The sequence below is a fragment of the Mytilus galloprovincialis genome, chromosome 12, assembly GCF_965363235.1.
Source record: "Mytilus galloprovincialis chromosome 12, xbMytGall1.hap1.1, whole genome shotgun sequence".
Classification (NCBI taxonomy): Eukaryota; Metazoa; Mollusca; class Bivalvia; order Mytilida; family Mytilidae; genus Mytilus; species Mytilus galloprovincialis.
Genome location: NC_134849.1, coordinates 30712253 through 30856431, shown reverse-complemented (window position 1 = coordinate 30856431; position 144179 = coordinate 30712253). Strand labels below are relative to the sequence as shown.

Below are 144179 nucleotides of genomic sequence, written 5' to 3'. Positions count from 1 at the left end.
TGAATTGTTTTACATTTGTCATTTCGGGCCCTTTTATAGCTGAGTATACGGTATGGCCTTTGCTCATTGTTGAAGGCCGTACGGTGCCCTATAGATGTCTATTTTTGTGTCATTTTGTCTCTTGTGGAGAGTTGTCTCATTGGTAATCATACTACATCTTCTTTTTTATATTCTCACCTTACAATTATTCTTTGCACCAAATATAGTTGACTTATTGCTTATGATAATTGAAAAACAGACCAAAACATTAAAGCTTAAACTTAAAATTTGACCAATGAACCATGAAAATGAGATCAGTGTAAGATTAATCCAGCCAGACTGACATTTACCCTAATCAGCCATCTCTGACCTTGCTCACTTTGATCCATACAATGAGGTCGAGGCCAAATGAACCCAGCCTGAGAGACATGACAACAAATGGAAGTTTTTAACGACCTTGACTGGCTATACAGCTCTAGCACGGTCGGTAATGAGAGACATGGAGACGTTGCAAACATTATATATACTATCATATTAATCATAATTAGTGAGAAATTCACATGACAAAACAATTAAAAAAATCAGACGAGGTCAAGGATAATGGACATATGACAGACAACAAGGTATACTTCTTTCTGAAATACAAAGTTTTTATCACCGCCGCCGCCTAGTACTCCCTAAATGTCTCGCAAAATGCGGCTTTCATCAAGAGCGAGACAAAAAGCAGTTCAGTCAGCTTAAACACGTGTATACATAATATCCTAACAGGAATACATAGAGAATAATACATGGCAAAATCCGTATCATATGTCGTATCATCCCGAGACATCAATATCAGCCCAAGGGCCTTTAGGCCCGAGGGATGATATTGGTCGAGGGTGATACGGCATGTGATACGGATTTGCCATGTATTATACGCTTTATCATATATTTCAACAGAAGAGTATTATATAATATGAACTGTTTTCTGATCAATTACTTATCCGAAGCATCTGGGTTGCCTTACAATTTGCGTGCTGTTGTTTTAAAAATATTTTGTTTATTATTGTATTTATTTATGTGTTTTGTATTTTTTATAGTTGCATTCAGTGTGCCAAAAAATATGAAAACTTGACGTTCGTGACGTCACATACAATATGAAAACTTGACGTTCGTGACGTCGCATACCAAACAATGACGTCATTCATAAAATTTACCTATTTTGAGGAAAATTTTTCTTAAGCAAAAAAAACAAAAAAAAAACTGACGTTATGTTAAAAAAAAAAGTAGGGGTGGGATAAAGGGTATGCGATAAAGGGTGCGCATCAAAGTTGCGCGATATGGATTAAACAGCAGGCTATTTATCAAATATGCAAAACTACTGTATTTACTACTAAACATATGATAAATGTACATATCCTAATACAAAAATATATAAAAGGAAGTATAATCCTTGTACAATATATAGAAAATTCACACATACAATCTTGTGTGGATTTAAAGCATTATTTTTTAATAGTAAACAATGGAAGACGGAGTTAATGATCATCATTTTTATATGAATTTAGTCAAATATATAAATGATTTATAATTATTAAAAATAAAAAAAATGTGTAAAGCACTTTAAGTCGAAATGGGAAGACAAAAGTATGTTAAATAGAACATATGCAGGGCAAAATGACGTATAGTCTTGTTTATGAAAATGAACTGTTGAAAAAGGTTAAAAATGCAAAGTATAAGGAAAAAAAATAGGATTATCTTACTGTCAGGATAAGGTAATAAATGCATAGTCACTAAAAACTAGTATTTATTAATACGACATGTGTGTATGACTTACATTTAGAAGATATATGAACCTAAATTATTCACATGCCGTAAAAGAAGCGCCTTGCTATTACATTAAGATGTACTTTCAATGAAAAGTTTTCATCTATACTTGATTATAAAGAATATTATAGATGGAATTTATTTTGCTTTATTTGACTAACATTAAGGTTATTATTTTTATGTGCATAAATAGACATCATATCTCACACTATTTCTACGTACTCGTACTTATAACTATTTTGATATATGAGCGTCACTGATGATTCTTATGTAGACGAAACGCGCGTCTGGTTTATCTAATTATAAGCCTGATACCTTTGATATAATACTAAGGCATTTCTACCTCGGGAATATATTACCTTAGTTGTATTTGGCAATACTTTTTGGAAATTTGGTTCTCAATGCTCTTCAACTTCGTATTTTATTTGGCCTTTTTAATTTTTGGGGAATCGAGCGTCACTGTTGAGTCTTTTGTAGACAAAGCGTGCGTCTGTCGTAAACACCAAATTTAATCATGGTATCTATGAGGAGTTTATATACATGCTTCCAAATGATAAGGGTCGAACGCTACTGGTTAATGAAGACTAAGAGCATATAGTGATTTTTTTTCTCGTTGCAGAACACATCTATTGTACTTATAGCGAATGTGTTCCCGTCACAGAACATATCTATTGTACTTATAGCGAATGTGTTCCCGTCACAGAACATATCTATTGTACTTATAGCGAATTTGTTCCCGTCACAGAACATATCTATTGTACTTATAGCGAATTTGTTCCCGTCACAGAACATATCTATTGTACTTATAGCGAATTTGTTCCCGTCACAGAACATATCTATTGTACTTATAGCGAATTTGTTCCCGTCACAGAACATAACTATTGTACTTATAGCGAATTTGTTCCCGTCACAGAACATATCTATTGTACTTATAGCGAATTTGTTCCCGTCACAGAACAAATCTATTGTATTTATAGCGAATTTGTTCTCGTCACAGAACATATCTATTGTACTTATAGCGAATTTGTTCTCGTCGCAGAACATAACTATTGTATTTATAGTGAATTTGTTCTCGTCGCAGAACATATATATTGTATTTATAGCGAATTTGTTCTCGTCGCACAAAATATCTATTGTATATAGAGAATTTGTTCTCGTCGCAGAACATATCTATTGTAATATTAGTGAATTTGTTCTCATTGCAGAAAATATCTATTGTATTTATAACGAATTTGTTCTCGTCGTACAACATATCTATTGTATTTATAGCAAATTTGTTCCCTTCGCAGAACTTATCTATTGTATATATATATATATATATATAGCGAATTTGTTCTCGTCGAAGAACATATTTTATAGCGAATTTTTTCTCGTTGCAGAACATAGTTATTGTATTTATAGCAAATTTGTTCACGTCACAGAACATATCTATTGTATTTATAGCGAATTTGTTCTCGCCGCAGAACAGGTCTATTGTATATACATTGAGCTTGTTTTCATCGCAGAACATATTAATGTATTAATAGTGAATTTGTTCTCATTGCAGAACATATCTATTGTATTTATAGCGAATTTATTCTCGTCACAGAACATATCTATTGTATTATAGTAAATGTGTTCTCGTCCTGAAGTAATTGCCACTGGACGTTAAAACAGCTAGAAAATAAGTTTATTAATCATATAGACATTATAGTTATCGATTTTTTTTATATTTTAGTCATGTTTTATCAAAAGATTCGTATGAGGCCTCGGTGGCCGAGTGGTCTAAGTAGTTACTACTGTAATCACTACTTCTAGCCAGTCAACATCGAGGTTGTGAGTTCGAACCCCGCTCGTGTGGGTGCACTCGACTCCAATCTTAATTGACTAGGATTATCAGTTTTCCTATCGAAGGTCGGTGGTTTTCTCCCGGCACTCCGGCTTCCTCAAATAAAAACTTACCGCCATGAAATAGCCTAAATGCGATGCTTAAAAGTGGCGTTAAAACATCAAAAATTCAAAATCATAAGATTCGCATCGAAGCTAATGTCGTTTATATAAATATTCATATAACATATAACTCTTTGATTGATCGTTTAATTGTTGTCTAGTAAACGTGGTACTAAGTATTTATTACATGCCACTCTTCGAGATGACTCATCTTAAAATAATTTTACCTTGATATTATTGACATTTCATATATACATGAAATAAAAGTAAATGTAGGGTACATATCGATCATACGACACCCCATGGGCCACCAACAACAACGATACAAACAAGTAAGACACGTGTGTACCTATAACTCTTACCGTTTAAGGACAAATTAGTCACAGATTACTATTTACTGACAACCGGTGAAGCATATCATTTTTTAATCAATTGCACAAAACGTATACTTTGATTTACAGACATGCATTAAAAAACAATTGTAAGAAACGAGTCATATTGTCAACTATATATGAAAAAAAAGATATGGTATGATTTCCAATAAGACAACTCTCCATGCACAAGATACATGCGTGTATAGTATAAAATATAAATCAATAATAGTAAAGTACTAATGACTGTCCAAAAACGGGAACATTAACGTAACAAGATATCATTCATTGAGTTTACAGATATACTTAAAGTCACAAATACATCAGGTGTTTTTTTTATATTAAAACTTTCTTAAGAGTTTAAGAGACATCTACTTAAAAAGGGGCTGTGGTTATCTATTGAAATTAGAAGTTCATCTACAGCGGTCATTCGCATGCCACCCCTGGAGCTGTGATTTCAAACCCCCTCTGGTGCCAGGTGCGTTTAACCCCGATCATAATTGACTAAGGTTTACAATTTATTTCTGTTGAATGTCGGTGGTTCTCTCCGGCCACTTCGGTTTCCGCAATCAATGAAACACCGGTAACCACGGTTAGGCTAAGATTGATAAGAGTGGTGTAAACATAGATAATCAATCAACTAGAAAATAAGAATATATTCGAGACAAACACAAACGATAAAAAGGAGGACGATAACTTTTGAACGATACGGGTAGTGTTTGTATAATATATTTTGTTGTTCGAATGCTGTCTTAGTAGTAGAGCAGGATATCGATATCGTTAAACTGACTTCTTAATAAAACACTTATAAATGTAAACAAAACTTAAGGACAGATTTATAATTTAACGCTTCTTCAATTGGTGTTGATATACATATTTGTAAGCACTGTTATTATATTCAGACGCTGAATAGTTTTTGGGAATTGGCAAATCGGACTGTGTGATTTTATAATTTCCAAAAATTAGTTCCACTTTTTTTAAACAGTTAAATATTAGGAAGTACAACATATTTTGTACTGTGTAACATGTTATCGACAGTCGCACATTTCTATTCCTAAAAGATGTATTTGACACATTTCCTCCCTCTCATTAAAAAAAAGCTGCTACAATAACTTTATACAAAATTCTCTAAGAACTATAATCATTATGATATATTTGGCGTATATATTTCCAATTATCAATCAAACTATTTTTTAGGTAAAGAAAACGGTATTTGCTGTTCCGTTAAGCCCCTTTTTGTTTTTTGTTTACTCTTTTTTTTGTGTGTACTTTTTTGTTTGTGTGTACTCTTTTATTTTTTGTGTGCGCCATCGTTGTTACTGCTGTTTTTGTTTTATCTATTTAATTGTCCGAACCTTTTCTGAGCTTGCCTGATGAGTACTATCTCAGGAATATGTCCAGTGCGCTCTTGAACCATATCCATCGATTTGTGTTTATAACCGAAATGCATTTATTGTAATACATTTAAATAATATTTCAAACCGTAATCAGGTATTTTAACATGTGTAATTCTTAACCTTTTTACCAATTTTATTGCATATTCATAGAATTCACCATTACCTGAGGTTTACCCTGAAACGTACGTCAGTTCGTTCGTCCGTCCGTTAGTCCGCCCCATATGTCCGTTTTACTGTAAATCAAATATTAGTTTCCGTTCTCTTACTGTATTTTCCAGACCAAGTTTGAATTTGGGTTGGGTAACTATTACTATTATAAGTAACGTTCCTGCATAACATTAATATTATATGGATTCCCGAAGCGAATGTATCACCTGAGTTCCATGGACATATCATCCATATATTGTTTTTAATTATTAACCCGAATCGTACGTTATTTGCGATACTTCTGAGTCATACAGTTGAAAAAAATGACAACTAATATCTAATAGTCAGGGTAATAAAATCAACCCATCATTATTCACAAGTGAAAAAAACATCTTTTTAAGTAAACCTTACACGATAACTTAGCGTCCTTCTCAAACTAGCCTCGTTATCATGTTGCTCAAGTTTTCTTTTCTTTTCAATTTTTGTGCGTGTAAATTTATGTTTTGTCGTATTGATTACTGTATCTTATAATGATCATTTTCAAAGTCACCCTCGTTACCCTATTTTTGCATGTCCTTGATTTGGAAATATAATAAACGTGGATCGCGTATACTTTAGACATAAATGTTAAAACTGACAAGTTTAGCAGGCGTGCTCCAGTTTTAGGACAATCGAAATTGCATGTTTTTGATAGTCGAAGCGAAATTTTATATATTTTCTCTTTTATTTGTGATGTTAATGTACATGTGCTGATTCATACCCAAAAGATTATAACAAAATATTTATACCTTGAGGAAAACAGGGAGATTTGGTTCATAAACATTTATTTTTATGTTTATTTAGATGTTGAAACTTTAATTTAATTTAAACTTATTTTTGAAACATTTACATATTTTCACAGCTACATTATTACATGAGTTGATCTCATTGTTCAATTAAACTGACTTCTGAGTAAAGAGCAAACCACAGAATAAACATGTAATGTTAATTAAAAATTATATATTATGCGGGTTTCTTACACTATGTTTCCAATTTTGTCATTTTTTTTTAAAGGGAGACGGATTTATATAAGTTCTTCTTGTTTCCGAATCTCTGTATTTCTATTGTTTAATTGTATTTTGTGCACTTTTGAAAATAAAATATTGTTTAAATTCTATCTATCTAAAAAATATCTCTAATTGACTATGTTACATGCAAATTATGCGCTTGTTATGTAAGAGAATGATAATCCAGTTCTTCGGGATCAATATGAGCGTTAGCGAGTACTAGAAATTATTATGAAGAAAGAGATTATAGATAGATCTTTTATTCTCATTAACTAAATAATAACATAGTGATAGAGATGATAATATATACACAATATAAAATATCTTGCATGTGTACAAATTACATAAAATGACTGCAATTTAACCATTATTCTTCTTTTTTTCAAGCTTAGAATATTTTAAAGTGCACAAAGGGTAAATATTTGGTCAACATTTTATGAAATTTAAACAAGTCAAATGAATTTTAATCAAAATGTATGGTACCATTTTAATGCGATCATCGTACTGTAATTTAATCCCAAAGATCAACAACTGTAGCGCATAGTTTAATTAAATCTACTTTGATTTGTTATACTCACATATTTAGATTATAAATTAGGCCAAAAATTATATAGTTGTGTTGCCTGCCTTTCTACATATTACTCTCAATTCTCGAGTCTACCCTTAAACATGTTATGGATATTTTTGGTGTAAACACCTTTTATCGTAAGTAGGATATATATGTAGAGAAGTCCGTCCGTTCGAAACTTAAGTAGTTTTATGCATATCAACCCAGACATTTGGTGATGATGCATCATTAGAGTCCATAATATTTCACTATAGATAGTATATATAAACTCTGTTTTAAATTTAACCATATAACCTTCATAGATATAGGAAGATGTGGTGTGAGTGCCAATGAGACAACTCTCCATCCAAATAACAATTTATAAAAGTAAACCATTATAGGTCAATGTACGGCCTTCAACACGGAGCCTTGACTTACCAAATTTTGTTTTACTAGGATGCTAGAAACGAGTATATTCGTATTTATGGCCTATGTTGAAAAAGTGTGGCTCCTACGTTGATCAGCCCTAGCTCTTAATGATAAACACATTAAAATAATTTAAACTAGTGCTGTGCTTTGTAATTATTAGTCTTTTAATGCACTAGCGAAAAAACATCAGGTTAACCTGTAATATTTACTTTCAACACAGTACTGTTTTAATCCTCGAGGTCATATCAGTTTCTAGCGATTATGTTTTGTAAAGTATTGGATGAATGCATTTACATATACCGTGCATCCTAAACTAAGGGAACGATAATTTATCTTCCGGGGGGATGGGGATCTTATGTTTTTGTTAAAAAAAACTATTCTGAACCCAAATTTTCTGAAGAAAAATATTTATTCTGGTCAAGCAGGTGACAAAAACGTTTTCTGAATGCAAAACATACCTTATAGTGTTAAAGGTAAAAAAAGATGTCTGAATGATCGCTTCGAAAAACTAAATAAATTTGTTCGGACTAAAAAAATAACATAACCGATGATTCCCGTTTTACACATTGTGACTTGGATGTAGAGCTGTCTCATTGGCACTAATACCACATCTTCCTATTTTTATTTTGAGAAGAGCATGAGTATAATTAGTTAGATGGTAGAGCGATTTACATTTTTTTTAGATTTTGCCCTCTGTTCCTATTTTTATAGTAAAATTTGTCACATTAGTTGTTTCAAGTAATAAGTGTATTATTATTTGTTTGTTAGAACAGGTTAAAATTTCCACTTTATCTACCTCTTCTTCCTCTATGGCATTTAGTTTCTTACTTGCATGGTAAGATGACAAATTTTTAACTTAGAACGTTATGTAAAGCTTAGTTTAAGGTGGTTCCTAACACTACAGGGAGATAACTCTGTAAAATCAGCAGAACGTTTTAATGACGTTGTGTTGTTAAGGCAATATAAAGCTTCTCAATGATCAAAATTAGTGTTTGTCAAACTGCTATATAACCAGTGTAATTTTTCTGATAAAACGCTTGGTTCAAATTTTTTGAGTTTTTTATATTTTTGTTAAAGGGTCAAAGTAAATACTTTGTCAAAATTTTATGAAAATTAAACGAGCCAAATTAATTTTAGTGAAAGTGTTGGGTACCACCTTAAACATATTTATTTTTAGTGGATTGGGAAACAAGTTATTGCAACTTATTTTAATCACTTTGCGAGTGCGAGTGCTGCCTTGTAGCGACATTAGCCTGTCTTTTTTTTGAAATCTACAAGGGTGCATTTTCATTCGTGCAAGAGATATGGCTCTTTCTGAACACGGGTTAGCTATTTATCACCCCCTTCCGACGGACTATCATCGTTTCTGACGACCTGTCACCATACTCGCAAATGGTGTCGAGGGAAGCCCAAAGTTCAGTCCCTGACATTTTATTCCCGAAGCGGGGATCGAACCAGGAACCTTTGTGTTAGAAGTCCGATGCGCTAACCACTACACCACGGCTCTCTGCATACGGAAAACAAATTAGAGCACGACAAGACAGTAATGTAATCATGGTAATTGCAGTTAATTTGTTGAAGATAAGGATAAAATTCAGGATTAAGTTAACTTAAACAAATCTACACATATTAGTTACATGGTGTGTTAGTGACCTAATACGATATATATGGGGTGAGAGCGTAGCTCGAATCCCCATATGAAATTGACTGACCCCATATTTATCGTATTAGGTCACTAACACACCATGCAACTAATAATACAATTCAGTTTTTTAGATATGCATAACATAATCAGAAAATATGGAATGTAAACACTATATACATGATATAGTTATGTTTAAAATTTTAAAGGTCAACAATTTGTAGTATACACTGTATCTCTCATAAATGTTTTGATATGTTAACTGGTTCAAAGCAGACAAAATCGCACCAAGCTTACAAGATGGGTAATTCGATTTGCAGTCATAATAATGTGTCCAGGACTGATGCAATGTAACGCATGTACATGTTTTCCTATGGTTTGTTATCTTTTGAACTAACATGTAAACAATCCGGCTTAGTGGGTCGGTCTACGCATTAATACATGTGTGTTCACGTCCTGAATATGTTACTGGAAGTTGAATTCATCATGCATCATCACAACAATGAAAGATAGCAAATGGGTGAGAATGTAAGTAATTATAGGTCAACGTTCGGTTCGGTCTTCAACATTGGGCAAACATCATTACATTGAATAATTAAGCCATAAATTAATGGCATGACGTTAAAAATGCGAAACTATTCAATAGAGGGAAACAATGGTTTAATTCATATTGAAATAATAGATATAACAGACGGCAACAAACCACAAACTTGTTTCCTTAATACTAGTATTTTGGACTATTTTTCTTAATCATTCTCTATCTTTATATTTCAGCACTCATAAACTTTTCTTTTTTTTGCCTATTTTTCTGTATTCTCTACTTTTTTACCCTTTTATTTTGCTCTTTACACCCCATGCTGACCCTCGTATATATATTTATTATTTTATGCAATATGTCATGATAACATAAACTAGCGAATAAAATTTGAGATTGTTTATGTTATTAGTGGAAAATTAGTTTATGCTCAAGGTATACAAAGGGAGATAACACATAAAACATTATGAAATTGTATATTATATATCTTTCTCTAACATGTATAACCAGAGAAATTTGTATTATATATGTCTCTGCTTAACCATGTTAACCTGGCTAGTGAGTTAAGTATAAATCATAAAAATTGCTATGCTGCTGCCCGCAAACAGAAGTTGCTGCAAGTTAAATGTTTTGTCTTACATTAAAAAACTTTGGTAAGCAAATGTAAACGTAAGTGAAGGTGATGAAAATTTGATGTGAGTGCATTTCAATTTTAACTCAGTTGCAGTGTCCTTCCAGATCACCTGCAATCATCCCCAGTTTTATATTTGGTTTGTGTTGCTCAGTTTGGTATTTCTGTTTAAAGATTTGTGTGATTTTGTTTATATAAAAATAGAAGATGTGGTATCATTGCCAATGACACAAATCTCAACAAGAGTGTCTTTTTTTTTGTTTTTTTTTTTGCTTTTTTTCTTCATTTAAGCCATGCCGTTGTCGATTGTCAACTTTAAACGAATCTAAATGTTCCTTTAGTATCTTATGCCTCTTTAATACTCATATTTGTGTCCATCAAAAGGCAAAAACTGTATGTTAATTTGTGTTCCATGGTAGCTGCGCTCTTTGTTACATGTAATCAATATGGAAAAAAATGTGAATGTATTCAGAATTTTATAAAATCTCAGTAACGTAAAGTAATGGAATACCTTTATTTATAATAAGACAAAGATGTTGTTTGATTGCCATTGAGACTACTCCCGACCAGGGATCAACTAACTTAGAAATTCACGACTATAGGGCACTATACTCCCATCAACAATGAGTAAAATTCATACCGCAAAGTCAGCTATAATAAAAGACCTCGACAAATGTAAAACAATTTAAACGAGAAAACTAACGTTCTGATATAAGTATGAAATAATGAACGAAAAACAAATATGATATACAAAAAGAAAAAAACAAAAGACAATTACTGAACTTCAGGTTCCTGACCGACCGACCGACCGATCGACCGTTCGCCCGTCGTACAGACGGACAGACAGATAGACCACAGACTGACATACCGACCCACCAACCTATTCACAGACATACTAGATTAGACCAACACACAGACAGACAGATATATACAGACACAGTGATGCATACATTTATACATCGTTTCATATTATACATTGCTTCACATTTACTGTCGGCTTTGAACAAGTAATTATTTAAAAATCAGTGCACAATAAAAAGAAGTTTTGATTTTTCAGTGAATGTTAAAGGTTATGCTTAAGAGCTTCTTCGTGTTTATGATATTAGGAACAGCAATAAATGAGCTTTTTATTTGTTTTGGTTCTTGTCAGATGCGTGCAGATATTTTTAATCGTGAATAAATACGCAACAACCATCATTTTCATTACTTTTTTCGCAGCTATTCTTTTAAAATGGTATTGACATTTTAGCTAAATAACCCACAAAGTAAACCGCTGTCGTGATTAAAATACGGAAATGTCTTACCGGTATTTGTTTAATCTATATATTTTTTTTCCAGGTATTAGTAAATACACGTTCGTATATAGGCTTGGATGATTGTTTGTTTTTAGTTATTATGCGTATCAAAGTAACAACAAAAAACAACGTTAAAACGAACGTTATCTTTAAGGTGATGAGTGATTGGCAAGCCATTGAATTTGAATGTGATGCGTATCTGTAGCGTTATGATAAAAATATAAAAGGAGATGGTAGATTACAACAGAATCACGTTTCATGTTTCGAAGCTTTGGTGAATTTTCTTGTTATATATATATATATATTATAGGTGATAAACCGTGATAAAGGGTAGAACTAATGGGCTACAGGAATTGCTTGGGTTTCTTCATAGTACGGCGGCTTTGTGAAAAATTGTGCACATCCTGCTATAAGCATGAAATTTGGCATAAACCTTCATCATTTATAACTCTTTTATTTCAGATAAGGAGGCATTTGAAAAAAATGTCGCACTTCCGGTAAAATCCAAAATAGCGGACTTCATACTTAAATCAGCCCAATATCGAAGGCTAGTATGTGAAAAGGTGTTATAATCATGCTACTATCTTAATATTTGGTACAAACCTTTGTTTTTTACTACTTTTGGATATATTATATGGATTAGGTGTCTGGAAAAACCCTACTTCCGGTAAAATCTAATATAGCGGACATTGTACTAAAATAAGCTTATTTTTCAGGGTGGGTAATTGAAATATGTTTAAACATATTGCTACTATCATTACATTGTGCAGGAACCATTTCTTTGGTGCTTCTCACGGATACAATGTATAAGACATATTTCTTTAAAACCCTTACTTCCGGTAATATCCAAAATGGCGGACATAGAAATATCAATTTCTTTTTTTATATATTCAAAATGTAAAGAAAATGTTTTTTATTGTGCTGGCTTTAAGTTATCCTCAAAACCACTTATTCTATTCTGCTGTAAATGTTTAAATACAAAGTTATCACTTCCGGTAAAAAAAAAACACAATCTGGCGTAAATTTCAAAGATGAGTCTTCGGTGTAGAGTTTTGGATAGATTGATTAAAACAAAATAAAATTACTTAAGTACTAAAACATTTTTAAAACTGCTACTACAATTCGGCCAAAAAGACATGTTCATTCACGATCACTACCTCATGCACACAAGGCAGTCTACGGGAGACCCGATTTTTCACATCATCCTTTCTTATATCCACATGTACAAGCTTCTGACAAAATGATGAGGCCTCAGAAAGAGTTTTTTTAAAGGGATCCTCTTTGTCCCTTCGCCATCCATCAGCGCCTGGACTGGATAGCATACGAGCCAATTCCAAGCTCGTCCCCCTAAATACCTGCCTTAGTATATTGCACGTTTTATATCCTGGAAAAGACTAGATCAAGTTGAGGAAATAGTCTCAATTAGCCTTCCCTTTTGCGCAAATAGTTATTTTCTTGCTTCGGTAACCATGTTAACTAAATCTGTTAAATTTGTGGTGCGATCTTATGGTAAAACCGGGGCGTTCTCCCCAGGCCGATATGACGCTGCGGTGCCACAGCGCTTTCATAATATTTTTGAAGATCCCGCAGCGTCTTAATTGTCCGCTGTGCCTTAATACTTGATCCCGCAGCGTGTTAATTTTCACATTTTCATTATAAATGTTGGTTAAAATTGTCAAGTTGCTGATCACCGCTGAGAGGTCGGTCAGTGTTACGCAATAACTGATAATTAGTTTTACCTGAGCCACGCTTATCTCAGCCTTATCGGACTATGTTATCATGTAATAGCGTACATGATCATCAAGAAGATAGATATTTGTAGAAGAAAATTAAAAAAAATAAAAACTTCAGTGCAGAAATTGAAGAAATAGATCGCAAATACATTGTATTTACGCATTGTGTGTGTGATCACTTGACCATTTAAATAACGAATTTTTTTCATTGGTCGAGAAGAAGAATCTATTTTAACACGACCAATGAACGTGATGAATACACGTGATAAATTGGAATACACATTGCTAAGATATTTACGATGAAAATTATGAAAGAGAGTATTTGTAATTGAAAAAAATAAAATAAACTTTGATTAAAGATAAAGAGAAGTGATTTATTTTAATATAAAGTGATAAAATGTTACTTGCAAGGTAAATTGTCTCAAATTGTCGTGTTTTTAGAAATAAAATGATCATTGAACATCGATCGTAAAATTCCGTTCGTCGGGAAATGTGACAACCAACACGGGTACAGAATTGCTGCAGCTTCTATATAATGTCAGTAGTTGATAATTTCAATGGTCTTAACTTTAAAAAACTTGCAAAGTTTCGTTTATATCTACCTACCAGAGATAGGTTTTAACAATAACACACACGGAAGCGTAATGTAAAACTACGGAAACTTGTCAGCTGTTCATTAACATATTTTTGTTTTAAAAAGTTGTATACAAAATATGATCAAATATCTTAACCATATTCGATTTTATTAATTCTGAATGAACATCTTCTCTGCAAATAACAAAAGGGTGACTTCTAAGCAAAAGGCATATGATGGAAGTAGAAGTTTTTTTCCAGCCTAATGTCTTCTAATGAAAAGGGGAATACACCTTCCTCTTCACTGTCATTATAAGCAGATGTCATTGCTTCTCCTAATCCCAACCTAGCTAAAGTTTTAGCAAGTGATAACAGCAAGCACCATGTTTCTGGTTCTAATGACAAGTGGCTGACTGAGTTTTCATGGCTTACAAATGTTAAAGGGCATGGCCAACTATTGTCCTCAGTGTAAGCCAGTACGAGTTATCGCGCATGATTTTGATTTCTTATCCGTCTGATCAGTCTTTTCTGTGTGTGATATCTTATCAAGACAACATGCTGAGTTTGTAAAGACAATGTTGACACTCGTAAATAATTTGACTAACCTAAGTAAACAATATTATAAATATATGACACTGTAGCATGCTAGGTTCCGCGGCATGAATACGAGTTGTATAAAGATTATAAACTGACTTTATTTCCCGAAAGATATACAATTCGATTTTACCGAATATCAAACCATGCATACAAAATAAAAAGTCGAAAAAGGACAAATATGAGATCATGATTACCAAACATATATATAATAATATATCTTTCGACGTATAAACCCGAATATGAGACAGCGTAGAATTTGAATATACATACACAAACACAAACTCATTGCAACATTTTGCTTTTTTATTAAAAGAATAAATTCACTGATTTTACACTTATTTTCAGTTACCTCCCAGAATTGTTTGTTTATCAATATTTGCTCTATTAACTTTTCAGCCACGATTTCTGAGAGAAAAATTGGCCTTCAACACTAAATGCTTAATAGTACGTTTGCCCGCGACGATGCAGTTTAATAATACTTTTGCCCGCGACGATGCAGTTTGTTTATAAATCACAATGGAAAACACGCTACAGTACATCAACGTATTGTCCTTTAAATAGCATTAATTTTGCTATGTGAAAAAAAGACAAATGTCGTATTAATAATGAATAAGTATAAATGTACAGCTAAATTTTCTAATTTCTTTAAAAATGTCTTCAGTTAAGACAAACTGTTTAACGATTTGAAAAGCAGCGTCTTCTATGTAAAATAAGATTGCAGATTTTGGCACTTCTATCACATTCACTGCCTACCTATAAAACAATAGACAATTTTTCAAATTGGATTGTTTTTTTAAAGTTTGGATGTTCCGAAGTGACAAAGTTTTTCTATAAAAGATCAGTTTGCAGGTGATCTTAGAATGGACAGTATACCAATACATATTTCTCAGTTTCAACAATATTTATGCACGCTTCACATGTTCGTTGATGGATGGAAAGGTCTCTCACTTACAATAATGATATAGTCTTAGATTACTTTTTTTTATATAGATATAAGCCAATCGAAGCACATACTAATGAATTTATATACTGATATTCTCAAATTTTCCTAAAACCGTAAAGAAAGTCCCACAGAAAAAGTGTTTACAATAATGTTCCGAGTATAATATATAAAAAAAGGGGGCGGGGGGAATACCCTACCCGGAAAATAATATTACTGATATGTATAGGAAAGTTTAAACCACGGAACTGACTGAACTTGACAGTGTTATCTGAAATTCACAACAGGTGATCAAATGAATGATGAAATTTGTGAACTTCACACGGATATCTTTAGAAAACATGCTAATCGAAACAACAGGGGTCGCAGGCATCTGTTTACATGTACAATACTAAATTTTAACGATTCCAACTATCTCATTCATTCGATAAATAAAAAAAAATAAAAAAATCGGCAAATACATGTACAATATAAATGCAAGAAGATTTCCGGGGATGAGTTGGTATGAGTTCCAATGAGACAGCTCTCCGTAAGCTTTACCTTAACAATACAAAAATTAAAATAAGTTTCCTTTTTAATACAAATTTTACATAAATGTTCAAGTATAAAATTAAATATATTTCCCGATAGAAACTTCTAAAAGGAGAGAGACAAATTAAAATTAATTATATATATATATAAAATTGATGAAAGAAAATTTGACGTTTAAGATTTCATTCCAAATCCATCTACTACAAATGATCTTCTGAAAGTGTTACTGCATCTGAAAAATTTAAGATAATGACACTTTTCCTGTTTCATCAAAACTAATTGGTCTTTTTAGAACATGAAAATAATATATATAAAATATGTATCTATTACTTCTATGTAAATCAGATGAGCATGTTTAAGTATCAAAATTGTTTAGTTACGGCCGCCTAATTATTTAAAAAAAAACTTTTAAAAAGATATGTAAGAAAATTGCAACAAAAAAAAATCATTTTAGATGGGATTTCAATTTTTTTAATACGCTTCACGAAAAACATCCAAAAGTCTGAGTTAATGTAGTAGTGAAAGATTTTATATTATCAAAAATAAAGAAAACTGACGGCTGGACAAAAAAAATTCTTTTATATTAAAAGTTACACTTCTTTTACTTTATTTACTGAATTTTTAAATTCATGAAATAAAACTTTGTATTAAATGTATAAATATTTTATATGCAAATAGATTAAACTTTGTTTTGTGACTTGTGATCGAGCGATTTACTTGGTAGGACCATGGAAGTACTATATCAATATAATACTTCCATGGACTTAGAATTTTTCTCGCAATCTTCAAAAAATGACAATAACTCCAGTTTTGGATAAAAAAGGCCCCGATTCATTAAATTTTCTAAAATATCAAATATATATCATTGGAAAGATTATAAAGCAAATAATATATATTTATGCCAATGAATTTATTTCTAAAAATAGTGAAAGATGTAATCATATATGAAAACTCCTTTGCAAACGTTTTTGATTTTGAATTGTATGAAGTAATAGGGAATGAACCACTTTTTTTAAAATGAAAATGGCCGTAACTTCTGCTATCCCGATTCAATTATAAAATATGTCATTAGAAAGCTAAGAAAATGTATTTTCTAATGTGATGCCAATGAAAAAGATATTTATATTTGTTTACTGTCAGCTAACCAAAATTCAATATTTCCTTTAATAATCTATAGTAAATTTATCGATATCGATTGCGATCAAATTTAGCGCATGCGCACCGCGGGTGCTGATAATAGTTGCGTATGGGGTATAAGCAAAAGTTATTGTGAGAGGGGTTTTTTTAACCCTAAAGAGGATAAAGACAAAATTGAGGAACAGACTGTCCAACAAAATAACACTATCTTGAAACATTATCTCTAGAAGGAGCAGAGAGTACAGAGATGAATATTTATATTTTGACTTATAAATAACTTCAATTTATTTCATTTATATATATATATATATTCTTGTAATTCATTATTAAAAACTCTGCATTATCAAACACATAACACAAAGCATTATAATTCATATTGCATGTCATGGATTAATGACTGATTGCTTCAGATCACAAAAGTTCACTCTAAAAAAAGAGTTACGCGCCCTTGAATTTTGCGCCTTAAAAAAATCCTGGGGAGAACACATAATTATTATTTTTACCCCGGTGATTTAGGTTGATTAATCATCATTCTTTATGTTGAAGTCACATTTTCAAATGCCATCAATGTCTCACACGCAGTCTTTTTTCTGTTCAAGCAAAGATAGAACTGTATCACAACTGGTAAAGGCATGGATCACAATAAGTGTGTGTGATCACTCATTGCCTAGTGCATTTGAAAGGTCATTGATAGATATTAATTCAAAGTTTTTTGCCCTACCAAACACAATCCATAACTTCGTCTACCCCTATGTCACGGAATAGCGAAACAGTAATGACAGCATCATCATTAACGACTGTTCGAATCATGACTCGTTTAAGTTCGTGTTTCACGGCATCAGATACATGCACCATGATTCTAGTGTCTGCCTTTTAATGTGAACATAGTGCTAAACTTGAAATACATAACGTGGTGGATAAGATAGAATATCCTGAACATTTGCTGCTACAACTACCATACGCATCCGAGAATTCATCCACTCGTGTTAAAATTTCAAGGTATTTTATTGAGGTAAGGACATAATACCCAATCAGCATACTCGTTAGCCCGCAAATACATGTTTATTCACAATCGGAGAGCTGATTTTCAATATTTACTAGGACTGGTATTGTTTCTTACATCCATAATGTACAAGCTCCTGATAAGATGAAGAGGCCTCACTAAGAGTTCAAAAGGGTTCCCATGGATCATATTTGTTCCTTCGCCATTCATAAGCGTCTGGACTAGTTAGCATAGGAACCAATCCAAGCTTGTTACTCATTCATAGCCGCCACGGTATATTGCACGCTTTACATGCTGAAAAAGACTAGACCGAGTCGTGGGAATAGCCAAAAACGCATGTTTTCTTGCTTTGTACTCATTCTAAATGCTTAAGTCACATCTTCAAACGCCATACATGTCACCAACGCAGTTCCTTTTCCAGCAAACGTGTAATCTCTCAATGCCTAGTGCATTTGAAAGGTCGTGTATAGATATATATCTAAAGTTTTTCCCACTTCCAAATGCAAACCAAAGTTCGTCTGCCCCTATGTCACGGAATAGCGACACAGCAATGACATCAGTATCGACTGTTCGATGGTGCTAAACTTGAAACATCATCAAGTGGTGGATAACACTGAAAATCCTGAGCATTTGTTGCTACAACTACCTTAATTTTCCTCAAAATTTTATTGAGCAAGCTGCTGTGAATGAAAACTAAAAATTTCTTTTTTATTGTCGTAATCTCTCAGAACACTTTGCCAAATTTGAGGAATTTGTTTTGACCCTGGATTCGTCTGTGTATTCTCTTTCCCCAAAATGTAGCTCTTCCTTCTTGTAGCAGCCTTCAAACTACCAGTATTGTCTATGTACGCATCCGAGACTACATCCACTATTGTTACAGTTTCAAGGTGTTTCCTAACGAGTATGCTGATTATTATGTCCTTACCTTAATAAAATACCTTGAAACTGTAACAAGAGTAGATGCAATTTTTGATGAGTATAGTAGTTGTAGCAACAAATGCTCAGGATTTTCAGTGTTATCCAACACGTGATGTATTTCAAATTTAGCACCATGTTCACATTAAGAGGCTGACACTAGAATCATGGGGTTATGTGTCTGATGCAGTGAAACACGAACTTAAACGAGGCATGATTCGAACAGTCGTTACTGATGATGCTGTCATTACTGTTTCACTATTCCGTGACATAGGGGTAGACGAACTATGGATTGTGTTAGGGAAGGCACAACACTTTGGATTACTATCTATCAATGGTCTTTCAAATGTACTAGGCAATAAGTGATCACACACACTCATTGTGATCAATGCCTTTACCGGTTGTGATACGGTTCTCTCTTTGCTTGGAAAGAAAAAAGACTGCGTGGGAGTCATTGATTACATTTGAAGATGTGACTTCAACATAAAGAATGATGATTGATCAACCAAAATTACCGGGGTTTTACTGTACGTAAGATCGCACAAACTTATCAGATGGGGCAAACATGGTTAACGAAGCAAGAATATAACTATTTGCACAAATTGAGACTATTTCCTCAACTTTGTCTTCTCTTTTCCAGCATGTAAAACGTGCAATATACTAGGGAAGGTGTTTAGGGGACGAGCATTGGATTGGCTCTTATGCTCCCCAGTCCAGGCGCTAATAGATGTCGAAGGGACAAAGAGGATCCCTTTTAAAAAACTCTTTCTGAGTCCTCATCATTTTGTCAAAAGCTTGTACATTGTGGATGTAAGAAAGGATGTCTCGGTTGTTGTTAATGTGGAAAATCGGGTCTCCAGTGCACTGCTTTGTGTGCATGTGGTAAGGACTGTGAATAAACATGTATTTTTGGCCAAATAGTAGTAATTTTAAAAATGTTTTAGTATTATACCGATATTTTTTTTAATCAATCTATCCAAAACTCTACATCGAAGAAATGGATTGAGTACTAATCTTTGAAATTTACGCCATATTTTTTACCGGAATTGTCAACTTTGTATTTAAACATTTACAACAGAATAGAATCAGGGGTTTTGAGGATAACTTAAAGCCAAAATATTAATGACCAGCACAAAAATCAATATTTTCTTTACATTTTGAAAAAAGTTGAATATTTAAATAATGAATTGATATTTCTATGTCCGCCATTTTGAATATAATCGGAAGTAGGGGTTTTAAAGACAGATTTTTTTATACATTGTATCAATTAGAAGCACCAAAGAAAGGTTCCTGCGCAATGTAATGATAGTAGTAATACGTTTAAACACATTTCAATTGCCCTCCCTAAAAAATAAGCTTATTTTAGTACAATGTCCGCCATTTTGGAATTTAATGGAAGTAGGATTTTTGCAGACATCTTAACAATATAATATATCCAAAATTAGTACAAAACAAAGATTTGTACCAAATACTATGGTTGTAGCATGATAATAACACCTTTTCAAATACTAGCCTTTGATATTGGGCTGATTTAAGTATGAAGTCCGCCATTTTGGATTTTACCGGAAGTGAGACATTTTTTTCAAATGCCTCCCTATCTGAAATAAAAGAGTAATAGTTTAGGAAGGTCTATGCCAAATTTCATGCTTGTAGCAGGATGTGCACAATTCGTCTGAAATATGCGTGTAGCCGCCGGACTATCAGGGAGACCCGAATCAACAACCACAGAAACAATTCAAAGACATTTAAAAGTTAAGCAATTGTAAAAAATAACCAAGTGTCTATGCAATATGTTTTTCCTTAAGCTAAAAAAATTTGTGAATGCGGAAAAAATTCAAATGATTTCATTTCACTCCCCAACTTTGACTTGTATATCTACTAAGAACTATATATTCTGTTTGTATTCATTATGCAACAAGGAGAAGTGCTATGAAAAGTAAATCATAATATAGAGCAAGTTTGCGGTTACAAAGTCTAATTTCTTAATTGTTCAATATTTTTATAAGCTGTTTACAAATTCAAATGAAGTTAAACATATGACTTGTGTATAATTATTCAGCCTCTATGGACATGGCTCGATAAAAACAACACACACAAAAAAACAAATATTTTATTTGCCAAAAAGTAGCAGAATAATTACAATATAAATTTCAAACATAATGTAAAGTAAATTAAAAATAGGTTAAACAAAATACATATGATTAATTTGAATTTGATACATGTAGCACGTGTTCAAAACGGCAATTGAATAATTACCATGCATTATGCCTGTATCCAATTTATCAAAGGGATTGTACAGAAAGGAGAAAAGAAATAATTTAGCCCTGTCTTTTAATTTCACCTTTCGGTATATTGATGATGTACTGTCTCTTAATAATAATAGATTCAGTGATCACTTACATTTAATATATCCAAGTGAACTTGAAATTAAAGATACTACCGACACAGATAAATCTGCTTCATATTTAGACCTTTTTCTCGAAATGACTACTGATGGTAGGTTGAATACCAAAATTTATGACAAACGCGATAATTTTAATTTTCCTAATGTCAACTTTCCATTTCTGTGTAGCAACATCCCAGCGGCACCAGCATATGGAGTATATGTGTCTCAATTGATACGTTACTCTAGAGCTAGCTCAAAGTACGCTGATCTTGTTGAACAAGGAATACTGCTTTCTCAAAAGTTGCTAGAACAGGGCTATAAATCAATCAAATTAAGGTCATCACTCAAGAAATTTTACTGTCGCCGTCATGAGCTGATTGGCCATTATGACAAAAGTGTGTCAGAAATCATATCTGATATTCTTCCTCAGTCATAATAACCTTCCATCCTTACCGGACTGAACAAAGAAATAACACGACGGGTGTCGTATACGGTGCAGGAAATGCTTACCCTTCCGAAGCACCTGATTTCACTCCCGGTTTTTAGTGGAGTTCGTGTTGTTTCTTAGTTATTATTTATAACTGTTGATGTAAATGTCCTTTGGTTTTTGTGAGTCTTTGTTTACTCCTTGGTTTTGATTGTTATTGTCTTCAAGTAACAGAAAACAATTCAAAATAAGATCTCAGAAATTATTGTTTAAATATGATAACCGAAAACGAAGTTGAGTCCATAGCCTACGCGTTTATGACGCAAAGAAATAAATATTTCGAATTTCAATGAGTTAGGTTAAGGCTACCAAATGCAATCAGAAAGCTCTTGAAAAGTAATGCAACATAAGTAAAAGCCACCAAGTAAACAGACGAAATTTCACTTTCATGAATTTTATATGAATTAAAGGGGCACTAGCTAAGAGATATAAAACAAATAGAATCTTATATAATGTTTGAACCACTGATGAAAGTGAAATAATGAAATAATAAATCGCTATAAGTTTCCAATATGGTTCCCTTTTGTCCAAAAAGAAACAGAAACATCGTTAATGAATTATGCACTCGTTAGTAAATAATTCTACCTCATTAAATGTATGTGACCTTAAATCTTATCCCTTCGCTAGATATAAATTTGTCATAAATTATGTGTCGGTTAGTTTATGGAAAGGTATATGCTATGAAATTGAGAGCGAGGGACTCTAAAGTATGATTTTTTTTGTTAAATCATTAATGAAAGTGAAATAGTGAAATAATAATTTGCTTTTATCAGCTAAAATAGTTCAATTTTGTCAAATTAAGCTAATAAACATTGATAATGAATTATTCACTTGCAAGTGAATAATTCGACCTCATTGAATCCGTATTCATGTTAACTCCAATTTAACCCCGTAGACAGAGATAGAATAACGCATGCATTGTCCTTGAACGGTTATTTAAAGGAAAAGAAGGTCAACATTGAAAGTAAAAAAAAAGGTAAATAGTTTGATTAACTGATTCGATCAACAAAAAAAATCATTCTTTTAAAGGTTAAAACGAAGATAAACATAAATTGTTAATCTATAATACAAAAGTAAACAGACCTATAAAAATCCAATTGCACGAGTTGCTAAATCTATTTATACCTATGTTTATGTTGACATCGCTTATATGGTCATATAAGGTCAACTCGATAGTTAACTAGATGGAGTCTTGGCTAAAATTCACACGAACTCTTATTGAGACCATGTCCTGTAAATTAATTATTTTATACTTTTGATAGTTTGGAAAAAATGTTTTACATTGTTATGAATTATAGAATGTGAGAATTTGAGTCAAATCGGTGAACACGAATTTAGCAGCTAGTGCCCCTTTAAAATGCAACAAATAACATTTCCCCCGTAATCGATTTGCCCTCGTTGATCCAATCTTTGCGCTTAAAATAGCCTATTGATTACAAAGTAGATCAAAATCCTTGCAAAGATTTCAAAGTACAAATATTGCTCAGTTCAAACACACTGACAAATTTTAATTATCTTGCTTGTTAGTGAAATTTCACCATTTTAACGGTTCTTGAAAATATATAATGACAGCTTTTTTTTAAATTGATTATTCGTAATAACTCTATAAACTGAATTTAGTTTGATAGTTAATCATGTACCTCTTTGATAGATAATACAATTTACCTACGACGCACGATCATGTATAGGTAAGTCAAAGAAGTTCAAATCTTTGCACTTGAAATTTCAGTCAACGATTGTTCTTTACAAAGTCAACACCTACATAGGCGGATAAAATGTTTTTGATTTCTGTTTGAACCCTTGCACTGTGAAATGTGATGAAAATTACCTGGTATATAGAAATTTCAGCATGTTGAAGTGGTGTTTTTCAATTATATTACATTTCCTGGTATTGATGAGTTTATCTACATAGCCGGGCTGAATTTATTTGCTGTTAAACAAGACTTTGACACTTGTTTTCAGTACCATTATTACTTTAGTTTAATAGCACGAGAAATTCTGAATGCTTTTTATTTGTCATTTGATAATGGACTTTTGAATTTTCATCGGAGTTCGGTATTTTTTTTGTGAATAACATAAACAATACCATTGTAAAACAGCAAAATCGCATTGCTATGAGCGTCACTAATGAGTCTTATGTAGACGAAACGCGCGTCTGGCGTACTAGATTATAATCCTGGTACCTTTGATAACTATTCGACAATTAGTGTTTGCTAAGAGATGCTAAAGGCCAAAATCTCATGCAAACGTTAAGGAGCGAATTAAAATAAGGACATTAACAGTAGAGTCAAAACTGGAAAAGAAATCAGAGCTTTGCATTGCTGGAAATCTACTCATAAATTCAAAAAGATAAGCAAAAACAAACAAACGATATCTATAATTTCATGCCAGTACCGAAGAAATGAAAACTTGGCTGGTGATACCCCGGGGATAAACAGTGCACCAGCAGAGATACATGTACCGAACACGACGAAGTAATAACGTAAACCGTTCAAATTTTAAACACCAGATTCACATTTCACCAAAGTTGCTCGAGGTGAAAATATTTGAATATGTACCGAACACGACGAAGTAATAACGTAAACCGTTCAAATTTTAAACACCAGATTCACATTTCACCAAAGTTGCTCGAGGTGAAAATATTTGAATACATGTATACAGTGAAATGACACTCATATAACGTTTCTTGACAACTCAATTACTAGTGTTTTTAAGATTATTATTGTTGATGATCGTATAAGTTTTGAAGATTGATAGTTGACTGTCAATTTGATGTATATTACATTATATGACGCCATCACGAGTTGGTTAACCGTTATGGAATAACCGTTTCACAGATGATATCGGATATGCTTGTTTTGTCATAACTACAACCCGCTTCCTCTTTCAACACGAGTGTGACCTACCGAATTATACTATTTACCGGGTTTGTAATAACATGAGCTACACGAATGGTGCCACATGTGAAAAAGGAACTGCTAACCCTTCAGAAGCACCTGAGGTCACCCCTAGTTTTTGATAGGGTTTGTGTTTCTAAGTCTTTAGTTTTCTATGTTGTGTTTTTTGTGCTATTATTTTTCTGTTTGTCTTTTTTTCTTCTTCGTTTTTTACCCCTGACGTCAGTTTATTTACGATTTATGAGTTTGACTGTCCCTCTAGTATCTTTCCCCCTCTTTTACAAGTAATTTAGGATGACCGCACACATCTACATTCAACCAAGAAATTGTACCAAAAATGTAGAAATATGCAGAAATCACGTAAAGCATATACAACAACAAAAATATAATAACCAATGAGTACACAAGATACTAAATTTATTGTCCTAAAATGTACGACATAATAAAGTTGGATTTACCAAATATATATGTTCCGTTATCGATTAACCCTACCCCGACCTATCAACACCTTTGTACGGTAAATGCCATATGGACTTTGGATAACGCTGTTTCTTTTTCAAGTTGGATTTTAACCGCCTTAGTAGGCCGACAAAATATTTTTGATTTTTAATTTGGTTTCGGCACCTTTCTTCTTAGGACAAATGTTTTTAACATTATTTCCAATCGGATGTTTATTGACTGAAGATATACAATGTTTGAATGAGTACACAGTACCAATATTACTTCAGTTTAAAAGCAAGATATATTTGCTTGTTTGTGTTATTTCATATTTCAAATTTATAGCGTTACATTTCCTGACAATATTTTTGCGTGATTGTTTTTTTAAATCGAGTTTTTCTAATGATCAAATAAAACCCTTTGATAGATAATATGACATATATTACAAGTCAACCAACGTCTACCATCAGCAAGCAAAAGGCTGTCGAAGCATAGAGAAATACAATAAAATAACCAGTAAGGTTAACAGGCAATTCATTCATTATCCAACAATTTAGGACAATAAAACAAAAAAACTACAACATAAACGTATGTTTTTGTCATCGATTTTTTTTACCCATTCAAATCTTTGCACTTGAAATGTCAGGTAATTCGTTCAGCTCGTGTTCTGTTTTAAGAGTTTAGTATTAACCCAGATTAGTAGGCGGACAAACTGTATTGATGTTCAAATTGGAAATACAACTTTTCTTCTAATGTTATTTAGCACATATACTTACAGTATATTGTTCAATCAAATTGCTTGAATTTGTCTTATTGTCATAATCCGCACCTTCCTGTGTACTAAGTAATTTCGCATGAATGACCATAAGGGTAAACTTTCATTGTATCGTAATCCAGATATAAAAACAAAAATCGCCACTTGCTATTTTGAAATAAATTGCTGTGTTACAAATTGAATAGTTTGATATTAGTTTTCACATTGATTTTTGAATATCCAGCTATTAAAATCTTTGAATCTAGAAATAGTTTTGACAAAAGCAAGTTTCTTTCATTTAAATAAAGAGTAACAGATAATTTTGTCATAATAACAATGACTTTGTGCACAAAAAAGTGTTGACTATGAAACCTTGTGTAAGTAAATTAAGTTAACTTGGTGATGATTATTTTTTATTGCAGGAAGTTGAGCTGGAAGTTCGCAATGAATTGGTTGATTGATTGTTTATTGGTTGCTTAATGTCCAGTGGAAAATATTTCATGCATGTTTAGAAAGATGTCTTGAAATGAAAAACCATGATAATGTCTGAAGAAAATATGGCATCTTCAAATCATTATATCATAGTATGCAATAGTATTCAATGACATCATGCTAGACCTTTTAGTTTCTACTTTGAAATAAGATAAGAAACCTTTAGTCTTAGAACTTTGAAATACCTATCCGTTAGACTATCTATGGGGACAAACTATCTATTTGTAAGTCACAAAAGCTGCAGATGACAATAGGAGCATGGACAAATACAAATAAATAACCAGCAAGTATCAAATTGTATAGATACATAAATAGGCACTTAAACATTTTTGCTAATGACAAATGTAGACAATTTTACTTCTAAATTCTTTTTTGTTTGTTAATTAATACATTTTTTAAAGACTTGAAAATTCAATTTTTGCATCAGATAAAACGCACGAAATAATCTTATCCAATGTCTGTAAAATTACACCATTATGAATCGGTTCTTCACAACGCTATTTCAAGTTTTCTTATCGATTACTCCAAATGGTCCTATAAAAGATACGGCACTAAGAATTACAATCAAGGACGACCATTCCAAATGAACTATTTCTAAAAGTTAAATGATATCGCTAACATATTTTTCAAGCCTTTACAAACATAAATGTGTTCATCATTTTCATATGTCGGAAGTTAAAGCACATTTACAGACAATTCCATAAAGCCGAGTAAATCATGAAAAAATGTGTCGATGACGACACGGTCACATGATAAAATTATGTCTATGAGCTGATATTCAAACACAAAACTCAATGTTGTATTTCATTTAATATAATTATATTTCAAAAAGTAAAATCACAAATATACGCAACTCCGAAGAAACTTCAAAACGGAAAGTCCCTAATCAAATGGCAAAATCAAAAGCACAAAGACATCAATCGAATGGATAACAATTGTCATATTCCTCACTTGGTACAGGCATTTTTTATGTAAAAAACGGCGAAATGACAGTGTTTGTTCGGTGGAGGTAATGGTGTGCTTTAGATAGCGTTTCCTACAAAATGAGTCTTTCATTTTTATTAATTTGTCTTATTATCGATTCATGATTTTTACACATCTGTGATTTTAGTTTAAACACATCTGTTAATTACTGTTGTTTTGATAAATCAACTAAATGTAAAAAAATAAAAGTTTAACAATTAATTTATACATGACATGCACACCCCATTACCTTTGTCAATAAGTTTATTTACAGAAATAAACCATCTCTTGAATATATTTACATTGATAAATGTTACAATTTGTTATCGTTTTTTTAATTAAAAAAATATTAGGTTATAGACATGTTATTTCATCTTCTGTATTTGCGGTTAAATCAATTAAAATCATCTGATACTGAAAGGTACTACTGGAACAAGTTTACTTTTACAAATTTTAACTGATGTCTCCTTCTATAAGTGTAAATTATCAATCGATAAACATTGTGAGACTCTGCTGCTCTCCATCTATCCGGAATTGTGATGATTGTAAAAATATAAAATATAAACTCCCTTAGATATACCCATTAGAAAACTGAAACTAACCACAGGCAGATTAAACGATACCCCTCTTTTTTATCGTATTATTGAGTACAGTTATTTTGGGAAAAATATTCCAAATAGAGATCTAAAAAACAAATTAATCACTGATAAAGCTCATTTTGATAGTTTTCGTGATACAAGAATATCATCTTCCTCAGTTTGATGATCTGTCGTTATTAAATACGTATTATTGTCGCACAAATATTGCATATAATTTATAATGAAAGAGTATTTACGATAACAACAACAACCAATAAAATGAAAAGTACCTAAAAAAGACTGCCGATTCCAAAATCAGCTCTGTCTTTTGTGGTTAAATGTTACCATTACAACACATGACTTTTGTAAGGAGAGAATTTGTGAATTAAGTTTTAAACTATTGAACTTTTCTATCAAATAAAAAATTAAGCCAATTCATTCAATAAAGAAACAAGAGAATGTTAAGCTTATAGGTCACCATTTGATGCTCATAATTAGTTAATTAATTAATCAACAGTTCATATTCTGACACCTATTGAGAATTAAAATCAAGTGCCTAGGTACTAATGACTAAACAGCAGGGAAATCAGTAGCTGTTATGAGGGTCTGGATGGGGTTAACAGAATATAGTATAATGGGCAAAGTATACAGATGAAAGGATTAATATATGAAGATTAGAGAATAACAAGCTGCTAAAATATAAAAAAATAGAGAATAATAAGCAAAAACAAAGATAAAGAATAGAGAACAATAAGCAAAAAATATCAAGAATACAGAAAATACAGAAAAAAAGAGATATAGAATCAAGAAAAATAAGCAAAAAATATAAAGAATAGAGAAAAATAAGCATAAAACAAAAAGAATAGAGAAAATAAGCAGAAAAAAGATAAAAAATAGAGAACAATAAGCATAAAACAAAAAGAATAGAGAAAATAAGCAGAAAAAAGATAAAGAATTGAGAAAAATAACCTCCAAAAAAAGATACAGAAAAGAGAATAATAAGCTGCTAAAATATAAAGAATAGAGAAACCGACCTACATTATTAAAGAATGCAAAACTGAGATACTCCAATACAAACCCTCTATTATACATCAATTCTGGAAAATAACAACTTGGTCAGGTAGAAATACCACCTGTTGTTCATTAATTGATAATCTTTTTCAGTTTAATTGATAACACCATTAAAAAAGTACTGTGAATTCCCGGTTTTTAGATTTGTAATTTTTTATAACAAGGAAGTAGTCATCTTGTCAAGTTGTAATGCAACTTCATTTGTAAACACAATCAATATCTGTTTTTCTCGGCTAATGCAAAAATAGTGTTTGATATCCAATGGCTAGGAAATAAGTTTATTGACCGCTAGTTAATCTCTTACACGATCAGGATCCATTTTTGTTTCCTAAAAACTCACTGTTGTATTTCATGTAATATTATTATATATGTTAAAAAGTAAAATCACAACAATACTTAACTCCGAGGAAAATTCATAACGAAAAGTACCTTATCGAATGACAAATCAAAAGCTTAAACACATCATACGCATGGATAACAACTGTCAAATACATTTATTTTCTTTTTCTGATATAGTTATTTGATTTTCCATGTGTGTGCTCTGCTAAATGTGTAGTGTATTTCAATTTTGTTAGCATGATTGTGTGCTTTCTGTTGTCATATATGCTTTATGTTACCCTCTTTAGAAGTTATGTTTTGTAGTTGATTATTATACCAAATTCAAATAATAATTTTGTTTTCGTATTTGTATCCCACTTCATATTTCAAATAAACACACTTTTATACACTTCCTTCGGAAACATTTTTAGGAACAAATTAGAATTATACAATATCTTTGAACAAAAAACCCAACAAAAACACGCAAAAATTATGAAAAAAGTTTTCAACCACATTAACTGCATAAATTGCCTCGCAAGGTTGACTTTGTATCTTTTTATTTAAGTAATTTATTTGAAAATACTGCCTTTTTATTTTTAATCTCCAGTATCTTTTTGATAAATTTTCATTATAAAAGATGAGCTTTGAAAGATAGTAAAATCTGTATCCGAGTTTTTTCATCCGCGATCAGAATAAATTGTCGTGTTTGTCTTTATTTCGCTTTCTGTTAGCACCGTCATATGGAGAATACACCATAAGCACGTTAATATAACTATGCACAGCACTTACATATTAAAGAAAAGAATAACGTATTATATTTACATTACGTTTTTACAGGGACTTATTTTTTATATTTTGAATTACTAGTATCGCATATAAAATTCAGCAAATGATGGTAAAACAAGAAACTATTGTTTAAAACCTGAATCAGTGTAAGCCTACTATTGCTGAAGGATAAAAGAAGGTACAAACTAATAAAGTATTCATTAAAATTTTAAACAGCCTCAGAAAATTACACAGTGTTACTTCCGGTTGTTATGTGTTAGCACACTAAAACCGTTTTCGGAAAAAGCGATGATTGCATTGCAAAAGGTAAAATTAGTTTTGAACTTTACACGCAATTGTCTCCTCTGTTAATATTGACATAAATTGAATAGTTGTTTAAAATTTTGTAATCAATTATGTCATCTTTAAGAACCGAATCACCTGTTATGAGAGTTTTACCAATTCGCTAAGTGGCGTTTGTGATACTTAATTTTGTGATTTGTTTTAACTATCTTTTTCAGTTGCGTCTCGATTCATTCCAATTACCCAAATGTCGACGATTGACATATTGCGTGTTTTTATTGTTGCATTCCGTGTATTGACCCGTAGTTGTATTTTTGCTTCGTGTTATTGAAATAACCATTCATTGACCTTCAACATACTTTCTTTTATTCTATTCAGTAATGACTAGACATAAATAAAAATGAGAGTATTTATTGGTTGCACTTCGTTGTTTCAGTTGGTTCGTTATTTCCCTCTCATAGTTAAAGTGTTTCCCTCGGTGTAAGTTTGTTACCCGTATTTGTTTTATCTCAATCGATTGATGACTTTTGAACAGCGATACACTACTGTTGCCGTTTTTCAAAATCGAAATAACCTGTGGTTATTTTGTGCTATGGCGTTGGCAGTTTGTCTTTTACATCTCTTTGCCATTTTTCGCATTTCGGGAATTTTTGATTTGAAAGTCAATCAACTTCGTTTTTAAGTTATCCTTCCATCTGTACAAATTCGAACGCCACTAGTGAGTCTTACGTAGGCTGAAGGCTATACATCTACGTCTTTTTAGTTGAGTAACTTTCAATTCGATCGCCACTGATGAGTGTTATAAAGATGCCACTATGTTATAAAATATAAATATAAAGTTATAAAAGTCCAGTTTCTTTGACAGGTGTTTTTCCTTTTTGAAAATACCATTAACCACAAGGAAACTGCCGATTCTGTAACTGCTGTTTTCCACTTGGTTGCATATCCTTGTACATCGAGTAAATACTGTATAACAAGGCCAATTAAAGTACGAAGTTGAAGAGCATTGAGGACCAAAAATTCCTAAAAGTTTTATCAAATACAGCTAAAATGCATTAATGTTACTATATGATCATTGTCCTTGTGCTGTTCGTTGCTGTTTGGTCGGGTGATTGGCTCTTTGACACATTCACCGTTAACATGGTAAACTCCATTTTTACCTGCAAATCCGAATACATGAATGTAAATTAAAAGTTTGGCGAGTAATAATTCTCTCTACACTTTTCATACATTTAATACTTATCAAACGTACCATACTTATACTTCTATACGATAGACGCGCGTTTTGTCCTCATAAGACTCACCAATGACGCTCAGATCGAAATAGTTTTAAAAAAAACCACAAAAAAACACAAGTATAAGGTTGGAAAACATTAACATTGGCACCCATTTTCTTTTAAACTTTTCGTTTATAGTACGTTTCTCTTTTTGCCAAGTATTTTTTATTGTATACGTTTGACGTCGTAATCTTTTCTTTTGATATTCTCAGAGCATTTTATAAAAGCTATCTTCTTTTATTCAATTTTTCTGTATATAATGTAGTTTAGTTTCTAATCATGTAATTATGTTTTTCCTGTATAAAATGTATACCATGTAAAATCCATACACAATCTGTCATTTTGTCATAGCCTGTAGTTTAATAAAATGCTCGGTGACATATAGGTATCAAAGGTACCAGGATTATAATTTAATACGCAAGTCGCGCGTTTCGTCTACATAAGACACATCAGTGACGCTCAGATCAAAATAGTTATAAAGCAAAACAAGTACAAAGTTGAAGAACCTTGAGGACCAAAAGTTCCAAAAAGTTGTGCCAAATACGACTAAGGTAATCTATTCCTGGGATAAGAAAATCCTTAGATTTTCGAAAATTCAAAGTTTGTAACAGGAAATTTATTAAAATGATCATATATTTGATATTCATGTCAACACCAAAGTGTGCTGACTACTGGGCTGGTGATAACCTCGGGAACGAAAAGTCCACCAGCAGTGGCATCGACACCGAACATATCACACTATATACTCCGTTTTCGCAAAGTATGAACAAATCATATCATTTTTATTTATACTCCCATACCACTTTAAGTAAATTAAATTTTGCAATTAAGGTAGATGGGGTGTCTAAATTATAATCCATAGAATTTTTTAATAATTTGCCAAAATGTAGTTAATATAATGCCATTTAAAAATAATTAATAAAAATAATGGGTCACCGGGCTTATTTTCACGCTACACGGTGTTCAAAATTGACAAATTTTGTATAGCTTATGCATGGAAAACACAATTTTCTGCAATAAAGCGTAATCTACACCATAGAATTTTGAGATAACATATGAGAAGATGGCTTTAATAGTATGCTTTCAGTCAAGAAAAAGAAACAATGGGGTCACCGGACCCGTTTTCTTTCTACATTATAAAACAGGTAAATTTCTAACACATTCTATTGTAAAAGTTACTTAATCTGAATTATCTTCCCTTGCATTTGAGTTGCCTCCCCTTATGCGTCAAAGTTGGAAAAAAAAATTATCAAACAAAAGTTTTCTGTTTTTTTGTAAAATACAACCATAAGTATGATAAGACATGTCATTTTCTATATCGAAGTGAAAGTTCTCACATATGAATTACCTACTACTCTAAAAATTTGCACATTCTATTAAAGATCTAGACCTTGTTTTCTGGTATTTCCAAATCCAAGATGCAGGAAGACCCTATCTACCTTAAATCATTAAAATAATGACATTATACTGATACAGTGCATTATTGTATGCCTTGAAGCAAATTTAATTGAAACTTTGTATCGTTGGTTGAGTCTTCAAAATAATGACCTATTGTTTTGAGATATGTGGGTATAAAAACATGAAAGTAATTATGTTTGATAGGTTTCTTAAAATGAAAATCAGATATCATGAAATTATCAGCCGTATGGATCATATTAAGTGTTTGTTTGTTTGTTTTATATGTCGGGATAACATATTGTTAAAATTTGCAATCATTGAAGAACAAATGAGAATATATAAAAGTTTCCGAGTGAAACGGAAATGAAAAACAACTTATAAACTTCCGTCGATAGGTGTCAGGGTATTGTGATATATAATGAGCTTTTTTAGATTTCCTCATGTACTTCCTGATAAAAAACGTATTAAGGTAAATAAACTTTTGATGGCCTTGTGCTGTTTGTTGCTCTTTGGTGGGGTTGTTGTATTTGAAACATTCCTCATTCTCGACTACATGAAGTTATCAGCCGTAACGAGAGAATAACGTATTTTGTTCTTGTTCCTTAGGTCGGAAGTTACTATTGTTAAAATTTTAAAACATAAAGAATTTGTTTTAAGAATATAAGATTTTCTGAATGCAAGGAATTGTCAGTGTTATATGATAAATAATGCTTCTTCTTAATACAACATTCATAAGTTGCTTTTAAAACTTTAAGCAAGATATCAAGTCATTGATTTCTAACCAGATGTATCTATAATAACAACTAATAAAGTGAAAAACATTCAATAAAGCAAGTAAGACATAGATGCATAGGATTAATCTTTTCAAATATATACGTTCGTCGAATAATTTGGACAAGTTCGATCTCTGCTTCTATCGTGAACAGCAAAAAACTTTAAGGATGTACGCTACTTTGTTTCAATATAGCAAGTTTTTAAAAGACTATTATTAATGAATATATAAACAAAGAAATTAAAAAGGCAGAAAAAACTAAGGGTCTCTGTGCTGGATGTTGAGATATTAGCCATAAAATATTTGGTGAGAAATAATGCTCTCTACCGTTTTCGTACATTTAAAAGAAGGGCGAAAGATACCAGAGGGACAGTCAATCTCATAAATCGAAAAAAAAAATGAGAAAGACAAACAGACAAATAATAATACACTTGACCAAACATAGAAAACTGAAGACTAAGCAACACGAACCCCACTAAAAACTGGGGGTGATCTCAGGTGCTCCGGCAGGGTAAGCAGATACTGCTCCACATGTGGCACCCGTCATGTTGCTCATGTTATTACAAACCAGGTAAATAGTCTAATTCGGTATGTCAAATTCATGAAAAGGAAGGGAATTGTAGTTAAGACGTAAGAAACATATTCGATATCATCTGTAAAACGGTTATTCCATAAGAAGGAATGATTTCAACTTCACCATTTGGAACTCTTGGTTTAAAAGCTTCTTTGTGAGCAGCAATCCTCTATCAAAAAAATAATGTTGAAAATACAAGCACGGGAATATCGTATCAATCGGGTGATATATACCCGGATGCAGGAGCTGCTAGAATGTTGCTACTTAGAAATGAAAAGTTCACAATTGGAAACATTGGCACCCTTTTTCTTAAAAAAAAATATTAAAAAAATAACAAAGATAATTTTTGATATTTTCAAATATGGCTTTTAAAACAATATATAATAAAGTTATGAAGGAAAAGTAGGTGTTGCGGGGGAATTTTTTCAATGACACCACAAAGATAAAACTAGAGGATTCCGAATACCTGGCAATAATTCAAAAAGTAGAGGAGCATACAGCCTACATTGTGATATTAAAATTGAGAATAGAAATGGGGGATATGTCAAACAGACACAACCAGACAAAAGAGCAGACAACAGCCGTAGGCCACCAATGGTTCTGCAACTAGAAAATCTCGCATCTGAAGGTGGGTCTAAACTAGCACTTTAATAAAATTGTGTACTAGTTTTGTAAAAATGAATGTCACACTTAACTCCAAAACATATAAATGAAGTGAATTTAAAAACATTGTGGATAGTTGTCTCATTGGCAATCATGCCACATCTTCCTTTTTACAAGACTAACAAAGACCAAAGGATCATAAGGAGGCGGGGTTAAACATTTTTTGTGAGATCTCAACCCCCCCTTTTACCTCTTGCCAATATAGAATAAAAAACACATAGTAATACGCACAGTAAAATTAAGTTTAAAAGAAGTCCGAGTCCGATGTCGGAATAAGTAACAAAAGAAACAAAGTAACATGACAATGATACATAAAAGAACAAAGGACTACCAGCAGTTACTGACATGTCAAATCCAGACCTCAATTAAACTGATTGAAAAATGATATCTTCATCATATTAAACAAATGCCAATGTTGCTATTATATCTAATGCATACAACGATACGTACATGTGTACGGAAGCAATAACCAAATGTCAAATGCAAACCATGTATAATGCAATCTACTTAAACTAGCGTAATTAATGTGTGACCGATAAATGTAAACGAATATCTTTTTTTATATCGAATGAGTTCAGCAAGTAAAAATAGATACATAATACAAATATCTAACTGTTAGACTAAGTCAATTAGTGTCACTACGAGAACATGAACATCCATTATAAATCGAATATGAATGTTTATTTGGTATAATAATAAATAGCTAATTGCGCTTCCATCAACAGCGAATATTTAAGTTTCTGCATCATCTTTTAATGTAGCGTAAATTGTAGTTTCATCCTAATAGAGGTTAACGGACTAGTGGTCCATATTAATTTGAAAAGATCACTTCGTAAAATGTATACAACGAAACATACTCAGTAAAATGAAAACGTAATATATTCGAAAATCAAAATAAACACATCCGTTTGAATAGGCCAATCATATTAAGTAATGCTTATAAGGCAATTAAAGCACAGGTACATAACAAATTGCAAAGAAATGAATCATAAAATCCATTATAATGTAATCCTCATGACTTTTACATCACGTTTTTTCTATTCATTTTCCCATCTAATAAATATTATATTCAATTGAATTGCGCAATTAAAAGTTTTGTGTAGTGTTTTTAAAGACTACAATTTATTCATTTGTAGTATTTCATTAATTTATCAGTAGTACATTACGAGAACGAGAATAAAAAAAATTCCTCACTGCCATTAAAAATTTCACAGTGAGATTTAGAAATGTAAAAAAAAACAAACACTGATAATTGATATTTTCAAGTAGTTTAATAGTGCGATTAATTCTTCATAGTTCGATATAAATGGGCTGTTAACTAGCTGAAGCCTGTGTTAGGATAGTTCATTTTAATAAATTTTCGGTCGATCAATACTAATGCCAGTTTAAGGTAGGATGTATTAGTTCGAAATGCGTTTCTTAATTATATGTCAGGTATGCCGTCATGTAATAGGTTTATTTGAAAACAACGTAGTATTGATTTAATTGGCACATATGAGTCGTGTAGCTACTGAAAAGTAAAATAATACAAGTACTGAATTCCGAGGAAAATTCAAAACGGAAAGTCCCTAATCAAATGGCAAAATTAAAAGCTAAACATATAAAACGAATGGACAAACAGACATAATAGGTAAATATATCAAAATATTGGTATAACATTGTGTTATAATCTTAATTACTATAAACATTAAAAATCTGACAGAAGTACATTACGAGAATAGATTCTTTTATATAACAGTCACAAGGTCTAATATCATATGAAATTTAAATGACATCAAATTCAAAAACCTGAAAATATATGAGATTTCTATATCATAGGTTGAAATAGTACTTGTTTATTTAAAACAATCTTTTGAGCTTTAGAACAAATCAAAAACTAACATCGTCAAAATTCTAGACTTTGGTAACGCTTTATTCTCACTTTCATGAATATTGATGATGTCTTCCCACATTTCACCTTATCAAAAATATCATATATATTATAAGGAGCTTGATATTAAGGATACGAACTAATTTAACAGTGGTGTGTTACTGACAAACAGATATTCAAACATAGCTATGAAGGTTTTTTGTCAGTCGACAGAGACCGTCAGGACAATTAAAGTTTATGCTTCATCAGTTTTTGTTTTGCTTTGATATGTACTTTGTTATTGGATTTGATCAAATTTGAGAACCGGTAGACTAAGCTAGGTTGAATATTAAGAAGAACATTACACACCATGTGCAAACGATTTAAGTTACATATGACATCATTTTAATTGTCGTTTTTCTTGTATTAAAGTATTACCATTATAAAAATGTAATTCATCTCGGATAAAGACGAAAAACATAGAAATGTTTCGACTTGGTTTTTTTTTTTTTTATCTAAGTTGATATATTACAATGTATATAATCGCGTTATTTGTCTCACGATTTTCCTTCTATATCTCATTCATTTTATTTTACATCTTGTTTAATCCCATGTGGTATGAAAAATGAGATTTAAAAAAACTCATTTCAATATGTTAACAGTGAGAAGAAATACCAAATGTTCAAACCGCTTAGGATTAAAGATCATGCTGTTAATTGAATACCATTAAACGGAGCTCAAAGTTAAAACAGTTCGAATGTACATATTAAGTACAATAACAGTTGCATGTAGGTTGATCTATGCCATGTTTTATAAAAATAGAAACTAAAACGTATTTGTTTTTGCTTTTTTGTGTTTTGTCTATTGTTGGCATTTTTCAATGGAAACATTATTTTCGATTGATCTTTTTTTTTAATTATTCTTCCTTCTCTTTCAGATTTTCGTTCTCATTTTCAACATTTCATCTATTCAAATTTGGACTAGAAAAGATGACTAGGCAATAGCATGAATTTAATTGTTACTGTGTTTTTGGCCATCAAACATTTAATAAATCAGGTCTGCAAATATTCTGAAAATGTAAGCCCTTGAAAAATTTAACGAAAAAGTTTAAGATACCAGTTAATCGAATTTGTAGTTTTTCTGCTTACTTACACACACAATTGTCATTGCTATTATTGACCTATTTATATATATATAAAGTAAATTAACAAAAATATCAAACTCCGAGGAAAATTCTAAACGCAGTCCCAAAGCAAATGAAAAATTCAAAGGCTGAAACACAAGAAACGATGGATAACGCCTGACTTGGTACAACCATGTTCTTATGTGGTAAATGGTTGATTAAACCTGGTTTTATTGCTATCTAAACCTTTCACTAGTATGACTGATGCATAAAATTCCTTTATCGTGACAACGCTAACTAATGTTATGATTACGTTGTCTATTTATATGATTTACGCATCATTCAGCATCGTGTCTTACGATATATAATGCCCTACAAAAGCCTTTTGAAAATCATTTGTCCGTTCATGAACACAAACTCATGCGTGAAAATCATGAACAATCATTGACTTATTTATCCAATGTTTAATTATTGTAAATTACACAGACCGATAGTGACCTAATTATTGTATGTATAAGGTCAATGAATGTTATATCGGATTAAAACATAGCTAGAGTCTCCATTAACATTTATGAGTGTATATACCTATAATGGTTTACTTTCATAAATTGTTATATGAATGTAGAGTTGTCTCCTTGGCACTCACACCTCATCTTCCTATATCTATATATATATATATGTTTATTACATGAGTTCCGAGTGTATTGCATAACATTTACGCCTTCTTAAGTATTTGATTCAAGGAATAAATTATTAATATTTTATTGATACCGTTTAATATAGGGCAATTTTAAAACGAAATATTTTGTACACACGGTGTATCCAATATACACGTCATCTCACAACCAATGGAGTTCTTTGTAATGAAGAGAATAAAGAAATTATTGGATGTTGAATGGAGACACTTCAATTAGATTGAAACTACATCCTGGCATGTACTTTACAATGTAAATAAGTTGCGGCAAACTTCAAAGGTGCGTATTGATATTGTGAAATTACTGTTATTATAAATGAAATTATTAATGTTGGTATAAACGAAATTATTAGTGTTAAAAAAAAACATAGAAATTTATATAAGGTATTCGGATAAAGCATTTATACACTTATATTGATGAACTAGAAAAGCTAAATGAATATACCCAAAACACGGTTGCATTTATGTAGAAGACATTGTAGGTTTAGTCAACGGAAATTTTCTTCAATCTGTCAATTCTATTTTACTACATTTCAACACGTTAAGGCTAGAACAATAAGAATAAAATAATACTCAGCTAGAAAATACCGAACTCAAATGACAACTAAAAACAGAAAGTCCCTAATCAAATGGCAAAATCAAAAGCTCAAATACATCAAACGAATGAATAACGACTGTCATCTTCCTGACTTGGTACAGGCAATTTCATATTTTCTTATACAACTTACTCTTTCCTTTTTTATGCTCGTAATGTTAAGAAAACAATATACAATAAAATTCTATACATTTCGTAGAGTTTAACTAAGGATAAGGATTTTCTCCTAACCCAGGCATATATTACCTTAGCCGTATTTTACACATATCTTTTCAATTTTGGGTCCTAAAATATTTTTTTTTTATTATCGAAGTTTTGTATATTAAAAAAACCGGCATTTGTTTGCTGTATTTTTGTCAGTTCGAAAAAAATTTAACGGTAACTTTTTTATGTTTATGATAAGAGTTTATACAAATAATCTTCATATATTATCAACCCATTTTCATTTAAAACCGAAGGGTCTGTGGATTCGTTTTTAAAATAAATCAGTCTGAATGATAAAAATTACTCGAAAAATACGTTCCGAGTACACATTTATTTCATAGTGCATTTCTTTTAGACAATAAATGAAAATTTAAAAAAAAATCCCACCTGCGCTTTACCAGTAATACTTTTACATTGTGTTGTACTACTTTTGGAACAAACTATATTTGATATTTGACCGGTTTGTTAACAAAGTTGATTTTAAACATCTATATTGTGTGTTTTTAACATGTTTAAACTCAATTGATACGTTACGTTTGTACAAACTATATTGACTTCATTCACATGAGTGTGCTCCCTACTCAAAAAAAATAATGAAAAAAAATAACTGAAGTCTACTCTATATATATGTATTGTACAATATATCCGTCGAGTATGGGTTAATCATTACAATATGTCTATGTCTCAACTCAATAGCAACATGTTTTTCCAGCACAAAATATTTATACACATGGTTATAAAAAAGAAGATGTGGTATGATTGCCAATGAGACAACTATCCAAAAAAGACCAAAATGACACAGACATTAACAACTATAGGTCACCGTACGGCCTTCAACAATGACTCATTTTATCTTTAAATTTTCATGGTCCTATTCCCGATTGTGAAAATTACCTGGTTATTCTTTCAACGCAGCTGGTTTCCTCTTTTGGGATTTATGAAACCCCACATTTTTTGTTGATTTCCTGGTTCTGTCTTTTTAATTAATTTGAACATCGATAAACTACGTTTGCGTCACTCGGTACTCATATACCTTTTTGTTGCATTAATATTAAACTTGCATGTTTAATTAGTTATCAAAGGTACCAGGCTTGTTATCATAAATGCTAATCTTAGTGAACAACAAGAGTAAATAATGAAATGATTGCAGGTGACAATTTCAATATTGATATAACATTAAAATGTATTTTACAAGAGTTGCTCATTAGTATGTAGTAGATATTTCAGACTGGAAACGTGGAAGTATCGTAACTGTTATATCGTAGAGTGTTAAGTATCGATGGTTCAATTTAACTGATTGTTTTGTATCAAACAAAATAAATATCTACCAATTTAAAAACCGACTTGAAATCGATGGATAGATGATTTTATGTAAGCTCTGGCAAAGATATACAGAAATGAGTAGCTATGATCTGTGAAAGTCTGTATATGATTCTACTCTGCGGTATCATAGAAAGCTATACTACATTCAGACAGCTTTCTGGAATCTATCAAAATTCTTTTGATGACAAATACCAGGATGTAAATGCTGTTAGCATCCAAACTGTTGGATCACTTTTAGACTGCGTTGCACGATGCGGCAAAGAACAGCGATGTTTGAGAATATTCCACAATAGGATAACGCAGATATGTATTTTACATTCGGATCCGTTTACATACACTGCAACGAAGACAGGTGAAGGATGGAGGTCGTATTTGACAAAAGATGGTAAGCTATTATAATTATCTCCTTTTTCAATTAATTTTTTTCGTTGTTTTTTGTTTTTGTTTTTTTTTTCAATCAGTTATGCTATGTTAGAACAAATAAGCGAACGCGAATATTTAAAAAGAATTTTCCCTCAATTAATTCGAATTTCGAGGATGTCTTTTTGGATATTTTGGTTAACTTAACATATGATGAAGTCATATCATACGCGAGCTACAAAAATGTTAAACTGAATTAAAATGTTTAATTAAGACTAGAAAATAAAAGAAAGACAAACACGCTGCTAGTACAAAAGTAGAGGTTGGAACTGTAGAGTGATGACAATTGTAGCACCAATAAGCTAAGGCCATGATTGAAAGAAATGAAAGATGGAAACTGATATAATAAATATAAATATGTATATGAGGTAAAAAGGAGAATGATAAAGATATACGGCTTAAGTTTTTGGAAAGCAAGAACATGAAGAAGTTGAACATATTGTTGTAGTCACTCTAAGTTCAAGCAAATGCAGAATATACATCATAATAGCTCATCAAACGGTATACGTGATTGCAGTTGCTATTTCATTTCAGGAAAAACTGTAATATTTTTTTATGAAAAAAACATAGAATATGGTCTACCCTGAATAACGCGCGTACCGAGTAATTTGAAAGTGTGCACAACATTTAGTTAGGTTATTTCGAAAAGAGAAAATCATGAAAAAAAACCGTTGACGTCTCTGTTAAATAACAGAATAATGTCTATGAGCTGATATACAAAAATATTTCAATCAATCAGAAGACGTGTTACATCAAACGTTAAATTGTTCAAATATATTTCTATCTTTAACTTTAACAAATGCAAGCAATAAAATTGAAAATGGAATTGGGGAATGTTTCAAAGAGGCAACAGGCTTACCAAAGAGCAGAAAACAGCCAAAGGACACCAATGGGCCTTCAATCCTGAATCAAGTTTTCTTCTGCAAAGACTTTTAACAATGTTTAATGACTTTATGTCTACAATTGTATGTTTCTTTATACCCTAAAAGTATCTAATAAAGACTTCATCTAACATGATTTTACTAAAGATGGTCGTGTATGTTACCACAAGCTTTTCACATCTATTACATATTATTATTTTAAAAAGGGAGATCAAATATCAAAGAGACAATTCAAACAATAAGTCCCGTATAAACAAATAAAACAATTACAGCAATACGGCTTATCACTGTGAAGATACTGACGAAATACGAACGTTTTGTAGAATATTTACCTGGAAATGTTTACGGGGGATTTATTAAATGAAATAGTAGACACTAAAATATCAATCTAAAATCAAATATCGAGGGTTTGTAAAAACTGTCAAAAAGAACTTTGGATAGGTAAGCAGCAATAGATCAAGTCTTAGTTATTTAAATTTAATATGTGTGCAAATAAAATCATCATAGATACCAGGATTAAAATTTTATATGTATGCCAGACGCGCGTTTCGTTTCCCAAAGATTCATCAGTGACGCTCGAATCAAAAAATGTTTATAGGGCCAAATAAATGTTGAAATATGCCGCATCGCCCTTTCAATAATTTGAGAGTAAAAAATTAAGTGCATATGATCTTTCCATTCAATGATAACATTTTTAACTAAACTTCATAGTTAAGGTGGGACAATTTAAGCAGTAAATGAAGTTTCTGTGGAAAATTACATACCAGTTGATGTTAACAAAAGTGCGACCGAAAATGATAATTTTTAGATGTAATTCTATAATCATTGTTTCAGAATATGGTATGTGCCCACACAATATTTTTTTCTACAACAGACAACTGCTTTTTAAACTATGAACTATAGGTAATATGAATAGTAAAAAAGGCAGATGTTTGCCGGTAAATTGTTTAATGTCATTACATCGATAGAACCAGAAGATAATTTTTAGATGTAATTCTGTAATCATTGTTTCAGAATATGGTCTGTGCCCAAACAGTTTTTTCTACTACAGACAACTACAGATTTGCTATAATTTCAACCCACCGATGTCTGCGAATAAATTGGATTTTTTAGGAGCCTGCAATTATTCTAATCAAGAGCTCTTCCGCATTGATTCTGAAGAAAAACAGAGCTATGTCGAAATGGTATCAGGTAAAGTAGTCAGCACCTTTGATTCAAACTCTGTTTGAAAATAAAATAAATGACTGTCATTAATTAATGCAGATTTTTTTATTATTCACCATTGTCTTTTTTTCTTCTTTTCCGGAACTGTTAATGAATAACAACGATTTTACATGTTTAAAAAAAACAACTCAAAAACGGCTTTTTAAACTATGATCTATAGGTAATGTGAATAGTAACTAGAGGCTCTCAAGAGCCTGTATCGCTCACCTGACTCTATTTGGATTTTTGAAATCAAATAAAAAAATATCAAATTTGGCTACAAAGTAACAACACTTGGCCAGCACCTCATAAAGGAAAGGAACATTCATGCTATGTTTGGTTTCATTCAATTTAGTGGTTCTCTAGAAGAAGACTTGTGTATGTATTTCCCATAGGTTTCATTCCATTCAGTGGTTCTCTAAAAGAAGTCATTTGTATGGGGTTCGTGTTGTTTATTCTTTAGTTTTCTATGTTGTGTCGTGTGTGCTGTTGTTTGTTTGTCTTTTTCATTTTTAACCATGGCGTTGTCAGTTTGTTTTAGATTTATGAGTTTGACTGTCCCTTTGGTATCTTTCGTCCCTCTTGTATGCATTTCCTATAGGGTCCTATGTTACACTAAGTCCCCCGCTGGCGGCCATCTTGAATGATGATGAATCGGCTACAAAGTAACAACACTCGGTCAACACCTCATAAGGAACATTCATGCTATGTTTGGTTTCATTCCATTCAGTGGTTCTCTAAAACAAGTCATTTGTATGCATTTCCCGTAGGTTCCTATGTTAAACTAAGTCCCCCGCTGGCAGCCATCTTGGATGATGGATTGGCTACAAAAGAAACAACACTTGGTCAGCACCTCATAAGGAACATTCATGCTATGTTTAGTTTCATTCCATTCAGTGGTTCTCTAAATGAAGTCATTTGTATGCATTTCCCATAGGGTCCTATGTTAAACTACGTCCCCCGCTGGCGGCCATCTTGGGTGATGGATCGGCCACAAAGTAACAACACTTGGTCAGCACCTCATAAGGAACATTCATTTCATGATTGGTTTCATTCCATTCAGTGGTTCTCTAGAAGAAGTTCAAAATGTAAAATGTTAACGACGACGACGACGACGGACGACGGACGCCAAGTGATGAGAACAGCACACACTTGGCCTTAAGTGGGCTAAAAAGGTAGAGGTTTACCGGTAAATTGTTTTCATTCCTTAATGAGCCCCTGATTGTGGAGAATGTGTTCCATGGTGTGATCGACATTATACAAAATATAGCTATGTTACTATATTTAGGAAATAAACACAACTAGTTGCAGTATAAATAGTTATCAAAGGTACCAGGCTTATCGTTTTTTTAAATAAAGCTCATCAGTGACGCTAAGATCAAAATATTGATAAAGCCAAAGAAGTATAAAGTTGAAGAGCATTGAGGACTCAAAAATTCCAAAATGTTATTACCATGCCATTAGTGGATAGAAGTTGATTTATTTATTTTTGTGGCTTATATTTATCAATACTTATTTATGTTTTTGTCAATTTGATAAACTGTTACATTAGTGACGAGTTGTTATGCAAAATATAAAAAGTTAAAGACCAAAACTATCAAAAAAATAAGTTAAAGAGAGGCAAAAGATACCAAAATTAATTTTATTCTAATACTTCGGGAAGAAACAGGTAGGAATAAAATAATAACTATTTACACCACTGGGTCGATGCCTCTGCTGGTGGACGTTTCGTCCCCGAGGGTATCACCAGCCCAGTAGTCAGTACTTCGGTGTTGACATGAATATCAATTATGTGGTCATTTTTATAAATTTCCTGTTTACAAAACTGTGAATTTTTTGAAAAACTAAGGATTTTTTATCCCAGGCATAGATTACCTTAGCCGTATTTGGCACAACTTTTTGGAATTTTGGATCCTCAATGCTCTTTAACTTTGTATTTGTTTGGGTTATAAATATTTTGATATGAGCGCCACTGATGAGTCATATGTAGACGAAACGCGCGTCTGGCGTACTAAATTATAATCCTGGTACCTTTGATAACTATTAATTGATCATAGACAATCTAAGTGGTGCTGATAATTTGAAATAAGAAGTCTTGATAGAGCAAAAAGAGTTGTCTGCTCTTTGGTCGGGTTGTTGTCTCTTTCACACGTTCCTCATTTCCATTCTCCATTTTATTTGAATTTGTGATTTATAATAAAATCCTTTTCCAAGTGATGATTGAACAAGGAACTAGACGAGAGAATATATAGAAACAAGGTTTATGTCCACAGGACACCAATCAATGAGCAGAAAACACCCCAAGGCAACCAATGGGTCTTCAAGTCAGTGAGTCAATCCCGCATTCGGTGAAGTTCAATAAAATCATATATCATTTGACCTACTTACCTACTCATTATATAATCACTATTATTGCTTTGTTGAAATTAAATTTTTTAATGTGCAAATTTGTCTGCTTAACTATAATCATAATGCATAATGTTTAACATTAGGTTATCAAAAAATAGTGTGTTTACATTTCTTGCATTTAAATTGACCCTTTTATCTTAATCGCCAAACTTAATCAAACATGACTACAGTCATAATATCACAATGTACGTTGTGCTGTATTGTTTTTACTTTTTATTACTAGTTTAATGTAAATTGACTTATTATAAAAAAGTGTAAAACTATAAATTCTCCGAAGTAGAAATTCTCCTACTTGCTAGTCACCATTGACATAAATTACGGCTAATTGGAATGTAATTATGTCGTATCACATTGTAGAATAGAGCGAAAAATTCACGCATTGATGGTCAAAAAACCTTATTTCTCATGCAGCAAAAATACTGCAATCTGATTGGTTAATTACCCCGGTGTAAATAACACCCTACCCTGGTTCACCCCGGGATAAATAAAATTTTGCCAAAATTTTTTAAAAATACAATTTTGACCAAAATAAAGAGAAAAAAAAATCGAAAAAATAAAATAATAATACTGAAAAAAAAAGATTTATGACAAAAATTTAAAAAAATAAAAAAAAAAAATTTTCTCCGGAAAAATCAAAAGAACACAAAAAAATTTCTGAATTTTTCCAAAAATAAAGAAGAAAGTCTCTGACAATGCGCAGCAACATCAACGTTAAAAAAATGGTACGCTGTAAATTTTAAATAAAGCTCACCAGTGACGCTAAGATCAACATATTGATAAAGCCAAAGAAGTATAAAGTTGAAGAGCATTGAGGACTCAAAAATTCCAAAATGTTATTACCATGCCATTAGTGGATAGAAGTTGATTTATTTATTTTTGTGGCTTATATTTATCAATACTTATTTATGTTTTTGTCAATTTGATAAACTGTTACATTAGTGACGAGTTGTTATGCAAAATATAAAAAGTTAAAGACCAAAACTATCAAAAAAATAAGTTAAAGAGAGACAAAAGATACCAAAATTAATTTTATTCTAATACTTCGGGAAGAAACAGGTAGGAATAAAATAATAACTATTTACACCACTGGGTTGATGCCATTTTTTTTTTAAAATTAAAAAGAAAACTATATGTGTCCCTGTACTTAGCAGATAATCCTATTGTATTTTAATCTTGGCCTTCATAAAACGTAGATTTTACTGTCGCAAATTACGTGTCGCTAAGTAAAATAATATTTGCGAAAGTAAAATCAAGTTTTACGAAAGCCAAGATTTCAATACAACACAGTTATCTCCATTTTAAAGCCACAAATTAAAATAAATTCCATTTAATAAATATCATGGCTTAAAATGCAATAAATGAAAAAGTCCGCGAAACTGTTGCATCGTCTTTGAAATCTAATCACGGTGACGTCATATGTATACTCCCGATGTCAGACATAAACAAGACGTATTTATATTTTTTGTATGCTTCTATATGGTTTCAATCATGACAAAATGAATATGTTATGTGTACATGATTTTAATTGTTTAAAGAATGTTTATACGGAACACTCTATTTGTTCTAAACAAGGCCATTTATTCAATATTGGAATCATATTTGTAATTTTTTTTATACGAGTTTCATTTCGAATAAAACAGTGTATTCATCCAAAGCAAATGTGATATTCACCACACTAAATGTCAAATACTTTTACGTGTTTCTAAAATTGTGAATGGATTGAAAACTTGTTTAACTAAAACTAAAAATCAAAGTGATATAAGAGTTTCAAATGATTCGACTTGAAATAAATTATCCCTTTTAAACTTGAAGTTCTTTAATTTTGTGCACATAAAATATTTTAGGAACTATATGTCATTACGGTTCATATTGTACAAATAATTTAATTTGTAGGGTATTTAAAGAAAATCATGAACTATAACAAATTATGAGCATGGCGTCACCATAACGTAACGTTTGTGTCGTCGTTTTTTCACTTTATTCACCTTTAATATTGAGAACAGAAAAATAACGGCACTCTTTTATATTGTAATAAGATCGAAACAAAAATGGACACACCGAACACTTAACTTGTTTAAAAAATTAAATCTTTAATGATGAAGACATTACAGGAGTTCGCTTCTCACTATCAAAATAATAAGCTTTTCAAAACACTAGTTTATATTGAAAGGTAAATAATAATGGAATAAAAAAAGCAAAATAATATATAGGTCAATGTGCTTGTTTTCGAGATATTAGCCATTGAAATTGTGGCTGGAAAATGTTCTCTCTTGACTTTTTATAACTTTATCATTGACAAGTTTAAGTTCTAAATTTTCTATGTTGTGTCATGTGTACTATTATTTGTCTGTTTGTGTTTTTCTTTTTTAGCCATGGCGCTGTCAGTTTATTTTCAATCTATGATTTTAAATGTGTCTCTGGTATCTTTCGCCCCTCTTTAACACAATACAATCTACAGTCAGGAAGTAGCTTAGCTCAATCACATATATTGTTATTAATTCTAACTTCAATAAAGGCAACAGTAGTATACCTCTTTTCGAAAGTCATCAATCGATTAAGAAACAAACAGATCCGGGTTACAAACTTAAACTGAGGGAAACACATTAAATATAAGATGAAAACAACGAAACAACAGAAACACTTTAGCACAACAACAAAAAACAAAAAACAATTCAACACACACAGAAACGAACTATAAGATAACAATTGCCCTTTTCCTGACTTGGTACAGGACATTTTATGAAAAAATTATGGGTTCTTACCAAACATTTCTATGATGAACGATGTCCATTTGTTATGAGCAATGCATTAAACCAAATATTTTTAACAGACACTTTTGTTTTTCAGCAAATATTGCCAGTGTCCATCCCACTGGTATTTGTATACAAGGAACAAATACAATTGATGTAAGCAATGCATGGACATTCTACGATGGTACACCTATGACCTTCTTCAATTGGATTCCAAGTGAACCTATCGGCCTAGGATGGATACGTATTAACAGAGGCATTGATTTTGGATGGGAAGTACCTCCGAGACCAAATTGGTGGACATGTACCTACATGTGTGAAATAAGGATTATTTGAATATTGACTACTGTCAATCAACATTTCATTCTCTAGTCAATCGTTTGTAAAAAGTCTATTTATTTGACTAATTGGTAAATATGTGTAACTTTTTTTTCAATCTCATTTTTTCTTTCTCTTACGATACAGAATGTTTCACGAATTAGCGGGTCGTCCTATGCTTATCTTTTCTGTATTGTTAATTTTTTTGAATACGGTACTGCCTGCTGTGACACATAAACAGTTGTGTCTGTTTTGTTCAAGATCTTGAAACATACACCATTATTTTTAATACATATTATACAAACAAATGTCTTAAATAAAGGCAACAGTAGTATACCGCTGTTCAAAACTCATAAATCCATGGACAAAAAACAAAATCGGGGTAACAAACTAAAACCGAGGGAAACGCATTAAATATAAGAGGAGAACAACGACATAACACTAAAATGTAACACACATAGACAAAATCCCACGAGAATAACAAATATAACATATATATATAACATCAAAACCAAATACATGAATTTGGGATAGACAAGTACCGTGACACGTCTTATCGCAATGTGAATTTACACTCAAAAATAAGAGAAAACAAACGACACAACGTTATAATGTAATACACACAGAAACGAACTATAATATGACAATGGCCATATTCCTGACTTGGTACAGGGCATTTTTAAAGGAAAAAATGGTGGGTTGAACCTGGTTTTGTGGCATGCCAAACCTCGCACTTTTATGGCCATGTGAAATATAATCTTAAGTTTTTCCTTGTTTTCTACCTTTAGATTATATGAAGTTTCTTGCACCTGGGTATGCTATATACTTTTTTTAAATTATACTTGTAAAGAATTCACTGTTAAAATACAAATCTATTTTCGCATTTTTATTTACAGTAATAATGTACAACAAATTATCATTCGGAAGTTATCTAGATTTTTCAGGATAAATAAAGTGTTTGAATCTAATATTAAGGTCTACCATTTTCTCAACAAGTTATTTATCAGTTTTATGTACAAATAATTTACAAAACACATATACTGGTGAAAGTACTTTAATTTGTGGGTATCAATTTTCATGGTTTGAGCAATATTTACATGTTCGTGGGTTTTTAAATTCGTGGATTTTAGTGTTGTTTTTTTTTTTAATTTTAAATTTAAAAACTAAAGCCTTTAAAAATGAAGATTATAAATAGTCTGGATTGAAGAAAATTGAAAAGTAAACATTGACCTGTGTAAATCGTAGTGATAACACTAATTAACCAGTGATCAACAGAATAAAGACCATCAAAGGTGTTAATTAGGTCATAAACATATTACCTAAAGGAGACAGTAACATAAACAAATGCTATAAACGTATCTTGAAATGTCAAATAATTCTTATCAAAATCATGCCCAGCATGAAATTATTATTTCCTATATGTATGAGAATTATTAGGGTATAAAATAAACACTTTATCATACTCACGGTGGGTATGGTTGTCCTGCGAGAGAGCGTTCTGTTCTGGTGATTCGGTCCTGACGGGTGCTGGTGATCAATGAAAAAATGTAAACAAAGACGAAAATGATGATTTTTGACGTTTTCACTCATAAAAAATGGAAGAAAACAGTTGAAATTTTTCAATTTCGTTTCTTATGGGTTAATATGTAAACCATTAAAAAGTTGACCCTCTAAACTGTTTCAGTAAGCGTAACACAAAAATGCTCATTTTCAGAAAATCTAGAACTGAAAAAATAAAACAAAAATGCTCATAGCGTCCGCGTTTTATACTGCAATCCACACGACAAAAATATTTTGTGAAAAACATTGCAATTTATTAAAATTTAGCATTTTCTCAATTTATTCATGTCCTGATACTGTGCTGGTGGGTCCTGATACGGTGCTGGTGATTTTGGATAAGAAGTTGGTCATATTTGAAACAAATGTTACAAAATAAATAAAATTGGGCAGATAATTGTTGTCAATAGGATCTATGACTCCTAGTTTAGCTCTTGTGCATCCATTTGGCTGTTTAATATGTGTTTTCAAATGATCGTAACTTGTATTACATAATTACATAAAAGGGCAACATCTTTCGTCCAATATCAGATAACAATATATAGTATCTAAAATAAGAATAGTTTTATTAAGATATTAAATGCCCCTTACATTGATGCTTCAACAATGATCAAAGCCCATGCCGCATAGACATGTTTGTTAGCGCTCCGCATACCCCCTCCCCACTTCCACCCAACCAACCCTCCTCATTTTCTCCTTCATTGTTACAGTGGTGTACCAACACAACAATTTATCACATAAAATAATAACACAAAGACACACATTATTGAACAACGAATGCTCGCAGGTACTGAAAGCTAGTTCAAAGTTCAAAGCCGCATTTTCAACTAATAGATAAACCATGTTCTCATATACAAAAATTCCAATCGTGTCGATTAAAATAGTCTCAAAACTTAAGTTCACATTTTAATGTTTGATGAAGCAGAACTTTAAAAGTGTGCAGTGAATCTTGTGCTCACAACAGTTATTGTCATAATTATGTTTACATAAGACTTATAAAGGAATTAAGAAGGTACCAAGAAATATTTTACAGTTCAATTTAATGATCATGAATGGAAGGAAATGGTACGGAAGTTTACATAGGACAAACAGAAATTGATAGTATTTTTTTGGCGAAAGACTTAAACGCTTCTTTACATTATATAGTACAGCTCTTCTATAAAAGCATGCAAAAAAAAAAAACTTTGATTGAATTGCTTGCTATGTTTGCTTGGATGTTTTCAAACAATAGGTAGGCGGAGTTTCAATACATACTGGGATTTGATTGGACAAATACAAACTGACAGGATTGAAGTTAATGTTTATTGTCCAAACAAATTCTAGTATATATATAGACTACTTACCTGTCGTTTACAAACATCCAAAAAATCATAGCAAGCAATTTGATCAATGGTTTGCTTTGCATATATTTATAAAAGTAGTATGAAGCTACGAGATATTTTAATTTTTGAAATTGAAGGCACAATTAACAAAGCAAACGGTAGTTTCAAATACTTTTAAATAGATCTTTAAGGATAATGTACCCTTGTGTTAATCCTATGCTAAACATAACAAAAATCTCTGTACAAAGGTTATCTCGTCTTCATTCTCTGACATATTCTAGTCTGCCCTTTCCTAAAATAGTGATTTTTTTTTAACTGTGCTCTATCGAACTTTCGAAAAAAAATACCTGATAACCGTTCAGACAAAAAAAATATGTTGAAAAAATCATACAGATACAACAAGTGATTCTTAATAGCTATAAGATACATTTTTCTTTTAAAATACAACTTTTAAGTCTTACGAGAAACTATTCCAAGCTTAAAACTTTCACTGTAACCTCGCTCTAACTTATCCCCCATCACCCCCCCCCCCCCTCAAAAAAAAATAATTCCAAACAAACAAACCCGCAATACTATTGTCATTCTTACAGTCTGCAACAACTGTTCACAAACAAATGTGTTTTAAGCTGCTAAAGACATATGATTCAAACGCTCAGAAAGTCCTTTGTTCTATATTTTTGCTCTCCATTTTTCTGCAAAACCTTTGACATTTTTATTTTATGGGTTATTGTTGAAGGTCGTACGATGACGTATGGTTGTTAACACATACTTCCTTTGGTTTCTTATGGAAATTTGTCCATTGACAACAAACATACCACATCATCTACTTCATATAAGTATTCAATTTGTATAAATTACAACGCATTTTGGTGATCGTAATCCCGAAAATCGTAAACATATTTTCTTATCTTAAAAGGGGACAAGAAGGGTTCCATTAACAGGCCAATAAATAAGATTACAGTTAATTTAAAAAAAAAATAGGGGTATTTTTTCTCTCATTATAACAGTAAACAGATTCACAAAAATGTCAATTTCAAGAAAGCAGACAACAGTTAATTAGTCAATAACAGTACAGCATCAATGATCTTGAATATATGCCACTTTTAACTAAAATATAAAGGCACAGAACCAGGACATAGGAGCACAGAACCAGGACCGTTTTTCTTATCACCAGCACATCGTCAGGACAATTCCGTTTAACGAACTTGCACGACTTTTGGAATATAATATTGTTTTAATATACTTTGCATGATACTTATGACGCATCAGAGAAAAATTAAGCAACAAAACAGTCGTTTTATTGCCGTTCTGATACAATGTAAACAAACCCACCAGCACAGAAGCAGGACCCACCAGCACCTGACAGGACCAAATCACCAGCACAGAACGTTCTCTCGCAGGACAACCATACCCACCGTGATACTAGCATATCAATACCGGAAATCTGTCTTTCATCGATCAAAAATATTTTTATGAGAAATTAAAAGATCAAACGTTGTACAGTCTAGGTTATTAGATTAAATGGGTATAATCCTGCATGCAGTTGTAGTTCTGTGACTGATATTTAAGTATTTTCATATTTGGTATTATTCAATATATTCTTTAGATCATATCAGTAGCCAAACCTATCGATTGAGATCTTTCAAAGTCTTGATTAGGGCAATGGTTGTTTTATATTGTTGGACACTTGAATTCGTGGATAAAGTCATCCACGAAAACCACGAAAATTGGTACCCAACGAATAAATGCTTTCACAGTATATGAAATACAGCAAAAACAAACAAAAACTATTTTTGCAACTTGAGGTTAAAAAATCACCACTGATATTTTCATCCCGTATTGTAGATAATTATCCTTAATGTATTATATGCACTGCACTGTTCTTTTGCTAGATTTCAAACTGATATTTTAAGTATGTAGAGAATTCACTGTTAAAAGACTGAAATTATGTAGCATTGAAATGTTTGTTACGCAAAAGTACATGGTTCCAAATTTAAATAAATGATCATTCGGAAGTTATCTTGATTTTTTATGATAAATAAAGTGTTTGAACCTAATGACAAGCTCTTACATTTTCTCAACGAGCTATTAAAGTATCACAGACAAAACAATTCAGTTACACATGTATATGACATACAGCAAAAATAAAATGAATAAATCAATATTCTTCCCTGTCTGGAAATTTCTTTTTTCTTTATTGTAGACAAGTGTCCTTAATGTTATATGTGCACTGCACTTGTCTTTTGCCAGATTTTTCTACCGATATCTTAAGTATGTATTTAAAGTGTTATTTTTGTTTCACAGTAAATTGGTGTTTTTTTTTCTTTCTGTGTCATATTTGTTATTCAATTGATCTAGACAGTCCAACATGTTTATGCACAGTCTGATATTTTATAGAATCACAGTCAATGGAAATTGGCAGTTTAATCTTAACGTGGTACACCATTCAACAATTAAGCATTTATGTGGTGATATTTGTCAGAACCCTTTTGTTTTATACCTGGATGTAAGAAGATGGCAAATTCCTAATCTATGGCAAATGTGACGTTAAAAATATCAAACAAATCAAATCTATGGCAGTTTTTTGTTTTCTCCTGGTCTATGGCACATCTTAAGATTATAGAATTTTACGGGGGAGAGAGTAACATATATAACGTCACAATTGAATAACGTCATGTTAGATCGTCGTCACCGCCGCTAACGATGGCGGAACCCATAGATTTGAACACCGTTCCAGATTAAGCTATTCCCTCGACAACAATTTGCGGATGGTTTAAGGAAGATGTGACCTATTATCTGGAAGAAGGACACAATGTGCTGTACCGACCGCAGCCTGTGACAAATAAAGGCTCAGTACCGGATATTTTAGAAAAAGTTATAATAAAAAAGAAAAATTACATCGATTTAATTCGTCATCAAACAAGAAAGGTGTATCAACGATGAAGTAAATATTATTTGAACATTGTGAATATTCAAACTGTCCGATTTTCCCCCCTTTTTTACTTTATTAAAACAACTGGCTTGGATGATAATGGACTTACTTGTTGGTTAAACATGAAGGTAAATGAATTCATCATTTCCGAAATATTTTTGTTTCCATCACGAGTTAGTTGACCATTATGGAGTGTTTATTTCACAAATGTTGATAAACATGATCCCGTTGTTGTTCATTTCCGCTTGTGTAGTACAAGTCCTTGGTCGTATATGTACTGTAATTTGTTCCATCTGCACATCATTTGCAATTCATTGATTTTGAAACAACAAAAATCGCCATAGATTAGGAAATTACAAAACTTGCCATAAATAAGGATCGTAAAACATCTTCCATATGAAATGACATGACGTGACGTCACCTTTAGTTTAATCAGATTTATTTATAGTGGATTGGGATATAAGTTTTGCAACTTATATTAATTCCTTGTCACTTTGCGGGTGCGAGTGATGTCTTGTAATGGCATTAGCCTGGTCTTGTTTGAAATCTACAAAGGTATCTTTAACGTGCAAGAGATATATCTCTCTCTTAACATAGCTATGTATCGTCCATTTCGGAAGGACCGTACTCGCAAATGGTGTCAAGGGAGAGCCGACAATTCAGTATCTGAAATTTTCATCCCTGGACGTCACCTTTGTTATAGATAAGGCGTCTGCCATAGATTTGGAACCCACCATAGAGTTGATTCCTACATATTTACTGTATAATCAGGGCTTATATTTATCATTGCGATAATGGAGAGAAGGACAAAACTTAGAGATTAATAATTTCGATTTTTAGAAAAATCTGAATACCGATGTATGTATCCTCTATTAAAACATAAGTTCCTGTTATTACGATAGTCTCCAACTTGCATTATTCGCAATAATAAATATACGCCTTTATTTCTAAATTTACAGTACTATCAACATGATGCACTATTTGTTTTTATATTGTACTGTTACACAACTTTCCCAGAAATGGGAATGGTTCAGCGCATGCAAACATGTTTAATCCTGCGTCATTCCATATGGGCCTCTCTCATGGCGGTATCTTATATTTCAGCGGTTGTCGGTTTTTTTTTGTACAGTTTATTCATGTGTGTTTTTTTTTTTTTTGTTGTTGTTGTCCAAATGTCCCATGTTTAAGAGGAAGGTTGGGCCCCGCTAACATATTTATGCTCAACAAATTCTGACTACAGCTATTAGACTGCAATTCAGAACAAATAGTTTGTTGCTGTGTATCATATTTGTTTGTTTATTGTTTTGTACATAAATAAAGCCGTTATTTTTCTCGTTTGAATTTTTTACATCTTCCATTTTGGGGCCTTTAATAGCCTTTGCAATGTGGGTTTTGATCACTGCTGAAGGTCGTACTTTATGTCATTTGGACTTACATGTGTGGTATTTGTAAATATATTATTTATTGTAATCACAACCAGTTATCCTAGGATAAAAATATTTCCTGTATAATAACTAAATTATATAACTGTACACCAAAATAATATGAAATTATAAAAAAGATAATCGACCCATACCATTCCGTTTTCCAAGCTGCAGGTCTTTTAATAAGTCACATAGATTATCATTTTCTTTCCAATTGGTCTTTGCAAGTTTATTATTATTATTTTTCTTACGACGAAAGACAGATTAAACTGAAGGTTGACATAAATAAATTGAGAATGGAATATGTCAAAGAGACAACAACCCGACTAAAAAGCAGATAATAGCCGAATCCCACCAAATGGTATGTAATGCAGTATGAAAATCCTACATACCGTTTTCGATATTTTTAGACTCCAAGTTTCCATTTGTAAAAGTCTAAACAACACAAATAGACAATGAACTCATATAAGTAAAAAAACATTCCGCAAACATGATTAACCGGTGTTATAGTCTCTGACATGTTTCCTGTTAAATAGTCTATTATATCAATACTAGTAGCAAAAACACATTTTTTTTTCTTTTATTTGTTTATATATTGAAGCATTTTTATTTTCAGAATTTCCATCAAATCCCCAAAAATGTGTCTATCAATCTCATGAACAAATTGAGAAAGAGTTATAGGATATTTTGTGCAAACTGTTGGCCTTTTTTGCAGTACTTATATTCACCACGATTTGTGTAAGTTCATTTTGCTCCTTCGTGTCCTATTTTCAGTCCTTTGTTTTCTATTTAGTCTACTTGTTGTTTTTATTGTCTCATAGTAATTTTTTCACATTCTTTTATTATTATGATAAAAATAAAATCATTAATTCTACAGATAGTTTAATATAGTTACGATGTCATGCTACAGTGATATTATGTCAATCTCAATATTTACATCATAGCTTCGAGACTAAATATTTATGGTCAATTTGCACAAACTTGAACCCATACTTCTCTAATCACTTTAGTAGAAGTATACATACAATTTACAAAAATACTGAACTTCGAGGAAAATTCATAACGGAAAGTCTTGGTGGATTAAACCTGGTTTTATAGCTAAATAAACCTCTCACTAAGCTTGTATGACAGTTTCATCAAATTCCATTATATGACTACGATGCGTGATACAAACAAACAGACATAATAATTAAAAATGTCAAACATACACAAACAAACAAAAATGTAAAAAGAGGCACACAATGGCATATAGATCAAGCATATAAGCAAAATTTAATGATAAGAATCCACAAATTTATTTTACAACTCAAATATTTTCAGTATTTCCTTCATCGGTGTTAACACATAGTTTTCGCATGTTGACTTTCCTATTAACATCCCGATACAACCAGTTAGTCTTTTGTAACCCGGAGTATGAACATAAACACAAGTCCCCGAATCTCCTTCCTGAAACACCATTCCATAGATGCATAGCTGATTATACATCTTGATTCCCCTGGATTGAATATGTGTACCGGTTCTTACAAGAATGTTCTTTGGTTCTGCCCTTAAATCACACATCTGATTTCCAGAAATTCCACAAAATGCTTTAGCATTTCGCAATGTTACTGGATCGATAGCATTGTTATTCAAATAGCATGATGACAAACCTGAGAAAAAAGACAAAGGAACAGTTCGTTATTGGTTTTGTTTCTTGACAATAGTTATAATATACTGTGGATTCATTTATTTTCATTGGTACCAATTTTCCTGAATTGAAGAAACATAGCATTTTTGTTGCTATTTGATTTTATGGTCTGCTTATATTCCTATAGAAAATTGTCATTCGTTGGACATTGGAATTCGTAGATCACGGGTTACCACGAAAACCACGAAAATTCGTATTCAACAAATAATAACTACCGACAATCCTTCGCCCCACATATTTCGTTGGCAATTAACATGAAATCAAAAAGACGAATTAAAATCCGAATGCACATGGTCGCTATCTATCTATATGTCTATTAATCTTCATATCAGGTAATATGAACGAAGGCAGTCTTCAGAGGCTTTTAAGATAGTTAATAAGATAGATTGCGTCTAGAAAAAAATTCAAACGAATTTCTGATTTATATATTTGACTGCATGTAGTGTTTATTTTTGATTTTAGACTTATAATAATTTAAATAATATAAAAGATGGTAATATTGAAAGGGTGTGAATTGATTGATACTGTTAATGTGTCTTTTTGCTGCCTCCTTTCGCTATTTTCATACATTTTTGTTCTTTGCACGGGTGTTGACTTTTTATCATCAAAGTTACATGCACCCTGATCATACAAATTTTGTTTTCAGTCATTTTTCGCGCGTGTAGTATTTTATGTCATCGCGAAAGAACCATTTTGCTAAAATTTGGCAAGAACATAGAATTCTAATATGTTGTTCTCTTAATCTCAAATAAATCGCAGGACATAAAGCCTTTTTTGTAATTTTTAGAGTTCTCTTTATGAGTGTCTTGATTTCATAACTTATCGAACATATGTGGTAATTTTTAATAGTCACCAGTATACTTGTAACCGTGTCTCTAGAAATGTAGTTTTTTTGTTGTTTTTTTTTGAAAATTCAACTAGTAACTATATGGTTGCTTTTTTGTTTTTTAATGCATACATATGAAGTTTGCCTACCTAAACCCGTGCAGCATTGTCTTCTCGTATCGTCATTTGCAATATTGAACGTGCTAAAGTCGCCACTCTTGATTACTGCTAGGGCTGCATCAATACTCGTTTCAGATGGATTGTGATCATCGTTCTTGAATGTATGCCGAATCAAAATACACTCTGTAATCTCGGAAATGGTTTTGTCCTTCATCATATGATAGTTTTCAAGATGTATCTTGTTTTTTGTTATTGAATGTACAATATCCTTTCCAAAGACAACATGAGCACATGTTAAAAATGTGTCCAATCCATAATATTTTACAAATCCCCCTAGCGTGCCGGCAGCTTCAGTATTCGTTTTTCCAACTTTATCACCAATTCTCAAAGTGCCAAGTAAATGTGTTGCTCCTTCTAACACATCCGTTTCGACCCCATCAATTTCTAAAGGAAAATGAGTATCTCCCACAGGTATAACTCCTTTTACAGTACAAATGAGGTTTATACAGTTAATATTCTCGATATTATGAGATCCAGTATTCTTAAAACCTTTCGACTTCATCGAAGAAGGATATATAATAGATAAATTACTATGTTTTTCAAATAAATCTTTCGCTACTTTACCAGATAAATTTCCCTCAATGAATTGAGTTCCAGAACTTTGAAGAATCTGTTTTGCAACAAATCTTGCTTCTTTAGAGTTCGTTTCTATGATCCTTATCGAGAAACCGTAGAACATCTCATCTACAAATGTTTCTTTTAAGAGTGATGGATATCTTTCAATAATTATTTTGGGCTTTGAAGAGGAATACAGACAATCTTCATAACTGACATCTTTTGATGTCTCGCACGTGCATTCGATGCCTAACCAAATACTTGTTCGTCTGTCGAACACTTTTTCATGAATTTGAAAAAAGTATTTAATGATTTGGGAAGTCAAAGCCTTCATTGTGTTTCTACGTTTAGTTTTAATTGCTTTATCTAAAGCTTCTTCTAATAGTGGACACATGACAGTTTTGTCGAAGTTAATGAGTATATATCGACATAGAACCATCTGGTGTCCTTCAATTGAGTTGTGTAGTTCACCTTTGATGTTTACTTTACGTGATGTCTGAACCTTTTGGAAAATGAATATTTTTTCAAATTCTACATTTGATGGAAGATATAAGACTGTAAAATTCTTCAGCAAGCGAATACTATCTGAAAGAAAAATGCCATATGAGTATTTTAGTGTGGTTGATATACTTCACAAGAGAAGATATTTTTCTAAATGTTAGTTTTTGGAACTTATCAATGAACAAAAAGTTAGTTCACTGATGTTCAGTAATTATATCAAAAGTTGTGGGTATAAAAGGTTAACATAGAATTGAGACCTCAGTATACTAGCTACCATATGTGACACTAAACGCCACATAGCCATGAAATTAGATTAAAAAGATACTCACGAAACACTCTCGTTTTTGCTTTGCGAACTAAGTGTCTAAATCGTAATAAGATACCTAGAACACAAGTTTGCCAATGATCGGAAAGGAGATCCGAAAGAAAAACAGTACAACGAACAGGTCAAATAAGAAAAACCATAAAATCATAATGGAATATATATACGTTTCCGAAAACTGGAAGATTAATGTATATTATAGGATGATAATAGAATTCAGAATGATGACAAATGTTTAAACCAACTTTCTTTAGAACTGAATATTCTGCTGTGTCGTTGACTCATAGTCCTATTCCTCCTTTATTCAGAAAATTATCAATGGACGTTTACCTGAATTAGTATTTTGAAAATTTTAAACCTACCAAGATATACTAAATTTGGTCAAAATTGAACACGAATAATTTGCAAACCGATTTAATAAAAGTGATTTTCACAATGATATAATAAGACAGCATTCTTGATGTTTTATAAAAGTATTAAGATTTGCCGTCATTGAATAAATATATTATGAAACTGTTGTAGTAACGGCGAATATGCAATACATTAACAAGTTATGGGGATAAAAATTAAACATTCAAAATTAAATTTCCAGTAAAATTGACAATTTTTTACACGTTACAAATTATAGGATTTAATGAATTGCAAAAGAAAATTCGAATTAAATGTTTTGCAAGCTTGATAAACCACAGATTATTAACTCCAAACAGTTGGAGCAAGTATGGATATAACATGAAAGCTTGATGAAGCTTTGAGTTCGGTTGTGATTAAATACTTGACACAGAAGGAATGTGGTGTACAAACTTAAATATTTGAAATTGGAACTAAAATGGTCCTATATTCAAAATATAATTACAAACCTAAAAAAAATAAATTCAGCATATCAAACAACAAATTTATTCAAGAAATGGGCAATTCATGCAATGTCTTAGATTTGTTTTACCAAAACAATTAAGGCCATTACCCCCTAAATCAATCACAACCTTCCATGTTTAGTATCGAACATTGTGATACAGTTCTGGTAGAGATCGATAGAAACCAGAAAATCCTTTTTTTAACCCGTTCTATCCCTGATTCCTGATTTTTTTTTCGGTCTCTCTTTGTGCCCTTATTCTGAACAATAAAAACATTACCCCCTTCAAATTAATATCAACCCCTCTTTAGTGATAATGGACTGTGTGGTACATTCATTTAGCGATCCATACACTTGAACACAAGTTATTGTTTGAAAACTAAATGTCTTTGGGCGACGACGACGACGACGACGACTACGACGACAACAACGTCATACAATTAATCTATACCACCGATGTCAAATTAAGGTACACATATCTGTGGTATAAAAAGTTCTAGATATCCACCAATTTAACCGTGAATTGATTCAATGAACCTTACACATCTTAAATTTAACACACAGTAAAAATATGTAAATGACATTAAATGGAAAGAAATATTAAGCCTGTAATTAAAGGACATCTTTTATTAAAGTATAAATGAATATTCTATTTTTATCATTTGAAGAGTGTTGTGCTAATGGTAGATTTGATAGCTTTAATAGAATTATTATTCACATCATTTTAAGCACAGAACGATTTGAATTACTACATACATATTTATTAAGAAATCAAAACATTCATCAGTACAACTGTATAGTTAACAGAAACCAAACAATAGTCCTATCTTAACGTGTTTCTATTGTGCAGATTGTTATCAAAGGTTGTATTTTTTATTTACCCAAACTGTCATAGAGGAATTCACAGGAATGGATGAAACGTTGCATATCAATTTGTTCGGTTTCAAATATTTGGAGGCAAACACCTGGTGGTCTCCCTGAAAAACGTTACAATTCAAGGATAAAAAAAATGTATGATATAAATTTTAACGTGCACAACAAAAATCCTGTAAACAGTTTTCAAAACAATATTTCTAATCTATTTAGATCTTTTCGTTATAATATATTTTGTTAAAAAAATTGCACTATATATAGCCGTAATGTTTTACGGACTCTACTACAATCTGGTTGATAATTGTGGTATATTTGTGTCAATACTATTACCAGATAAATAATATTTACTCTTATTTCTGATGGTTTTATAAACAAACAGGGTCCCCTGTATCCTTGAACTTCCAAGGTTATTGAATAACCTTGAAATTGTCAAGCATCCGTCCGATCCTCATGTTAATTATTCAAACCTACTTTATGAAATATATTAATTTTATCATTAACTAAATTTATCTAAAGCAATATGATCATTATCCACGTAAGATATCTAGTATGTGCGCATATTGTCGACGTAGATTATATGCCCAAATAAAACGGTAAAAGTGACGTTACTGAAATTCAGCAATTTTTCCGTTTGTAAAGGGTATACGTCTTGAACGGTATAAGTGATGTCACCAAATTTAGAATTGATCTGTGTTTAGTGGTAATATAATCATTGTTCATTAAATTCAATAACATTTGGTTGAGGCAAACTTAAGTAAAGGAACATAATCGAAAAAATCTGCATTTTTTCCATTTTTAAAAAGTAAAATCACAAAAACACTGAACTCTAAAGAAAAATCTATAATCAAATGGCAAAATCAAAAGCTCAAGCACACAAAACGAATTGATAACATCTTTCATATTCCTAACTTGGTACAGGTATTTTATTATGTAGAAAATGGTGAACTAAACCTGGTTTCACTCGTATGGCAGTCGCATCAAATTATTCCATTATATTGATATTGTAGTGTAGTGTATGTTAAATCTCTGTGTCAAGTCACAATATGAAAAAAATTATTACCCAAGTGCAAATCGACAGTATTTCGCGAGGATTTTAAGTCCATTCCTTAGACTGGTGTGGTCAAGTTATATATGTTCCCCAGTGTATTGAAAATAAACTGTATTTAACAGCAACCATCGGAAACCGTTCATCACTACCTAACTTTAAACACCCAAAGCTGTAAAATAAACCCATATAACATGTATGAGACATTTTGCTTTAAAGTGGTGCGAAAAAGGTGAGGACCTCCAAAACAGGGTCTGATATATGGTGTATGCTAGCGATTTTTCCATTGGAACATGGTGGCTTACACAAATAATTATTACCTGACATTATGCTCAATTCCCTTTTCTTTATTATTTTCTGTAATGATTTATAGTTGTTCTCAAGTCTTTTATCTATGATACAATCAACCACCAATCCATCACATACGATCGGTAATTTAAAGAACCATTCTGAAAAAACAGAAGTGTATAAATATGACAAAAGTTGTACCGCGGATATGATTGGTTTATGTCATTACTTCCTACAAATAAAAAGTCGCTGTCATGTTACATTGAATCGTATCTAAGTATAAGTTGGTCAAGTTTCCTCTATATAGATGCTGTCCCCTCAATGTATCATCTAAAGTAACTGACTATGTAGACCGCATCTATCACATCCGACTTGAAATAAAGGATACAACAGATACATTTAAATCTTCTTCATATCTTACCTTGCATCTTGAATCTGATGATGCATTAGAACAAATAAATGTAACAGTAGTATACCGCTGTTTAATAGTTATTAAATAAACTCATTAACTATAAGAGGAAAACAACTAAACTGCAACAAACAAAAAACACTTTCATCGTGAACTCTCGAAATTCAAGAGATTTCATTTCTTATCATTAGCTACCAAACCAAGAGTGGTGATGTGGTAAAGTTTACAATCATCACTTGGAGAAATTTTGGGACGCAATCACGAGTTGGTTGACCGTTATGGAATATTTCTTTCGTAACACGACGGATATTTTCTCATTGTCGGAACCACGATTACACAAATGTGACAATCCAAATTAACCTTATCAATGGATTTGTTTTTATATGAGCACCACGACGATGTCATATGTGATGTAATATCTGCTCACCATTTCCCAAAACATGACGTCAAGCCCGTTTTTGAAGTTATAAGGGTTCGGGTTGTACAGTCTTTAGTTTTCGATGTTGTGTTTTATGTACCGGTAATTATCTTTTTATGTTATTGTAAGTTTTTTCACCACAGCATTGTCTGTGTGTTTCAAATCTATAAGAATGAAAAGGCATATTTTATCTTAACTTCTCTTTTTCAAACTACGTTTTTTCACTCATGAAGGTATGAGTAAATATTGAAGACATTTTTACATATAATTGACAAAACCTAACCTGTTCTTTGGCTAGAAGTTTTTTCTAAGAACTGTGTGCTTTCATCTGCTTGTTCATCTGACAATTTGTCAACTTTGCTCTTATTACGCAATTTCTGGTCACTCGAAATGTCGATAATATCATTAATATCTTTTTCCTTTGCACCTAATTCTAAGAGACTTTGCTTCAATGAACGCAATTTCATTAAATAGTCTGTTTCGTCCATTTTGCATTCTGGATAAGACACTATTTCATTTCGTATAATTCGAATTCTTTCTATGCTCGCAGACAGACTGCAGTCGTCATCATTCGGAGGATTTCCCCATTCTTGATCGTGAGGGGGAATGTTCGCAGCACATCGACATAATGAATAAAGCGTAGGAATAGCGAGGTCTCTCAGGTTTCCGCTATACTCTCCTTCTTTTGGATATATGATTTTTCGAGATGTTTTATCGAGGTTTGGTTTAAGTTCAGACTTATAGATTTTAAAAATCTGTCCATACGATCTGTTCTTTGGATATCGACTTTCAAATTCTTCTCGAAGAACTCTGGTTCCAATATCCAAAGTAAGGTGTAAAATGCGAAAGTAATTATCTCTCTCCAGATTTTCTTTTGGTATATAAAACAAAGTATAAAAACTATGTAAGAGATTCCATTTCTTGTAGATTAAAAAAAACAAGTAAAAACTCATTAACTCTCACAATTAATCTCATTGATGATATCCAAACATTGTTTTGTTAAATGCTTTGGTTTAATTTTGTTTATCCTGTTTATCCTGTGTGTTTTTTGTCTTTGGGGTAAAGGTTTTAAAAAATTATTTCATTGATAACTCTGTTCCAGTAATATTTGTTATACATAACTCTGCTGCAGCAATACTCAGTTTTATAAACTGTATCATACGTCATGTATCAGAAAAAAATACACTTTTAAATGTTATTCAGATGAAATTCACACATATTCAAACATGTATTCACAAAGAAGAATACTTAACGGTTCTCGTTAAACGCCTCACGAAATGTTTAATTATATAGGATTTCCGATAAATCTTCAAATAACTTAACATAGTAACATTTCTTATTTCAGATTTAATGAATGATGTACAGGACAAATTGGTCGTTTCAAACAAAAATCAGTTTACTAGTGTTTGATTTCAAAAAGTTTATTTTGGAAGGGACGGTCAATATACGTTTTTGATAATTTATAAAAAAAGAAATGCAAGGTTTAGTATGACGTCCATTATCACTGTACTAGTATACATATTTTTAAGAGGCAAGCTGAAGGACGCCTCCGGGTGTGGAAGTTTCTCGCTACATTGAAGACCAATTGGTGGCCTTCGGTTGTTGTCTGCTCTATGGTCGGGTTGTTGTCGCTTTGACACATTCCCAATTTCCTTTCTCAATTTTATTGTCTAAAATTTCTACTCTATGAGGTGCTTCGTTATGTTTATACGTTTAATATATTCATTTATTGTATACTTAGCATTAATATGATAGCTTTTGAATATGTGTAATGAACGGAAGCGAGCCATAATTTCATACCCGGGCTGATATCCCATATTATGGGCCTCTCGTGCAAATTAACCCATAACAGTGCCCCTCATGCAAGTTACTTCCGGTATTTCCGGTATCGTTTGTTTACAAATTTCTGTTTAAAATATCTGACAAACAATAACATTACAGAGGAAGATCGGTTTATAAATGTAGGAAAAGAAGATACATCTGAGTTCATTAACTCGATTTACATCATTAGGAAAACAAATAGTGACATTAGTCTGTTTCTAACTTGGCTATACATTTAACAACTCACAATGAAGAACGACCGTTTTGAACTATTCAAAATGACAAACTGGACCTATATCTTGCCAGATTTTCGTATATCTGCGAGGAATAAAAACGGGGACGAGTAAAAACCTGACACGCTAAAGTCCATATTATATATAGTACACGTTTAAGTGAAATTATAGTGTATTTGTTTGATTCATAGTCTGACTTCTTAATAACGTTTTTGACTGTTTTAGTTATTTCATTTGTCTTTTTGCCTTACATAAAACAAATGTCGGAAGTTTATGATAAAGATATTAATACATCACTTTTCCATATCGGTTCGGGTATCATCCCTCGACTACGTCACGGGCCGATATTGAGGTTTTTATCTCTATTTAGATAATTAGTTGATTATATATTATATAAAATACATACCATTTTCATTTCTGGACGATTTGTTTGTATAAGGCGATTTCCGAGTTTGCTTCTGTTCCATTCTTGGAGGCTCTGCATATGTGTTCTTAAAAATATCACCAAGCCTCTCAAAGCAGGCGTCTAATTCTATCATAGCGTTTATTAGAATTTGACAGACCGTTTTGAATTCCGATTCTTTGATGTTTATATTTACACACCTGCCTATAGTCTTCGCTCGTATTAACTCAATTCTATCCAAATTAGCAGATGTACTGTGATCATTATCTTCTGGAAGCACACCCCATCCCTTTGAATGTGGTTTAAAATTGCCTATCCCTTTTAGAACTATGTACATTGTTTCCATATTCAAATCATTAAGGTCTCCGCTGAATGTTCCCTCTTTAGGGAACAAGATTGATTTCTGATAATTGTTAAACCGAGGTTCCAGCGGAAGAAGTGCTTTTTCAAAATTTTTGATATTTGACATTGCTTTTTTCAATACATTTCGATATACAGATGTTCCAACGCTTAGGATCATACACACAATCATGGTGAAGTAACGTGGCGAACCTTGAATTGAGAACAAACATGTTTATAATCCCTGAATTGTGTTAATTTGAAATGAACGTAAATTGTATTGTCCATCTTTGTTGTAACTACTTTTTAATAGTTGCTGCTTCCACATTCTACATAGGTTTAATATTGAGTTCATCTTACGTTAATATTTTTGTTCATATGTTTATATTGTGTTGCAAGATAGTAAATAGCAAAACATAACCATTTTTGTTATTTATCAATAGACTCAATTTCTTAAATTCTTTCCGCTTTTTTGGTCTTTGAAAATAACTCCGTAAAGCGGTCTGTATACCTTTATCATGTTCATTACAAAGTAATTTATTTGAAACGACATATTCTTTTTGTTATCATTCATTATATGGTTCCACTGTCTTATATACTTTCCGCTTTTTTTTGTCTTTGAAAATAAGTCAGGCCCGGTCGGAAAGAAAGTAGTACACATGTTAAACAAAATAGTTCCTACGCGTAGCTGTATCTTTGCTAAAAGTGGGAACATTTGGGTTGTTTTTGTATCAAATGAAAGCTTGGGGACTTGGGATCACTGCAGAACCCTTGTTAAAAGTTTAATTGAATAATAAAGAAGTTTATTGAATTTTAATAGGAGGGCACATTTGGCCTATTGTTCAGATCAGAAGTTCCTGTTTGTGTACTATCAAACTTCGGGGAACCAGTACGCTTTTTAATATGCAACTAAAGGTATGTTGATTCTTTCAGCACAAGTTAGGATAAGGTACAGTTTTGACATGAAATAACTGCCACTTTATTTGAACTTAAGACAAAGTAGCCATGAATGCTTGAAATTGCAAAATTTAACATAGAAAGTATTGGGGCTCTGAATTAGTGGTTTTATACCTAAAGGGGCCTGTATAACTTTATTACAAAGTAATCTATGTGAAACGTCATATGTTTTCCTGAGGGATAAGACGCAATATAAACTGACTTAACATATAATAACATAATTAGAAGAAGAAATTGAAAATTGAAACATATATAAACAATCAATTATACGGTTATTACCTTTAAAAACAGAATTATATCGAGATTTGATATCTTGATCAATTTCAGTTGATTCTTGGCTCCTACCTAAAAAACGAAATAGATATGACTGGCTGTATGAAACTAAAATTAACACACTTAATAACTATATCATGCCTTTCTCTCTTAAATTGGCACTTTTATCATAAATATCGTTCAAAATGTATTTTCTTTTTTCTCTTTTTGCTTGATAACTACTGTTCTATTTTTAGCAGTTTCTAGTGAGTTCAGCATTGAAATTTACGATAAACATCATGATATTTTGGCAATTATGATGTTCATGGTGTATTAGCAGAGGTTTAAAGTAAAATAAATGCCAAAGATACAAAATGACATTTCTGCAGAAAAACACAGACTTGAGGATCACTAACCCCCACATTAAATCACCGGAAAATGCAGATATTGTGTGAGGGAAAGTAGGTTAATAGTATATTCTAAAGTGGGACATGTAGAGTTATGGGAAAACATACCTGGTTCCGACTTTGAGTTTAACCGTCTCACTTTTGTATTGCCAATGGGATCTTCCCCATCAGCCGGTCTTTTGACTCCTCTATCCATTGATCTATAATCAATCAACAATTTAAATGGCCTGATTCATTCAGAAATTATATATTTTCGCGTACATGATAGTTGTGAGAGTGAATCTGATAAAAAAAAAATTGCCATTTGACAAGACGTGATATAGAAGCTTGAGTTTAATTTAAAAGTGTGTTAGTATTTGAGATAAGAAGATATTATCAATCAGACAATAGTTTCCGTAAAAATTAGCCTTATAATACTTTTATTCCAAAATACAGAAGAAAGCCATTTCTATACACATACCAATACAAATGTCAAAGGAAATGTATACAAAGAATCTATATATCCTTAGACACGTTACAAAACAATCATGTTTTATGTTGAAAACGACGTTTAGTTTCTATATGTCCGGGTTTTGTCGAGTGCAGTCGTGTTTTGTAGAGTGATTAAACAAATTTAATATAGTTTCAAATGTTTTGTGTCAGTGTATTTAAGTTAAAGAATAATAAGAAAAAGGTTAACATTGATTCATTTTCAAGACACAAAACCAATGCATTCATCAGTTTGATTAAGGTGTACTAACACTTATATGTGTATAAACTAGGATCGTTCATTTGTATATCTTGTGTTTGTCATATTTTATAAAGCAGTATATTTTCGTGATGTCAACAATCTATTATAGGCATTGAAAGTTTGTATTAAGACGTACAAACATACAGTGTGTTAAGTTGTTGCACTATTTATTTCATTGTTAATTATATATGACAGTTAATTAAAATGTTGACAATTAGGAATAAGTGAATGTGGTTTTTTTTTGTTTTTGTTTTTTTTATCTTTTTGTTAAAAGATGGAGGCCTTTTTTGTCGAATATGTTTTATTACATTGCATTTTTTTTTTTTTATTAATTACTGCTGTCCAGTAGGTTTCTTGATCCTTTTTTTTCTCCTTTTTAAAAACTAGCTGCGCCATAAGCGCATGCTACGCCAGTCGTATTTACTACGAATAATGTTCAGTAACTTGTCAATGTCATATCTGATATTTATGGAAACTAACGTGAGGTTATCTTAGTCTATCAACTATCTATCTAACCACACGAAGCATTTCAAAATAGTGTTTGAAACTTGAAAATCACCACTCTTTTATTTTTGTTTAATCAAATCCGATTACTCGGAAACGTTAATTTCTAAAATTTAAAAATTCGAAAAAGAGGATACCTTAATAGATATAAACAATTATCCTTAAAAACTTTTGAAAGCATTTTAGAGTTATTGTCCCAAAACTGGATAATCCCACGATTTAAATGAGTAAACCCCACAACTCGGAAACATAAAATCGAAAATGTATTCAAATATAAACGGAGCTTACCTCAATAGATATAAACAGGTCACCAAAGTTAAATGAAAACTGCTGAAGTCATCTTTGAGTTATTGTCCGAAAACTGGAAAATGCCCCTTTTTAAGGAATAAAACACAATAACTCGGAAACCTAAAATAAAAAATTCATGAAAAATAAACAGGAGCTCATGTCAATAGATATAAACAATTCACCGAATTTGCATGTGAATAAGTTAAAAATCCCAATCTTTATTTGAAAGAGTGGATCGACCTATTCTCTCGAAAGCTCACGGACACTATACCTACCATGAATTTAAACACGCTACCTTATGCTATGCCTTTCCAAAAATATGATGTAAACCATTATATAATACAAATGTAAAAAAAAAAACGTAGAACCGATTAAGGCGAGTTTAAACGCCACATTATAATAAGAATACTTCTTCGGATTGCGACGTGGAAAATCAGATACATTGCACATATTAAGGGCATATCCAACAGTTTCAGGGGAGGTAATAACAAACGTAAACGCCGTCTATTGTTTCCCGTAATTCAACGTTGTTTCAACGACGTCATAACGGAATCACCATTAGCCATGGCCGTCTGGCAAGGGCGTTTTTTTTTCCTCAAAGTAAAGGGCACGGCGGGAATCGGCAGAAAACTCATACAGAATATTAACAGAAATAGAAGTAAAATCTTAAAAGATGTTGTCCTCTTGGTCCATTATAAAAGAATTCATCTTTATAATTATAGACCGTACTCACTTAAGTTTCCGTTTTATTAAAAGTATCTTCAATATACAGTACAGTAGAGAACAACATTAGAATGCAACACAAATTGTAATAAATTCTTTATCAAACTTATCCGAGATTTTGTCATTCAGGATAGAAAACTCAAAGTTTGATTTGACTTAAGAAAGATTAAAAAAAAATGGTCTCTTGAGAAAAATAAAATACGACATAAACTAACATATATCATTGCATTTAGCATCTAGCTTTGCGTTGAGGTGCTAATATACAGAAGCTCTTTAAATGAAAAACGACACCGTAATAAAATGAAATAGGAAAACATTGTAATATATACACTGACAAACAAGTAAAAAATATCTGACGATTTTAGTGTTTACCTATGTATGAGAAAATAAATATAATTTAACAAACAAACAAAAAAACGGTGAAAGTCTTGATGTAAGTCTTGACTTATTACCAACCCCCTCTTAAACCCAGCGGTTCCATAATAGGATAGGTTAACTCAAGATTTTTATCATTATTCAACTTTATTCTAGTACGGCATACGTTTTACCGCTAGCAAACCCTTTATCTTAATAATGTATCAATCATTTATTCAGATCCACTTTCGGCTCGTCGTAAATATGCGTGATATATTTGCCACTGGAGCACGGGAGCAATCAATTTATTGGTTGCATACAGTTGCATATAGTGATGCATAATCATTAGTTCTCAACTAATAATTGTCTTAAACAGGATATCCCTTGAACCATTTATTTAGATGGTTTTTAAACGTATAGATGCGCGAAACTCTCACTACACTATGCATAGGATATACGACATTTTTATTTCGACTAAACGAGACTGTAAATTTATACATCCGAGCCGCTGAACGGCCGCACCAAATATAGCAAAGATATACTGTCGGACGTGAGAAGTCCAGAGATGTGAATATTTCTATATCCTGTCCAATCAATCATTTTGTTTTGAAAAAAGATTTTAAATGTATATACATTAATACGACAGCAACCGAACGACACATATAATTCAAAACACTAAGAGTCAACATGCATATTTTTGTTAAAGCTAGAAACCTATGAAGAATAAAAAGCCCAAAACTGCAACATGAATAAATAATACAGAGTCAGTGAGTTTTTAGACAAGTGTTTGGTAGCAAATTTTCACTAGCTCTTTATTAATTTCGATATGTTAAATTATACACGGTTTAATATAAATCAGTGTAAGAAAAACACTTAATTGTAAAAATAACTGAATTGTCATCACGTCCATATACTAGTTCATTATAAATAAGAAGATGCGATATGAGATATGAGTGCTATCGAGACAACTATCCAACATAGTCACAGTGTATAAATACATGTGTCTGCCGTCGCACTGCGTTTGAAAAATTAGCGGGGAAATATAACGTTATTTCCCGAAACGTCTTCATTTTTGGCGCAATTTGTTAGACTTACGGAAGGGATTTAGTAAACAATATCATATTTCTCGATTTTTCTCAAAAACGAGTACGTTGACAAATATTTTTCAAAACGTTATTACGTTCCATTTTTTTCAAAGAATAACATATCTTACTTTGGTCAAATCGACACCGTTAGAAATATTTGAATAAATTAAAAATGTGCATTTCAAATGTTCATTTCTTGCCGTTGTTTGGGTCCATCATAACGTTTTGGCTTTATTTGAGTAAGAATTAATGCTTTAAATGGTAAAGTTAGATTTTTCTGACCATCTTGAATTATTTTGCTTTAATTTGAGCCCCATTATAAAAGTATATGTTGATTAAAAAATCATATTTAATTTTTCTAAATAAAAAAAGTTTTTTACTCCAAAATTGCAAAAATGTACAATTTTCAGCAGTATTTTTTGAAAAAACGAAATCGACGACTAATATTTTTTTTGGCAAAATTTGATTCTCTGTCAATTGAAGAATGAAATATCTTCAAGGGAAAAAATTATCACCGTCAAAAATAAACTGTTGGATATGCCCTTAATAATATTCATACATGATATCATTGATGCATGAGTCTAATTCAGGATTTTCCGTACATGTGTTTGTTTAAAGAAACAAATAGTATTCATTTTTGAAAAATACGAACCATATTACATTTGTATGTGATTCAGTTGAAATAAGGATTGAAAGAGTAACCCGGCATAAATTCATGTTGTTATATTCCGAGACAGACACCTTGTCAGATCTATCGTATACATAGGAAGCTTAACACTGTTAATTATTGTCACAGAGGGAATTCAAACATGCATTTACTCAATCAATCAGTACATGTCGTAATATGCACCTCACGGATGTTTAATTACATTCGCCCGTATTTCGACGTGACAAGTCAGGTCATATATTAAATGTAACAGGTTATTTTATAATTGGGGATAATATAGAATCTTTTGGGTTTTTTTTTTAGGTTTTCTGCATTATCTCTTAAGGTAGATAGGGTGTCTTCCTCCATCTTGGATTTTGAAGAACCAGAAAACAATCGATCTAGATCTTTAATAAAAATGTGCAAATCTTGATAGTAGTAGGTAACTCATGTGTAAGAATTTTTATTTCAAAATAGAAAATGACATGTTTATTCATATTTATGGTTGTATTTTATATAAAAAAATGGAATACATTTGTTTGATTCATTTTCTTCAAACTTTGCCACATACGGTGAGGCAATTCCAATGTAAGAGCAGATAATGCAGATAAAGTTACTTTTATGATAGAATGTGTTAGGAATTTGCCTATTCTTTTTTGTAGCAAGAAAACGAGTCCCGTGACCCCATTTTTTCTGTTTCTTATCTGAAAGCATATTATTAGAGCTATGTTATCATATTTTATCTCAAAATTCTTTGGTGTAAATTTCGTTTTATGGCAGAAAACTGGGTTTTCCATGCATAATCTATACAAAATATGTCAATTTGGCACAAGCAGTAGCGTGAAATAAGCCCCGTTCCCCATTATTTTTTAAAAAGCATGATATAAACTACATTTTGGCAAATTGATAAAAAATTCTATAGATTATAATTTAGACACCCCATCTAGCTTAACCCAATACTGATAAATAAATATACTACAAAAAAGTAAAAGTCTGAAATCTGTACTCGACTTAACTGTTTTCACTCCATCAGTCTGAATTGGTCTGAAAGTTACTTGATAATACTCGACTCAACCAAACTTAACAGTCTAAACTTGTACCCGATATGTACTTAACCATTTTTTTACGCGTCTGAACCATACTCGACCTACTCTGAACCATACTCGACCTAGTCTGAATCCTTCTTGACAAAGTCTCAACCAACATAGACATATTTTTTCCATCTAACTATTGTATTTCATCAATTTAGGAACTGTTATTTACCTTGTCTAGAAATTTGAACAAGAATTTGAAATTTAAAATGTATTCAATATAATATAACATTGAAACCAACATTTCACAATAAACGTTTCAACACCATATTCGTCAATACTTACATCTATAATACTAAAATTACGAGGTCCAATTTGTCAGCCGTCATCGGGTAAAAACGACAAATCAAAGAATTCAACTCTCCATATAACTAATATAGGACAATGGTGTAGATTAAAAATCACACCACTCCAGACCCTTTTGTTTTCCACATAATCAATATTGCCAATAATTAACAAGTTCCGGGTCGAATCCGATACCGATACAAATAGTATATTCAGCTATTACCTTATCTGTACGTTCCGCATTTGACAGGCGCACCACCAAACGGTGTATTTACGATTTTACTATATAAATGGGTCATAATCAAAGGACTGACACTACTAAATTCAATCATTGTCAAATTGTTCCCTATTGTAGTTTTATTCAGCAATCAGCAAGACTTTCTAAGATAACTTATATAGGAAAAAGCTGTTGATTAAAAAAATTCTCCATTCCTGGATAGCCAGGACCTTTTGTTTTCCAAATAATTAATATTTCTAATAATTGATAAGTTCCAGGTCGACGGGTTCAAACAGAAAGATTTGAAAGCAGAGAAAACTGTGTATCTTATAATCGACATGACTTATCAGATGACAATACTAATTACTAAAAATAAGGCTTAGGCATAGTTATATACTTCAATTCAGTCACGGACCCGCGATATCACAGGTGTGTACTTGTATATATATATATCACCTTTAAATTAAAAAAAACAAGTTGATCAAATCATCTCAAAACTGAATTGTGACAGATGTTATTCAAACTTTTTAAATGTTTCAGGTATATTTTTTTGGTTACTGGACAATTTCCCCCATTAACATAGAATTATGCTGTCAGTTGAGTAGTTAATAATGCAGTGAGCAATTTTGTTTTATTACAATATATATATGAAATAGTATATGTAGCAACTTACCTAATTTTAAAAACTACACCTTTGTTATGTAAAACCAAGAATTTAATATAATCATATGATATTAAAGAACTTTTATAGCAATCCTTAATAACCTTTTTGAAAATGAAATAAGTTCTAAAGTTAAAAAAACTCTTAGTTTTCTCTTAAACTCGTATATACTTACCTAGTGATTTCAAAAGGCCTTGCAATTTTAGTTTTTCAAGATGTTACATTTTTTTAATAAGTTTTTTTTTAGAATTGCATACTCTAAGGACAGGTGTGATCCTTTTAATCAGTTTGCCCAAGCATGAAGTATTAATTTATACTTTACCATTTATCAGAAGAACAATTTTATTCATTTCTTGAATATTTTATCCCATTTTTATATATATTATATAATATATTCTTAATTATGATAATATATATATTTCTAATATAAGGATAAACATTTTCAGTGATTTTGTTGGCTGTTGTTACCTCATTAAAAAGATAATTATATAACTATTGTAGGTGTAATACAAACATTTATTTTCCCCAATAAGTCTTTGTTGAATTTGTGCTTTTCAAAAAATTATGCAGAATTTAACATTATTTCAAATAAAGTATTACTTGCCATGAGTTATTTTTTTTTTATCTTGCCCAGTACTATAGACAAAATTTCACATAATGTTTTATTGCATATAAGAAAACAACAATCACTAGGAGTACAGGTCGCGAATGGGTTAAGACTGTTTCAGACTGGTTGAGTAGTAGTTCAAACTATTTTAAATGGTAAATATAAGGGTCAAGCACACATCAGTACAGTCGAGTATGGACTGGGGTCGAGTAATGTTGAGTTAAATTTAGACCAATTGGTCTCGTCTGTCATTTTCAGACTAACTTCAACTTGTTTGTAGTGATATATTTTAGTAGCGAACATTAAAATAATAGTTATTTCGCAAATTCCCTATAATGATTTAAGAGGTTTAATTGATAATAAAAACAGTCGTAGAATTTAATATAGACAATTAATTATTATTATTCGTTGCAAATGTAAGTGAATAGTTTACATTCCGGTTTTACTAGGTGAATCTGAATTCAATAGTTTTCCCGTTGGTCATTTATCTAAATGTTGGACTGCATCAAGACGCAAGCAAATATATAAGACACAGGCACAGATGTTGCTTGGTATCGAGTAAAAAGTGAAATCACAAAAAAAAATACTGAACTCAGTGAAAAATTTAAAACGTATGCCTAAAGGTTATTACAGATTGCAGAGGGAAAACCATCACTATGAAAATGTTTACATTGATGAAAAAGAACCAAGGAAAGAAACAAAAAGTCCTGCTTATGAGTATCTAGTAAAGTAAAAAGTAAGTAACTAAATTGTTTAAGATTCATACTATTCCTTGTTTTGTATACATATAACCAAGATTACTTTCTAAACATCATAGTTCAACAACTAAAGTTGGTGGGCATAGATTTAAGATCTAAAAATTTACTTTGCAAAAGGACCTGAAAATGGTGCAATAAATCTGAGGATGTCATAACTATAGTTTCTGTAAAATGTCAAAATCTATTAACGACAATTTTAAAAAGGTTTGTTATAAATCATGAAATGACGGAATTACTGATTATTGAGCTTATGATACCGTTGGGACGTATAGTCTACCAGCAGCAGTAGCTTTACCTGTATGGTTTGCCAACAACCAGCGTCAAATGCACATTTATATTCTGCATGTGAATGCACTGTGCATGTAATTTGTTGTCAAACAAATGGGGCAGCAGGTTATGTAAACAATGTTTTATGTTTACTGTGTTCATATAAACAAGATCTTCAAACTGAGATATCCAAGGCAATTGAATATGCAAAGAGACAAGCCGAACGCATTATTAACAGATTAAACACAATGAAGACATGAAACAGTTATGGTATGACTGATGACGAATAGACCAAAAAAGGATATCGCCTGGCTATAACACATGTAATTTTCCTTGGATCATACGCAAAGAATGAATTCGAGGTGGCGGTACAAAAAAAAAAGAATTTCTTTTATACGAGCTTAAATCAGCTTCATAATGTTAAAACGAAACTTCGCAAAAAAATCAAAAATTGATATTATGTCCATTCTGTATAAAAATGCTCAAATTCATAGATATTAAAGTTTTATTCTGCTAGACAAGAGATCACCTTCGATTTTAAATTGAGAGTATCAATTCTCAGTGTTCGGCCATTTTATCATCTTCTCCGTTAAGAAACCAAGATATGTCTATAAACCACAAAGGACCAAAACTACAGTAACCTGATGTAGTTGTAATTGCGTGTCGATATCTTGTCAATCGTACGGTTGTTTTACTTGATACGGAAAATGTTATTATTTTTTAAATAACCATGGTCTGTCATTTTTAAACTGTTTATATTGGAATTGGTTAAAATGTCGAAGTTCAAATCATAAATAGGTGTTCCGTGACAATTGTTTTCGAAAATCTAATTTGTTCATAATTGTTATATGTTACACGTCCAGGTATTTAAGCGATTTCCTGTCAGGCTTGCAAGTTCATGCATCGTTTCACTTTTGATGGTATTGAACAGTGTACACGGCCGATAACTTGTAACTTCCATTTTGAACTATCAGGTGTATACTATACATCCCTGTCTTGCGTGTCCAAAAGTAATATACTAGTCATTATTAAACTCATACGCGTGTTTTTAAATAACATTTCTGGTGTAAAGAATATTATTTATAAAAATCTAAACAATACAAAAAAAAAAAAACAAAAAAAAAACATTTGATAAAATAAAAGTCTATTTACATATTTTTTCAAAGGGTAAATTTGGGAAAATGTAAGTATATACTCATTGTCATTGTGAAGGACAGATTGGAACATACCAGAAATATTGATCTATTAAAATGTGATACTTGTCGACCGTTCGTTTATACGCCTGAAAAGGAAGTTACGGAACTATAGCGCAATTTTAAAATTCCAAAGATCTTTTAGAGAACATTCAATTTAAATCTCTTTCATCTTGTTACAGTATTAAAACATTTGATTTTTCTACTCTTTACACAAGTATTCCACATTCTAAACTAAAAGACAAATTGAAAGAGTTGGTATTGCTTTGTTTCATAAAAAGAATGGCCAACGTAGATACAAGTATCTTGTCTTAGGGAGGGATAAATCCTACTTTGTAAAGGATCACTCTGATTCAATCAAAAAATTCTCTGAAACTGATATTATCAAGATGCTTGATTTCTTGATTGACAACATATTTGTTACGTTCGGAGGATGTGTTTTTTAACAGACTGTCGGCATTCCAATGGGAACAAACTGTGCCCCTCTACTTGCCGACTTGTTTCTTTCTTGTTATGAGGCTGACTTCATGCAGGAACTTCTTAGGAAGAAAGATAAGAAGTTAGCAATACTCTACTTTCCGCTATATAGATGATGTTCTTTCACTAAATAATTCAAAATTTGGTGACTATGTGGAACGCATCTATCCGATCGAGCTAGAGATAAAGGATACTACAGATACAGTTAAGTTGGCCTCATATCTTGACTTACATCTAAAAATTGACAATGAGGGTCGGTTTAAAACAAAACTTTACGACAAAAGAGATGATTTCAGCTTTCCAATTGTGAACTTTCCATTTCTAAGTAGCTACATTCCAGCAGCACCTGCATACGGGGTATATATCTCCTAATTGATACGATATTCCCGTGCTTGCATTTCCTATCATGATTTTCTTGATAGAGGGTTGCTGCTCACAAGGAAGCTATTAAACCAAGAGTTCCAAATGGTGAAGTTGAAATCATCCCTTCGTAAATTTTACGGACGCCATCACGAGTTGGTTGTCCGTTATGGAATAACCGTTTCACAAATGATATCGGATATTTTCCTTCCGTCGTAGCTACAATCCTCTTCCCTTTTATGAATGTGACCTACCGAATTAGACTATTTACCGGATTTGTTATCACATAAGCAACACGACGGGTGCCCACTGTGGAGCAGGATCTGCTTACCCTTCCGGAGCACCTGAGATCACCCCTAGTTTTTTTGTGGGGTTCGTATTCTTTATTCTTTAGTTTTCTATGTTGTGTCATGTGTGCTGTTATTTGTTTGTCTTTTTCATTTTTAGCCATGGCGTTGTCAGTTTGTTTTAGATTTATGAGTTTGACTGTCCCTTTGGTATCTTTCGTCCCTCTCTTTTAAAATATATATATACATGTATACATTGAACATAAGAAAGAAAGATACATTTTGTGTAAATTGGGGTAAATGTTTTGTAAATAGACTTAGTCCACGTATGCCAACAGTATGTAATCATCGAATGTCGATAGGCTATTGTATACCAAAAGAAGAAGAAGTAGAAGAGAACCAATTTGATTTAAATACAGGTCGATATATAACTTGCTTTGGTTAATGGAAGTTATGGACATAGTTAAATCACAGATTTATATTTCAATTAGATTGTTCTCGAATAAAGGAAGAAATTAGTCATCATCACAATTGTTGCGACATGCATGTAATATATACGCAACTGGAAGTACACTTATATTCCCCAAGGGATGTAAATATTTTCCAGGAAAACTATTTAGTATCAAAGTTGCAAATCCAATTCAGGATTTATTTTCTTTCTTGATATTCAATAACAGAAATTTAAAGAATAAACTGGGTAATATGGGGTATTCTTGCCAGTTAAAACAGACTTATAAATACATTCAAAAATAAGGAAAGATGACATTAAATTCGTTCTGTCTGTTTTTTTATAAAAAAAAATTATTTCAAAAAGCTGAAGTATTTATGCGTTGTGAGATTTAAAATATTTTGATGAGAACATTAATTCTTGAATATGCAAATTAAGATCGCTTTCGATGGACTAAATTATATAACTGCAATTGGTAATGATCTGTTTTAAATATCAAAGGTTACCGATTCTAATTTAAAATAGTACAATTTTTAGTTCATACACTCGTGTTTAGAAGGCTATTATTATTTATAAATTTATTCAATTAAATTAATTCAGTATTTCATCGTTATAAAAGTAATCAGAAGTAATAATTCATTAAAAAGTGAGCTTTAATATGCAAAATAAAAAAATATACAACGGCTATCCAGTTATTGTGTGACTCTATTACTCCCGTAAATTAATTTTAATTCTTTGTTTACATTTCTGTGTCTAAAACTATCACACCCGTTTATCCTTCATACGAAATGTTGTTCACACCTGGAACGGTGAACTGTGACGGCTAGAATTCACTGAAAGATTAGAAATACATAATTCTAATCTTTTAATTACCTTCAGTTTAACCACGCATTCAACATTCACTAAGTGTCACATAACAATACACATTGTATTTTCACAGTACAAGAAGAAAATGTTTGCTGGACTGAAGCAAAAAGGTCAAAATACAAACATGTATTTTTAATACACTATCGATCATGTCAGTTTCGTATGTTTGTACAAAGTATTTGTAGGATCGCGTTATAAGTCGGTTAACTTACAAGACTTAAATGAGATTAATTTCACGCCCGGCATGCAAAAAGACTTAAACTTCGTCACATTAAGTCAGAAAGTTTGCGGAAATAAAATAAATAATTCCCAATTTTCTTCTTTATTAGTTTTCATATCAAAATAAAACTTGGTGAATATGTTTTTTATGGTATTATAAACATAATAAGATAAGTGAAAAATCGAGAATTTTCCCTTTAATGATAAGGTTGGATTTTTTCACAAAATGTGGAGGCTGTGGCAAAATCCGATTTGAATACAACATGTACAATAGATGTGCATGTCGAAAAACAGGGTAAATGTGAAATAGTAGATGTTATCATGGTTATGTAAATTAGATTTTAAAATATTTGAAAATGTTTAATTTTGATATATTGTGCTAAACATTTTAATATGGTTTGCTTGATGTTTCATATATTAATCCAAACCTTTTAAAATGTATGCTTATATAAGGATGTTAAGATATGATTTTGTAGAATGAATTATTTTACTATTAATCGCGTTTTCTTTAGAAACATAACTGTCTTCGTGGCATTCTTTCACCAATAAGCAAAATAAATACCGCATAACAATTTATAAAATGTCGAGTAAAACAAAGAAATTAAAATAATTGAAGTGAAATTATCAAATAAAAAGAAATGTGATACACGTTTCTTCTCAGGTTTCTTTTAAATATGCGCTTTTGACATTTGTTAACATTATAAACATAATAAAGGCGGTTTTTAATCGTTGTAGATCAATCGATTGTATTTCAGTGTAATTGTGTGTATTTATAAATACATATGACTAATATTTCCCATTCAACAAGATCAATATCTGGGTCAATCATTGGTGCCCTTTAAATACCCACCTTTTAGCGTTATGTAGTCATGGTAGTAAATTACTCAAAATTACACATGTAAATCATATCTATTTAACATTATTGTTGCAGAAACCATCTCTGTATAAACATGATAAATACGTAATACAATTAATTAATTAGAATAATCCTTAGATCTATCATGTCTCATGTGTCTATGGATCATACATTTCGTGCCCAACATTAAATGTTTGACATGTTGTAATATGTTTCACATAACCTTCTGCTATCTATGTATACTATATGTAGCTTATATTTTTTATGCCGATATATATATAGTTATTATTTGTTTTTGTAAAGATATATAAAGAGGATCATTATTTGATAGTATTCATACGTCATTTTAGCTTACCGTTACAAAGCGTTCATATATGTTTACAAATTGATAGTATTTAACCATGAGAAATTCAAAAGTTATGATTAGATGACTGAGGTATTCATATGTATTACTTATGTTGATTAATAATAAATAATGTTTTATGTTATTTCATATGAATACAAAATATACCTTCTCATATTAGTCCATTGGGGAAGTAAATTATAATTGCGCATGTCTGAACTTTGAATAGTAATTGTTTTATAATCACGAGTTTATTAGTAAAATCACGTGTATTAAAATTTACATATTTTTGTGTATAATATTTTAGAAGGATTTCTCTTTTATTTTTATTGATTTTACAGTTAACGAAAAAATGAAATTCATCGTCTAGGATATTACATATTTTACATTTTCTTTCATTCCGTGGTATTTTTGTATATCGTCCTGTTTCTATTAAAAGACAATGATCGCTTATTCTAAATTTGGTTAACATTTTTCTTGTTTCTTTACTTGAGTGTGATAGGTTGTATTTCATTTCGTCATTTATATTTGATATAAGAAATTCATATAGATGTATTTTAATATTTTCGTTCAAGTTATTTATTTTATTATTAATACATTTAATAAGAGTTTGATAATAGTTTTAATATAACCCTTTGTTAATTTGGGTTTTAACTTTTTAATCTTTTTTAAAGTTTTAGTTTCCTTAATAAGTTTGATGTCAATATTTATATCTTGTGACACATTTTGTGCAAAAGTATACCAAGAGTATATTCCTTTAATATCTAAATTTTTCGAGAATTTAAAGGCTTTATAAAGAAGTGGGTTTAGATTTTCATTATTTAATATAGATAGGTACATCATAGTTTGGGTTTTTATGAAAGTTTCTAATGGCAAAAGTCCAAGTTCATTTCTAACAGCTAGATTTGTTTAGCTTCTTTTTGTCCCCAGTACTTGTTTAATAAAATGTAGCTGTTTTTTTTCTAAAATAGTTTTATCAATAAAATGAAAAGCATCTGGTGTTGAACTTTTTTGTTAGCTCGGAGTTAAGCTCTTTACAATTGAATACAAGTGTCCATATAACATATTTCACTATTATATGTTAGAAAATGTTTGACCCAAGTTTCAAAAAGGTTGAAAGACACTCTCACAGGAAGTTGTCCAAAGCCTGATGAGTAAGAGTTAATAGCAAAAAAAAGTTTTCTTGCCTTTTTTGCAAGATCTGAACTTCAGTTTAGAACTATAGTTTCACTGCCGTTAGATGTTATAACACATCCAAGGTATTCAAAAAGAGAGCCTTGGTGTAGTGGTTAGTGCATCGGACTACTAGCACAAAGGTTCCTGTTTCGATTCCCGTTCCGGGATGAAAATTTCAGGAACTGATTTTCTGCTCTCCTTTGACACCATTTGCGAGTATGGTCTTGGGGAAACGATGATAGTCCGTCGGAAGGGGACGGACGATAAATGGCTGACCCGTGTTAAGAGAGAGCCATTTATCCTGCAATTGGGTGTTCTACTATACCGATACAGCTCTACAGATATCGCTATGCTGTTTCTGTATACTATACCGATACAGCTCTACAGATATCGCTATGCTGTATCTGTATACTATACAGATATCGCTTTAAAGCTCCGCCCACTGCCGGACTGAGTATTATATGAACCTGCGGACCTTATAATGTGTATTGCAGTTGCATTCCAATGACGTACTAATTGCGAATTTACGATTACTTTTATACGTTCTGTTTGTTTCTTTAGAGCAATAAGAATCACACCAATTGTCTGATTACATACACACATAAACAGCAGTCTTTTCTATGATGACAACTATCGATTTCAAAACTTGAATGTTTATGATTGTGTATTAAAAACAACCATGTCAATTTCAGCATGCATGTTTAGTGGATGTCGAGTCTGAAGCGTAGGACAACTCGCACACTCCTGTTTTAAATTGGACAATGTTTTGTTATTTGTTTTTACTGTTGAAATTAGTTGTTATGTTAAAATAGATAATTATTCACCTCGGGCCTCAAGGGATTTCAAATCGAAAAATAAATGCAAAACATGTGTTTTTGTGTCTTTCAAAACACAAATAATATACAGAATTAATTGCAGGATAAAGACAAGAACTGTTTATTGTCTTTAAATATCAGCTGTATTTGTACTCGGCTCGAAACAGGTGTAGTAGCTCGCTAAACGCTCGCATACAGTGTCACCTTGATTCCTAGCCTCGTACAAATACAGCTGATATTTAAAGGCACTAAACAGTTGTTGTCTATATCTTTTGCACGTAACAGACACCCTTGTAGATTTCGAAAAAGAACAGGCTTATGCCGCTACAAGGAAGCACTCGCAACGGTAACGTGGAAAGGGATTAATATAAGTTGCAAAACTTGTTTCCCAACCCACTTTAAATAAATATTTTTAAACTAAGGTATTTATATTCATATACTTTTTCAAGGTATTTTCCTTTAAATTTCAAAAAGGGTTTATTTATTTTACTTGGGTAATTTTGTAATATCATGGTTTTAGATTTTTTTGTATTAAGTGATAAATTTTGCCGTTTATCACAATATTGAGAGAGATTATTTAAGCTATTTTGCAGACCGTTTTCGGTCTCTGATAATATGATTAAATCATCTGCAAATAGGAGACTTCCTATGTCTGAATTTATAAGTTTTACAGGGATACAGTTTTGCTTTTCAAATATCTGACTTAAGTCATTAATAAAAATATTGAATAAAGTAGGGCTTAAAGAATCTCCTTGTCTTACACCTTTATTTTTGATAAAATGTCTAGACTCTGAATTATTATGCTTGAAAGAACAAAGAGTATGATTGAGTTGTGCTTTAATGGTGTAAAAGGTGTGTTTAACAGTGATGTTTATATATAGCAATGTTTTTAAATTCTGTTTCTATGTGTTTTTGAAATTCTTTGTTGACAGAAGAGCAGTTTCCTTGGTTTTGAAAATGTTTTTCTAGCTCTTCTAAGTTTTTGAATATTTCTTCAGAGTGATCTTCATGTTTCCAAACTATCAAAAGTATAAAATAAACAATTTACAGGATATGGTCTAAATAGGATGTAGCTTCTTTTCGTGTGAAATTTAGCCAAGACGCCACTTAATTAACTATCGAAATGACCTTCTATGACCATATAAGCGATGTAAACATCAACATAGATATAAATAGATTATGCAACTCGTGCTATTGGATTTTTATTGGTCTGTAAAATTTTGTATTATAGATTAAAAATTTATATTTATCGTCGTTTTACCTTGTGTGTGGATCGAATCAGTAAATCAAATTATTTACCTTTGTTTCACTTTCAATGTTGACATTCTGTTTCTTTAAACACCCGTGCACTGACAATGCATGCGCTATTCTATCTCTTTCTACGAGGTTAAATTAGAGTTCACAATAATACGGCTTTAATGAGGTCGAATTATTCACTTGCAAGTGAATAATTCATTACCAAAATTTATTAGCTTAATTTGTCAATATTGAACTATTTTAGCTGATAAAAACAAATTATTATTTCACTATTTCACTTTCATTAATGATTGAACAAAAAAAATCATACTTTTGATTTTTTTTATATATCTCGTAGCTAGTGCCCCTTTAAGTATTTTCAAATATTCCTCTGAATTGTTTTTATAGCAGTTTTCAAGTTTTTACCTACATTTAGCTTTTTTGTTTAATCATCTTTTTGAAAGTTTTTAGAAAGTTCAAATATCTAGTTTTATATGTTTTATCAAATGGATTTGCTTTAATATTTCTCCCGATGGCATTTATTTGATGTTTTAAATCTGTTATTGCATTATCCGACCATGGTTGTTTATTTTTTGGTTTACTTTTCTTAAAGTTTTTTCTTTTAATAACACATGAATTTTCAGCTAAATTATATAAACTAGTTGTTAGTTTATTTGTTTCATCATCAACACCTCTTTGATCATAACTGAAGTTTAATTTGCATTTCAAAGTTTAAAATATTGTTCAAAACAGTTTTTTCTGATAAATGGTCAAGCAATTTTAGTTTTGATTTTTTGTGACTCCCACTTAAAGGATTTATAGCTAAGCCAATTTGAATTTTAAGAGATATCAAAATTATACTCTCTTTGCATATATTTCAAGAAAATCTTAATTTTTATATGATCTGATAGATAATTAAACAATATTAGATTTTTTTAAAAATTGTCTGACACATATATCTAACTTCTGGAGTCAGTGATGTGTTACAATATGTTATTAAAAGTCACAACATAGACTAATAATCTCAGATAACGTTGATTTTGGTTTATTAATTCTCAATTGTCTTATTTTTTAAAATTTTAGAGTTCGTATTGTCCCACATTACAAGTTATGCTTGTCCCCATTAACTTATGATGTTGCACGTTCTTAAATAGGCAATATGATAAGGTACGTTTTCCACTTTTCGTGGAAAGACCTTCTGCCTTTGTTCTGATTGTATTTCTATTTATAAAAGGGTTGACCAATGAAATCATACAGTGACGAGAATTTCCAAATACATCCTGTGTAACCGAACAGTAATTATTATAGGAGTTATTTCCCCTCGTCCCTTTTTCCATGTTATCTCTATTTCTATGAAACCGTAAAAGATGTCAACAAACTTATTTCACCAAATTGAGGGTCACCACTTAAGAATGATTTGGATAAGTTCAACCTAAGTGATTGGATCACATTTTATGTGCGCTATTTCCTTTTGTAAATTTAACAGTGATATGTTAAATAATTTCATACATCCTTATTCATAGAGGCCTTATTCTTTTAATATTGCCCGTTTGGAAGAAAATTGAGGTCATGGTCTAAGGTCAAGGTCATGTTTTTAGATTTTGAAATGGACTATTATATTTATTCTTTAGAAACCGTAACAGTTAATTATATATAATGTGTTTGCCAAATAATTGTTTACGATATGGAGCAATTTAACTTCAACCGATTAAAGTCGAACTTTTTTGGCCACCCTTTATCGGAGTTTTCTCCCAATTGAAATCGGTAATACTCCTCAACTATACAAGTGAATGACCTGGATTCTGAGATCACTGACCTATAACCTTGAAATTGAGGTCATGGTCAAAGGTCGATTTGCCGTTTTAGGTTTTGACCTTTTTTTTTTAAATCATACTGGTTCATTGAGAAACCAGGAGGTTTTTCGTTTGGTTGGTAGACATTGACCTTTCAAAAAAAAACTACCAGAAGTAAAATTATTCAAACCGGAAGTAGTCTGATTCCTACTAACTAAGAAAAGTACCTAGAAATCTTATCATTCTAAATTAATTTGAAGTAAAAAATTATATGACTAGAATTTTTTCGATTTAATTCTTTATTCTCGCATATGCCAATCGAGGTGGAAAAGACCTGGAATTGTCCTCTGAACAGTTGTTTTTAATTATTCCTTTATATTTCAATGTCAAATGAAAATTAAATTAATGCAGGGGCTTATCAAATGGACAATAACTGAATTGTTTTTAAATATCAGCTGTATATGCACAAGGCTGCGAAACAGATGTAATGTGCGCTTCAGCGAGCTATTACTCCTATTTAGCGGTGAGTATTAAATACAGCCGATATTAAAATATCCTCGAGGAAGAGGTAAATGTGTCCTAGTAATGTCACTAGCGTTCTCTGAGCATGTACATTTTCATTATAAAAAAAGATGAACTGATAAAATTGCTGTTCAACATCATGTGGCAAGTGATTTGAGCAGGACGAGAACATTTTGATGTTAAATGAATAAAAGAAATATACTGATACATCAAACTGAATTTTTATCGTGCTAGTAGTCAAGATAACAGTCTGCAGGAAGACATATACCACTACACAGACAAATTATTTTGACCTATGGCTTGAATATGACAAAAATTGCCAAGTTCACAATCAAAGGAAGATAACCCAAATTTTTAATCCAATTTTGTGATTCAAGACACAACTAGGATCTAATTTAGTTGATTGAAGCAGAGGCTGATCCAAAACTTTGCATAAGGGGGGACCCACTTACTGACCTAAAGATTCCCTATATAATCAACGTTTTTCTCTCAAAAGAAGGGGGCAGATCATAAAGAGTCTATAATTTATGTAGGGAAGAAGAATTGGGTCGTGAATTTCGTTATATATAAGAGTGTTCTTTCTTCTAACATGAGAGACAAACATTTTCACTTGTACATATATACGTAATCATAGTTTCTCAGAAAATGATTCTTATTAATTAAGCAAAGTTCCATAAAATTGTGACTAAAATATGTCTATATTCAAGTGATATTTATCTTCCCATGCAATTCTGTTCAATCATGCAGATATGCATGTCAGTGCATTATATTTATATTACATGTTTGTGCTAGCTTGAACCATGTGAGGACCTCAATAAGTTTCAAAACATTAATTCTGTCCATCAAAAAGATTCACAAACTAACTTTTTTTGTTTTTAAAATGCAATTTAACTATTTAAACAAGTGTGTTCACGCTAAAATGACTAGCCTAGATTCATTATTTATTTTGAGTTAATAGTCCTAAATAAAGAGTTTTTATACTATTATCATATAAACTAAACATTTTAAATGATCTATTACAATGAGCTCATGGTCTGATAATCTAAATCAAAAGACATGTACGCCTTACAATTACTTGTAGTACATACACCAAATATAGCTGATGTTTTGCTTATACAAGAAATATATAAGAAACAAATCCAACCATAAACACTTTTAAATATTAACCAATGAACTATGAACACGATGTCAAGATTAAGACAGACGTGAATGATTCCACGTATCATATATAGTTGACTGCATTGCTTATTGTATTTGAAAAACAGACTGAACCAGAAAAACTTTTCATTAAATAATGAAAGATGACAAAGGTCAAGGTCTGATGAACCATGCAAGACAGATATATATATATATATATCTATGTTGTGAAAATAAATAATCATTCCCTTGCTTTAATGAAAATGAAAAATCTTGCTTCAATGGTGCAGTAAATAAATAATCTGTCCACTTAATAGTTTACAAAAATAAATAACCGATGCAAAACAAATCCTCCTCCCCCTCCCAGAATATCAACTGGTCGTCCCCTTATAGTTATTAATTCGAATATTTAGATACTTGTATTTAATGTTACTATTTTAATATTGGTACACATGTAGCTATGCACTTGTTTTAGAAACACAATTATTATATGGAACGTCTTTCAAAAAAAGAATTGTCCTATATTACAAGATTAAGGTATACATAGACCAGGCCTAGACAAGACGTTACTAAGAATAGAAGTATTAAGGTTTTCCGAAAACCTATATTAATCCTAATATTTACATGTATTTCTTAAAATTATAACGAATTGAATGTACAATCAAACTGAAATGCCGTTCAAGAACACACGTAAACATGTGATTGGTTGACTGATTAGTAGTGTGACATTTAATTTTGATGATTCCTTGCCAGCAGTTAGAATTTCTAAATAAATACAAAATAAAACAAATCATCACAAATGCTACATTATTTTGTAAAATGTATTTTAATATAAATACAAAATATATGTTTCCTTGATAAAATCCGTTATCGGTTACTCTACTTTTAATCTAGATCAAGTTTCAAGTGTTTACAACTAAATAATTTAAATCGATAGTGTCTCCCTTGGTTTCTTCCGTCTTTTTTTTACCTTATTTAATTTATTGCTATCAATAGTCGTAAATAATGTAAATCATGTAAATGTTACAACTGTATTTTAAACAGAACTAATTTGAATCATCGAATATATTACGTATTTATATATAAATACTTGAAGATAATTTCCTAAATTTAAAAATACTTGTTACCTTCGTCTTTGTTTAGTTAAAAGGGAAGTAAATTATGATTGCGCATGTATAACAATATTTAGATTTAATTCGAAATTCCTGAATCATAATGATTGACAAATATTAAATTTATATTGTGTCGTTATTTAACATGATGTTAGAAGTATGAATCTAAATAAATATTTTCAATACAATTTGTAGACTAAAGTGCATGTCATATATATAATACACACTTCAAGTTCTTAATAAAGCTAGTCAACAAAGAAGTATTCGAATGGCATGTTCAAATTGAAAAGTTCACAAATATAAATAAATTAGCTGTCACCTGATATCTGAGCCTGATATGCTATATTTATAGGCTAGCAACATATACATGTTTATTAATTACGACAACATGATCAACAATCACTGAAACTAGACTAGAGCTGCAAAATGTTTCATGTTTTCTAATTCTTTGGTTCTTTGGTTCTTTGTATCTTTATTTTTCTATCTATAAAGTATATATGCTTGTTTCACACAACAAATAACGAGGAAAAAAAGGGGGGGTCTTAATCTTTTGAATACCTGTATAACAATTACAAATAACTATTTCTGTGTTCAGTGGATAATAAATATTCGACAAAAATCTCCCACTTTATATTTTCAAAGCAACAAATTGTAACATAGTGTAATAATATGCCAAAATTATTGTCATACATGATTTCAAAATTTTTTTAAAAAAATGTAACCTCGTGATAAGTTCGTGTACCAGTTCATTTCAGAAACCTTTCTAGTGGTTGATTTTGTACTATTTTGATTTGAAGGAAAAAATATTTGGGCGCATCAACCCGAGAAAGCAAACAAAATGTAAAAAAGGATCGATGTGTAATTGCTTAAAAATGCAACTTGGAGCAGATTTGTATAAAAGCATACAACTTTGCTTGTTTCTGAATCCTAGTTATTTAATTCATGCAGTCTGCCTTTACAAATCTTTTTCATTTTTCAATATATTCCTTTATGCGAAGATTTATCTTAATAAACAGATAGTATAAAGAAAATCTTTTTTTTTTCTTTATATGAGAGTCCAACGAGACCAAAACATATATCTGAGATATCCAATTTTTGAATTTAGATGTTTATTCACAAAAATTATAATCAGTGACCATAATTTAACATATTTTTTTCATATATAAACAAGGGCAGATCTGAATATACCTCGACAATAAGAAAACGTCTAACTCGTAATACCATAAAAGATGAAAAGTAGAAAACCGCTTTCTCCTCTACCATGTTTGTTTACTGTCTATATAATATAATAGTATATATATGAATTTTTTCACGACATCGCATTTGATTCTCCAATGTGGCCCGAGAACACAATTAAAATAGTTGTCCTGCTTAATCCTTTTTATATGAACCAGTTGAAAAACATGTTTTTTTTTTAATGAAACGGTCTTTAGAGCTGATGATAAGGGACTCTTATTATTTATTTTTTGTGGTCATTTTTTGGCATTTGTTAGAAATAACTTGTTTACTTATAAATATGACATGTTAATAATCTTAAAATTTGTGAAAATAGATTTATAGCTTTTCATATTCTAGACAATTTCTGTTCTTTGGTGAATAATGCATTGAACGGATAACAGAAGTTTATTCAAACAAAATAGACAATAAAAGATCATAACTATGAAATAACCGTTCATGGCTAAATGTGCCTGAGTTGCCGTCCAAAGGAAGATAACCCAAGGTTTTTATTTATACAAAATTTCATAGTTTTCATAGTTTTCTTCGTCTGTTGAAACGTTTAGGAACTAGTTTTTTTTTTTTGTCTTAGATTTGACCTATAATTGTTCTGTGGTTGTCGATGTGTTTCTTGTTTTTTTTTTCAAGCCTGAGACTTCTGTCGCAAAAAGCTCGACATAGCATCGATAGCGACAACGCTAGCGTTAACTATAGGTATATATAGGTCTAATAGATTTGTTGTATGGTCCGAGTACACAGTTATTTCGTAGTGCATTTCTTTTAGACAATAAATGAAAATTAAAAAAATCCCACCTGCGCTTTCTCAATAATATTTTTACAGAGTGTTGTACTACTTTTGGGACAAATTATATCAAAATTATAGAAAACTTCATCAGCTCTAACTCAAAATATGGACAATTTTGTGTTAAGGGGGTCTTGAAATCTTTTGACAGCTTCCGAATTGCTAATTTCTGACCTTTTTCAGCTGGACCTAATCACTACTTTACATTAATATTTATGACCCAAATTTTTTTACAGTGTCATTTCACCCCCCAACTTGCTATATGAGGCATAAAACATGGAGAAATAAATTTGGAAGGGGTATAACAAAAATTGGCAAGTAACACACTGTCCACACTAAGGACTATATTCGGACAACGAAAATCAAAAGGACGATAACTGTGTACTCGGACCGTATGGAAGGATTATAACATTTTCATGTTGAAATGGCAGGTTTCATGGTTAAAGTAGTTTTGTGTTAATATATTCTTTTATTTGGTGTATGGAATGTTTGTAAAGTGTATATGACTTTCTGGTAGACATCTTCTAACCTTGACCTTGTTTTTTTTGTTCATTTGTCTATGTTCAGTTCGTTTCTAATAAATTATGAACAATAGTATCTATATTTGGTGTGTTTGGTGTATGAAATGATTATAAGGTGTACACATATTAATTTTCTGGTTTGGTTAATCTGACCGTGACCTAATTTTTTTTATCATGTAAAGTTAAGGTGATACTTGTACCAAAGATTTAATTTAGACTCACAACCTGACATCAATTGTCATGCAGTTAGGCATGCAAGACAGTTCAGCATGTGCACTCTTGTTTATATAAATTATACTGTTGGTTTTCCTGTTTGAATTGTATTACACTAATCACTTTGAGACTTTTCTTAGCTTTCTGTAGGGGTCAGCTAAGGCTCTGTGATGGAGGCCGTACTTTGACCTTTCTTTGATTCCTTTAAACACAAAATGACCTGGTTGGAGAGTAGTTTCATACCACATCTTCTTATTTCTATTAAAGTCAATTCTGATGAGTTTATTGTTCTTTAGTAAATAATTAGTTTATTAGACCTGAGGACAGGAGACTCTTAACAGCTTGTTTGTTGTTATAAATTTGATGCTGTTTTTATTGAGTGTTCCATTATATGTATATATGTTAATTGTATTAATATATGTTGGTCACATACTGTAAAGTTTCTATGACAATAAAATATTTGATTTGATTTATTTAAAATGTGCATATGTGCAGGATATGTGATTGAAACTTTTCATTCCAAGTATTGTGACACTTCATCATAACAGAACACCAATTTTAACACAGTAACAAACACACAAACACCATAAGGAGTACATTTCATGTACTCCTTTTTTTTAAACAAGAATGTGTTCCCAGTACACAGATACCCCACTCGTACTATCATTTTCTATGTTCAGTGAACCGTGAAATTGGGGTAAAAACTCTTATTTGGCATTAAAATTAGAAAGACCATATCAAGGGGAACTTGTGAACCAAGTTTCAAGTTGATTGGACTTCAACTTCATTAAAAAGCTTCAACCTTAAGTGGGACAGACAGACGAACCAACGAATAGACGGACACACAGACCAGAAAAAATGATGCCCCTCTACTATCGTAGGTAGGGCATAATAAAACATATTGTTTAGTCACTAGTTTATTATCAGACTGTATGTTGACCTTTATGCACTGTCTGCAAGGTTGCATCTGGGATGATGGTCTGGGAAATTTGGACTGCCACTGGAAAAGTAGGGTATATTTGATATGGACAGAAATTTTGCCTTGCAATGTTTCATCTGGACTAGTATGGTTGTTTATGGTAAGAGTAATTTAAAGAACTATACATGTAAAAAAAGAAGATGTGGTATGATTGCCAATGAGACAACTCTTCACAAGAGACACAGAAATTAACAACTATAGGGCACCGTATGGCCTTCAACAATGAGCAAAACCCATACCGCATAGTCAGCTATAAAAGGCTGTGTGGTCATTTTATCCAAATCTTTTATATTTCATTCCTTGAATAAAATTGAGAATGGAAATAGGGAATGCATCAAATAGACAACAACCCTACCAAAGAGCAGAAAAAAGCAAAAGGCAACCCTGAATGGCCCTAAACAAATTTATGTACTACTTTAGTGAAAATGGATGTTACGCTATACTCCAAAACATATAAATGAGCTAAAATTAAAAATCACACAAGTTTACCAAAGGCCAGAGATTTTAGACAGGCACAAAGGGGTTTGAAGACAGTAAACTTTTAAAATTGTTCAATAACATTAAATTAAAACAAAATAAGAAAGATAATTTTATTCTTTACATTGATTTATATAATGTACATTTTTGATGATTGATGAATTAAGTATCTCAATTAAAAAAACATACATGTGACATATTTGCATAATAATAATCTTTCCTCAGAGTAAAATTATTTTCCACCTTGCATATACCCATCATATAACATGTATAAGATCTGGTGGACTCTTATAATTATTTTTAAAAGTATCTCTGAAAATTTATTTATACATGTTTTGAATTTAATGACTCTCTAATGCATTCCTGTAATCCTGGTAATTGAAAAGATATTTCTGATTTAATTTTCCAATTGGTTATCGAAATTTTTTTTTCGAAATTGTTTGTTGCATACCCATTTCATAAAAAAATGGTAAATATAGATTTATGATATTGAAATAAAAATGAATGATTCTTGTATATACATATTTACAAAACTTGAGTAAAAAAGGCTATAAAAATAATTACAAGTGATTTTTCAGTACATATAAGATTTGTACTTAAAGTCAATCACACATTATATAACAATTGATATGTTCAACTACACAAAGAATGGAATGTATTTGATGCTTTTCATTTAGGAAAAAATGCTTGTGTCAGCTAATTTGCCTTCTTTAAACTTTTTTGCCAAATATACATCCTTGAAATATAATGACAAAATACTGTTTCTTATCTGTTAATTCTCATTTTAACCAATTATTTCAAAAGGATTGTTTTATACTGCACTTTTTTATAAAATAAAATAATAAATGGTACTATCTTTATCAGTTAATTTTTTATTTCAATTTGTGAAATTCCCCTTGTCAGCTATTGATTTTATGAAACAATACCACATAACTTAGATCTTTATATATACATAGATCAAAGGTATAGGCCGTGAGTTCAAAAAATCAAAAATATTACTATTTTACAAAATTATCTCCCTTTGTTAAAAAAAAAATCAATAGTACAGAATTTGCAGTCTTCCTGTATCGTGTGTATAATTCTTTGAAAGGGGAAATTTTCAGTGATAAAAACTGTTTCTACAAGATGTTCTCTTAACTTTATAATATCTTTACAGAAATTTCTCCATGCCATTTGCTAAACTTTTACACATTAGAACAAATGTAGAATATCTTTACAAAATGATCAAAGAATTAAATTGGCACTTACTGAAGATATATACAATGTGTATTAAACATATAAAGCCTGAACATATATAAATATGAAATCTGATATATTTAATTTCACATGTAATAATAACATGTAAAATGTCACAACCTGTACAATGCATATTGAACAATACCACAATCATTTTAACATTCAAATGTTTTCTCTATAAAATTTGATTTTTTTTAGGAACATGATGAATATTAAAAAAAAAAATGGAAATTTAATTAAAATAAGCAGTTTGCAATATAATGTATTATATTTTAACAAAACACTTGAAAAAAGAAATGAATAATGTGAATTAAATCTGAAATTTGTCATGTTTTCTTATGTAAAACAAGTTATGCCTATTGAAAAAAATAATAATCCATAAATCAAATTTCAATGAAATTATACAAGTTGAAAAATTGCAATGTTAAAATAAGTCTTGTTTTTTATACAATGCTTGAGAGATGTGTCTTTTGAGAGATAAACCAGTATGATCTATTTGTAGTAGTTTTTATGAGGATAATCCTCCCTAAGTTCTTGTTTGATGCTCCTCCCAGCCAGCAACAGCAATACAGCTGCAATCAGTGTGAAAATAATGGAAATGACAAAAAATCCATATCCCCATGATAAATAGTTCTGGTCTGGTCGCGGCATCCAACCTCGATCTTCTTTCTTCACTCCAAATAGAACCATTTCTATAAATCCAACCAGAACTGGAAAAATAAATTAAACCATAATTTTTTTATTTATTTCATATTGATATCATTGATAGGGGGTCTCATTGGGGGTTCTGATCCCAGATCCCGCTTATTGTTTTGTCAGATTCCTGCATCCCGCTTACACTATGTACATTGTACAAAAAAAAATGTATGTAAGCAATTCTCATTTTTTTGTCATTTCCCATTTTCATGACACAATAATTTGACTTTCACATGTCACGCTTACAAAAAATCAGCAATCCTGTGTGACGCTTAGACCCCAATGAAACCCATTTAATATGGTCATAATTATAAATCAACTGATTACAAAATTTTTTAGTTTTTAACATCTGTTTATTGTTGGACTGTAACAATAAACAGATATTTTAAACATTGTTAAAAGTTCAACAATAAAATATCAATTGGAATGACTTCAAGATTTATATTTATTTGTGTACCTATGTCTTTTGATTGAGTTAAGCCAATATTCCAATTGACATTTTACAGTGTCACAGTCTTTCTATGTTGTGATGTTACACTATTGTTTCAGATAAGGGTGAAGGATTGGTACTATTAAAATGTTTAAACCAGCTTCTATTGTTTGCACCTGTCCTAAATAAGTCAGGAACCTAATATTCAGTAGTCATGGTAGTTGACGATTGTTGGTGTGGTTCATAAGTGTTTCTCGTTTTTTATATAGATTAGAACGTTGGTTTTCCCGTTTGAATGGTTTTACACTAGAAATATTTTGGGGCCCTTTATACAAATGTAGCTTACTGTTAGGTGTGAGCCAAGGCTCCATGTTGAAGACCGTACCTTGATCTATAATGATTTACTTTTATAAATTGTGACTTGGATGGAGAGTTGTCTCATTAGCTTTAATACCACTTCTTCCTTATATCTAATTATGAGCTAAGACTCTGTGTTGAAGACATACTTTGACCTATAATGGTTTGCCTTTACAAATTGTGACTTGAATGGAGAAATGTCTCATTGGCACATCTTCGTAAATCCAATTTATGTTATTTCCTCATTTTTCATTTTCTGTTATTTTGGCAGTTAATTTATTGTTTTATTGTCATGATTGTTTATTATTATTCATTTTTTGTACATGCATACTTCAAAAATCCTTTTATGCATTTTGTACATGCACTCATTTTTATTTTGAGTTATGTCTTTTATATGATCTTCAAACATCATTGTAATGTGATATTACATGTACATGATGTATCATGTGTATTGACATTTATATTTTGTAAATTTAGTGATTATTATGTGAAGCTATCTGAAAACTTCTTGATGCTATAATTTTGTTTTAATGCTGCTATTTTCAAATCCCTTGTATATCAGGATTTTGCATTAAATTTTTGTGATACCACTCGGTTTATCTGTTGGTAAAAAATGTAATTTCTGAACTACAATGTATTACATCATGCTCTACCCATGACGCTTCTCAGAGTCAGATGAATTCAAATAATTTGTGAAATTGTTTATTTTGATTTTAAGCATCAAATATATCCAGTTATCAATAAATTATTTAAATGTATTTTAGTACTACATTGTATTTACACTCTTGGTATTTAGCTAAATTTTGTCTTTGAGTGACCTTAGATCTGCTCCTAATAACCTTACATTGTATGTTAGATGTGAAACAACAACCACTTTATAATCATGATAATTGTGACATCAATTTTTTTTAATTTTGATGCAAAATCTTAAGGAAATTTTACGTATAAATGGCAGACATATTGGCACAATTGTAAATAAGTCTATACATCCTTTTTAATACTGATTTTTATTTTAACATGTTTAAGCATCAAATCTCTGCATGATTATCGATCAATCCTTTTCAATACTCACCCACAAAAAAGTAGACAAAACTAATTCCCATGAGGATTACTTCTTTCAGATAGTACGGCAAACAATTCAGTACCATTAGAATTAGAACAAATGTGATGATGACGTGAAACAGCAGACATACACTGACCATAACTTGACATACGATAAACCATGCTGAAATGTAAATCATACATTAGTTAACTGAAGTCGAAGATGAAAAGGGGGAGGTCAAGATCTAAAATGAAAATAACAGTCTTATATCTTGTACATTTGTGTAGCTTAGACATACATTTTGCTTTTTTAAGTGTAAAATGTACATGTATTTTTTTTAAATTATAATGTCATCAATTGTCAATGTGTGATTTTTGCCCTATTTATTTTTGATAATCTGGGTGTTTTTGGAAGATCTCCCATAGTCTTCTCTTTCATCATGTTCATATCTAATGTAAACTTAAAGACAAAAGCTGACTATGCAGTATGGGATTTGCTCATTGTTGAGTTGTAAATTTCTGTGTCATTTTGGTCTCTTGAGGAGAGTTTTCTCATTGGCAATCATAGAGTTTCATCTTCTATTTCATATTTTAAATTTCTCTTTATTTTGTCACAAATCTTGTCAGTTTATTTATCATATGTATAATATCAGTATAATTATATCAGATATATATATACTCTTATTTGAGGTTAGTAATGCTCTTTACTGTCAGGCATCAAACGGCCATTTTCAAATTAGTTAAAATATCCGTATCGTGATTCGTCAGAGGTTTCAAATAATTATCGTTATTTTTGGAAAAAAATTAAGGTGATTCGTCAAAATCATTCTATTTTTTAATCGTCTAAAAGAAAGTGCATATTTTATCGTTATGCACCAAAAATTACCGTCAACGTCATTTGACGATAATTTTTACCGTTCTTCGTCATGAAGGTATCCCTATTACCACCCTCTTGTGGGTCTTATTTGGGGATTCTGATCCCGGATCCCGCTTACTGTTTTGTAAGATTCACGTATCCCGCTTACACTAGGTTCGTAAGCAATTCTCATTTTCTTGTAATTTCCTGTGTCCCGCTAGACTTCTTTTCCCGTTTTCACGGCACAATAATTTGACTTTCATGTGTCACGCTTACAAAAAATCTGCAATCCCAGGTCACGCTTATACCACAATGAGACCCACTCTTATTTATAAATAACAAAATTTATTGATAAATATAAATATATGATTTATTATGTATAATGCAATTATGGTATTCATGTGGGTATCAGGTGAAACAATATCATAGAAAATAAGGTACTGTATGAATAAAAATTTATATTGTATGAAAAATCACTTCCGGTATTTGAAAATGAACAGGTAAACAAATAAAACTTTAAGTAACTACCGTGTAAATTTAAAATAAAAGTCTTGTAAAATGTGTGACAATCTAAAACTAAACACAAGTCAGACTTACGTGGTGATAGCCATTCCCAGATTGGTCTGTACTGGTCAGAAAAGATATACCAACAACCGAGGTATCGTTTTCCATTATAGTCCTTCCAAAACGTGTAGTCATTGAAACAAAACTCCCATAATCCACATTTGACAAATCTGTTTTCAGATTTAGAAAATGATTCTATCCAATAAGGGCTGGCAAATGATCCAACCATAAACGCCACAGCCGCTATTGCGAATATTAAACCAATTACCGATTTCTTTTCGGCCATTTTTCTGTTTTACCTGTTTCGACTGTTATTTAACAGGTGCGAATTGTATCGGGAAGGTAAATGTAAATGCAACCGGGAACCAGTCTACAATGTCATTCGCTAGGAATGTCAACAACTTGGAAGAATCCAATTCAAATATAAGGTAAGTTTTATTTTCATTAAGATCTGAAATTGTAAAGGAAAACACAAGGATTTGTTTACAAACCCTTGGAAAACATCACAACGGCATTACTTACAAAAGAATAAAAGAAAATCAACAAACAAATGATTTTATAAGCAAAAAACTGTACAAAAACAACTAAACAAGAAAAAAAAAACAAAAAAAAACAAGAATATGTGTCCTCAGTACACGAATGCCCCACTCGCACTATCATTTTCTATGTTCAGTGGACCGTGAAATTGGGGTAAAATCTCTAATTTGACATTAAAATTAGAAAGATCATATCATAGGGAACATGTGTACCAAGTTTGAAGTCGATTGGACTTCAACTTCATCAAAAACTACCTCGACCAAAAACTTTAACCTGAAGCGGGACAGACGGACGAACGAACGAACGAACGAACGAACGAACGAACGAACGAACGAACGAACGGACGAACGAACGAACGGACGCACAGACCAGAAAACATAATGCCCCTCTACTATCGTAGGTGGGGCATAAAAATTAAAAAGAAATTAAAAAAAGAAACAATAATAATAATAAAAAAAAAAACAAGCCAAAACATTTTCGATCAAATTTCTACTACGGCATCTGTTGAGTAGCCGCTTCTAGCCTGGCATACTGACCAAATCTATCATGATCCTTCGTCGACTGTCTAGCAGTGAAACAGGATCCCGGCATGACGGCCATATAGCTGCCTATATATAGCAGACTCATACTGAATACAGTTATAAATGTTTTCAACATATTGATGTAGATGAAGCATGATCATCCTGATGCCAATTGGACAATTTCGATCACTATCAACCAGACTGTCGAGAGACCAATTAAAGGACCGTTGAAGGGTGTAAACAAGTTCAGGTCACTATACCGTCTTTAACAATGAGCAAAACTCATACCTCTGTGTAAGCAACACAAGCCCTGGATCGAAATGATAATTCAAAGGAGAAAACTGATTGAAAAATTCATGTTGCCCTCTATATCTATTGTCTTTTTGTCAATGTGTTGCTGTCTCCTTGGTGTATGCATTAGTCTTGTATGATTTTTAATTTCAGTTCATGTATATTTTTGGGAGTTTAGTATGGCCTCCATTTTCACTGAAAAAGTACACATATTTGTTAAGGGGCCAATTGAAGCACGCCTTTAGGTGCGGAATGTTCTCGCTGTGTTGAAGACCCATCTGTGTCCTTCGGCTATTTTTTGTTTTACTATTTGGTCGCCGGGGTTGTTATCTCTGTCACATTCCCCCTTTCCATTCTCAATTTCAAACATTGCCATCCCTTCAATAAACCGACCCTAGTTGTTTTCAGCATAGTTTTTTTTATTGTCTTAACTTTTTGCCGCGAGTAACTCGTTTCTTAATTTATATAAGGAAGAATATGAAATAAATCAAGCTTTTCCTTCAACTTTCCTTCATTTGTAATATGTTAATGGGATAACATTATAGTAAAACTCTATTATCTAGGTTTCACTCTTTTTACTTGGAAAAATGGAAAAAACGTTGGGCGCCAATTTAACAGGGTGGTTTTAAGGCTCGTATAACAACACTCTGTTTAGGGTTTTTCATACTTTATTAATATTCAGGAAATATAATAAATACAGCCCTGAAATAATAATAACAAATATATAATAAAGTTATTAACTATCACAGTTACATATGAAGTACTAGTAATCACATATTGCATTTATAAAGGCTGACGTCATTTAATAAATACAAAGTTAAAATATCATAGCCATAACGAACGTAAACGTAGTAATAAGTATATGATCTACATTTGAATATAACTATCAAACATTCTATTAACATATATCAAGGTACCATAGTATATCAATAATACGTTTATCAATAGAGATCAAGATAAGCCTTACCGATTTATGGAATCAGGCAATAACATCAACAGCACTACATTAGCATTATAACCAATGCTCTACTTCTAACATCAAATATATGTCTGTATGATCAATGGGTCCTACAAGCAATGTACAACACAATAAGTATTCAAATACACATTTCAGTTCCATATAATCAAAGCATTACAATGTTTTTAATAATCAATCACAATAGTAATATAAACTTGATTATCATATATCAAAATTACAGGCTATGACGTAGTATCAGTATAAAGCAATGTGACGTATAAGACTCATGACATAAGGGTCAAAGGTCATTCTCAGAATCATTCAAAAATCTATCTCCCTACTTGCAAACTACGCTTTCATATAACTCGTACTCGGAATCATCTCTTTTACACACATTTACATAATATAGGGATATACCTACCAAATAGGGCTTAAAGCGTTCCATACAATTCATTCATCTCTCATTCTACTCAAAGTAACTAAAGTGCATCCTTACCTTATAAAGTGAATATACTAAATTCCATATGTCCAAAATACTGCAAATGACTATCAATGAAATATCATTCCGTTCCAAACAATATAGAAATGGCACAAACTAAAGTAAATATAAATTCTCCATTTTACTCAAACAATACCCATTTCAAATCTGGGGGTATGTCCCAATTAACCAATGAGAACACAGATAATTCTGGCCACAGAGAAATTCAGAGGACTTTTGACTTTGCCTTTTGATTTTGGATTTTCCTTTTTGAATTTTCCTCGGAGTTCGGTATTTTTGTGTTTTTACTTTTCACCTGAGCTTTCTTACTAATGATATATAAATTGTACAGGTAGAAACAGTTACCACTGTGCGGTCAAGCATAGCTGATTAATACTAAATACTCTAATGATTAAATAATATATAGATAAACTGATCAATAAGTAATAATGATAAACTATACAGAGAAGTGATTAAAATAATAAAATCAATGAAAATCGTCTCTACCACACATGTATTTGCATATATACGATATATATATATATATATATATATATATGCTATGTTTCTTTCGTTCAAGTTCATCTAGTATCTAAGGTTAGAACTACAATAATTTACGAACCGTCATCAGTACGGGTATTAGTTTAAACATATTATCAAATATAAATGTTTATTTATGTATTTGCTATTTCTCTAATATAAGCGCGCAACATCAAGGAGTCATATGAACAAAGAATGGTCGGCTCGTAGTTAGAATAATGTTACTAATTAGAGCAATGTTTTACAATTCATCCCAGCTTGTCGTTCTAGTAAGCATGATATGAAGGGGTTCTATTCACTTCATCATTGTCTCAATTTCAAATAGCGACCTCCCTCCCCCTTCCTTCCCCTCATCATCTCGACAGGAGAAAAAAAATCATATGCTGGCTCTAAATTAAACCAATGAAAAGACACTCGCAGATAAAAGGTAATGACTATGTTTATCAACAACATTTAAATTTCAAAGTAGAAATTTAATAACACAATTATTGTTCGGTGCAAGTCATAATATGTATTATAGAAATAGAAATTCTTTATTAATTCAATTATGGACCTTTGCAGGTTTTAAATTTCATGCAATGCCTGCAATGATTTTCTTTTAATTACCTAAATGTACGCACAATACTTCTTAATAATGGGAGGTGTAATACGTTATTGTGAGAACATAAATTTAAATTCTTTATGTATTTCATAGAGATACATATTTGAATTACTAAGAGTGTTGATCGATTTACGTGAAATTACATTTAACAATCTATTCTGTCGATAAAACGGTAAATTTTTAACATTTAAATAGGACGAATATACACTCTTGTAAATATCAGGACATCTTTAAAAAAAACAGTGAGTATAATTCATTTCTTACTTATGATTTCAAATTGCATTTTATTTGGAAGAGAACATTCAGTTTTAATTGATAAAGAATAGAATACAACACTGTTATTCACCAATTTTATATAAGGGTCCCAGGAGGGCATGTTCCTGTAGCAAATATACCATATATAGCCAATGCAATCTTAACACTTATATATACATAAAATGTGTAATAATAATAATGATAAATAGAAACACACACAATAGAAAAACAACATTGTCTAGAGGAAAAGGTGTGTGTTGGGAATGGAAATAGGGAATGCGTCAAAGGGAAAACAACCTGATCGAAGGGTAGAAACAAAACGAAGGCCACCATCCAATGTGTCTTCATCACCCGAAAATCTCGCACCCGGAGTCGGGATTCAGCTGACCCCTAAAAAAGGTGAACTTGTTAAATGAAAATGCCAGTACGTCACTTTAAATTGCAAAACGTATATATATATATATGACCTAGAACTAAATTGAAAAAAAAGCCACACAAGACTAACAAAGGCTATTGAATAAAAAGCTAGAAGGGTTCAGTAGTTTGTGGCTTATGGAGAAATTTGTATGAGGTACACTTTACTGCAAATAAAGGATATAATGACTATAACAGCAGTAAGTACGGCGGCCAAGTGGTCTAAGAAGTTCTTATAACTGTAATCACTTCCCAGTCAACACTGAAGTACGTTGTGAGTTCGAACCCCGCTTGTGTGGGTTCAATCGACTCTAATCTTTATTGTCTGGGATTGTCAGTTTTTCTTTCTCTTGGCACTCCGGCTTCCTCCACCAATAAAAACTTGCCGCCACGGAAAAGCCCAAAATGTGATACTTTAAAGTGGCGTTAACAAAACAAAAACCAAATCAAACCAAGTCCTAGAAGACCTGTAAGTAAGGTGTGTTGAATCAGAATAGCTAGTATTCAATACAAACACTCGTAATTACAGCTATTTTCATAATGCATGTAGTATGAATGTTTGGTTGGCTTGGTTTGTTTGTATAAATGTTTTCACAAGCATCCAATATAAAATCTAAAGAACAACCTGTCAATTGATTAATGAAATTGTAAAACTTAATTAAAATGCTTGAGCTGACAGTCATCAAAACAAAACAAGCAAGCCAACCAAACCTTTAAACCACATGCATTAGGAAAATAGCTGTAAACTAAAAAGATATTGATATTTTATTGAAATGTGCAGGCATAGTAGTCTTGTGAAAAATGTAATTTGATATAAATATAATGAGTATGAATTATACAGTTCGTACAATGTAGGATGCATTAACGATGTAATTCGATAGAAATATAATTTGAACATAATTATAGTTTTTAAAAAACGTACTTCAGTTAACTTCGTTTCAAGTACATGTCAGAACTGAATACGTAAATAAAAATACTTATAATATATATATTCGATGTAGGATTTAAAAAAAATCTTTGTTTGCTTTTAACTGACCGGTCTATTACTTGTGTTTTTGTTTGCTTGTGGGTTTGCTAACTTGCTAGTTTGTTTGTTTGTTTGTTTTTTTTTTTGTTGTAATGTTGATGCTTGGTTTTTTTTTATCTTTTTTTCTGTGTTTGTCTGCTTACTTTGTTTGTTTGGATTACGAAAGTGTGTCATTACTTTTATTTCATAATTGATGTATTGTAGGAAATGGCGGATCAGTTCGAGTGCGAACCTTGCATGAAAAGAAAGAGACAATCAAAAGCAACCAATTGGTGCTTGCAATGCGAGGAATTATTGTGTGCAGAGTGTACGGCGAGTCATAGGAGCATGAGAAAGCTTCAACATTGCAAGATAATAGAAGAAAAAGATATTCCTCTCGTTACAAACATGAGATTACAGGGTTGTAAAAAACACGGCGGTCTGCTTCTGACGTCATTCTGCGTAGATCACGATGTCCTCTGTTGTCCAGAAACCAGACTCAAGCTAGCGACCAATTCTAGCGACCAATCAAGCTAGCGACCAATTCTATCGACCACTTAAGTTAACACTGAGCATAAACACATAACAGAACCATTTCGAGATATGTCTGAAAATCACAAAATGACATTATACTACAACGTTCTACTAATATTTAATACATGAGGTATCGCTATTGATAGAAAAAATACATACTAAATATACTTTGAAAAGGAAACATTGCAAAGGAAATACCTATTAATTTTGTTTCAATTTTATTTTGGATTCCAACAAAAAAACATGAGTAGCGTGCTTGCTTGCTGGAGGCTAATATTCTAAATCAGTTATTCAGTTTTTGAAGACTTTATATTACATGGTATTATACATTTATTTCAAATCGAGAGTTTTGTTTTAACTAGATATACTGTTTCCAGATTAGATATTTAAAAAGAAAAACCTTTATGGTCCAAATACCTCATATGGTCCAGCCCGTTGATAATAAAACGAATATAATACTAATATGGTCCAATCATACGCGTACGGTCAGACCATATGAGTATACGCATATGGTCATGACCGCACGCATATGGTCCAAATATTGATATGGTTCGGAACATATTCGTAAGTATTGTAAAACAGAATAAAAAAAATTAAGTACAGCCGTTCAAATGTCAACTTACGGTGAGATGAATAAAATGTTTAAGTGAACAAGGAACTAGAAAAATATCGAGTATTTCCTGAAAACCATTTAGGTTTGAGGGCAGTGGTTCTCGAAACAGTATAATGGGTATAGTCCAAGGCACTTCAGATAATACTGAAAGCAGTAAAACAAATAAAAATATAATAAGAAAGAAAAAAGAAAATTTATTCAATGCAACATTCATCATCAAGTCAAAACATTTAAACTACGTTCAGCCAGATGCATTTTTTAAAATCTTTAATATTTATATACAACAGATTTATTACATATTACTCAAAAATATCACAAGAATGTTTTAAGTATAATGACATATATAATCAACACGAAAATTAGAAAATAAATGTTATGAATCCTTCGGTTGTTCTTTAAAAAGTGTTGCTCAAAAATATTTCTCATACATCTTGCATCACACAAGTATTCATACAGAATAGTTATATAATGTTTTATACTGTATAAGGTCAACTTTACTGTTTAACCTCTTAAGTAAATTCCTTCTGTGAAGATACAACTTTTTTTTCCCAAGTTTCAACCTTTATTCAGACATTATGTAGCATGTTATCAATAAAGTGTCCGATAAAGATAAAAGAGTAATAAGTTGTCTAACAGATAACATTTTATACATTATTCCTTATTCAATACATTCTTTTTAGATAAATTATTCGTATCTTTTTTATCAATTACACAATGCAATGTCAAGAAAAAATTCTGATTTAATGACAAAAACTAATGTTGTGTGAATATTCTTTCTTATCTTCTCATATGTAATCAGATTAAGTTTTAAATATAGCTTGTTGAATTTGGGTATCAATTTGTTTTTATTTTACCTTAAAGTTTATTCAATCATTCAACATATATACATTTATAATTCAATTATTATATATTACAACAAATGGAAGTTTTTAACGACCTTGACTGGCTGGCTATACAGCCCTTGCACGGTCAGTAAATATAACACATGAAGATACATTTGTAATATTATTATTTCAAGTATTGAAAAAAATGGTAAGCAAAAGTAAATAACATTACAAAATTATAACAAACGTCAAATAAAAAAGGATCTGGAATGTCAGTCATGTTCAATTATTGAATATCAATTAGAATGAATAAAATGAAAATATAATATGATATAAGCAAATAAAAAACAGTCGAAAATAATTGATAACTGAAAAGGGAAACAATCTAGTCCTATTACATTAATTTTTATAATAAATTACGATATCGCCCCGATCAAAGTAGTATATCAAACAAAATAGTTACTATGCATATTTATAAATCTTTGTCAATTAGTATAATATTTACTAGTAGTTCATTTTGGTATCAAATGAAAGCGTATTCACTTAGGATCACTAAAGACCCGTGTTAGGCCAATTAAAATTAATTGCTAGATTTTCATCCCCGCCCGCCCCTCTGAAATCGTCCCGCCCCGATTTTTTTTATTTAACAAAAATACGATTTCCGGATTTTCTTCATGTCCGTTACCGGGAACCATCGATAACTTCTTTTCATTCAAAACTTCCTGTTTCAAATTTCGTTTTTGTGTTTCTTTGAGTAATCTAACGAAAATGATTAAGGCAACATATTCTGCAGCACTGCTCTATGATGACAACATCATCTACCGAGAATAGAGATTGATAACGACAAGGGCATGAAATATTCGAGTTACGAGTAAAACGCCTTGTCCTTGAACGCAAATAGCGGTAGTCACAAGTGATTCGAAAATCGTGTTTCTTCTGTATTTATACAATGACTTTGTGTCAGGAAATTTGGACTGTGAATGATATCCAAAGCGCAAGAATCGTAGAACAAATTGGTACAAAAAAACATGACTGGATTAAAGACATTGACACAAGCACGAACTTGTTTGATTTATGACCATATATTGAGAAAAAAAAGTCAACAAACACGCATTTTAATTATAATACCCATGGCTATTGTTTTTGTTGACAAACAGCAAACACCCTCTGTAGCTGTCAACTGTCCCAATACCCTCAATTTAGTCATTAAACAACAACTACTTTTTGGTTAAGTTCATGTTTTACAATACTGAGTTTACATTTTATTCTGTACTCATAATACTTGTGTTGCATACAATTGTACCAATACATTTTATTGATTTTATGGGGACTACAAACCATTGCTTAGAAAGCAAAATAAATTTGGTGTAGGTATAGTCCAACTTTTTGATGTATACTATAAATAGGTTTCTGAAGCGGCAATTACATGTATAACAATGGTTGCCAATCAGGGATTTTTATTTAAGAGTTTAAAAAATAGTGTAGGATTCCTCATACAGCATGTATATACATTATACAAGCTTGTTTTCCACTAGTTTATACCCCGCGGTATGAAGAACTTGTGACGAGGGTTTCATATGAAATAAAATTTAAAAAATAAAATCCTCCCACCCACCCCATTTTTTTCAAAAATTTGGATGAAAATCTACTAATTAATTTTAGTTGGCCTTAAATAATAATCAGAAAAAAATTAATAAAAAACAGGGCATATTCCCCCCGTTGTAGAGTTGGCTTAGTACCTGTTTTTATTCTGGAATTTCTGGGGAACCAGAAGACATCAATACACAGTTAGGAGTTTGGTTTCGCATTTTGGCCCCTGTGGATTTTTTATATATGAAACTTGTTGTGCAATAAAATTCATTTTCAGACAGCTGACTACTAATTTAGCCTTCAAAGATAGTTTATAAAAACATCAATGTTCTTTTTACATGTTTAATAGGCTATTTTCTGTTTGACTTTCCGTATTTTCATAGCTATACCAGCCATAGGTCCAGAAATTAATGTAATATTTCTGGTGCACTTTCCCACCCGGGCATTTTCATGAATAAAAGGGTCTGGGACAAGCTTTCAATCCCACTAGGTGTGGGTAAAAACTTTGCCGTAGGGAACTGTACAGAAAGAGTGAAAACATGAGCCCATACCCATTACTGTATAGGTACCTCAGACTTTGGATGGACAGTGAAGTCTTCAGGTGCACTTTTCCACCCTGGAATTGATACGAGTTGAAGATATGGATAAAATCTATCAATCTAACCACCTGCGGTCAAGAACTTTGCCGTAGGGGGGTGGCAGTAAAGCCACTGCTGCCACCACCCGTAATGGACAAAAATGAGAAATTGGGTATGGGGTTGTCAGCTTCTGGTGCACTTTCCCACCCGGGCATTTTCATGAATAAAAGGGTCTGGGACAAGCTTTCAATCCCACTAGGTGTGGGTAAAAACTTTGCCGTAGGGAACTGTACAGAAAGAGTGAAAACATGAGCCCATACCCATTACTGTATAGGTACCTCAGACTTTGGATGGACAGTGAAGTCTTCAGGTGCACTTTTCCACCCTGGAATTGATACGAGTTGAAGATATGGATAAAATCTATCAATCTAACCACCTGCGGTCAAGAACTTTGCCGTAGGGGGGTGGCAGTAAAGCCACTGCTGCCACCACCCGTAATGGACAAAAATGAGAAATTGGGTATGGGGTTGTCAGCTTCTGGTGCACTTTCCCACCCGGGCATTTTCATGAATAAAAGGGTCTGGGACAAGCTTTCAATCCCACTAGGTGTGGGTAAAAACTTTGCCGTAGGGAACTGTACAGAAAGAGTGAAAACATGAGCCCATACCCATTACTGTATAGGTACCTCAGACTTTGGATGGACAGTGAAGTCTTCAGGTGCACTTTTCCACCCTGGAATTGATACGAGTTGAAGATATGGATAAAATCTATCAATCTAACCACCTGCGGTCAAGAACTTTGCCGTAGGGGGGTGGCAGTAAAGCCACTGCTGCCACCACCCGTAATGGACAAAAATGAGAAATTGGGTATGGGGTTGTCAGCTTCTGGTGCACTTTCCCACCCGGGCATTTTCATGAATAAAAGGGTCTGGGACAAGCTTTCAATCCCACTAGGTGTGGGTAAAAACTTTGCCGTAGGGAACTGTACAGAAAGAGTGAAAACATGAGCCCATACCCATTACTGTATAGGTACCTCAGACTTTGGATGGACAGTGAAGTCTTCAGGTGCACTTTTCCACCCTGGAATTGATACGAGTTGAAGATATGGATAAAATCTATCAATCTAACCACCTGCGGTCAAGAACTTTGCCGTAGGGGGGTGGCAGTAAAGCCACTGCTGCCACCACCCGTAATGGACAAAAATGAGAAATTGGGTATGGGGTTGTCAGCTTCTGGTGCACTTTCCCACCCGGGCATTTTCATGAATAAAAGGGTCTGGGACAAGCTTTCAATCCCACTAGGTGTGGGTAAAAACTTTGCCGTAGGGAACTGTACAGAAAGAGTGAAAACATGAGCCCATACCCATTACTGTATAGGTACCTCAGACTTTGGATGGACAGTGAAGTCTTCAGGTGCACTTTTCCACCCTGGAATTGATACGAGTTGAAGATATGGATAAAATCTATCAATCTAACCACCTGCGGTCAAGAACTTTGCCGTAGGGGGGTGGCAGTAAAGCCACTGCTGCCACCACCCGTAATGGACAAAAATGAGAAATTGGGTATGGGGTTGTCAGCTTCTGGTGCACTTTCCCACCCGGGCATTTTCATGAATAAAAGGGTCTGGGACAAGCTTTCAATCCCACTAGGTGTGGGTAAAAACTTTGCCGTAGGGAACTGTACAGAAAGAGTGAAAACATGAGCCCATACCCATTACTGTATAGGTACCTCAGACTTTGGATGGACAGTGAAGTCTTCAGGTGCACTTTTCCACCCTGGAATTGATACGAGTTGAAGATATGGATAAAATCTATCAATCTAACCACCTGCGGTCAAGAACGTTGCCGTAGGGGGGTGGCAGTAAAGCCACTGCTGCCACCACCCGTAATGGACAAAAATGAGAAATTGGGTATGGGGTTGTCAGCTTCTGGTGCACTTTCCCACCCGGGGCATTTTCATGAATAAAAGGGTCTGGGACAAGCTTTCAATCCCACTAGGTGTGGGTAAAAACTTTGCCGTAGGGAACTGTACAGAAAGAGTGAAAACATGAGCCCATACCCATTACTGTATAGGTACCTCAGACTTTGGATGGACAGTGAAGTCTTCAGGTGCACTTTTCCACCCTGGAATTGATACGAGTTGAAGATATGGATAAAATCTATCAATCTAACCACCTGCGGTCAAGAACTTTGCCGTAGGGGGGTGGCAGTAAAGCCACTGCTGCCACCACCCGTAATGGACAAAAATGAGAAATTGGGTATGGGGTTGTCAGCTTCTGGTGCACTTTCCCACCCGGGCATTTTCATGAATAAAAGGGTCTGGGACAAGCTTTCAATCCCACTAGGTGTGGGTAAAAACTTTGCCGTAGGGAACTGTACAGAAAGAGTGAAAACATGAGCCCATACCCATTACTGTATAGGTACCTCAGACTTTGGATGGACAGTGAAGTCTTCAGGTGCACTTTTCCACCCTGGAATTGATACGAGTTGAAGATATGGATAAAATCTATCAATCTAACCACCTGCGGTCAAGAACTTTGCCGTAGGGGGGTGGCAGTAAAGCCACTGCTGCCACCACCCGTAATGGACAAAAATGAGAAATTGGGTATGGGGTTGTCAGCTTCTGGTGCACTTTCCCACCCGGGGCATTTTCATGAATAAAAGGGTCTGGGACAAGCTTTCAATCCCACTAGGTGTGGGTAAAAACTTTGCCGTAGGGAACTGTACAGAAAGAGTGAAAACATGAGCCCATACCCATTACTGTATAGGTACCTCAGACTTTGGATGGACAGTGAAGTCTTCAGGTGCACTTTTCCACCCTGGAATTGATACGAGTTGAAGATATGGATAAAATCTATCAATCTAACCACCTGCGGTCAAGAACTTTGCCGTAGGGGGGTGGCAGTAAAGCCACTGCTGCCACCACCCGTAATGGACAAAAATGAGAAATTGGGTATGGGGTTGTCAGCTTCTGGTGCACTTTCCCACCCGGGCATTTTCATGAATAAAAGGGTCTGGGACAAGCTTTCAATCCCACTAGGTGTGGGTAAAAACTTTGCCGTAGGGAACTGTACAGAAAGAGTGAAAACATGAGCCCATACCCATTACTGTATAGGTACCTCAGACTTTGGATGGACAGTGAAGTCTTCAGGTGCACTTTTCCACCCTGGAATTGATACGAGTTGAAGATATGGATAAAATCTATCAATCTAACCACCTGCGGTCAAGAACTTTGCCGTAGGGGGGTGGCAGTAAAGCCACTGCTGCCACCACCCGTAATGGACAAAAATGAGAAATTGGGTATGGGGTTGTCAGCTTCTGGTGCACTTTCCCACCCGGGCATTTTCATGAATAAAAGGGTCTGGGACAAGCTTTCAATCCCACTAGGTGTGGGTAAAAACTTTGCCGTAGGGAACTGTACAGAAAGAGTGAAAACATGAGCCCATACCCATTACTGTATAGGTACCTCAGACTTTGGATGGACAGTGAAGTCTTCAGGTGCACTTTTCCACCCTGGAATTGATACGAGTTGAAGATATGGATAAAATCTATCAATCTAACCACCTGCGGTCAAGAACTTTGCCGTAGGGGGGTGGCAGTAAAGCCACTGCTGCCACCACCCGTAATGGACAAAAATGAGAAATTGGGTATGGGGTTGTCAGCTTCTGGTGCACTTTCCCACCCGGGCATTTTCATGAATAAAAGGGTCTGGGACAAGCTTTCAATCCCACTAGGTGTGGGTAAAAACTTTGCCGTAGGGAACTGTACAGAAAGAGTGAAAACATGAGCCCATACCCATTACTGTATAGGTACCTCAGACTTTGGATGGACAGTGAAGTCTTCAGGTGCACTTTTCCACCCTGGAATTGATACGAGTTGAAGATATGGATAAAATCTATCAATCTAACCACCTGCGGTCAAGAACTTTGCCGTAGGGGGGTGGCAGTAAAGCCACTGCTGCCACCACCCGTAATGGACAAAAATGAGAAATTGGGTATGGGGTTGTCAGCTTCTGGTGCACTTTCCCACCCGGGCATTTTCATGAATAAAAGGGTCTGGGACAAGCTTTCAATCCCACTAGGTGTGGGTAAAAACTTTGCCGTAGGGAACTGTACAGAAAGAGTGAAAACATGAGCCCATACCCATTACTGTATAGGTACCTCAGACTTTGGATGGACAGTGAAGTCTTCAGGTGCACTTTTCCACCCTGGAATTGATACGAGTTGAAGATATGGATAAAATCTATCAATCTAACCACCTGCGGTCAAGAACTTTGCCGTAGGGGGGTGGCAGTAAAGCCACTGCTGCCACCACCCGTAATGGACAAAAATGAGAAATTGGGTATGGGGTTGTCAGCTTCTGGTGCACTTTCCCACCCGGGGCATTTTCATGAATAAAAGGGTCTGGGACAAGCTTTCAATCCCACTAGGTGTGGGTAAAAACTTTGCCGTAGGGAACTGTACAGAAAGAGTGAAAACATGAGCCCATACCCATTACTGTATAGGTACCTCAGACTTTGGATGGACAGTGAAGTCTTCAGGTGCACTTTTCCACCCTGGAATTGATACGAGTTGAAGATATGGATAAAATCTATCAATCTAACCACCTGCGGTCAAGAACTTTGCCGTAGGGGGGTGGCAGTAAAGCCACTGCTGCCACCACCCGTAATGGACAAAAATGAGAAATTGGGTATGGGGTTGTCAGCTTCTGGTGCACTTTCCCACCCGGGCATTTTCATGAATAAAAGGGTCTGGGACAAGCTTTCAATCCCACTAGGTGTGGGTAAAAACTTTGCCGTAGGGAACTGTACAGAAAGAGTGAAAACATGAGCCCATACCCATTACTGTATAGGTACCTCAGACTTTGGATGGACAGTGAAGTCTTCAGGTGCACTTTTCCACCCTGGAATTGATACGAGTTGAAGATATGGATAAAATCTATCAATCTAACCACCTGCGGTCAAGAACTTTGCCGTAGGGGGGTGGCAGTAAAGCCACTGCTGCCACCACCCGTAATGGACAAAAATGAGAAATTGGGTATGGGGTTGTCAGCTTCTGGTGCACTTTCCCACCCGGGCATTTTCATGAATAAAAGGGTCTGGGACAAGCTTTCAATCCCACTAGGTGTGGGTAAAAACTTTGCCGTAGGGAACTGTACAGAAAGAGTGAAAACATGAGCCCATACCCATTACTGTATAGGTACCTCAGACTTTGGATGGACAGTGAAGTCTTCAGGTGCACTTTTCCACCCTGGAATTGATACGAGTTGAAGATATGGATAAAATCTATCAATCTAACCACCTGCGGTCAAGAACTTTGCCGTAGGGGGGTGGCAGTAAAGCCACTGCTGCCACCACCCGTAATGGACAAAAATGAGAAATTGGGTATGGGGTTGTCAGCTTCTGGTGCACTTTCCCACCCGGGCATTTTCATGAATAAAAGGGTCTGGGACAAGCTTTCAATCCCACTAGGTGTGGGTAAAAACTTTGCCGTAGGGAACTGTACAGAAAGAGTGAAAACATGAGCCCATACCCATTACTGTATAGGTACCTCAGACTTTGGATGGACAGTGAAGTCTTCAGGTGCACTTTTCCACCCTGGAATTGATACGAGTTGAAGATATGGATAAAATCTATCAATCTAACCACCTGCGGTCAAGAACTTTGCCGTAGGGGGGTGGCAGTAAAGCCACTGCTGCCACCACCCGTAATGGACAAAAATGAGAAATTGGGTATGGGGTTGTCAGCTTCTGGTGCACTTTCCCACCCGGGCATTTTCATGAATAAAAGGGTCTGGGACAAGCTTTCAATCCCACTAGGTGTGGGTAAAAACTTTGCCGTAGGGAACTGTACAGAAAGAGTGAAAACATGAGCCCATACCCATTACTGTATAGGTACCTCAGACTTTGGATGGACAGTGAAGTCTTCAGGTGCACTTTTCCACCCTGGAATTGATACGAGTTGAAGATATGGATAAAATCTATCAATCTAACCACCTGCGGTCAAGAACGTTGCCGTAGGGGGGTGGCAGTAAAGCCACTGCTGCCACCACCCGTAATGGACAAAAATGAGAAATTGGGTATGGGGTTGTCAGCTTCTGGTGCACTTTCCCACCCGGGGCATTTTCATGAATAAAAGGGTCTGGGACAAGCTTTCAATCCCACTAGGTGTGGGTAAAAACTTTGCCGTAGGGAACTGTACAGAAAGAGTGAAAACATGAGCCCATACCCATTACTGTATAGGTACCTCAGACTTTGGATGGACAGTGAAGTCTTCAGGTGCACTTTTCCACCCTGGAATTGATACGAGTTGAAGATATGGATAAAATCTATCAATCTAACCACCTGCGGTCAAGAACTTTGCCGTAGGGGGGTGGCAGTAAAGCCACTGCTGCCACCACCCGTAATGGACAAAAATGAGAAATTGGGTATGGGGTTGTCAGCTTCTGGTGCACTTTCCCACCCGGGCATTTTCATGAATAAAAGGGTCTGGGACAAGCTTTCAATCCCACTAGGTGTGGGTAAAAACTTTGCCGTAGGGAACTGTACAGAAAGAGTGAAAACATGAGCCCATACCCATTACTGTATAGGTACCTCAGACTTTGGATGGACAGTGAAGTCTTCAGGTGCACTTTTCCACCCTGGAATTGATACGAGTTGAAGATATGGATAAAATCTATCAATCTAACCACCTGCGGTCAAGAACTTTGCCGTAGGGGGGTGGCAGTAAAGCCACTGCTGCCACCACCCGTAATGGACAAAAATGAGAAATTGGGTATGGGGTTGTCAGCTTCTGGTGCACTTTCCCACCCGGGCATTTTCATGAATAAAAGGGTCTGGGACAAGCTTTCAATCCCACTAGGTGTGGGTAAAAACTTTGCCGTAGGGAACTGTACAGAAAGAGTGAAAACATGAGCCCATACCCATTACTGTATAGGTACCTCAGACTTTGGATGGACAGTGAAGTCTTCAGGTGCACTTTTCCACCCTGGAATTGATACGAGTTGAAGATATGGATAAAATCTATCAATCTAACCACCTGCGGTCAAGAACTTTGCCGTAGGGGGGTGGCAGTAAAGCCACTGCTGCCACCACCCGTAATGGACAAAAATGAGAAATTGGGTATGGGGTTGTCAGCTTCTGGTGCACTTTCCCACCCGGGCATTTTCATGAATAAAAGGGTCTGGGACAAGCTTTCAATCCCACTGGGTGTGGGTAAAAACTTTGCCGTAGGGAACTGTACAGAAAGAGTGAAAACATGAGCCCATACCCATTACTGTATAGGTACCTCAGACTTTGGATGGACAGTGAAGTCTTCAGGTGCACTTTTCCACCCTGGAATTGATACGAGTTGAAGATATGGATAAAATCTATCAATCTAACCACCTGCGGTCAAGAACTTTGCCGTAGGGGGGTGGCAGTAAAGCCACTGCTGCCACCACCCGTAATGGACAAAAATGAGAAATTGGGTATGGGGTTGTCAGCTTCTGGTGCACTTTCCCACCCGGGCATTTTCATGAATAAAAGGGTCTGGGACAAGCTTTCAATCCCACTAGGTGTGGGTAAAAACTTTGCCGTAGGGAACTGTACAGAAAGAGTGAAAACATGAGCCCATACCCATTACTGTATAGGTACCTCAGACTTTGGATGGACAGTGAAGTCTTCAGGTGCACTTTTCCACCCTGGAATTGATACGAGTTGAAGATATGGATAAAATCTATCAATCTAACCACCTGCGGTCAAGAACTTTGCCGTAGGGGGGTGGCAGTAAAGCCACTGCTGCCACCACCCGTAATGGACAAAAATGAGAAATTGGGTATGGGGTTGTCAGCTTCTGGTGCACTTTCCCACCCGGGCATTTTCATGAATAAAAGGGTCTGGGACAAGCTTTCAATCCCACTAGGTGTGGGTAAAAACTTTGCCGTAGGGAACTGTACAGAAAGAGTGAAAACATGAGCCCATACCCATTACTGTATAGGTACCTCAGACTTTGGATGGACAGTGAAGTCTTCAGGTGCACTTTTCCACCCTGGAATTGATACGAGTTGAAGATATGGATAAAATCTATCAATCTAACCACCTGCGGTCAAGAACTTTGCCGTAGGGGGGGGTGACAGTAAAGCCACTGCTGCCACCACCCGTAATGGACAAAAATGAGAAATTGGGTATGGGGTTGTCAGCTTCTGGTGCACTTTCCCACCCGGGCATTTTCATGAATAAAAGGGTCTGGGACAAGCTTTCAATCCCACTAGGTGTGGGTAAAAACTTTGCCGTAGGGAACTGTACAGAAAGAGTGAAAACATGAGCCCATACCCATTACTGTATAGGTACCTCAGACTTTGGATGGACAGTGAAGTCTTCAGGTGCACTTTTCCACCCTGGAATTGATACGAGTTGAAGATATGGATAAAATCTATCAATCTAACCACCTGCGGTCAAGAACTTTGCCGTAGGGGGGTGGCAGTAAAGCCACTGCTGCCACCACCCGTAATGGACAAAAATGAGAAATTGGGTATGGGGTTGTCAGCTTCTGGTGCACTTTCCCACCCGGGCATTTTCATGAATAAAAGGGTCTGGGACAAGCTTTCAATCCCACTAGGTGTGGGTAAAAACTTTGCCGTAGGGAACTGTACAGATAGAGTGAAAACATGAGCCCATACCCATTACTGTATAGGTACCTCAGACTTTGGATGGACAGTGAAGTCTTCAGGTGCACTTTTCCACCCTGGAATTGATACGAGTTGAAGATATGGATAAAATCTATCAATCTAACCACCTGCGGTCAAGAACTTTGCCGTAGGGGGGTGGCAGTAAAGCCACTGCTGCCACCACCCGTAATGGACAAAAATGAGAAATTGGGTATGGGGTTGTCAGCTTCTGGTGCACTTTCCCACCCGGGCATTTTCATGAATAAAAGGGTCTGGGACAAGCTTTCAATCCCACTAGGTGTGGGTAAAAACTCTGCCGTAGGGAACTGTACAGAATGACTTTGGCTTTACTGCTACCCCCCCCCCCCCTATACGGCAAAGTTCTTGACCGCGGGTGGTTAGATTGAAAGTTATTATATATATCTTCAACTCGTATCAATCCCTGGGTGGGAAAGTGCACCTGAAGACTTCACTGGCCATCCAAAGTCTGAGGTACCTATACAGTTATGGGTATGGGCTCATTTTTCAGTCTTTCTGTACAGTTCCTTACGGCAAAGTTTTTTCCCACACCTAGTGGGATTAAAAGCTTGTCCCAGACCCTTTTATTCATGAAAATCCCCAGATGGGAAAGTGCACCGGAAGCTGACAACAACATACTCAATTTCTCATTTTGGTCCATTATGGGTGGTGGCAGCAGTCGCTTTACTCCCATCCCCCTACGGCAAAGTTCTTTACCGCAGGTGGTTAGATTGAAAGCTATTATCCATATCTTCAACTCGTATCAATCCCTGGGTGGGAAAGTGCACCTGAACACTTCACTGGCCATCCAAAGTCTGAGTTACCTATACAGTTATGGGTATGGGCTCATTTTTCAGTCTTTCTGTACAGTTCCCTACGGCAAAGTTTTTTCCCACACCTAGTGGGATTAAAAGCTTGTCCCAGACATTTTGGTCCATTATGGGTGGTGGCAGCAGTCGCTTTACTCCCATCCCCTACGGCAAAGTTCTTTACCGCAGGTGGTTAGATTGAAAGCTATTATCCATATCTTCAACTCGTATCAATCCCTGGGTGGGAAAGTGCACCTGAAGACTTCACTGGCCATCCAAAGTCTGAGGTACCTATACAGTTATGGGTATGGGCTCATTTTTCAGTCTTTCTGTACAGTTCCCTACGGCAAAGTTTTTTCCCACACCTAGTGGGATTAAAAGCTTGTCCCAGACCCTTTTATTCATGAAAATCCCCAGGTGGGAAAGTGCACCGGAAGCTGACAACAACATACTCAATTTCTCATTTTGGTCCATTATGGGTGGTGGCAGCAGTCGCTTTACTCCCATCCCCCTACGGCAAAGTTCTTTACCGCAGGTGGTTAGATTGAAAGCTATTATCCATATCTTCAACTCGTATCAATCCCTGGGTGGGAAAGTGCACCTGAAGACTTCACTGGCCATCCAAAGTCTGAGGTACCTATACAGTTATGGGTATGGGCTCATTTTTCAGTCTTTCTGTACAGTTCCCTACGGCAAAGTTTTTTCCCACACCTAGTGGGATTAAAAGCTTGTCCCAGACCCTTTTATTCATGAAAATCCCCAGGTGGGAAAGTGCACCGGAAGCTGACAACAACATACTCAATTTCTCATTTTGGTCCATTATGGGTGGTGGCAGCAGTCGCTTTACTCCCATCCCCCTACGGCAAAGTTCTTTACCGCAGGTGGTTAGATTGAAAGCTATTATCCATATCTTCAACTCGTATCAATCCCTGGGTGGGAAAGTGCACCTGAAGACTTCACTGGCCATCCAAAGTCTGAGGTACCTATACAGTTATGGGTATGGGCTCATTTTTCAGTCTTTCTGTACAGTTCCCTACGGCAAAGTTTTTTCCCACACCTAGTGGGATTAAAAGCTTGTCCCAGACCCTTTTATTCATGAAAATCCCCAGGTGGGAAAGTGCACCGGAAGCTGACAACAACATACTCAATTTCTCATTTTGGTCCATTATGGGTGGTGGCAGCAGTCGCTTTACTCCCATCCCCCTACGGCAAAGTTCTTTACCGCAGGTGGTTAGATTGAAAGCTATTATCCATATCTTCAACTCGTATCAATCCCTGGGTGGGAAAGTGCACCTGAACACTTCACTGGCCATCCAAAGTCTGAGTTACCTATACAGTTATGGGTATGGGCTCATTTTTCAGTCTTTCTGTACAGTTCCCTACGGCAAAGTTTTTTCCCACACCTAGTGGGATTAAAAGCTTGTCCCAGACCCTTTTATTCATGAAAATCCCCAGGTGGGAAAGTGCACCGGAAGCTGACAACAACATACTCAATTTCTCATTTTGGTCCATTATGGGTGGTGGCAGCAGTCGCTTTACTCCCATCCCCTACGGCAAAGTTCTTTACCGCAGGTGGTTAGATTGAAAGCTATTATCCATATCTTCAACTCGTATCAATCCCTGGGTGGGAAAGTGCACCTGAAGACTTCACTGGCCATCCAAAGTCTGAGGTACCTATACAGTTATGGGTATGGGCTCATTTTTCAGTCTTTCTGTACAGTTCCCTACGGCAAAGTTTTTTCCCACACCTAGTGGGATTAAAAGCTTGTCCCAGACCCTTTTATTCATGAAAATCCCCAGGTGGGAAAGTGCACCGGAAGCTGACAACAACATACTCAATTTCTCATTTTGGTCCATTATGGGTGGTGGCAGCAGTCGCTTTACTCCCATCCCCCTACGGCAAAGTTCTTTACCGCAGGTGGTTAGATTGAAAGCTATTATCCATATCTTCAACTCGTATCAATCCCTGGGTGGGAAAGTGCACCTGAAGACTTCACTGGCCATCCAAAGTCTGAGGTACCTATACAGTTATGGGTATGGGCTCATTTTTCAGTCTTTCTGTACAGTTCCCTACGGCAAAGTTTTTTCCCACACCTAGTGGGATTAAAAGCTTGTCCCAGACCCTTTTATTCATGAAAATCCCCAGGTGGGAAAGTGCACCGGAAGCTGACAACAACATACTCAATTTCTCATTTTGGTCCATTATGGGTGGTGGCAGCAGTCGCTTTACTCCCATCCCCCTACGGCAAAGTTCTTTACCGCAGGTGGTTAGATTGAAAGCTATTATCCATATCTTCAACTCGTATCAATCCCTGGGTGGGAAAGTGCACCTGAAGACTTCACTGGCCATCCAAAGTCTGAGGTACCTATACAGTTATGGGTATGGGCTCATTTTTCAGTCTTTCTGTACAGTTCCCTACGGCAAAGTTTTTTCCCACACCTAGTGGGATTAAAAGCTTGTCCCAGACCCTTTTATTCATGAAAATCCCCAGGTGGGAAAGTGCACCGGAAGCTGACAACAACATACTCAATTTCTCATTTTGGTCCATTATGGGTGGTGGCAGCAGTCGCTTTACTCCCATCCCCCTACGGCAAAGTTCTTTACCGCAGGTGGTTAGATTGAAAGCTATTATCCATATCTTCAACTCGTATCAATCCCTGGGTGGGAAAGTGCACCTGAAGACTTCACTGGCCATCCAAAGTCTGAGGTACCTATACAGTTATGGGTATGGGCTCATTTTTCAGTCTTTCTGTACAGTTCCCTACGGCAAAGTTTTTTCCCACACCTAGTGGGATTAAAAGCTTGTCCCAGACCCTTTTATTCATGAAAATCCCCAGGTGGGAAAGTGCACCGGAAGCTGACAACAACATACTCAATTTCTCATTTTGGTCCATTATGGGTGGTGGCAGCAGTCGCTTTACTCCCATCCCCCTACGGCAAAGTTCTTTACCGCAGGTGGTTAGATTGAAAGCTATTATCCATATCTTCAACTCGTATCAATCCCTGGGTGGGAAAGTGCACCTGAAGACTTCACTGGCCATCCAAAGTCTGAGGTACCTATACAGTTATGGGTATGGGCTCATTTTTCAGTCTTTCTGTACAGTTCCCTACGGCAAAGTTTTTTCCCACACCTAGTGGGATTAAAAGCTTGTCCCAGACCCTTTTATTCATGAAAATCCCCAGGTGGGAAAGTGCACCGGAAGCTGACAACAACATACTCAATTTCTCATTTTGGTCCATTATGGGTGGTGGCAGCAGTCGCTTTACTCCCATCCCCCTACGGCAAAGTTCTTTACCGCAGGTGGTTAGATTGAAAGCTATTATCCATATCTTCAACTCGTATCAATCCCTGGGTGGGAAAGTGCACCTGAAGACTTCACTGGCCATCCAAAGTCTGAGGTACCTATACAGTTATGGGTATGGGCTCATTTTTCAGTCTTTCTGTACAGTTCCCTACGGCAAAGTTTTTTCCCACACCTAGTGGGATTAAAAGCTTGTCCCAGACCCTTTTATTCATGAAAATCCCCAGGTGGGAAAGTGCACCGGAAGCTGACAACAACATACTCAATTTCTCATTTTGGTCCATTATGGGTGGTGGCAGCAGTCGCTTTACTCCCATCCCCCTACGGCAAAGTTCTTTACCGCAGGTGGTTAGATTGAAAGCTATTATCCATATCTTCAACTCGTATCAATCCCTGGGTGGGAAAGTGCACCTGAAGACTTCACTGGCCATCCAAAGTCTGAGGTACCTATACAGTTATGGGTATGGGCTCATTTTTCAGTCTTTCTGTACAGTTCCCTACGGCAAAGTTTTTTCCCACACCTAGTGGGATTAAAAGCTTGTCCCAGACCCTTTTATTCATGAAAATCCCCAGGTGGGAAAGTGCACCGGAAGCTGACAACAACATACTCAATTTCTCATTTTGGTCCATTATGGGTGGTGGCAGCAGTCGCTTTACTCCCATCCCCCTACGGCAAAGTTCTTTACCGCAGGTGGTTAGATTGAAAGCTATTATCCATATCTTCAACTCGTATCAATCCCTGGGTGGGAAAGTGCACCTGAAGACTTCACTGGCCATCCAAAGTCTGAGGTACCTATACAGTTATGGGTATGGGCTCATTTTTCAGTCTTTCTGTACAGTTCCCTACGGCAAAGTTTTTTCCCACACCTAGTGGGATTAAAAGCTTGTCCCAGACCCTTTTATTCATGAAAATCCCCAGGTGGGAAAGTGCACCGGAAGCTGACAACAACATACTCAATTTCTCATTTTGGTCCATTATGGGTGGTGGCAGCAGTCGCTTTACTCCCATCCCCCTACGGCAAAGTTCTTTACCGCAGGTGGTTAGATTGAAAGCTATTATCCATATCTTCAACTCGTATCAATCCCTGGGTGGGAAAGTGCACCTGAAGACTTCACTGGCCATCCAAAGTCTGAGGTACCTATACAGTTATGGGTATGGGCTCATTTTTCAGTCTTTCTGTACAGTTCCCTACGGCAAAGTTTTTTCCCACACCTAGTGGGATTAAAAGCTTGTCCCAGACCCTTTTATTCATGAAAATCCCCAGGTGGGAAAGTGCACCGGAAGCTGACAACAACATACTCAATTTCTCATTTTGGTCCATTATGGGTGGTGGCAGCAGTCGCTTTACTCCCATCCCCCTACGGCAAAGTTCTTTACCGCAGGTGGTTAGATTGAAAGCTATTATCCATATCTTCAACTCGTATCAATCCCTGGGTGGGAAAGTGCACCTGAAGACTTCACTGGCCATCCAAAGTCTGAGGTACCTATACAGTTATGGGTATGGGCTCATTTTTCAGTCTTTCTGTACAGTTCCCTACGGCAAAGTTTTTTCCCACACCTAGTGGGATTAAAAGCTTGTCCCAGACCCTTTTATTCATGAAAATCCCCAGGTGGGAAAGTGCACCGGAAGCTGACAACAACATACTCAATTTCTCATTTTGGTCCATTATGGGTGGTGGCAGCAGTCGCTTTACTCCCATCCCCCTACGGCAAAGTTCTTTACCGCAGGTGGTTAGATTGAAAGCTATTATCCATATCTTCAACTCGTATCAATCCCTGGGTGGGAAAGTGCACCTGAAGACTTCACTGGCCATCCAAAGTCTGAGGTACCTATACAGTTATGGGTATGGGCTCATTTTTCAGTCTTTCTGTACAGTTCCCTACGGCAAAGTTTTTTCCCACACCTAGTGGGATTAAAAGCTTGTCCCAGACCCTTTTATTCATGAAAATCCCCAGGTGGGAAAGTGCACCGGAAGCTGACAACAACATACTCAATTTCTCATTTTGGTCCATTATGGGTGGTGGCAGCAGTCGCTTTACTCCCATCCCCCTACGGCAAAGTTCTTTACCGCAGGTGGTTAGATTGAAAGCTATTATCCATATCTTCAACTCGTATCAATCCCTGGGTGGGAAAGTGCACCTGAAGACTTCACTGGCCATCCAAAGTCTGAGGTACCTATACAGTTATGGGTATGGGCTCATTTTTCAGTCTTTCTGTACAGTTCCCTACGGCAAAGTTTTTTCCCACACCTAGTGGGATTAAAAGCTTGTCCCAGACCCTTTTATTCATGAAAATCCCCAGGTGGGAAAGTGCACCGGAAGCTGACAACAACATACTCAATTTCTCATTTTGGTCCATTATGGGTGGTGGCAGCAGTCGCTTTACTCCCATCCCCCTACGGCAAAGTTCTTTACCGCAGGTGGTTAGATTGAAAGCTATTATCCATATCTTCAACTCGTATCAATCCCTGGGTGGGAAAGTGCACCTGAAGACTTCACTGGCCATCCAAAGTCTGAGGTACCTATACAGTTATGGGTATGGGCTCATTTTTCAGTCTTTCTGTACAGTTCCCTACGGCAAAGTTTTTTCCCACACCTAGTGGGATTAAAAGCTTGTCCCAGACCCTTTTATTCATGAAAATCCCCAGGTGGGAAAGTGCACCGGAAGCTGACAACAACATACTCAATTTCTCATTTTGGTCCATTATGGGTGGTGGCAGCAGTCGCTTTACTCCCATCCCCCTACGGCAAAGTTCTTTACCGCAGGTGGTTAGATTGAAAGCTATTATCCATATCTTCAACTCGTATCAATCCCTGGGTGGGAAAGTGCACCTGAAGACTTCACTGGCCATCCAAAGTCTGAGGTACCTATACAGTTATGGGTATGGGCTCATTTTTCAGTCTTTCTGTACAGTTCCCTACGGCAAAGTTTTTTCCCACACCTAGTGGGATTAAAAGCTTGTCCCAGACCCTTTTATTCATGAAAATCCCCAGGTGGGAAAGTGCACCGGAAGCTGACAACAACATACTCAATTTCTCATTTTGGTCCATTATGGGTGGTGGCAGCAGTCGCTTTACTCCCATCCCCCTACGGCAAAGTTCTTTACCGCAGGTGGTTAGATTGAAAGCTATTATCCATATCTTCAACTCGTATCAATCCCTGGGTGGGAAAGTGCACCTGAAGACTTCACTGGCCATCCAAAGTCTGAGGTACCTATACAGTTATGGGTATGGGCTCATTTTTCAGTCTTTCTGTACAGTTCCCTACGGCAAAGTTTTTTCCCACACCTAGTGGGATTAAAAGCTTGTCGCAGACCCTTTTATTCATGAAAATCCCCAGGTGGGAAAGTGCACCGGAAGCTGACAACAACATACTCAATTTCTCATTTTGGTCCATTATGGGTGGTGGCAGCAGTCGCTTTACTCCCATCCCCCTACGGCAAAGTTCTTTACCGCAGGTGGTTAGATTGAAAGCTATTATCCATATCTTCAACTCGTATCAATCCCTGGGTGGGAAAGTGCACCTGAAGACTTCACTGGCCATCCAAAGTCTGAGGTACCTATACAGTTATGGGTATGGGCTCATTTTTCAGTCTTTCTGTACAGTTCCCTACGGCAAAGTTTTTTCCCACACCTAGTGGGATTAAAAGCTTGTCCCAGACCCTTTTATTCATGAAAATCCCCAGGTGGGAAAGTGCACCGGAAGCTGACAACAACATACTCAATTTCTCATTTTGGTCCATTATGGGTGGTGGCAGCAGTCGCTTTACTCCCATCCCCCTACGGCAAAGTTCTTTACCGCAGGTGGTTAGATTGAAAGCTATTATCCATATCTTCAACTCGTATCAATCCCTGGGTGGGAAAGTGCACCTGAAGACTTCACTGGCCATCCAAAGTCTGAGGTACCTATACAGTTATGGGTATGGGCTCATTTTTCAGTCTTTCTGTACAGTTCCCTACGGCAAAGTTTTTTCCCACACCTAGTGGGATTAAAAGCTTGTCCCAGACCCTTTTATTCATGAAAATCCCCAGGTGGGAAAGTGCACCGGAAGCTGACAACAACATACTCAATTTCTCATTTTGGTCCATTATGGGTGGTGGCAGCAGTCGCTTTACTCCCATCCCCCTACGGCAAAGTTCTTTACCGCAGGTGGTTAGATTGAAAGCTATTATCCATATCTTCAACTCGTATCAATCCCTGGGTGGGAAAGTGCACCTGAAGACTTCACTGGCCATCCAAAGTCTGAGGTACCTATACAGTTATGGGTATGGGCTCATTTTTCAGTCTTTCTGTACAGTTCCCTACGGCAAAGTTTTTTCCCACACCTAGTGGGATTAAAAGCTTGTCCCAGACCCTTTTATTCATGAAAATCCCCAGGTGGGAAAGTGCACCGGAAGCTGACAACAACATACTCAATTTCTCATTTTGGTCCATTATGGGTGGTGGCAGCAGTCGCTTTACTCCCATCCCCCTACGGCAAAGTTCTTTACCGCAGGTGGTTAGATTGAAAGCTATTATCCATATCTTCAACTCGTATCAATCCCTGGGTGGGAAAGTGCACCTGAAGACTTCACTGGCCATCCAAAGTCTGAGGTACCTATACAGTTATGGGTATGGGCTCATTTTTCAGTCTTTCTGTACAGTTCCCTACGGCAAAGTTTTTTCCCACACCTAGTGGGATTAAAAGCTTGTCCCAGACCCTTTTATTCATGAAAATCCCCAGGTGGGAAAGTGCACCGGAAGCTGACAACAACATACTCAATTTCTCATTTTGGTCCATTATGGGTGGTGGCAGCAGTCGCTTTACTCCCATCCCCCTACGGCAAAGTTCTTTACCGCAGGTGGTTAGATTGAAAGCTATTATCCATATCTTCAACTCGTATCAATCCCTGGGTGGGAAAGTGCACCTGAAGACTTCACTGGCCATCCAAAGTCTGAGGTACCTATACAGTTATGGGTATGGGCTCATTTTTCAGTCTTTCTGTACAGTTCCCTACGGCAAAGTTTTTTCCCACACCTAGTGGGATTAAAAGCTTGTCCCAGACCCTTTTATTCATGAAAATCCCCAGGTGGGAAAGTGCACCGGAAGCTGACAACAACATACTCAATTTCTCATTTTGGTCCATTATGGGTGGTGGCAGCAGTCGCTTTACTCCCATCCCCCTACGGCAAAGTTCTTTACCGCAGGTGGTTAGATTGAAAGCTATTATCCATATCTTCAACTCGTATCAATCCCTGGGTGGGAAAGTGCACCTGAAGACTTCACTGGCCATCCAAAGTCTGAGGTACCTATACAGTTATGGGTATGGGCTCATTTTTCAGTCTTTCTGTACAGTTCCCTACGGCAAAGTTTTTTCCCACACCTAGTGGGATTAAAAGCTTGTCCCAGACCCTTTTATTCATGAAAATCCCCAGGTGGGAAAGTGCACCGGAAGCTGACAACAACATACTCAATTTCTCATTTTGGTCCATTATGGGTGGTGGCAGCAGTCGCTTTACTCCCATCCCCCTACGGCAAAGTTCTTTACCGCAGGTGGTTAGATTGAAAGCTATTATCCATATCTTCAACTCGTATCAATCCCTGGGTGGGAAAGTGCACCTGAAGACTTCACTGGCCATCCAAAGTCTGAGGTACCTATACAGTTATGGGTATGGGCTCATTTTTCAGTCTTTCTGTACAGTTCCCTACGGCAAAGTTTTTTCCCACACCTAGTGGGATTAAAAGCTTGTCCCAGACCCTTTTATTCATGAAAATCCCCAGGTGGGAAAGTGCACCGGAAGCTGACAACAACATACTCAATTTCTCATTTTGGTCCATTATGGGTGGTGGCAGCAGTCGCTTTACTCCCATCCCCCTACGGCAAAGTTCTTTACCGCAGGTGGTTAGATTGAAAGCTATTATCCATATCTTCAACTCGTATCAATCCCTGGGTGGGAAAGTGCACCTGAAGACTTCACTGGCCATCCAAAGTCTGAGGTACCTATACAGTTATGGGTATGGGCTCATTTTTCAGTCTTTCTGTACAGTTCCCTACGGCAAAGTTTTTTCCCACACCTAGTGGGATTAAAAGCTTGTCCCAGACCCTTTTATTCATGAAAATCCCCAGGTGGGAAAGTGCACCGGAAGCTGACAACAACATACTCAATTTCTCATTTTGGTCCATTATGGGTGGTGGCAGCAGTCGCTTTACTCCCATCCCCCTACGGCAAAGTTCTTTACCGCAGGTGGTTAGATTGAAAGCTATTATCCATATCTTCAACTCGTATCAATCCCTGGGTGGGAAAGTGCACCTGAAGACTTCACTGGCCATCCAAAGTCTGAGGTACCTATACAGTTATGGGTATGGGCTCATTTTTCAGTCTTTCTGTACAGTTCCCTACGGCAAAGTTTTTTCCCACACCTAGTGGGATTAAAAGCTTGTCCCAGACCCTTTTATTCATGAAAATCCCCAGGTGGGAAAGTGCACCGGAAGCTGACAACAACATACTCAATTTCTCATTTTGGTCCATTATGGGTGGTGGCAGCAGTCGCTTTACTCCCATCCCCCTACGGCAAAGTTCTTTACCGCAGGTGGTTAGATTGAAAGCTATTATCCATATCTTCAACTCGTATCAATCCCTGGGTGGGAAAGTGCACCTGAAGACTTCACTGGCCATCCAAAGTCTGAGGTACCTATACAGTTATGGGTATGGGCTCATTTTTCAGTCTTTCTGTACAGTTCCCTACGGCAAAGTTTTTTCCCACACCTAGTGGGATTAAAAGCTTGTCCCAGACCCTTTTATTCATGAAAATCCCCAGGTGGGAAAGTGCACCGGAAGCTGACAACAACATACTCAATTTCTCATTTTGGTCCATTATGGGTGGTGGCAGCAGTCGCTTTACTCCCATCCCCCTACGGCAAAGTTCTTTACCGCAGGTGGTTAGATTGAAAGCTATTATCCATATCTTCAACTCGTATCAATCCCTGGGTGGGAAAGTGCACCTGAAGACTTCACTGGCCATCCAAAGTCTGAGGTACCTATACAGTTATGGGTATGGGCTCATTTTTCAGTCTTTCTGTACAGTTCCCTACGGCAAAGTTTTTTCCCACACCTAGTGGGATTAAAAGCTTGTCCCAGACCCTTTTATTCATGAAAATCCCCAGGTGGGAAAGTGCACCGGAAGCTGACAACAACATACTCAATTTCTCATTTTGGTCCATTATGGGTGGTGGCAGCAGTCGCTTTACTCCCATCCCCCTACGGCAAAGTTCTTTACCGCAGGTGGTTAGATTGAAAGCTATTATCCATATCTTCAACTCGTATCAATCCCTGGGTGGGAAAGTGCACCTGAAGACTTCACTGGCCATCCAAAGTCTGAGGTACCTATACAGTTATGGGTATGGGCTCATTTTTCAGTCTTTCTGTACAGTTCCCTACGGCAAAGTTTTTTCCCACACGTGGTGATGTTGGTTTTTTTTCCGTGTCCAACGTACATTCTTTCGGAAGGCCTCGCAAGCTTCATACGGTAAAGTTCGCCACCGGACATGGCTCAACTGGAAGGTAATAAATCAGAGCAGGGCCCACTGAAATGATGTTTTGGGGGTTAAAACCTTCTGGGAATTGAATCCCACCTACACTTTCTCAATAGCACCCAAATATTAAAAAAAAATTCCTTGGCTCTAACTCCAAATACGGACAATTTTATGTTAAGGGGGTCCTGAAATCTTTCGAAAGCTTCCGATGTGCTATCTTTTAACCTTTTCTAATTAACCGGACCAAATCACTACTTTACTTTAAAATTCATGACCCAATTTTTTTTTTTACAGTGTGCTTTAATCCCCCTTACTTCCTATTTGAGGCATAAAACATGAAGAAATACATTTGGAAGGGGTATAAAAAAAAATGACAAATAACACACTGTCCACACTAAGGACTATATTCGTGGACAACGAAAAATCAAAGGACGATAACTGTGTACTCGGACCATTTGAGGATGCCGATTGTATAGAAAGCCAGTATATAATAATTCTTTCGAACATAAGATATTTCTTATTGCGTTTATTTGAAAGCTTATACATTTTACACAGGAACGAGTTTAAGTCAACTCACATTAAATAGTTATTCTATGCTACGCATACAACAGTAAAGACCGTAAGGCAGCAACCATTTGTTTTTCTTGGGGGGGGGGGGGGGGATTTTTTTTCTGGATAAATTTTTTTGGGCGAGAAGTCGAAAACAATTTTTTTTTTCTCAGGAACAGAAACAAATTATTTTTTTCTCCCAAAACTGGAAACAAACTTTTTTTCCCAAAAAAATCCATAGCCCCTCCCCCCCGGAAAATCAAATTGTTGCTGCCTAATGTTATCTGATGTGTAGGTTTGTTCGTTCGTTCGTTTTTCCGTGTATCCATTGATATAGATTGAATCTAAGACGACATTGTAGTCAGATCAAGTTGAGACTAGGTACACATGTTTATTAAAATATGTTCTTTTTAAAATTATTTACGGTTCTCTGAACATGGAAAATAATTATGCGAGCAAATCATCGTAGACAAACACTGTTGTTTTCGTTTACTTTTTATTCTCATTTCGTATCCGTAAATTACTCGTATATAACGATTATGTGATTGGGGGATATACGATCCGTTTTTAATAGTTTATTTGCAATCCATGATTTTTGTTTCCCATCTCGGTTAAGAGTTTGGAAAACCGAGAAAACGTAAAGAAGACCTCAAAATATAGCATATGTCCTTCTCTATAGAGTAAAATACGTAGAGGAGCGCACTTTCCATTCTATAAATACATATATAATAACATAAAGTATGTGTTTATGTAGGGGAATAAAAATAGTTCGCTAAAAAAGATTGTTCCTTTGCTTTTTGTGTATTTTTCGCTGTGCATTTGCTGATTAAAGATACCCTATCTCCTTTGTTTTTCTAAAGAATTACGATATTTTGACTTTTTACGATTTTCTGGGACGTTCTCCCTTTACTAATTTATATTGATGCAGACATTTAGCAAGCAAACTAGTCAGTACATTAGACTACAGACGACATTGATGTTGTAGTGTCCCTTCTGACTTGATATGATGGATATCTCTAGTTATTTAAAGGTAAAAAACAATATAAACCGTATCGGTAGCCATATTCTATTTTTAACAGAACGTTGTTTCATTATGTCGTTTTGTGGTTTTCTCATATACCACATTATGATTCTTTGACAAGTTGATTCTCATTGTGTTCTTTAGTGGTCGCTAGAATTGGTCGCTAGCTTGATTGGTCGCTAGGATTGGTCGCTAGCTTGAGTCTGGTTGTCCAGAATGCGTGATTGAAAATCACAAAGGTGGCTTCTGTAGGAATGTTATGTCTATCGACCAGGTATCTAACGGAATAAAAACGTCACATATTTTTGTTGAATTGAATAAACAAATTGATCACATTATTAAATCGTTGAATGGACTTAGAAATGAATTGGCTTCTAACATAGAAAATATTGAACTTAATACAAAGAAAATAAAAGAAGAAATTGCGAACACAAAAGAAGTCCTGATTCGGTACATTGAGTCGCTCGAAAAGGATTCACTAGAAGAGCTTGTACAGAAAAAACAAGCATATTTAAAACAAACAAAACGAAGAATAAACGAAACAGATGACATTCTTCAATTATCCCAAGAACACGCAGACGCAATGGACTTCGTCAGGAAAACCGGATCTGAATTGCAAGCGTTTTTATTAATTCACAGTTCTAAAGAAAGTTTAACCCAAATAGAAAACAGAGTAGCTAAACTAGACGGTAACTCTCTGCAGTTGCAGATTTCTTTCATTAGAAGTTCATTTGAAGACACTGCTCGAGAAATAGGAAAGCTAGATTTCATAGAAACGAAACGGACAAAGCCATTTGCGTCGTCGGTTTTGCGCCATTCGCAGTCTTTTGTCGGAAGGAAAAGTTCAGATTGCTCGTTCGTTTTTCTGAAAGAATTGGACCTTTCACCGTTAAGTTCGTCCAACCGTTACACTATTACAAGCATGGCCATATCTGGCGAAAACGAACTTATGTTATGCGACATTAAGAAATCCAGAATAATATTATTTGATACGGCAGATATCTATCGTAGTTATATCAAATTGACGGACAAACCCTGGGATATAGCATCGCTTGGACATAGCAGTGCAGTTGTTTCGTCACGTGACGTAGACAGCATACATTTCATAGACCTTAAAAACATGTCATTCATCAAAAGCGTTAAAGTTCAAGATAGTTCAAAAGGAGCTATTGCTACTACTGACGAAAGCATTTTGGTTGGAGCCGCAGGTAAAATACACGTGCTTGATCACGAGGGATCAGAAATGAAAATAATCACTGTGCCAGCTGAAGGCACAGTCAGTTACATTTGCACTCCTTCCGTCGACAGCATTTGTTTTTGTGATGGATCAGATGAGACAAAATGCGTAACACTTGACGGGGAACCAGTTTTTAAATACCAGTCCCCTGAGCTCGTGAAGGCAAAAAAAGTTACAGCTGACAAAAGTGGACACATATACATTGTTGGAGAAGACTCTCACAACATTCACCATCTGTCACGTGATGGGAAGTTCATCGATATTGTCCTATCGGACGATGATCAGTTATACTGCCCAATAGCGATTACATTCAGCAAAGACTACAGTAAATTCTATGTGGCATGTAAATTTTACGATATACGTGTTTTCAATGTAAAGAAACGTTGACTTATGATTGCCGCAGAGCGCATCACTGGTTTCATGCATGGAAATTTTATTAGATAACGTGCTTATGTAGGTGCCTGTCCCAAGTCAGGAGCCTGTAATTCAGTGGTTGTCGCTTGTTTATGTGTTGCATATTTGTTTTTCGTTAAAAAAAATTTAAAAATAAATAAGGCTGTTAGTTTTCTCGTTTGAATTGTCTTACATTGTCATTTCGGCCTTTTATAGCTGACTATGCGGTATGAGCTTTGCTCATTGTTGAAGGTCGTTTGGTGACCTATTTGTTAATTTCTGTGTCATTTTGGTCTCTTGTTGAGGGTTGTCTCATTTGCAATCATACCACATCTTCTGTTTTATAATTAATACATTGTTTGGGTGATGGTGTCAAAGCTCTTTGCGGTGACTTTCATATTCAAATGTTAAATAAAAGCTTTAATATCAAAGATAACAGGGTTATCATTAATTATCATCAATAAAGACTGACACACGTCTATCGACATCGCACTTATTAGTGAAGCTCGATTCGTTAAAGTTTAAAACCAAAATCTGTTCCGGTTTCTCGATCCAGGACCCGGGGGATAACGTCGTAGAGGTCGTAAATAAACAATTATACCTCATGTTTCTCATGATTTAAGATGATGTCGCCCAGTAAATTGTTCGCATCGCTACGCTTGGCAGTTCATATACATGTACTGTATAAAATTGTATGCCCTTTTCTCCCAAATTAAGCAGCTTTTTATAAACGATGTGTCAAATCTGACTGAAGCCCTATGAACTTTATTAAGGGTTGGACAATCTTCAGTGATGAACCGAATGATTTTAACAAACAGTCAATTTGATTTCGGAAACAGGCCACATTGATAGTTGAAGTAGTTCATGTCACCAGAGTATAATAGTATTATATAAGGAATTCATCAGATCATGACTTAATGATGTTGAATAAAAGAAAACAACACGTTATAAATTCAATTCGTTCGAAGCATTTTTCTGTATTCTTCGGGAACTCCCAAAGCCGAATATTTGAAAGGCTTAGGCAACATTGTATAAGAACCGAAAGAGTTGAACAGCTATATGACTAATAAGGACCCCGAAATAAAAAGAAAATCTATCTTGTGTCAATTTTGTCTGAATAAGTTTACTGTATTAAATATAAAGTTATGTTCTTATGTTAAAACAAAACGTCCATCAAGTCGTCCATCCAACCGCCTAGTAACTGTTTTAGTTATGTAAAACTCACGCATTCACATATATTTCAAAAGTCATGTATAACTCATTATATTAAGAAATCAGTCTTTTCATCGATGAGGTTTCCGAAAGTGAGAAAACCTATCTCCTCGTTTATTTTCAGTTTATCTTAACGATATCCAAGATTATTTCTTGAGTCTGAGATAGAATATTATTGACTGGTTTGACATCTAAAAGTTCAAATATGGAAAATGATCGAACAGCTTACTGAAAGATACACGTGACCCTCCATGACATATCAAGTCTTATGGAGGTAGAACGCCATTGTGAGAAAACCCGTTAACAATATGTGACTATACACTTCCAAGCTTTTAAAGGTACATTATTCCAAATTTCGTTTTGGTATATTTTATCTGGAACTTTCTTAAACAGATATCTTTGTCGTGTTGAAATTACTTTTTTGAAACGAGTTATTTAGAATACCAGCATGACAATGAGGCTGTTCAATGACAACTTTTATAATCGAGGGCATCAATTTATTAAATACAAAATAAATGTATTTTTATGGCGCTTGGTAACCTTCAACGGTCTACTAAAATAACGCGGTAGAGGTGCAATTTGTTAGCTGTCATGACAAAAAAACCACGAATCAATGAATTCGCCTCTTGATATAACTAATATAGGACAATGGTGTTTATTAAAGATTACACCATTCCGCGCCCTTTTGTTTTCCACATAATCATTATTCCCAAAAATTAACAAACTCCGATACCGAAACAAATAGCACATTTTACCTTATCTGTACGTTATAGTCTCTGTCAGAAGAACCGCCAAGCAATTGAGACAACTCTCCACCCGAGTCACAATGTGTAACAGTAAACCATTATAATACTAGAACAAAGTATGGTCTTCGACATAGAGCATTGGCCGAAAAAATAATACTAGTGCAAAACCATTCAAACCGGAAACGCAACGATCTAATCTATATAAAAAAGGAGGAAACACATCAACAAACGAAAACTACTGAATAGTTATCAAAGGTACCAGGATTATAATTTAGTACGCGCGTTTCGTCTACATAAAACTCATCAGTGACGCTCATATCAAAATATGTATAAAACCAAACAAGTACAAAGTTGAAGAGCATTGGGGATCCAAAATTCAAAAAAGTTTTGCAAATACGGATAAGGTAAATCTATGCCTGGGATAAGAAAATCCTTAGTATTTTTGAAATATTCATAGTTTTGTAAACAGGAAATTTATAAATGACCACATTATATCAGATTCCTCACTCAGAACAATTGAAAACATATATGTATACATGGCTCACAACTATCTGAATTTCGTCCTTAAACAGGGATAAGCAGAGAAAATTGTTCGTTGGCTTTATGACAACAAGAATACTAAAAATCCGGACTGAAAATTTGGCGTAGTACTTTCATTATGTCGAAGATCCGCGATGTCGCGGGTGTGTTCTAACTTAAATAACAGTTTAAAAAAGTTTAAAAAAAATTACTACAATTATACAATTTCATAGTTCTTATCTCAATAAGAAAAAAAAATGTAATTTAAAAAAGATCAAAGTAAGCTTGTATAATTCCTATTTTTTAATTAGATTTATCATGAATGTATCCAATGTCTCATACAAAATATAGTAACAGTTTATAGTTGTTCTATATACTTATTGAAGTTATTGTGACTAGATCTATGTTTCCCCTAAATTCTTTGTAAATACTAGTTGTTTCGAGTATATTATTTATCATTTATCATGTATGTTTATATATTTATATAACACAGAAAAGCATGAAAATAAGTTAATTTAAACTTATAAATAAAATATTCAGGTCTTTGGGGAAAAGGGGGCAAAACATCTGTCCTGTCCGTAAGTAACTTTGATAGATATAGTCGACGTCACTGCCGTCCCAATGTTATCTAATCTATATAACTTCGTGTTTCCGCACTGAAAGTCACAGCTTTGACGATCACATGCGTGGCTTATTTGATCTTATTTACAATCTAAAAGAAATAAATGTTCAGTAAAACGTTACATTGCATATATTGGTGCACAGAAAAAATAAACTGATTTTTTTTTTAATTATTGTTACAATGTAATTGAGAATGGAAATGGGGAATGTGCCAAAGAGACAACAACCCGACCATAGAAAAAAAAAAAAAAAAAAAAAAAAATAGGCCGATTTTGTTTTAGTCCGAGTTATCCAGCAGCGAATCCAGTAATGATTGCTGTACACCCCTATTATCTTTGAAATAGAATAGTCCTTACCTGTAAGGTAAATTTCAAAATGGCGAAATCAAGAGGTGACTGGCTCCTCGTAGCAGGGCTAGTATTTTCGGGATTTGCCCTTCTTTTTCTTGTAATTGGTTTCGCGACACCACATTGGTTGGAACTAGACACAAAGTTTATAACAAACAGTGGGTTTGAAAAGCTTGGATTGTGGGAAGCGTGCTTTAACAACTGGGCATATTACAGAGACTATACTGGCAAAACTTACAATGGATGTTGGTGGATATTTTCGTACGAATATCGTCCAATATGGAGTTATATCAACCCTCGTAAGTCTTGTTTATATTTGAATAAAACTGTCAAAAAAGAAATAAGAAATAATGTCGTTTTGATGACTTTAAAATACCTGAAGTTACCTGTGGGAGAAATCATTGTTATTGTTTACTTCCGGTATTTTGAAAAGAAAGGATGATTCTTACTTTGTCATATTATAGTGTTGATTTGTTACATGAACGACATTTTCAACTAGATTCATACTTGCATTAATCTGTTGTCCCTGTTTACTTCCATTTAAATGATTTTAAAATAATAAATGGATTTTGTTTTTTTGGGGAAAAGGGGGGGGGGTAGGAATCTGGGTCCGTTCGCGCCCATTTATGTTCGCCCCCTTTCATTTTGACACCCGACCCAATCGCGCCCAATTTTTATTTTATTTGTTTATTAACTTGGTAATCAAGTTTTGGCAAGTGTATACATGTACCTATAACATTGTATATGTATATTTGTTGTCATTGTCCTAAATTAAAGTGTGACAATGTGTTTTTTTTGTGTTGAATTAATCTTAATCTTGTTTTGGTTTAATGTATTGCTAACTTTTATTTTATTGTTTCAAAATAAAGTGACTCAGACTCTGACAACGTATTTGTTTTGTGTTGAATAAATTTTAATCATGCTTTGGTTTAAGTGTTCATGTACATTGTATATTGCTATGATTTTTTGTTTCATTGTTTCAGATCAAAGGGGCCAAGCTGTTAAAATCTTTTGTGTTTTTCATTTAAAATCTTCAATGTTTTATTCAACTGGAATTTTATTTAAAATTGGGTGCGAACGTGTAGGGTGCGAAAGCGTATTGGACGCGAACGGACCTGATACCGGGGGGTAGTAGTCATAAAATAATTATGAGGCTGATGCCTTTTGTTATTCGAATTCTTTAAGTATGACGAATTCACAGATCGGATCAACTGAACTTGGCGACCACAATACTCGTATTCGTATATAAATGATGAACTATTATTGTTGAAAAAAAATTAAAAAATCAATAGGGTTTGTTATTTTCAGATACATGTACATGTATGTGTTTTATCAACAATTTGTTGGAGTTTTTTTGTTTTAATGCATTTTGTCAGATATAAAAATTGAGACTTTAACTTTTGCTTATAATACAAAATGAACTTTTATTCATTGACATGACTTATAACTAAAACATACTTAAATTAACACTCAATTAATTACACAAAAAAGGATACAAAGAAACATACTTAAATTAATACATAATTATGATAATGTAATATTATATATGAATACCTGAAACGGGCGTACACAAACAAACCATCCTGCTGGGCCAAAACAAAACAGAAATTCAAGATACATTTTAATTTTAATGAAAGGGGTTGAGTGAGTTCAAGTGAAGCACTCGATTCCTATATCTAGTGAAAGAATGTGGCGAGACCAATGGGGGAAGAATACATAAGATGCATTCAACAACTTGTGAATCCACATCACTGAACATATTATCCAGTCTATTTTCAAATTAATACTTTTGAATAAATGCAGTAATAATAACATTCTACTTGAATGTACAAAATGTATGTATATTTTATATGAACAATACTTGTACGTTAATTATATACGAGTATTGTTGACAATACTGGTATACAAGTATTGTGGTCGCAAAGTTCAGGTGATCCCACAGATCATTTATTAAATGTCTGTTGACATTATTGATGGTGGTAATAATTAATTGGTACCTTCGAATTCATCATTTTCATGACATTAGGGGAAAAAATTTGCTACATGTAAATGACGTCAAAGGTAATTTTTGATGCATAACAATAAAATGTACACTTTCTTTTAGATGATAAAAAGTCGACTGATTTTGATGTATTAACTATGTTCAGTTTTTCCCCAAAATTAAGGCAAAGATAAATATTTGAGACCTCTGACAAATCTCAATAAGAATATTTTAACTGATCACAGTAAAACATCTAATAATCATCTTCATTCATGTGCTAGCGCTTTGCCCAACGATTTTACAGTCCAATATTATATGAAAACTAGGTAAACAAACAATTCCTGATAGTACATGCAGTAATAAATGTTCCAAATATATATGGTAAATTGCTTGATTAGTAAATTTTGATACACCATCAATATTTTAAGGAAACTGTTTATTAAAAACCATATTATACAAATATAGCCTTTGTACATGTTGTATGAGGTCGATACAAGGATATATTGACCTGAAAGAAGTATATTGACTGAGGACGAAGTCCGAGGTCGATATATCCTGTATTGACCATGTTGACCTCATACAAAGGCTACATTTGTTATATTATTAATTTCCGACCATGTTTGTATTAAAATCATCATTTAGGTTTGTTGGAACATTATAGATGATAGATATTACATTGTCTCCTTGACAATAACAACATATTAGTTGTTATTTCATTTACTTTTTTTTTGGACATCTTATGTATTTGAAGATTTTTTTTCATCAAATAATCGATCACAGATATCAATTGTTTCAAAACGTTAAACAATATCCTGAAATTCATTACATGACGTCACAAGGTATCGGTTTTTAGATATTCTAAAAATAACCGTGCAATATGCTTTTTGCCGGTCAATATGCTTTTTGCTATCCGCCGTTTTCTTTCTACCTTCGAAAATATAGTATAACATGTGACTATCCCTAAACGAATCAAATTTGTTAAAATATATATATGAATTAATGATATTACAAAATGTACATACAACATATATAGAGATTTATTAAATACATGGCCTTTTCCATATCGGCCAGGGTATCATCCTGAAACCCCCATATAAGCCTAAGACGTAGTAGAAGTGCTGATATGAGTCAAGAGATGATACCTGAGTCGATCATGGAAAAGACCGTGTATTTATCTCTTTATCATATACTTCCGACAATTGTTTTATGTACATTTGTACATGATGTATATTAATGATAAAGCAGAATAATTTATTTACATACATGTACTGTATATTTATTTTTAGCATGGTTCCTTGGAATCCAAGTAATGATGACTCTGGCTTTACTAGCAGAGATTTCAGTGGTATTACTGGCATTGTTGTTCCTGATTGGATGTTGTCCAGGGAGAAATAGTGTCTGTGGACTATTTATTCTTGGTGGTATAGGATTATGTTCAGGTACAGTACATTGAAGCATGATCATGATCATACATGTATGAACTATAAACATTGTAAGGTATACCTCAATGTGACAGCAATCTTACAACAAAAAAATGGGCTTATGATGAATTTTCAATGGTTTACTGTATTACAATATAACACAAATTAAAGGAAATGATGAGACAGCAACCTATAACAAAAAAAATACTCAAGGGTAGCGCACAATCTTTAAGGATAAATGAAGTCAGGTGTTTTAAGAAAAGGACTTGTGAACAAATTAAACTGAACATAGATTATACATGTATATCAAAGATCTTAATTATTTTATGTACATGTACAAACATAGGTGCTAGCAAGACCAAAAATACATAATTACATTTAAGGAATGACTGTAATATTTTTTCTGTCTATGAAGAAATAACATAAAAAATGTGGAGGAGCACACTGAATAATCTGTATAGCGGGTTATTTTAAAGTGTGCACCACATTTTTTATGTTATTTGGAATAGACAGAAAAAATATTACAGTCGTTTCTTACAATTTAATTCTAAATTCCATTTTAAACCAGATTAAACCATGAAAAATGTAGATGATGCAGGGACACTTGACAAAATTATGTCTATGAGCTGATAAACATAACAATGTCAACCAATCAGAAGAAGCATTACATCAAAAACTAAATTATTAAGATATACATGATATATGACAAATGGACACCATTTCTGATACCTCAATCCTCTCCATCTTAAACTTGATGTCACGAGAAAACTAAGACATAAAATTAAAGAACATTCAATTCAAATCAGTACAGGTCTATAGGTAAAAAGTAAAAACACAAAAATACTGAACTCCGAGGAAAATTCAAAAAGGAAAATCAAAAATCAAAAGGCAAAATCAAAAGTCCAAACACATCAAACGAATGGATAAAACACTACAACTGTATGATTTTGGTATACATAATGAAGACGACCATTTGTTCAGTCAAAATATTTTCGTCAACGCAATTTTGTATCATCTTTGCATGTTACCATCTTAAATTATTATTATGCTTAGTATCACCAACATTACCTATTCTAGAAGATCTAGTACATATTAAATTTACTGTTTGATAATTTTTTTATAGACCTCTATATATATACATATACATGTATATAAATCATCTAAATACACAAATGTGTTACAAATGTAGTCAACAATCTTTCTTACTTAAAAGTTATATTTATATGTATAGATAAATAATTGATGTATGCAAAAAAGCACCATACCAAGATACATTTGTAAGTTTGAATTTACTGTAAGCTTCACATATATTTTATAAATCAATTTCAATTTTTTACTTGTTCAATTTCAGGTATTTTGACTGCCATATGTACCGTTATATTTGGAGCGAAGTCTGTTGTGGACAGACAATGGATAGAGAATCCAGATAAGAATTTCCTGTCCTGGTCGTTCGGATGCGTTGTATTTTCTGGTTTCCTAATCCTGTTCGGAGGAATGTGTATCATTGTATCTGCTCTACAGGTGCGATTAGCAAACCAGTACAGCCACAGGGCCAAGCCATATGCAGGATATGAAGCTCGACACGAACCTCCTTATTACTCATAAGAGGTCAAGGAATGAAGCCAGAGACTTAATTTTATGTACATCTTTTTCATTTTGAAAAAAAAAGTATTTAATGTACAGGTGTCATTCTTGATCTGTTTGATCTTCAAAGATTCTTTTACATTGTCATGATTGTTGTAGACTTTTTAATGACTTTTATATATACATTCTGTACATGTACTTGTAAGGGTTTTTTATATGAATTTTAATTTTAGAGATAATTTTTTGGGGCAGATTGACACGAGTTCTATTGATATATTTTAAGAACAAAATTGCTTAAGAAAATATATTATTTGTATCAAAGTGGTGAAATATTGGATTTTTTCTCTTATTTTGACAAATTGAGACAATACGAAGAAAAAAAAAGGCTCACATTTTATGCAAAATGCAATAAATAAATGATTGCTTTAAAGAGTTGTCTTATAAACAAAATGTCATCTTCATACATGTTTTTAAACACCTACTGTTTTTGGAAAAAATATGTAGATATAATTTTTGAATTTCAAATAAGCATTTTATGAAACTTTTTCCATTATTTTTTTAAATTGTTTATACATATACAGTTTTGTACATGCACAAAGTTATCAAATGGAAAAAAAATCAGCAAATATGTGTAAATACATTCCAATTTTTTATAAATTTAAATTTTTTAATAATTATTTTGTGTAATATATTTGTAAATATAAGCCTCTTGAGACAGAGTCTCAAATGTACATACTCATTTTATTAAGCAAGATATATATTTCTAAATTGTGTGATGTATCATAATATCATGTGCCATTGTTGTATATTTTTACCATGGTGAGAAAATGTATATTATTTTGAGATACTTGTACTAATTTGAAATTGATGAGTTGTGTGAAACATACCATTTTTGAAAATTTTGATGAGTCCCAGCAATGTGAAAATGTGAAAGTTGAAAACTTTAGTGAGTCCCATAAGAACATGACATTTTTGCACCCATTATGAAAAATAGAAAGAATTCCTGTTTTTGAATCATCTTTTTTTTAAATCTCTCATGTATATGTCTGAATTTGATGATTTTTAAAAAATGAAATCTCTGAAAACTTCAAAAAAGATAATATAAGATATTTCTAAATAAGGTATGCCATGTTTTCTTTTTTATAGAAATGGCCATGCAACAAAATGAACAAACTCATCTCATTTAGATCATGTTATCAGTACCAGACTTCACTGTATAAAGTAAATAATGCTTATATGTTAAAATTTTGTATTTTGTATTTGGGGATAGAATTTTGATATATTGGTACTCTTGATTCTTATATCTCTCATATTAATTAAGTGCATCTTTATGTCAATTTGACAAAGCATTCAAATCACCAGTCATCATTCAAATCTTTTAAAGGGAAGCTACTGCAAACAAATTGAGAATCAGACAAAAATCCCCTTTTCTGTTATTCAGGACATGCAGGATGGTTTATTCAAATATTTAATAGTTGTAAATTTTTGTTGTTCATATTTATTGTTGGTATAATTTTATTGCAAGCTGTTTTCACTTTTGAATGTCAAGTATTATCATTAAAAAGGAAAAAAATACACCTCTTAATATTGATTGCGATATTTTTTGAAAAGTTTTTAAAAATATATATATTCAGTTTTCAGCCTTTCTGATGAAAGTAAATCCAGAAAAGAAACACTCAAAAATTCTTTACAAGGACAATGGACACCTGTTAAAATCAATTGCAATATTTTATAAAAATTTTCAAATATTCAGCTTTAGTCTTTCTGATGAAGTCCAGAAAAGAAACACTTAAAATTCTCAATTTGTTTTTTTGTTGTTTTTTTTCAAAATGATTCATATACAAAGGGAGACAACAAGATTATATTTTATGAAAGAAACATTGGTAAAGGTATAAATAGTACTGCTTGGCTTATTTTACATAAATTGTATATTTGTATTCAGACATCTTTTAAAATGAGATTTTTCTCTTTTGTACTAACATTATTTTTGATAGCTTTTTAAAATATAGGTTGTTGACAACAAAAGAATAGATAAAGATAAAACAACGAGCAAAATTACTTTTGAGAATGAGAAATACATTAACAAATTGAGGACCCATTGGTGGCATTCAGCTGTTGTCTGCTCATTTGTCAGGTTGTCACATTCCCCATTTCAATTCTCAATTTTATTTATAGGATTTTGTCATGCTTGGATTCCACTTGTAACCATTGGAAACTGTATTTGCTGATAAATGAATTAAAGATAAAAATAATATGCAGCAGCATTTCATTGCTAGTTTTTATCGCTCATAGTAGAAAATTGTAAATGTTTCAGATGATCACTTTCAGATCTTATTTATTTTAAAATGCAAATACTGAAAACTTTCAAGACAAAATTGAAAAAAAACCTACTGAACTATTGGAATTCATTAGAAACAGATATATTTAACATGAATTTACTGTAAATTATCAAAATTATTTGTGAAAAATAGTAAATAACAGTTTTGTAATAAAACACAAATATTGTAACATGTACACTGGTATATATACTGAGTGGTTCTTCATTTCTATTTACAGATTGAAAATTCCTTTCAATATGTTCAATATAATCAATGCATACTTGAAAATAAAAAAGAAATAATTCTATTGTTGATGTATGATTTATTCTGAAAGGAATTTGTAAATCAGATAGAAACATGTTAGTACATGTATAATTAGAGTATGAATTTAAATCTTGCCTGTACTAGGCCAGGGTTTTTTAATTTGTTGGTTTACGGATTTTACCAATGAAAAAGTCGGGTCGATCGGTCGGCAAAAAAAAGAAAAAAAATATGCTATTTTGCCATCATTTCTTAGATTTTAGTTCGATGAAATCAGCTATCATAAACATCGCATGACATTCTAATAATTTCCCGTAAACAAAAAGTGGACGGGGACTGCACAGATATCGTCATTTCACAAACATGAAAAACAGATTTGCGTAGCTCTTAATCAATTCCCGATAACTTGGTGGGCTTGGTGAATTACGATCTTCAAGCACGAAAACTGATAAAGAAGAAAAAATGTAAAAACGTCGTACGAAAATAAGTTTCAACACATGTCAACAAACATAATGGACTCGTCCACTGGAAAAACGAGAATATCGGATTAATCTGTTGTCATGCATTCCCGTTTTTTTTGGCCAAATGGACAAAATTTTTTTATGATCTATGAAGCAAGAAAATTTCAAATGATTTGTTAATATTTAGTACTCTAACTTGACGTCTTCTACCTGTCCACATTTGGACAAGTCTATTTCTATCAGATGATGCATCTTACGGACTGATGACAAATACGGTAAATGAATTGATTTTGTAATTGGTTTTAAACACAGGTTTCGTTTCGCAAAATTATTTGCGCAAACCACATT

At 33.5% G+C, this 144179-nt stretch overlaps 3 protein-coding genes and 1 long non-coding RNA gene across 5 annotated transcripts; 2 read left to right on the top strand and 2 right to left on the bottom strand.

Annotated features, from left to right (window-relative positions):
• Positions 1–41015: 41015 nt before the first annotated feature.
• Positions 41016–51467, top strand: LOC143055446 (uncharacterized). Its single transcript, XR_012972034.1, has 3 exons — positions 41016–41492; positions 43423–43599; positions 48868–51467. It is a non-coding gene; the product is annotated as an uncharacterized LOC143055446 (long non-coding RNA).
• Positions 51468–57572: 6105 nt separating this feature from the next.
• LOC143055445 (uncharacterized) lies at positions 57573–89774 on the bottom strand. Of its 2 annotated transcripts, none has more exons than XM_076228589.1 (10): positions 89761–89774; positions 70211–70330; positions 68797–68888; positions 68309–68374; positions 66737–67285; positions 64560–65147; positions 63482–63610; positions 62125–62220; positions 58986–60155; positions 57573–57972 (listed from the first exon to the last, which is right to left on the bottom strand). In XM_076228589.1, exons 3-10 carry the CDS (start codon positions 68882–68884, stop codon positions 57623–57625), a joined length of 3036 nt encoding a protein of 1011 aa, XP_076084704.1. In that variant the 5' UTR covers positions 68885–68888; positions 70211–70330; positions 89761–89774; the 3' UTR covers positions 57573–57622. The 2 variants fall into 2 exon arrangements, with proteins under 2 accessions (XP_076084704.1, XP_076084705.1); XM_076228590.1 differs by lacking the exon at positions 89761–89774 and adding an exon at positions 82123–82141.
• A 4279-nt stretch (positions 89775–94053) lies between these two features.
• Positions 94054–99467, bottom strand: LOC143055444 (uncharacterized). Its single transcript, XM_076228588.1, has 3 exons — positions 99166–99467; positions 97744–97896; positions 94054–95898 (listed from the first exon to the last, which is right to left on the bottom strand). The coding sequence occupies exons 1-3, from the start codon at positions 99416–99418 to the stop codon at positions 95681–95683; spliced, it is 624 nt and encodes a 207-aa protein (XP_076084703.1). The 5' UTR covers positions 99419–99467; the 3' UTR covers positions 94054–95680.
• A 36332-nt stretch (positions 99468–135799) lies between these two features.
• On the top strand, positions 135800–140848 carry LOC143055443 (uncharacterized). Its single transcript, XM_076228587.1, has 3 exons — positions 135800–136104; positions 139073–139225; positions 140559–140848. Exons 1-3 carry the CDS (start codon positions 135834–135836, stop codon positions 140810–140812), a joined length of 678 nt encoding a protein of 225 aa, XP_076084702.1. The 5' UTR covers positions 135800–135833; the 3' UTR covers positions 140813–140848.
• Positions 140849–144179: the final 3331 nt, after the last annotated feature.

Excerpts from the sequence above, each read along its gene's own strand:
- LOC143055445 (XM_076228589.1), bottom strand. The coding sequence starts at position 68,884 with ATGGATAGAGGAGTCAAAAGACCGGCTGATGGGGAAGATCCCATTGGC. Across the intron at positions 63,611-64,559 it reads AACTTCTAGCCAAAGAACAG|AATGGTTCTTTAAATTACCG; the intron begins GTTAGGTTTTGT and ends CTGTTTTTTCAG. Across the intron at positions 57,973-58,985 it reads ACAATGCTGCACGGGTTTAG|GTTTGTCATCATGCTATTTG; the intron begins GTAGGCAAACTT and ends CTTTTTTCTCAG.
- LOC143055444 (XM_076228588.1), bottom strand. The coding sequence starts at position 99,418 with ATGGCCGAAAAGAAATCGGTAATTGGTTTAATATTCGCAATAGCGGCT. Across the intron at positions 97,897-99,165 it reads CTGGGAATGGCTATCACCAC|CATGGTTTATCGTATGTCAA; the intron begins GTAAGTCTGACT and ends TTTACATTTCAG. Across the intron at positions 95,899-97,743 it reads TTTTGTCTACTTTTTTGTGG|TTCTGGTTGGATTTATAGAA; the intron begins GTGAGTATTGAA and ends TTATTTTTCCAG.
- LOC143055443 (XM_076228587.1), top strand. The coding sequence starts at position 135,834 with ATGGCGAAATCAAGAGGTGACTGGCTCCTCGTAGCAGGGCTAGTATTT. Across the intron at positions 136,105-139,072 it reads ATGGAGTTATATCAACCCTC|CATGGTTCCTTGGAATCCAA; the intron begins GTAAGTCTTGTT and ends ATTTATTTTTAG. Across the intron at positions 139,226-140,558 it reads TGGTATAGGATTATGTTCAG|GTATTTTGACTGCCATATGT; the intron begins GTACAGTACATT and ends GTTCAATTTCAG.